A 144,179-nucleotide genomic window follows, 5' to 3' on the forward strand; every position below is an offset into this window, starting at 1 on the left:
AGAGTGGCGGGCAAGACGAGCGAAGCAGGAGATAAGCCAGGCCGAGCCAACGATATCAGCGCAACAGCCCTTGAAATCTTCAGCCTAAAGACGGGACTTCAGTGGGTCACTACTTGAACATCCAGGAGCTGGGATGCCGGAGTGATCAGTAAGTGCTCTCCCCTCCCCGCCGATGACCGTGAGGGAACCATAAAATTCTTCCCCAGATTAATCCTGGATCAGTGGGAACAGCAGAAGGGGGCGGGTGGTCTCATAACACCAGAGGCTGGAAAAGTGGCAAAGGGGGATTCTTCCTACGGTGGCAGAGGCTATCTGGAGGGACAGACGACCCAGGGCAGAGAAAATTCGCACTGAGACCCAGGCAGGCCTCAGCCCAGGAGACGAGCCCCAGGAGGGGCGGGAACACGCATTAGCCTCTAGGCGTGCCCCAGCCCTCCAGGGGAAAAGGGAAGACAATAGGGAAGCTGGGATCACCATCCCCTGACCTTGCCTTTGCCTCAGGTCAGCTGAGGAGATATCCTGAGACCAGACCACCCCTCCCACACACCTATCAAGCTAACCCCAGGGTTGATCTGGGAAACAACAACAACAACAACAACAACAAAAAAAAGCCTGCTTTTAGCCTAGACAAACATCAACTCAACTTAAAAGATCTGTATCTTCTGACTGAAAGAACCAAAAGCTACAACACTCAGCCAACATCATGAATCGGAAAAAGCAGACGAAAAGTGAAAAAACCATAGAATCTTTCTATGGGGATAAGGACCAAAACACAAACACCAAAGAGGTCAGAGCTGAGACTGTACTTCCATCTGAAACCTCAGATGGGACTATGAATTTCTCGCAAGCACAACTAGATTACCTGGAACGTCTGAAGAAGGATATAAAAGAAAAACTGGCCAATGATTTTAAAACTATAAAAAAAGAATTCACTGATGAGAACATCACTCTGAAAAAGAAAATTGAAGAAATGGAAAAGGAAGTTCAAAAATTAACTGGAGAGAATAATTCCCTAAAAGGAAGAGTTAATCAAACGGAAAAGGAAACTCAAAACCTAATAGGGAAAATTGATCAGATGGAAAAGGAAACCCAGAAAACAATGATCAAACTACCACTTACTACTAAATTAATTAAATGGCAACCATATTACTACTTATTATTCAATTAATTATTTGCAGTGAGTTTTATGTCAGAACTATACTTAATGGTATGTGAGTTTGATGATTCAGAAAGCATTTTGAGATTTTGTATGGCCTTAGGATTATAATTTGAATTATTGATCATCATAGCACTATCACTATCGTACATAATGTTTCTATAATAGAAAGCTCAATTTGTAAGAATGCTAGGTAAAAAATAATTTTATAAGTGATCATGTTCATGCTCCCTGAAGGTATGGAGAAAAGATACTCATTTCATAGAGTTTCCCACTGGGTAAGAGGGAAGAAGAGAAAAACAAAAGAGAGAGAAGAAATCTGGAGTCTCTTCTATGTAAACTCTTGGAGAACCTTACAAGAAGCAGGTTGAATGATTTATAATACTCTACTATCCAACCTACTCATAGGGAAGAATTGTAGGCCAGTAAAATACTTTATGGCCTTGTAAATTAGGGTTATGCATTTGCAAGGCAGGTGAATCCTAAGTAGTATTTCTTACACAACTGTATCCTTTATGACATTTAACTCAGTGCTTTGACTGCAGTAGGTACTTAATAAGTATTGTGATTTTTTTATACCTTGAATTGACAAATGTTTACTAAGTGTTCACTCTGAACAAGGTATTCTGGGAAAACAAAAATGAATACAATGGTGTCCTTCCTCAGGAAAATTAGAGTTCATTCTCAGTTTCAGTAGTCTCTCTCTGGAATCAGAGAATATGTATTCAGATCACACTTTTGATACTACCTATGACTGGACACATCACTTAAACTCCTTTGGCCTCAATTTCCTTATCTACAAGATGAAAGAATTGGATAAGATGGTTTATGACTAGATGGTCTTGTAGATCTAGATCTAGGGTTCTATGATGTTCTTGGTTTGTCGGTGATATAAATTAAGGTAAATGTGTTCCCTTAGAAGAAAATATCTCAGATTAGGCTCCAGGAGTTTGATAAGCACAATATGCCTAGTATCAAGTAACATGTACTTTGAAGCAAAATAAGTTTAAGCCATTTTGTCTATGAGGACCAGTCAGGTTTCATTTCTATTATACATGTACAAAAATATTTATACAAGCTCTTTGATGGTGGTCAAGAACTGGAAATTGAGGGGATGCCCATCAGTTGGGGGATGGCTGAACAAATTGTGGTATATGTATGTAGTGGTATACTATTGTGCTGTAAGAAATGATGGGCAAGTGGATTTCAGAAAAACCTGGAATGACTTACATGAACTGATGCTGAGTGAAGAGAGTACAACCAGGAGAACATTGTGCACAGTACAAATTAAATGAAGATCAGTTTTGATAAAATTGGCTCTTTTCAGGAATACAATGATCTAAGACAATTCTAAAAGACTCATGATGGAAAATGATGATATAAAGACCAAAAAATAAACAAACAAACCCAAAACTATCTCTGTCCTCAAGGAAATTAACACTGAGTAGCCCATTGTTAGGGATTCCTAGACATGTGCCATATTTAAACTTTATTTAGGAGATAAGCCTGGCTTAATTCTCACTGAAAGCAAACCAAACCACATCCAGAGAAAGAGCTATGGAGTCTGAATACAGAACAAAGTATTCTACTCTAATTTTTTTTGTTTTTTCTTTTTCATGGTTTTTCCCTTTTGTTCTGATTCTTCTTTCACAAAATGACTAATGTAGAAGTATGTTTAATATAATTTGACATGTATAACATATATCAGATTACTTGCCATCTTGAGGAAGAAGGAAGGCAGGGAGGGGGAAGAAGGAAATTGAAACTCAATATCCTATAAAAGTGAATATTGAAAATTATCTTTACCTGCAATTGAAAAAATAAAATAGTGTTAAATGGGAAAAATAAAGTACTTTTCTCAAAGCAGCCTTTGAAGTGTACATTACAAGTGTTTTTTTTCCCTACTTTCTCCATGAGCAAACTCAGGTGAAAGGTGATAAAGTAATTTACTCAAAGCAACACAGATATCAGGTGTCAGAGTCAGAATTCAAGCACTTGTTTCATGACTCCAGATTCAAAGCTCTTTCTATTATTTTATGCCAGAATAGTTGAGAAGATAAAGCATGCCATGGCTTGGTGGACTGCCTAGTATTATAAATAACTCAGTCATGCGGTGCAGACAATAAAAAACTAGGACACTCTATAACAATGTGCCAATTGTGTGGTAGTATCTCTAAGTACTCAAAATTTAGAGAAGTGATATATTAATATGGATTTGTTAGTTCAGGGCTAGTTTAAATGCTAGCTTGACCTTAAGGATGGGTTAGAAATGGAAAAGCAGAAAAAAAAAAACACAAAAATGACATGCCAGTGGAGATAAGCATATGTGAAGGAAAAGAGGTCAAACTAATATGTGAGGGATTCGGTGAAAGGAGTGACAAATGAAGAGAGGCTTTTTGTTTGGAACTAGTGGAATACAATATTGCAAAGATATTCCAATCAATTCAACAACCATTTATTAAACAGTTACTGAACATAAAACTTTATGATAGGCACTGATGATATTAAGACCAAAAAATAGACAAACCTAAAACTATCTCTGTCCTCAAGGAAATTTACATTTTGTGTCCATCGTCAGGGGTTCCTAGACATGTGCCATATTTAAACTTTATATGGGAGATGACCCTGGCTTACTTCTCACTGAAGCAAGCCAAAGAGATATGATTCCTTTTTACGTCAGCTCCTACTTCAGACCCTATAAAGTCCATGTAACACAAGGGTCCTTTTTTTTTTTTTTGGTGGAGTAAGTAGGATAGAGTAGAAGGGGTGAGCCACAGGTAGAAAGCATGTGCCCTGCATTTATTTATGGAAAAGCACATTTTCCCCTAGTAAAATGTCAGCTCCTTGAGGTCAGGGACTACTTCACAATTGTCTTTGTATCCCCATAGCCTAATATTGTCTAATACTTAGTCGGTGATTAATAAGTGTTTTTTGATTGACTGAATTCTTTGGTTGAACTAAGGATTGGGAAGATACATCATATATACAGAGAAGTAGATACATTACTTGAAAAGAAATAGGGCATAAACAGTTGGAATCCAGGAAAGGCTTCCTAAAGGAGATGGTTCCCATGAGCCCCCTATTCCTAGAAATTTTTTTCTTTCTTTGTTATTTCTTTGAAGATTTAATGTTAAGTAAAAATAGCATACTTGCATAGCACTTTTAGGTTTGCAAACCACTATTGGGAGTTATGTCATTATATCCTCACAACAGTTCTGTGAGATAGACGCAATTATTATGCCCATTTTACAGATGAGGAAACTGAGGCCAAGAGGTTAAAAAAATTGCCCAGAGTTTAACCTAGTTGCAACCTGATTGTAACTAGCTAGTTAATTTCTGGGACAGGATTCAAACTCTGGTCTTACTGACTTCAAGTTCAAAGCTCTTTCATAGAATTCTTTTTTTACCTACCTTCTCCACATACCTGGAGCTGAGGCTGGGAGAAAGCCTAGAATTTGAAGACATGGAAGTCTATTGGGAGTACCTTACAGATATAGGTGAAGACTTAAGTAAATATATGACTTTGAGATAGACTTCAATTTGGTGACCCGTTATTAGTGTTATTTGGCTTGAATGTAGAGCACAAGAAATAAGTAATAAGAAATAAAACTAGGAAGGTAGATTGGAGCCAGATTACCAAAAGAGCGACTTAAGTGTCAAGCTGAAGAATCTATATTTTATCCCAGAAACAACAGAGAGGTAATGAAATTTTTGAGTATGAAATGGTGTGAAGTGGCATAGTCACATCTGTACTTTGGGGAGATTACTTTGTCACCTGTAGGAAGAATGAATTTAAAAAGGGACAGTGATTAAGAGGTTAATATAATAGTTATTTATCCAAAGAAAAAGTTAAAAAAGAGATTCAATTTGTGACAGAAAGAGAAAGATTTCTATTTTAACCTGTGCAGTTGAGGTACTGACGCGAGAATCCAAGAGAAAATGCCCTGGAACCATATGGAAATGCAGGATTAGAGCTTCGCTAGGAGGATGGAACTGAAAATGAAGAGTCAGTACTTATCAGTTTAGAGGTGATAATTAAAGCCATAAAGCCACAGAGGCCTTCACTGTGAATTAAGTCATGGGATTTAGATGAAGGGGTTAAATGTTTTGGCAAGTTTTAAGGTATGCCCAGTTTCTAAGCAATTCATCTGAGCAAGCATTTATTAGGCATGTCTATTATATGCCAGGCACTGAGTTAGGTGCTGTAGATGTAAAAACAAAGTGAAAAACAGTTCCTACCCTCAAAGAACTTACTTTCTTCTCCAGATTATAATATTCATAGGGATAATTAGATAGATTACTGTTTGAGGAGGGAGAGATCATTCATAATCAGATGGACCAAAAAATAAATTTTCCTTTGGAGATGGCACCTGGGTTGAAATCTGAAGGAAGCAAATGATTCTAAGACAGGTGCTTAGGATAGTACCTGACATATAACAGACCCTTAATAAATGCTGGTTGTAGTTAACTGGAGGTGAGAAGGGACTTCATTTCAGGTAGGTAGAGTAGACTATGTAATAGCAATAAGTCCGGAGATAAAATGTCAGATGAATAGAAAAAATGTGAAGGGCAGTGGTGTAAAAAAAGTATATGAAGATAGGCCAGAACTATGTTGTGGAGGATATTAAATGCTGAGCTGACACATTTGTATATTAATATAAAGGAAATAGGGAATCATTGAGCTCTTTTGATTAGGGATTTGCCATGGTCAAAATTCTGTCATAGGGAAATTAGTTTGGCAGCTGTGTGGACAGCAGGCACGGAGGGAGTCTGGAAGCCAGGCAATCATTTAGGAAACTAATGCCAGAGTCTAGAGCAGCAGTACTGGAGACTTAAATTGAGTTGGTTGCTGTTTAAGTGATGAGAAAGGGACAGATATGAAGACAAGACTTTACAACTAGTTACAAAGAGAGATGACTGAGAGGAAATAGTTGGCTCTAAGGTGGTTAATCTGCATGAATTAAAAGACATTAGTGTCTGTGACAGAAATACATTATGTGGAGAACACCCCTGCTCATCTTAGGAATGGCCAAGAAGGCATATAGCTGGATGTATTCTGAATACTAGAGATAGTGTTATTATCGTTGTCCACAAGGATCACCATTTATCTTTAACTAGTCTGGCATTCCATTGTAAATTTAGAGGGCTATTTAAAGACAACATGAAACCCCTTTAAATGTCTGTTTTGAGAAACCTGGGAAGAAAGAGAGACAAAAAACAGACACATGAAAAACATAAAGGCAAAATGAGATCAGAGACTTAAACTGGGTTTGGATGGAATCCAAGAAATTTTGATAGAGTTCAGATTGGAAAATATTATTAGTTTAAATATTGAAAAGAAAATAATGAAAAAAAATTACACAATTTTGGCATTGGAGGAATTGAAAAAAGCTCATTGTAAGGTCTTATTGGTCAAAGAGCAATCTCCCTTTCCCACCTGGTGGAACCATAGATTTCATTTACTAATCTCAATGATGGTTGGTTTTACTCCTCAAATTCCCATTAGTCCACTATCTCTACCTTTGCTGGCTTCTTTTCTCTGTGCAATCTGGAATACAGGGAACAGTGCCATCTGCATGATTAATGGTCTCCCCCATTGAATTGCAATTACAGGTTTTAATCAGTTCATTATTCCACCTAGTTTTTGGGTCTTGACAGTTATGCTGTGGAAACTAATTGAATTGGCTTCACCTCAAGGCAGTCCCATAAGAAGATCTTGTCCTGCCACTTGGGATTTTTCTGGCTAATTGGGCAACACAGATGAAATTTCCTTTTTCCAACCTGAAAAACCCTGTTGTTTTCATTTTTCACCTTTGAAGTCTTTTACACAGTGTTCCTGCTCTCATTTGTGTATAAAGACCCACATATTGAACCAAAATTAGTAGGCTAAGCACTTTTAGTCTTTTTTTTCCCAGTCAGTAGCCAAGATGAAATTAAAATAAACTCTCCATATTCTTTTGTTCTTGTAACTGAAGGGAAAACAATATATGAGAGAAATAGTCAGATTGCAAAACGCCCTCTCTGTAGATTACTTTCCTTTTATAACTTCAGGAAAGAAAAAAAATGAGATAAAAAGGTGACATCTTGCTATTTGACTATTACCACCTCTCCTGCTTCGTTTGTCAAAAGGGCAAAACTCCGTATCACTTACACTTATTTTTTTTTCTTATTTCTTTTCTTATTTCTATATGTTCCCTTATTTAATAAAAATTCTTATAAAGGCCAAGAACAACCTTAATTGAAATTTTTAGAAATCCTATGTTTGATTTCTAGGCTAGCATGATTTTTTTTTTTAAACTTGGCTTTCTAGAAAGTAACTACACCTACACAGATTGACAAATAATGGTGTGGGGGCACTCAATTTCTCTCAGTACACATAAGAAATGTTTCAAATTAGTGGGTACATGAAAACACACACCATATGTCCCAACTTCCCAATGAGTGCCTACTACATTACCCATGAATTTTCTAATATATATGTTATTTTGTTAAATCTGGTTATTATTATAATTCACTTAAGCAAAGTTCCAGTATCATATAAGGATAATCAAGCAGCAAGAACATTCGGTTTCACTCTTTAAGGAACATCCACATTCCATTCTTGAAAGAAACCCATTTTTCACCTTCTTTATGATTTGTGATGGGGACTTGGTTTCTTAGTTATGTATTATAATTCATTTAGGCTACATTTTCCATAGCTTAAAGAGGAGATCAAGAGGCATTCCCACTTAAACCTGAATAATAGTGTGAAGTTAGACATCTCAGAATAGTAATAGACTAAACTGAAAATAAAAAAAAATATTATTCACTGGAATCTGTTCTAAATTGAAGTCTTATTATACCATGACCCATCCCAATGTGAACTTTAGGACATAGTGGATTGTCTCCTACTATGTCTTTGGAGGAGTAGTTGAAAGGACTCCGGATTTTTAAGATTAAAGAAGACTTAGAATAAGAGGTGATTTTTTTTTGTGTGTGTTGAAATTGGGACAAAGTAATGACTAGCTTCTTGATATCACATAGATTTGAGGCTTTGTCATGCTTTGTGTCTAAAAATACTGGTTAAAATCCTAGCTTCTACCCCAAACATATGATTCTCTAACTTTTGCTGTAACCCAAAATTTATACTGGGGAAAAAATCCCAAAGTAGAAGGGATCCTTAATCTATTTTTGTCTCATGGACTTCTTTGAGTTCTATGAACCCTTTTTCAGAATAAAGTTTTAAAATGCATAAAATAAAATACATGTGATTATGAAGAAAATACAAAATTAATAATAAAAAATAAGATTTCCTTTACCATCCAACGAAAATGGATGCTCTCAAAAGACCCAAACAAAGGCTTACTGTCCTACTATGTTATCAAGCAAATAAGTGAAATCCTTCATTTAGCTACACACACACACACACACACACACACACACACACACACACACACACACAATCAGTAGGCAGATATCTTCTAGTCCATCTCTCATTTTTAAGGGGGAAAAATCCCAAAGAAACAAATAAAAAACAAAGCAGAACTCTTCTTCATCCATCACAGATTAGTCACTGGTAATGATTCTTTTAGATGATATTCAGGGAAAGAAATTCCATGGCTTTAATCATTAGAATGGTTCAGTGTTAAAGAATTTTGCCAATAAGGAATGAGTTTTTTAATTGTAATTTAAATTCTTCTATTGTACTTAAAACTGATTTCCTCCAGCCCTACCCAGAGAGGGGTAGAAGGAGAGCTGGTTATCATGTTCTGCAAATTAATACATCCTTTATTTTAAGCAGTATTTGAAAAGATTTATTGAATTTAACAGCTTATTTTTTTAAATGGAGAAGCAGTCTAGTCTAGTACATAGACAGCGTACTTTGGAGTTAGCAATGCAAGGGTTAAAGTTTTTTCTATGATATATGACTGTGCGATAATGATCCAGAAAATCATTCAGTCTCTCATAAGCTTAGACAATTCTCAAAGACCCTAAGGAGAATGCACAGTAAGCTCTGCTAGAGGGAATTTCTCTTTTTAGGAATTCTCTCACCTATGAAATGATAGATCTGAGCCAATATAATAAAAACAACATTTATGGTTATGATAACTGTAATAACAGGCAGTGGTAATCTATCTTAATGTTTGTAAAGCACTATACTAGCATCGTCTTAAGTGATCCTCATGCTAAATCTATGAAATAGACTATGTAAATATTTTTCAGTTTTACAGATTAGGAAACTGAGGCTCAGAGAGGTTGTGTCTTATGTCTTCTTACATGGCTAGTAAGCATCACAGACTGGATTTTAACTCAACTCTTTCCTGATTTTGAGTCCATAGGAATCATGTAAGGACTCTGTTCTGGTTGGTGCGCTCCTTAGAAAAATAGATTTTTCTTTAATCAATCAAAGCTTTTGAAAGCCTGCTTTACTAAAGTCATTAGAAGCATTGGCTGATATCTATCTCAGTAAATTGGTGCACAGTTATATCCAAGAGTTCATTTTCCTTTGCTACTTCAATGTAATTAGGGACTTTCATCCCTTGAATTGAAGGGTGGGGGCAGCTGGGAAAGGAAATATGCCTTTCCCACAGAGCTTGGGCTCTGCAGGCTTCAGCAGTCTTATGTGAGATGAAGAGGCTGTACCAGCTTATTGCATAAGGAGGTGTTAAATGCTGTGGCAGAAAGGTAAGGAAACATATCTCATGCTGGTTAGCTGATTAAAAAACTTTATTCTGGTTTTTACTGAAGGGAGCCCAAATGGAATAATGCATTTTCCTCCACTCATTCTTTCAATTACCCAAGCACACCCCTTTAAAATATTCTTTGCTTTTTCACTGGTAATTGAAGATTCCCTTCTGCTCTTAGTCCAGGAGATGAACAATGCCATATTAGGGACAACTTCTCTTCATTTAGTGTTGATCAGAGCCATGCAGTGGGCAAATTCCCTCTCTGAAAGAGGGTTAAAAAAAAAAGAGACACTGCTATCCATCCTTATGTCTTTAATGACCTCGTTAGGAATAAAGTCAGGTCTGGGAAATAACATTCTTGCAAGCTTTCTCCTTCTATGGAATTGTGTTGTTTTGGCATTCCAAGATCAAAAATACCAAAAATTTGGGGCTTTGGATTCCCATAAAGGGGTCAGATGCTGAAGGGCTTGCCATTAGAAAACGATTTAGGAAAAATGGATTCTGAAGCAGTTTTTTTTCCAAATGAAAAAATAATTCTTTACAAGCAAAAGCAGTAGATGAAGAAACATTAAGTGTTCCCCTAATGAATTAACAAACAAACAACAAAAAACTCATACAGATTAAAAAACAACACAACAAATGTTACTGCTGCTTAAAGAGCATACAACTGTATCCACCACATCCTGACACTTCTGACAGGAATCTCAAAAGGAGCAGATTGGATCAGCAAAACTTCAGTCAGCCCTGACAGTTTGATTGCATTGCCATAGAGAATGTGACAGATGTTGGAACAGCACAAGGAATGTAGTTTAAATGCATCAAACATCAAGGTTGAGTCTCTCTTTTCAAAATGATTTGAAAGTGTTGAAGGGTTGGGACCCTGGAGTGATGGAAGGAAACAGGGAAAAGAAATAGATAGAAGAGGGGGAGAAGATGGGAGAAAAGTCTGAAGTTACTAAATGGCTGGTGATTTCTCAAGAGCATTTGAATTATTAAAAAGAGGGGTTTGTTTCTTTTTTATAAATGACTCAGAAAATAAGATAATCAGGATATGGGAAATGGAAAGAGATGTTATCTGTTCCTATTATCATCATATCATCATATTAACTGTGATAATAGCTAAAGAGTTATTATCTTAGGGTTCCTGAAATTGACTTTAAAGTATTTTGATAAATGCATTTTAATATTATTGGTTTTCTTTGCAATCTTGTATATTTTATGTATTTAAAAACCTTATTTTAAGAAAAGGTCCCATAGGCTTCATTAAACTACCAAAGAGGTCTCTGAGACACACATAAAAAAAAAAAAGGTTAAGAAATCCTCATATAACATTAACATATGACCTTAGAGATCATGTAGTCCCACACTCTGTCAAGAAAGTCCAAGAAAGATTGAGTTGTTCCAAGTCACACAGCTATATTCTGTAGAAACAGAGTTTGAATCCACATCTTGAGTGACAAGGTCAAAATTTCAACCCAGGTCTTCCTTCTCCCAATCCAGGGTACTTTCTACTGCGCTATGATGCCTTATGATTGATAAAGACGATAGCCTATCCATGCTATGTAGGTCATGACTAAATATCAACATCCACAATAGAGAAAAATTATGTCATCATTCATTCTTTAGTATCCTATTTAACTTCTTGTAAGCTCAAAACATTTGACTATTTAATTTAAGGTTTGCTTCATTATAGTAATTAATGCCATTGTACTGAGTTTGAAATCTCATATACTGATTTTTTTGGGAAAGACCTTAGACTTAATCTCAATTTTTCCATACATAGATTGTTTTTTGGTCCAGACCAGTTACACCATCAGTGTAAGGAACTTTTCATACTTTGTAACATAGAGTAATTTAAAGAATTTCCTAGGGCACTGAAAAGTTTGATGCCCATGGTCACACAGAGGTATGGCTGGAACCCCAATCTTCCTGATGCTAGGATGGTCCTCTATCTACTAATCTATGCTATTTCTGAGCATTCTTAGGGATAAGAAATTATTTTTCACAATTAAATGACAGACAAAAGTATAATAAATGAATTGCTGATTGGCAAAATTCAGGAAGGCATTTAGTTCTGTGGTCCTGATGAAATAATTAGAAAATCAGGGTATAATAGGACAAGAAAATTTAGGTAGAGAATATGTAATGACCATGTGAAATGTACCTCACATACCTCTATTAGGATGCCATCCCTGCAAGAATATTTCTGACAGTACTACTCTACTTAAAATATAGAGGCATTTTCTTATGGGTCTATGTGATTAAAAATAACAGAATGAAAAGAATAAGATCTAAGGATTCTCATCATGAAAGAAGCCTGAATTTATCATTACAGCGATGGTCAAATATATTTTGTGATCTTGCTCAAAGCAGTTTGATACGTACTAATCCCATATAACTCAGCACCATCTATGGTGATAGCATGAGAAGGAAATAATGACATAACAGAGAAAGCACTGAATTTGGAACTGAATCATGACTCTAGCACTGTTATACAAACCTAAACAAATCCTTTAAATTTTAAGAGTCTCACTTTCCTTACCTGTAAGCTCTAGGGTTTGGCTTAGGTTCTAAGACTCTTAACCTATTGAAACAAATGATAATTTTATGATAGGACCTTTCTTTCCCTTGAAATTATCAAAATGTTAATCAGAATGTTTCCACTATCAATAGTCTTGGTCTTTGATTTAATCATTTGAAGAACATATTATTTTCTAAGGGATCTTTGGCTCTCAACGTATGATTTTAGGTTGCTCAACCCAGTCTCGTGATCTTATTTTACTTTTCCTTATGGATTAGTGATTGGGTTCATATATGGGGTTCATATATGGCAAGTAGGCAAGGATAGCCAATGTAATAAAATATACAACTCACCCTAGAAAACCATTGTGGTGTATAAAAAGTTGTGTCCAAGCTGCTTGTAGAAAAGAGAAGTAAATGGTAATTGAATAGATATGGCAAAAGCAGAGGCAAGATAGTGGAGAAAAGGCAGGAACACACCTGAACTCTCCTAAATTCTGCTCCAAACAACTTTAAAATAATATTTTAAATTGAATTCTGGAATAAGAGAGCAACAAAAGGTGGGGATTAAAAAAAATTTCCAGCCCAGTGCAGCAGGCTGACAGAAAACGTCTTTTTCATTGAGATGATGACCAGGCCCTGTATAGCACAGACTATACTGTGGCAAGGAGAAAGTCTTGGAGGTGGCAGCAGCAGCTTTGAAAGCTCTCAGCACACAGACAGTAAGGAGATTGGATAACTGGTTAGAAGGAGATTAGGGAACATTGTATTGGCACTAGAAGCAGGACCCTGTTGCATTACCCATACACAATTTTGGGTTGTAGTCTCAAGGCAAAGAGGAATGGATCCAAGAGGGGGAGAGAGCCTGTTGCCAGTTCCAGGGTGGAGAAGAGTGATTGTGGTCATTCACAGAGGAGAAGGGGACCTAGTCTCACATCCAAGATAGAAAGGAACACTAGTGTTTGTGGCTGCAGGAAAGTTGGGGCACTAATCAGAGTTCTGTGGTGGAGAAGAATGCTTGTGGTCGCTCACAGACCAACACACATACAAGGAGAACAGTGATTTCACTTCTCCTTCGAGTATACCACTTTGGAAAAACCAAAAACTTACAGACTATCAGAATCAGTACTGAAAACAACAGCAGCAGCAGCAGCAGCTAGTCACACATACACATGCACAAACACACACACACACACACACACACACACACACACACACACACACACACCCCAAACAAACAAACAGAAAAGCACAATTGAACCGTAAGCTTTGGATCATGCGCTTTCTACCCCAGGAGCACAGTCTAACTTTAACATAAAGTTCTAAGTCAAGAAATAGAGTAGGAAAATGATCAAACAACAAGAAGCTGAGTATAGAAAGTTATTATGGTTATAGAGAAAATCAAAACACAAACTCAGAAGAAGAAAGTAAAAGCAAAACAGCCACATGTAAAGGCTGAAAGGAAAATGCAAATAAGACACAAACCAAAAAGAATTCCCTGAAGAGCTCAAAACAAAAAGTTTGAAAATCAAATAAAAGAGGTAAAGGAAAAAATGAAAAAAATAGTGTTGTGTTAGAAAATTATGAAAAGAGTCAACAGCTAGATAACAAGAATAAAAAAATAGTGAAGAAAAAAGCACCTTAAAAAACAGAGTCAAATGGTAAAAGAGACACAAAAATCCCTTGAAGAGAAGAGCTTCTTAAAAAGAAGAATTAGTCAAGTGGAAAAAGAGGTGCAAAAATTCACCAAAGAGGAGAACTCCTTTTAAAGTAGAATTGGCCAAAAGGAAACAGAGATACAAAACTTCAATAAAAAAGTAGTTTTGTAAAACTTAGAACAAGGAAAGTGGAAGCTAATGGCTCCACAAGATATAAAGAAACAAGAAATAATGTAAAAAATATGAAAATAAATAAAAGCTATGAAATATATCATTGGCAAAACAACTGACATAGAAAATAGAGGAGAGAGAATTTAAAATTATCAATGATCAAAAAGTGAGCCTAGATATTATATTTTCAGACATTATCAAAGCCTTATAATATAAATTAGGTATTAAAATACCTTAGAATCAGAGGGTAAAATAGAAATTTAAAGACTATACTGATCATCTTCTGAAAGAAATTCCAAGATGAAAACTGAGAAATATTTTAGCTAAATCCCAGAACCTCCAGGTCAAAGAGAAAATATTTCAAAGATCCAGGAAAAAACTTCAAATGTCATGAAATCACTGTCAGTCTAACACAAAATTTAGTAGCTTCTATATTAAATGATCAGAGGGCTTGAGAAATAATATTCTGGAAGCAAAGAAGATAGAATTATAACCAAGAATAACCTACCCAGGAAAAGTGAGCATAATCCTTTAGGAGAAAAAAAATTAACACAGATGACTTTCAAACATTCCTGATGAAAAGACCAGAGCTGAATCTATATAACTTTTTAAAAGAAAGACTCAAGAGAAATATAAAAATGTAAACATGAAAGAGAAATCTCATAGAAGAGGCATGAAAGGAAAAGCTTTTATAGTGGAGAAGATGGAGGGTGGTGAGCAATGCTTAAATATTACTATCATCAGAATTAGCTCAAAGAAAGAATAAATATACATAGAGTTGGGTATAAAAATTTATCTTAACCTCCAGGGATGTCAGAAGAGAAGGGGATAAGAGAAGGGGGTAACTGATAAAAGAGAGGAAAGATTAAAGCAGCAGGAGTCAGAAATAAAACAGACTTTTGAGGAAGGCTAAGTTAAAAAGAGAGAGAAAAGTATATACAGGGGGTAAATAGGCTGGAAGGAAATACAACATTAGTTGTCATAACTGTGAATGTGAATGGGATGAACTCACCCATAAAGCAGAAGTAGATAGCAGAATAGGTTCAAACCAGAATCGGAAAATATGTTTTTATTCTGTTTGGTTGCTTTTGTTTTTATTTTTGTTCTTTACAAAAATCACTCATGAAACAGAGAGATAAACAGAGAATAAAAATAAGGGGTGGGAACAGATTCTTTCATTCTCTAGTCAAAGAAAAAAAGGGGTAGCAATCAAAATCTCAGACAAAGTGAAAATAAAAATACATGTAATTGAAATAGAAAAACAGGGAAGCTACGTTAAGCAAAAAGGTACCATAGACAATGAAGAAATATCAATATTAAACATATATGCATTGAATGGCATAGCATTCAAATTTTTAAAGGAAAAAATTAAATGTTAGTAGAAGAAATATACAGTAGAACTATACTAGTGGAGGACTTCAACTTTCCCCTCCAAGAATTAGATGAATGTAAACAAAAAATGAATAAAAAACTAAGGAGATGAACTAAATTCCAGAAAAAAAAGTTAGTTATGACAGACTTCTGGTGAAAATAGAATGAGAATTTTTTTCATGGTATTTTCATAAAAATTGACCATCATCAAAATCTACAAGCAAATACAAAAAAGCAGAAACATTAAATGCATCCTTTTCAGTTCATAGTGCGAATAAAAAAAATAAGTATTTACTTAAAAATTTAAGAATTGAGAATTTAAAATTCTCAATTAAACACTAAATAAGAAATCTTGATAATCAAAAGAGAGATAAATGAAATTGAAATTAAAAAATCCATTGAAATAATAAATAAAATGAGGATCTCATTTTATGGGGAAAACCAATAAAATAGATAAGCCATTAGTTAATTTTAGATTTAAAAAAGAAGAGAACCAAATTACCAATATAAAAAATGAAAAGATTAATTTATCTACCAGTCAAGATGAACTGAAACAATTACTAAGGGGTATTTTACCAATTATATTCTGATGAATCTAATAATCTAAGTAAAATGAATAAATATTTATAAAAAACATAAATTATCTAGATTAACAGAAATGAAAGTAGAATACTTAAATGACCCTGTCTTAGAAAAAAAATTGAGGGGGCTGGGGTCAATATGGTAGAGTGAGAATAACTGCTCACCTAAGCTCTAGACAAACTTCTTCAGGTACTTCTGAAAAGAGAATCAGAATGGATTTGGAGTGACAGAATCCAATAGGAGACAGACTGTGGTAGATTTGAAACCCAGGACAGACTGCTGATGGGAAGGATCTGTTGAGTGGGGCAGGAGGAGCACACAGCCCACAGGCACTGAGGCAGTGGCTGCACTACAGAATCTCAGGCATATCAGCCCAGGAGAGGAGTCCAGTGGAATCGAGCAAGAGCCCCAGGTAGCTGCAGCTGCTCCTCAGACTAAATGTCTGTAAGTCACCTACTTGAACCTCTGGGAGTCAAGATGGCAGAGTGATCAGTAAATGCTCTCCCTCTCCCTGTGTTGACTTCAAAAAAACCCCCATATTTTCCCAAGAAACATCCTGGAGCAGTGGGATCAACTGAAGGGGTAAACAGTCTCTTAACCCATGAGGCTAGGAGAATCACAAAAGGGGGTTCCTCTTGCTGTGGCTGAAAGGGACCAGTGCAGAACCAGAGTTGTCTGAGACAGTCCCACCTCAGCAAACTGGGAGGAGATCTGGTGCCCTAGAGGGGTGGAGCCCACAACCACCAACACCAGGACCCCAGGTGTGCCCTAGCACCCCAGGGGAATTGGGAAGACACTAGCGAAGACAGGTTCACCAATCTCTGAGCTTTCTTAAACTCTAGCTCACTAGAGAAGACTTCCTCTGGCCAGACCATCCCTCCACGACACTTAACGCAGCTATCTCAAGGATAACTCAGGGAAACCCCGAAAGACTTCACTTGGCCTCTGCTTTCCAGCGCCAGCCAGCTCAGCACCAGGTAAGCTGCAGTATTTTACCTTCTAGCTGAAAGAATCAGAGGACACAACACACAAAGCCTCAAGCACTAGTCACAAGAATTGTGGAACAGAGCCCCTTGCACCCCAGAATCAGAGATCTACTTTAAAAGACAGGAAAAGGGTGAACATCATGAGTAAGAAGCAACTCAGAAAAGAAAAAAACATAGTCTTTCTATGGGGACAAGGACTGAAACAAGAATACCAAAGAGGTTAGAATTGAGACTGTAATTCCATCTGAAACTGCAGAAGGGAATATGAGCTCGTCTCAAGCCCAAAGAACATTCTTGGAAGAGGTTAAGAAGGATTTTAAAAGTCAAATTAGCTAAATAGAAGAAAAACTGAATGATGATGTGAAAAATGTGAAAAAAGAATTCACTGAAGAGAACAGTTCCTTAAAAAGGAAAATCAGCAAATGGAAAAGGAAGTACAAAACCTAACTGGAGAAAATAACTCCTTAAAAGGAACAATTGGAAAAATGGAAAAGCAGATACAAAAGTTAACTGAAAGAACCAATTTATAAAAATTAGAATTGGGCTAATAACTCTATGAGACATTAAGAATCAGTCAAACTGAATTGAAAGAGTGAAAAGATAGAAGAAAATGTAAAATATCTAATTGGACAAAGCAACTGACATGGAAAATAGATCCAGGAGAGAAAGTCTGAGAATTATTGGTCTACCAGAAAACCAGACCCTGGCCAATATCTTCCAAGAAATCATCAAGGAAAACTGCCCAGCAGCCACAGAACGAGGGGGCAAAATAATCATCAAAAGAATCCACGGTTCACCTCCTTTCAGGGACCCCAAACTAAAAACATCAAGGAATATCATTGCCAAGCTACAGAACTGTGAAGTGAAGGAGAAAATACTGCAGGCAACCAGAAAGAAACCATTCAAATATTGAGGAGCTACAGTCAGGATCACACAGGACCTTGCGGCTTCTATATTAAAAGATTGAAGAAATTGGAATACAGTATTCTGTAAGGCAAAGGAGCTGGAACTACAACCAAGGATTAATTACCCACAAACCTGAGCATAATATTTCAGGCAAGGAGATGGACATTCAGTGAAATAAGGGATTTCCATACCTTCCTGGTGAAAAGACCAGAGCTCAATAGAAAATTCGATCTTCAAACACAAGTCTCAAGAGAGGTATAAAAAGGTAAAGGGAAAAAAAATTGTTATTGAGTATGGGCAAACTGTTTACACCCCTATAAGGGAAGATGATACTTGTTAATCTTGAGGATTACATATTTATTATGATATGTAAAAGGGATATACATAGGTAGAGGGAATGCGTAAAAAGTAAATGATGTCATGATAAAAATGTGATTTAAGGGGGCAAAGGAATTGTAATGGGAGTTGTGAAAAGAAGGAGGCAGAAAAAGGTAAATTCCATCATAGGAAGAAGCAGAAAAATATATTACAGTAGAGAGAAAGAAGCGAGGGAGATGAGCATTGTTTGAGATTTACTTTCATCCGATTTGGTTCAAGGTGGGAACAACAAACTCAATTAAGTATAATCATCTACCTAGTTCTATAGGCAGTAGGAGGGTGAGGAGGGAAGAAAAGGGAGGGAAGAAGTAGTAAAGGAAATGGGGAGTATAAGGGAGGGGAGCTGAAAGAAGGGCGGGAAGACTGAGGGAGGTGGTGGTCAAAAATTAAAACTCTATTGTGCAGTGGAAAGGAGAAGGGAGAACTAAAAGCAGAAATGTGGGGAAAGGGGATGGATGGAAAGACATAGATAGTAATCATAATTGTGAATGTGAAGAACTCGCCCATTAAACAGAGACAGGTAGCAGAATGGATTTAAAACCATAATCCAACAATGTGCTGTTTACAAGAAATAAATTTGAAATGGGGATACACACAGGGTAAAAGTAAAAGGTTGGAGCAGAATATATTGTTCTTCACCTGATGTAAAAAAGCAGGGTAATCTCAGACAAAGCAAAAGCAGAAATAGATCTAATCAAAAGAGAGAAGGAAGGAAACTATATCCTGCTAAAAGGCACCATAAGGCAATGAAGCACCTTCATGACTAAACATATATTCTCCAAGTGGTGTAGCATCCAAATTCTTAGAGCAGAAGTTAAGGGAGTTAAGGAAAAAATAGACAGCAAAACTATACTAGTGGGGGACCTCAACTTCCCCCACCCTCTGAACTTCAAAATAAACAAGAAAGAAGTTAAGGAGGTGAATAAAACTCTGGATAAGGTAGATATGATAGATCATTGGAGAAAACTGAATGGGGATAGAAAGGAATATACCTTTTTCTCAGCAATACATGGCACATGTACAAAAATTGACCATGTACCAGGCCATAAAATCCTTACAATCCAGTGCAGTAAGGCAGAGGTAGTCAATATATCCTTCTGAGATCATATTGCTATAAAAACTCTATGTAATCAAAGGCCAAGGAAAGGTAGACCAAAAATTAATTGTAAACTAAATAATATAATCCTAAAGAATGAGTGGATTAAACAATAAATCACAGAAACAGTCACCAACTTCAGTCAGGAGAATGACAATAATAAGACAACCTACCAAGTCTTATGGGATGCTGCAAAAGCAATTCTTAGGGGAAATTTTATATCTTTGAATTCTTACATGAATAAAACAGAGAAAGAGGAGATTAATGAACTAGACAAGCAGCTGAGAAAGGTAGAAAAAGAACAAATTGAAAATCCCCAAATGAATACCAAATTAGAAATACTGAAAACCAAAGGAAAGATTAATAAAATTGAAATTAAGAAAACTATTAAACTAATAAATAAAACTGAGTTCATTTTATGAAAAAAACACTAAAATTGATAAACCTTTGTTCAATGTGATTTTAAAAAAGAAAGAAGAAAACCAAATTACCAATATCAAAAATGATAAGGGTGAACTCCACTCCAGTGAGGAGGAAATTAAAACAATAATTCGAAATTACTTTTCTCAACTGTATGCCAATAAATTCGACAATCTAAATGAGATGGATGAATACTTTAAAAAATATAAATTGGCTGGGTTAACAGAGGTGTAAGTTGAATCCTTCAATAACACCATCTCAGAAAAAGAAATTGAACAAGCTATCAATTAACTCCCTAGGAAAAAATCTCCAGGGCCAGATGGATTTACAAGTGAATTCTATCAAACATTTAAAGAACAGTTAATTCCAATACTATGAAGACTATTTGGGAAAATTGGGGAAGAAGGAGTCCTACCAAATTCTTTCTGTGATACAAATATGGTTCTGATACCTAAAACAGGAAGAGCCAAAACAGAGAAGGAAAATTGTAGACCAATTTCTCTAATAAATATAGATGCAAAAATTTTAAATAAGATATTAGCAAAAAGAATACAGCAACTTATCATCAGAATAGTACGGTATGATCAGAATATATTACCAGAAATGCAGGGCTGGTTCAGTATTAGGAATACTGTTAGCATTATTGATCACATCAACAAAAGAACTAAGAGAAACCACATAATTATCTCAATAGATGCAAAAAAAAGCTTTTGACAAAATGCAACACCAATTTCTATTGAAAATACTGGAGAGCACAGAAATAAATGAAACTTTCCATGAAATAATAAGCAATATCTACCTAAAAACTTCAGCTAGCATCATATGCAATGAGGATAAGCTAGATGCATTTCCATTAAGATCAGGGGTGAAACTAAGATGTCCATTATCACCACTGTTATTCAATATGGTACTAAAAATGTTAGCTGTAGCAATAAGAGAAGAAAAAATAATTGAAGGCACTAGAATAGGCAAAGAAAAAAGCTAAGTTATCACTCCTTGCAGATGAAAGGATGATATACTTAGAAAATCCCAGAGAATCAAGCAAAGAACTACTTGAAATAATGAAAATACTTTGGCAAAGTTGCAGGTTATAAAATAAACCCACAAAATCATCTGCATTTCTATATATTCCTAGCAAAATCCCATAGCAAGAGATAGAAAGAGAAATCCCACTTAAAGCTATGGTAGGCACTGTAAAGTATTTTGGAGTCTGCCTGCCAAAACAAACCCAAAATAAACACAATTGCAAAACACTTTCCACACAAATAAAATCGGATCTAAGTAAGTTGAAAAACTTCAGTTGCTCATGAGTTGGCCTAGTCAATATAATAAAAAGGATAATTCTACCTAAATTAATTTACTTATTCAGTGACATACCAATCAAGCTACCAGGTAATTATTTTCTAGGACTAGAAAAAATAATATCAAAATTCATCTGGAAGAACAAAAGGTCCAGAATATCAAGGGAACTAATGAAAAAAAATTCTAGGCCTAACCCTAGCAGATCTCAAATTGTATCATAAAGCGGTATCATCAAAACCACTTGGTAGTGGCTAAGAAACAGGGGGGTAGATCAGTGGAATATGTAGGTATTCATTCACATTAGTCAATGAATATAGCAATCTACTGTTTGGTTAACTCATGGACCCCTAGCTTCTGGGATAAGAACTAACTGACAAAAATTGCTGGGAAAACTGGATAAGAGTGTGGTGGAAACTGGGCATAGACCAATGTCTGACAGTGTACACAAAAATAAAGACCAAATGAATATATGATTTAGGTATAAAGATTGATACTATAAGCAAAATAGGAGAGCAAGAAATAGTGAATTCGTGAGATTTATGGAGAACTGAGGAATTTTTGACCAAATAAGAGATAAAGACCGTTATAAAGTACAAAATGGATAATTTTGATTATGCTAAATTGAAAAATTTTTTCACAAACAAAACCAAGGCAACCAAGATTAGGAGGGAAGCAGAAACTATGAAAGAATTTTGGCAAACAACATCTGTGATAAAGGCCTCATTTCTAAAATATATAGAGAACTGAATCAAATGTACAAGAATGCAAGTCATTCCTCAATTGATAAATGATCAAAGGATATGAACAGGCAATTTTCAGAGGAAGAAATTAATGCTATCTATAGTCATATGAAAAGTGCTCTAAATAACTATTGATTAGAGAGATGCAAAGCAAAACAACTCTGAGGTATCACATCATACCTATTGGAGTGGCTAACATGACAAAACAGGAAGATGATAAATATTGGAGAAGATATGGGAGAGTTGGTGGAGCTGTGAGCTGATCCAACCATTCTGGAGAGCAATTTGTAACTATGCCCAAATGGCTACAAAAATGTGCATACCCTTCGACCCAGAAATATCACCTCTAGGACTATATCCCAAAGAGATCCTAGAAGTGGGAAAAGGTCCCACATGTACAAAAATATTTATAGCAGCACTCTTTGTGGTGGTCAAAAACTGGAAATCAAGGAGATGACCATCAATTGGGAATGGCTGAACAACTTGTGGTATATGATTGTAGTGCAATACTATTGTACTATAAGACATGATGAACAAGAAGATTTCAGAGAGGCCTGGATGGACTTAAATGAACTGAAAGGAGCAGAACCAGGAGAACTTTGTACATAGCAACAGCTACATTGTGGAAGGAATTTTTCTGGTAGACTTAGTCCTTCATAGCAAACCATGGACCTAAAAAATTTCCAAAAGTCTTTTGAGGCAAAATGCCTTCCACATCCAGAGAAAGAACTGTGGAATTGGATCCCAGAATGAAGCAGGCCATTTAGTTTTGTACTATGTTTTGTTTTGTTTTATGGTTTCTCCCATTCATATTAATTCTTCCATTCAATATGACTAAGGTGCAAATGTATTTAATAGAAAAGTATGACTAAAATCTATATAAGCTGATATATTTGTCTCAGGGAAGGAGTGGGAAGGGAGAGGGAAATGAGGGGAAGGAAGGGGAAAAAATCTAAGTGATTATAGAACAATGAAAATAAATAAAATAATTTTTAAAAAAAGAAAAAGAAATTGAACAAGCCATAAATTAACTCACTAAGAAAAAAAAAATCTCCAGGACAAGATGGATCTACAAGTCAATTCTATGAAATAGTAAAAAAAAATAATGTCAATACTACTAAACTATTTTAAAAAATAGTCAAAGAAAAAAATCCTGCCAAAATTCCTTTTAAAATACAAATATGATACTGATGCATCAAAAGAAAGAACATAAACAGAGGAAAAAAGCCTACAGATCAATTTCCATAATGAATATTGTAAAAAAAAATTAAATATAATACTAGCAAGGAGATGACAAGAAGAAATACATTGGAAGGATAATACGCTATGACCACATGGGATTTATATCAAGAATACAGAACTGATTCAATATTAGGAAAATTATCAACATAATTGTGGTTACTATTGATATGGGTTTGTGTGTGTGTGTGTGTGTGTATTCGTCGTTCGTTCCCGAAGAAGACCAATGGGTTTAGTACAGAGAGTATTGAGTCTAGTGTCATGTATTTTTTTCTGAGTTCAAATATGGCCTCAGACAGTTACTGGCTATGTCATTCTGGGCAAGTCACTTAACCTCATTTGCCTCAATTTCATCACTGGTAAAATGAGCTGGACAAGGAAATACAAACTACTCCAATATCTGTGCCAAGAAAATACCAAATGGGGTCATGAAGAGTTGGGCAGGACTAAAAAATAAAAGACTAGAGAATTCTAGAGCATAAACTAAAAGAAACAGTTAAAACAATTAACAAATTCAACAACATTGTAGAATATACATAAAATCCGCAGAAACCATCAGCATTTCTATATATTGCCAACAGAATCTTGCAGGAAGAGTTAGAGAAGTAAATTAATTTAAAATATTTTCAGACAAAGGGTTTAAAACCATTCATACCCTTTGACCTAGCAATACCACTGCTAGGTGTGTATCCCAAAAGAGATTATGAAAAGGAAATAAACTAATATGTACAAAAATATTTATAGCAACTCTTTTCTAAGGGTGAAGAATTGGAAACTGAGGGGTGCCCCTCAATTGGAAAATGGCTGAACAAGTTGTAGCATGTGATTATAATGGTGAACTATTATGCTATAAGCAATGATAAGCAAGATGCTCTCGGAAAAATCCTAAAAAGATTTACATGCACGGATGCTAAGTGAAATGTACCGTGCACAAAGTAACAGCAGTATTGCAAGATGATCGACTTTGAATGAGTTAGCCATTCTCAATAATACAATGATCCAAGAAAACGCCAAAAGATTTATGATGAAAAATGCTTCTCATCCCCAGAGGAGGTGCCAAGAGTGTTTGAATACTGATTTAAACATGCTATTTCTTTGATTTATTTTTCTTGAATTTTTTTGTCTATGTTTTCTTTAATGGCAAGACTATTATGGAAATGTTTTTCATAACTATACATATGTACCCCATGTCAATGTTTTTACCTTCTCAGTGTGGAGGAAAGAAGGAAAAAGTTTGGAACTCATAGTTTTGGGGCTTTTCTTTTTTCCCAAATTTATTTTTATTTGTTTTCAGTTTTCAACAATCACTTCCATAAGTTCCAAATTTTCTCCCCATCCCTTTCCTCTTCCTCTCCAACACAGCATGCAATTTTATATGGGCTCTACACATATATTCTTATTAAACACATTTTCACATTAGTCATGTTGCATAAAAGAATTAAAACGAATAGGAGAAAACATGAGAAAAATAAAAGAGAATATAGTCTGCTTCATTCTGCAAGCTGACTCCATAGTTCTTTCTATGGATGTGGATGACATTTTGCATCATGAGTTGTTTAGAAATGTTTTAGGTCCTTGCATTGCTGTGAACTGCTAAGTCTATCAAAAACAGTCCTAGCACATTATAGATGTTGCTGTGTATAATGTTCTCCTGGTTCTGCTCACTTCACTCAGCATCAGTTCATGTAAGTCCTTCCAGGTATTTCTGAAGTTCGCCTGTTCATCATTTCTTATAGCACAATAATATTCCGTTACGTTGATATACCACAACTTGTTCAGTCATTCCCAGTTTACTGGGCATCCCCTCAGTTTCCTGTTCTTGGCCACCACAAAATGAGCGGCGATAAATATTTTTGTACATTTGGGTCCTTTTCTCATTTTTATGATCTCTTTGCAATACACACCCTGAAGGGGTATTGCTGGCTCAAAGGACATGCACATTTTCATAGGTCGTTAGGCAAATGAACTCATAATTTTAAAATTGAATATTAAAAATTTTTTTACATGTAACTAGGGAAATGAAATACTAACTAAATTTTTTAAAAGAATAAAAGGAATCTGAGGACAACAAAAAAATACTTGAGGAAGCCCACCTGCCATGACCAATCCAGTTACTATAGAAGCACAATTATAAAAACGAAAACAAACCTTTTCACACAAATAAAGTCAGATCTAAACAAGTGGAAACATATTCCTCCTTCATGGGTAGGCTGAATCAATGTAATAAAAATGACAATTCTGCCTCAATTAATTTATTTGTTCAGTGTCATACCAATCAAAGTACCAAACAATTATTTTGTTAAGCTAAAGAAAACGAACAAAATTCTTTTGGAAGAACAAAAGGTCAAGAATATCAAGAGAATATATGAAAAAAAGGTGAAAGATTAGTAGTACCAGATCTCAAATTATTACAAAGCAGTAATCATCAAAACAATCTGACAATGAATCATTTTCAGTCACATCTGACTTCATGACCCCTTTTGGTGTTTTCTTGACAAAGACCTGAGAGTGGTTTGCTATTTTTTCTCCAGCTCATTTTACCAATGAGAAAACTGAGGTAAACTGGGTTGAGTGACTTGCCCAGGTTTCACACAGCTAGTAAGTATATGATGGTTGATTTCAACTCAGGTTTTCCTGACTCCAAGCCTGACACTCTTTATACTGTGCCATCTAGCTGCTTGCTTTATGCAGTACACAGTAGTAAATGATCATAATCATCCACTATTTCATAAATGCTGTGATACAAAGTTTTGAGATGATAAATCACTAGATGGCAAAACTTCTGGGAGACTTGGAAAACACTTTGGCAGAAACTAAGTATTGACGAATATCTCACATACCAAGTCAAAGTGAGTGCATGATTTAGGCGTAAAGAGTGATTACATAAGAAAATGAGGAGAGCATGGGATATTTTGCCTGTCAAATTTATGCTTAAGGGGAAAAGTTATAATGAAACAAGTGATAGAGAATATTATGGCATGTAAAATGGATTGTTTTCATTAAATAAAAGTCTTTAAAACTTTTGTAAAAACAAAACCAATGCAACCATGATTAGAATGAAAGCAGAAAACAGGGTGTGGGGGGGTGTTAGAAGTATCTCTGAGAAAGGCCTTATTTCCCATACATCTAGAGAAATGAGTAAAATTTATAAGTGCACAAGTCATTTCTCAATTGATAAATAATTAAAGGATCTGAACAGGCAGTCTTCAGATGAAGAAACTGAAGTCATCTATTGTCATATGAAAAAATGTACTCTAAATCACTATCAATTAGAGAAAAGCAAATTGAAACTATTTTGAATTGCCCCCTCACACCTATCAGTTTAGTTAATATGACAGGAAACGAAAATTACATATAGTGAGGAAATGTGGGAAAACTGGCACTATTCATGGAGAACAATTTAGAGCTATGTCTAAAGGACTATGAAACTGCCCATACCTTTAGACCCTGAAATACCACTACTAGGTTTGTACCCCCAAAATCAAACAGAAAGGAAAAGGACCCATATGTACAAAAATATAGCAGCTCTTTATATGTTGGCAAAGAGTTGAAAATTGAGGGGATGTCCATCAATTGGAGAATGTATATGAATAGTATATGAACGGGATAGAATACTATTGCTCTATAGGAAATGATGAGCAGGATGCTTTCATAAGAGTCTGGGAAGATTTACATGAACTGATGCAAAGTGAAATGAGTAGAACCAGGAAAATGTTGTACACAGTAGCTACAATATTGTACAATAATTGACTATGAATGACTTAGCTAATCTAAGAAATACAATTATTCAAAATAATTCTGAAGGACTTACGATAAAAATGCTATCCATTTCTAGAAGAAAAACTCATAGCCTCAGAATACAGATTAAGATATACTTTTTAAAACTTTTATTAATTTTGGGTTTTTTTGTCTGCATTTTCATTTGCAACATGGCTAAAATGGAAATGCTTTGTGTAATTGCACATGCATAATCTATAACAAATTACTTGCCCTCTCATGGAAGACTAGGGAGAGGGAAGGAGAAAATTTTAAACTCAAATATTTTAAAAATTACTTTATTTGTTTTCAGTGTTCTACAATCACTTCCCTTTTAACCACTGCAAGAGGGACTCCCCTTTGCAATTTTCCTAGCCTCATGGGCTAAGAGACTGTTTACGCCTTTGGCTTACCCACTGTTCCAGGATTTTTCCTGGGAAAATATTACCTGGGCTCTTCAAGGTCAATAAGGAGAGGGAGATAGTAATTACCAATCACTCTGCCATCTTGGCTCCCGTAAATTCAAGTAGATGATTTATAGACATTTAATCTGTTGGCTGATAATCTCAGGAGTGGCTGCTGCAGTTACCTGGGTTTCTGTGGTTCTCTCTCCCTCAATTCCACTGAATTCCTGTCCTGAGTTGATATGTTCGAGAATCCTCTGCAGCTTCAGATCTCCTGGGGCTTTCTGCTCAACCGTGCCAGGCGGGGACCACACTAATTCAGCCTGTGTGCTGTGAGCCCCTCTAGCCCTGCACAAACTGAACTCAAGTTTTTTCTTTTAAATCTTAATTTTTCTTTACATGTAACTAAGAAAAATAAAATAAACATTAAATTAAAAACAAAAATTAAAAATATGTATGTTAATACACAATTGTTTTTATATGCAATTGAAAAAAAATAAAACACATGTATCTGATTTCTTGTGCCATTCAAATATTTTCTGTGAAAAACAATGTCTTAAAGATAAGAGTCTGAGGATGCAGTTCCCAAAAGGAGAGGATAATGAGCCCTTATCATTATAAGGTTGGCAGCATTAGGCTACTCATTTGGGTTGCAGGTACTAAGTGCTAAGTTTTAAAGACAGAAAAGAACTTTTAGAGGTACTATGGATTCAGAAAAGAATGTAGGTCTGGATGGAAGTAGGATATGCTAGAAAGAAATAATAGTACTAGAAACCAAGATAAATAAAGAAAGAACCTGAAGGAGACCTTTTATGTTCCTGGTCTTGAAGTCAAAGATTGAGGTTAGATTTAAAAATTCAACAGTTCCCAATGCTTATAAATAAATAACAATCTCTCTGAACTACAATTTCTTTACCTGTAAATTGAGGATAAAACATCTGTATATGTCTACCTGAAAAGATTGTTGTGATCAAATTATTTAGTAAACTACAAAGCGTTGTTTTAGAATGAACTATTATTACTATTAATTTATACAGATTCATGTCCTTAAATGAATTTAGTAGAAAAAATACTAAGTAGAAGTTAAAAGACCTGGGTCTAAATGGCAATTCTGTTACTTCTGTGGTGTATGATCATAGACAAGTCAGTTAACCCTATTTGGCCTCAGTCTCCTAATTTGAAAAATGAAGTAGTTGTATTAGATCAGGAATTCTTAGCCTGGGATCTGTGAATCACTGCGTGTGTGTGTGTGTGTGTGTGTGTGTGTGTATGTGTGTGTGTGTGTGTACTTGATATTTATATTTATTTGTAACTGGTTTCATTTATAATCTTATATGTTTCATTTTATGTGCTTGAAAATTTGTTTTGAGGAGTCCATAGGCTTCATTACATTGCCAGTACGGTTCATAACACTGAAAAGATTAAGAACCCTTGGATGGCATGATCTCCAAGCCTTTTCCTAGTTCTAAAATTTTTCTTCCTATGAAGTTGGGATTGGCATGAGACTGAACTTATAATTTGAAAGTATATAATATGCATGCTCAGATTCTTTCACACCATAGTAAAAAAGAATTACTACTTCAGGATTTCAAAATTTGCATTTGTGATGATAAGTGTTCTTTATGGTAGTGTTTCTATATGTGTTCTTCAGGTAGCTATTATTTTGCAGTAGATAATCATTTCTGGTCGTTCATTATGGACATGAATATGTAGAGAACACTTTTTAGAGTCTTGCTTCATGAGCTTCTAAGACACTTAGGTTCAGGCAGATGGCATAGTTTTCTTCTGTCTTTGGAAGAAACTTGATGACTCCTGAGGGAGTGAAGGTAAGGTGAAGATTTTAAACTTTGTGTGGCATTTCTAGGTATGTGGGAGGAAGAGGAGCTTTAGGAGGGAAATGGTAGGTGTTGTTGATATAAATGAGCAATTCTGGCATCATCTTCATTGTCTGGTTTTAACCATTAGGATAAATGGGACATCTGTAACTAGAACATAGTAAATATCTAATTATCACTGAATTTCCCCTAGTAGAGATTTCAGCCAGAGAGTTTGTTTCCCTTTTCTCCTCTCTCTTTCTATATGAAATGATGGATGTTTAGACCTAGAGTCCTCAGATTTTCAAAGTTGTTTATTTGCAGCTTTAATTAGTGTCAAAGCATTTGATATAAAGATTTAATCTAACTGCTTTTCAGCTGCATTTTTTAAAAATTTTTAACAGTGGGGGGGGAATTGGAGCCAAGATGATGGAGTAGAAAGACACACATACTCTAGCTCTTACCCCACAGTCCATAAAATACCTGTATAAAACGACTCTCAACAAATTCTAGAGCAGCAGAAGCCACATAACCACAGAGTGAAAGAGATTTCCAGCCCAAGGTAACCTGGAAGGTCAACAGGAAAGATCTATCATATAAGTCACAGAGCAGAGTGCAGCTCAGCCTTGGCTGTATGGCACCTGGAGGAAGAGGACTGGAACAGGCCTTGGGGGTGGAATACCCAGCAGTAGCAGAGGTTCTCAGATCCCTCAACCCACAAACGCAAAAGACAACTTCAAAAGTCAGTGAGAGGGCTTTTTCAACTGGTCAAGAAGGGAACAGGATCCTCCCATAGCCATGGTCCCAGGCACCAGTGTGGCAGCAGCTGCAGCATCCATTTGTGGAGCCCTCAGTCTAAAGTCCTTGGGGGAATTGAGCAGCTGATCTAAATCTCAGCCCTGAGCATGGGCCTGGGGCTTGGCAGAGCTGGAGGCAGTTGTGGAAAGGGAATGCTACTACTTGCAGATTGTGGGCATAAAATATTTTCGTTGCTCCCAGACAAATATGCAGGCCAGAAGAGGAGTAAACTCCTCTCCCTTGATTTTGCCATGTTGGAGGAACTGAGAACTTACAGATCCCCAGAGTACACCCTCCTCTTGACAAAGGATTCAAAAGTCCAATAACAGGCTGGGAAAATGCCCAAAAAAGGGCGGGAAAACAGACTATTGAAGGTTGCTTTCTTGATGAACAGGTATTTTCTTTCATTCATTCAATGAGCAAGAACAATGCATACCATCAGAGGCCTCCAAAGTAAATATGCAGAATAAAGATGCCATGGAAGAGCTCAAAAAGGATGGTGAAAATCAAGTAAGAGAGGTGGAGGAAAAATTGAGAAAAGATATGAGAGTAATGCAAGACAATCATGAAAAGCAAGTCAATAGATTCCTAAAGGAAACCTAAAAAAATGCTGAAGAAAATAACAACTTTAAAAATAGGCTAATTCAATTGGCAAAAGAGGTCCAAAAAGTCAATGGGGGGAAGAACGCTTTAAAAAGCAGAATTAGCAAAATGGAAAAAGAGGTTCAAAAGCTCACTGAAGAAAACGGTTCTTTAAAAATGAGAATGGAGAAGATGGAAGCTAATGACTTTATGAGAAACCAAGAAATTACAAAACAAATCCAAAAGAATGAAAAAATGGAAGATAATGTGAAATATCTCATTGGAAAAACAACTGACCTGGAAAACAGAACCAGGAGAGACAACTTAAAAATTATGGGACTACCTGAAAGCCATGATCATAAAAATAGCCTAGACAACATCTTTCATGAAATTATCAATGTAAACTGCCCTGGGGCAAAATGAATGTTGAAAGAATCCACTGATCACCTCATGAAAGAGATCCAAAAAGAGAAATTTCTAGGAACATTATAGCCAATTTCCAGAGTTCCCAGGTCAAGGAGAAAATATTGCAAGCAACTAGAAAGAAACAATTCAAGTATTGTGGAAATACAATCAGGATAATACAAGATCTAGCAGCTTCGACATTAAGGGATCAAAGGGCATGGAATACGATATTCCAGAAATCAAAGGAACTCAGATTAAAACCAAGAATCACCTACCCAGCAAAACTGAGTATAATACTTCAGGGGGTAAAAATTGCCATTCAATGATATGGAGGACTTTTAAGCATTCTTGATGAAAAGACAGAACTGAATAGAAAATTTGACTTTCAAACACAAGAACCAAGAGAAGCATGAAGGGGTAAACAGGAAAGAGAAATCATAAAGGACTTTCTAAAGTTGAACTGTTGACATTCCTACGTGGAAAGATAATATTTGTAACTCGAGACTTTTCTCAGTATTTGGATAGTTGGAGGGATTACACACACACACACACACACACACACACACACACACACACACACACACATACATACATAGACAGAGAGCACAGCTGAATAACTTAAATGAGTTGAATAAAAAGGGATGATGTCTAAAAAAATAAAATTAAGGAGTAAGCGAGGAAGATATTGGAAGGAGAAATGGAATGGGGCAAATTATCTCCCATAAAGGGGCAAGGAAAAGCTTTTCAATGGAGGAGAAAAGGGAGGAGGTGAGAGGGAAAAATATTTGGCTTAAGGAGGGAATAACATGCTCACTCAATCTGCTGTGAAAATTTATCTTACACTACAGGAAAGTAGGGGGGAAGGGGACAAGTGAGGTGAAGGGGTGATAGATGGGAGGACAAATGGGAAAAGGGAGTAATTAGAAGTAAATACTTTGGTGAAGAGATAAGGTCAAGTGAGAGAATAGAATAAATGGAGGACACGATATGATGGAGGGAAATATAATTAGTCTTACACAATAAGACTATTATGGAAGTGTTTTGCAAAACTACTCATATATACCCTGTATTAAATTGCTTGTCTTCTTAGTGGGGATGGGTGGGGAGGGAGGAAGGGAGAGAAGTTGGAATTCAAAGTATTAGAAATGAATGTTGAGAATTGTTTTTGCATCCACCTGGGAATTAAGAAATACATGTAATGGGGTGTAGAAAACTATCTTGCCCTGCAAGAAGAGAGAAGATAGGGATAAGGGAAGGGTGGGGTGAGATAGAAGGGAGGGCATATTGAGGCAGGGTGTAATCAGAAAATAAGGTGTTATGGGGTGGGGTGAGGGGAGAGATGGCAACAAAATTTGGAACTCAAAATGTTGTGGAAATGTTGAAAACTAAAAATAAATAAATAAACATTCAAAAAAGTTTTTGAGCAGTGGAACCACAACAGAAAGAGATAGAAAGTGTTTTCAAATGGTATACAGATGTCCAGAAGGGGTCAAAGTTTAATTCTGGTCCAATTTCTCTTGTCTAGGAGTCAAATTGGGAGAGAATCTTATAGTTTTGATTGGTTAATAATTTGTTTTGATAACTCCTGCCCCCCCCCCAAAAAAAGAGCAGAACTAGTACATGTCCAGTATTCTTTTTTTCTTTACCCTATGCTGAAATGATTCAAAATGTTCTTTTGCTGTCTGGGAAAAATATTGACTATAAGATCATGTTCCTTCATTTACTATTTTATCCCTCCCCTTCATGCATTCTGAGAAAACTCATGCTGGTATAGACCAGGCTGAAGACTTAGGAGTATCTGTTAACTGATAGGAGAAGTATAGCTGGACCTCCTTGGTGATGCCCATGTTCAAAGGTGGGAGCCAGAGGAAGGATTAGTAATCTTTATCTATACTCATACCTAGACTGGCATGGAAGCTACATTTAAGGCTTTTAAAAATTGCATTTTTAAATGACAGAAACATTTTATTACTTGGTATCCTATTCTCAGGTGATGAGCTTCTCTCAACATAGCTTTGCTTGTGCTTCGATCCCCATCACCATCCCTAGTATTTGTATAGCTTCCATAATGTGTAAGACACTATGCAGAGCACTTTACATATGTTATCTCATTTGATCACCATAACAATGGGAGATAGGTGCTACTGTTATTCCCATTTTACAGATAAAGAAACTGAGATAGAAGGGGGTTAAGTGACTTCTCCAGTGATAAACAGTAAGAGCCTAAGACTGGATTTGAATTCAAGTGTTTCTGACTCCAAGCTCAGTGCTCTAAACTGTGCATCATCTAGATGTCTGATTGTAGATATTCAGTCACTACTAGGAAGATACTTGTAGCCTCTTCAGATAGTAAGTCCTGCCAGAGTTGGTGCTCTGTGCAGTTGCCTTCAAGAACCTAAGATACCTCCGTGTCACATTGAAGAACTTGGAGAAGAAGGGAAAAAAGAACTCCATATATGGCCTCTGAGGGTATCGATTTTATATGATTGTGATGATAAAAATTGATACGACTGGAGAAGAAAAAGCAGGTGAAGGTACCCACAAGGTAAGTTTTCCCACCCCATAATACTAGTAGTGTAAAATTATATCAAAAGAAGTGTTAGAAATGAAAAGTGTTAGAAAAGTTAGTATGAGAAATCTTTTGTTCTATTTTACTGGGGGTAGTGGTGGTAGAAGGGGAATGATCTGATCTTAAAGAGAGTATAGTATAGTAGAAAGAACAATTTTCAGGACTGGAGGAGCCATATTTAGATGTCATTCATGCCATATGTACAAGGATCTTAGGCCAGTCTTTTAATCTCCCTTGGTCTCAGTCTCAGTAGTCATCTTATTCAATCCTTATACTTTCCTACTTGTAAAAGGATTATTTGAAGTAGATCATAAAATGATCAAATTCAAGCTGAAAGAGACCTTAATGATTATAGACTCTAGTTATCTCATTTTATATATGAGGATGCTAAGCCCCAGAGTCTTTAATTCATTTGTCCAAGGTCACTCAGATAATAATTGGCAGAACTCAGATTTGACCTAGGCTTTCTCTCCAAATGTTCCTTTCTTTTCGCTACTTTATAATGTCTCTCCGTGTTTATGCTCAACAACTTAAATTCCTTTTAGATGGCCTGGAAGGTCCTTTTTGCTCTATCATCCTATGGTGGCCAGCAATAAAGAAAGATAAAAAAATCTATCAATCTAAAATTTCCAGTCTCACAAAATTACAATTCATTTGACTCTATCCTAGCATTCCAGTTTAATCTGGTTTATCTGTTGCACCTAAGCATGCTGCAGAGATTTCTCTGAAGCAGGTAATCCAGCCACTAATGCAGTTATGGTCTGGATTGTAGGAGGATGCCTCAGATACCAAGTGGCACTAGACACAAGAACAGAAGTACATAAGCAAACCCTTCATTGAGGAATCAAAATCATGCTTACAGGCAGGCAGTGATTTGGAAGGCACTTGATAAGCAGAACAAGGGATTTATGAAAATAAGGTTGTGCTTTGCAATGATTTTCAGTTGATTTTATGCAAAAAGAAACCCAAAGATCACAGTAGCAAGACACATAAGACTTAAGTCCTTGAAATCCCAGTAGGCTTTATTATGTCTGGAAGGAAGGAAATGATACATGGTTTGGGGGAGGAAAAGCTACTATTCTTAATATCAGTATATTTTGAGCAAAAAGTGACAGAGATGATATAAGATATATATCAGGTGAGTTCTCTTACTTTTGTCAAACCTATTTGTGTCCAACATCAGAGACCTCACTGAGTCCTACCTTCTTCCTGTGTCTCCCTCAAAGATTATGTTGCACCTCATCCCACTTACAGTCTAGTACCTAATGGGAAAAATAGACAAGACTCTCCCTATGTGAGTCTTTTATTCTAAGTGGGTGTGAATGGCAATGGTTGTCCTCTAATCTTGATCTATAATTGCAATTTGAAAAGAAAATGGATTTTTTATTTGGTATTCATTCCATTTCTTTTTTGGACTATAACCTTGCCCTAAGAAATTATAACACAATCTGCTAGTTAACAAGGTGGACTTCGGAGATTGCGTGACTGTGCCTGTGCCTGCCATCAGTTTCCTGGGTGATTTTGGTGAGGCCTTAACCCTTATGTATTCCTTTTTGTTCAATGGGAAAATGACACAATTGACCCTAGACCATAGTTTTGAGCTGTTTTATAAATATCAAGTGCTTGTAAAGTAGATACTAAGTGGAAATAAAAATAAGATACTACTAAGGCAAAGAATTTTTGAAATTCAAGAAGTGGTAACAGGGTCAGAAGAATTGTTCTGAGGTTTACAATGAAATTCCTTCCTTCCTTCATTATTTCATTAAATACTTTTGTGCACTCACTCAATATGTGGCATAAAAATATTAGGAGAGTTACTGAGAATGTGGAAAACAATTTTTCAACCTGTAATTGAAAATTAATCTTTGTAGCAACAAAAGACCAAAGTGGGCCGAAGTTTCAAGGAAACAGAGTTTAGAAAGGGTAAGAAAGCTGTGGCCTTGAGCCCACATGTGGCCTTATAGGTCTCTTGGTATGGCCATTTGATTGGGATCATATTTTGTAGAATAAATCCTTTTATTAAGGAGATTTGTTCTATGAAGTTTGGATTCAGTCAAAGGACCACACTTGTGGATGTAGGGGCCACATGTGGCCTTGAGGCTTCAGGTTTTCCACCCTTGGTTTAGCCAATTTTTGACTCGCATGCCAAATTCCAAAAAGAAATGATGACCTAATAGCAACACTAGTTGACTTTAAAATGAATTGTGGTGGAGCCAAGATGGTAAAGTAAAAACAGGGACTTCCCTGAGTTCTCCCCCAAAGCTCTCCAAATACCCGTAAAAATGATTCTAATTTCTAGAGCTATAGAACCCACAAAATGACAGAGTGAAACAAAGCCCCAACCCAAGACAACCTAGAAAGCCAGCAGGAAAGGTCTTTCACAAGAGACAGGGAGTGGAGCGCAGTCCTGTGTGGGTCCCACTGGCACAGACAGGCTAGAGAAGGCTTCCTGGGACTGAATCATTGACAGGTGTGGTGGTTTCCAGACATCTCAACCCACAAATAGCAAGTGTTTGGCTGGGAAGATGAGTAAAATCATCAAAGAACTGAGATTATAGAATCTTACTTTGGTGACAAGAAAGATCAGGACATACAACCAGAGGAGGACAGTAGAGTCTAAGCTCCTACATCAAAAGTCTCTAAGAGGAATATGAATTGGTCTTAGGCCATGGAGGAGCTCAAAAAGAATTTTAAAAATCAAGTAAGGCAGGGGCGGGGGGGATCATAGCCAAGATGGCAGAGTAACAGCATGGATTTACTAGCAATCTCTCCCAAACCTAGCCAAATACCGGTAAAAATTACTCTGTTAACAAATTCTGGAGCTGCAGAACCCACAGAATGAAAGAGTGAAGCAAATCTCCAGCCCAAGATAGACTGTAAAGTCACTAGGAAGTGTCTATCATACTACCCTGGGAGCAGAGCACAGTCTAGTGTGGGCCACACCAGCACAGATAGGAGCTGAACAGACCTTGGGGAAATGAATCTAAGGTACCTGTGGTGTTTTACAGACCTCATGACCCCAAAACTCTGAGGACAAATTGGAGGGTCAGTGAAAATAAACTTGTGGGCCCTGTGTGAGAGAATGGAGTGCTTGGGCTCCAGCCTCAGGGTGGTGGAGGGGATGGGGAAACTCACAGAGGAGGATTCCACAGCAGCAGCAACAGGGGTAGCTGTAGCAACTACTTCTGGAGCTCTAGGCCCAGAGATTGTGGGGATATAGGGTGGCTGAAAATATACCTTCCACCCCCACTAGAAGGGAAGAACTATAATGACAAAGAGCTCAAAAGTTAAATGAATAGCTGGGAAAATAAACAAAAACCAGAAGAAAAAGCAGCCTATAGAATCTTTGGTGACACGGAAGATGAAAGTATACAAACAGAAGAAAAACAAAGTCAAAGCTCCTACATCCAAAGCCTCCAAGAAAAATATGAGTTAGTCTCAGGCCATGGAAGAGCTCAAAAAGAATTTTGAAAATCAAGTAAGAGAAGTACAGAAAAATTGGGAAGAGAAATGAAAGTGATGAAAGAATATCATGAAAATGAGTCAACTGCTTGCTAAAGGAGACCCAAAAAATGCTGAAGAAAATAACACTGTAAAAAAATAGACTAATCCAAATGACAAAGGAAATCCAAAAAGTAAATAAGAATAATGCACTGAAAAGCAGAATTGGCCAGATGGAAAAGGAGGTCCAAAAAGTTACTGAAGAAAATAATTCCTTTAAGATTAGAATGGAGTAGAAAGAAGCCAATGACTTTATGACAAAATCAAGAGATTATAAAATACAGCTAAAGGAATAAAAAAAATAGCAGACAATGTGAAATAGCTCATTGAAAAAAACAACTTACCTGGAAAATAGATGCAGGATAAATAATTTAAAAATAATTGGACTACCTGAAAGCCATGATAAAAAAAAAAAGAGCCTAGACTTCACCTTTCAAGATATTATCAAGAAAAATTGCCCTGATATTGTAGAACCAGAGGATAAAATAGACATTGAAAGAACCCACTAATCACCTCCTGAAAAGAGATCCCAAAAGGTTAACTACTAGAAATATTGTAGTCAAATTCCAGGTCAAGGAGAAAATATTAGAGGCAGCCAGAAAGAAACAATTTGGATATTGTGGAAATACAGTCAGAATAACATAAGATCTAGCAGCTTCTACCTTACAGGATCAAAGGGCTTGAAATATGATAATCCAGAGGTCAAAGGAGCCAGGATTAAAACCAAGAATCACTTACCAAACAAAACTGAGTACAATCCTTCAGGGGAAAAACAATCATTCAAAGAAATAGAGGACTTTCAAGCATTGTTGCTGAAATAACCAGAGTTGAATAGAAAATTTGACTTTAAAAAAATTATTTTATTTGTTTTCAGTGTTCTACAATCACTTCCATACATCTTAGATTTTTTTCTTCCTCCTCCTCCTTCCCCCTTCTCTCCCCATTCCCTCACCAAGACAGCATGCAATCTTATGTAGGTTCTATACTTACGTTCCTGCTAAATACATTTTCACCTTATTCATGCTGAATAGAAGAATTAAAATGAATGGGAGGAGCCATGAAACAAAACAACATATAGTGCAAGAGAAAATGGTCTGCTTCATTCTGTGATCCAATTCCATAGTTCTTTCTCTGGATATGGAAGGCATTTTGCCTCAAAAGTCTTTTGGAAATTTTTTAGGTCCTTGCGTTGCTGTGAAGGATTAAGTCTACCAGAAAAATTCCTCGCACACTATGGTTGTTGCTGGGTACAAAGTTCTCCTGGTTCTGCTCCTTTCACTCAACATCAGTTCATATAAGTCCTTCAAGGCCTCTGTGAAGTCTTATTTATTATTTCTTATAGCACAATAGTATTCCATTACGTTCATATACCACAAATTGTTCAGCCATTCCCCAATTAATGGTCATCCCCTTGATTTCCATTTTTTAGCTACCACAAAGAGAGCTGATATAAATATTTTTGTACATGTGGGACCCTTTCCCATTTTTATGATCTTTTTGGGATACAGTCCTAGAAGTGATATTGCTAGGTCAAAGGGTATTTTTGCAGCCCTTTGGGCATATTTCCATATTTCCAAACTGCTCTCCAGAATGTTTAGATCAACTCACAGCACCACCAATGATGAATTAGTGTTCCAACTCTCCCACATCTTCTCCAGCATTTATCCTTTTCCTGTTTTTTCATGTTAACCACTCTGATAGGTATGATGTGATACCTCAGAGTTGTTTTGATTTGCATCTCTCTAGTCAATAGTGATTTAGAGCATTTTTTCATATGGCTGTAGATAGCTTTAATTTCTTCCTCTGAAAATTTCCTGTTCATATCCTTTGACCATTTATCAATTGGACAATGACTTATATTCTTGTACCTTTGACTCAGTTCTCTACATATTTTAGAAATGAGACCTTTATCACAGACACTAGTTGCAACAATTCTTTCCCAGTTTTCTGTTTCCATTCTAATCTTGGTGGCATGGGTTTATTTGTACAAAAACTTTTCAATTTAATGTAATGAAAATTATCCATCCTGTACTTCATAATGTTCTCTGGTTTGGTCAAAAAAGAAAATCTGATTTTTAAACACAAGAATCAAGAGAAGCATGAAAAGGTAAATAGGAAAGAGAAATCTTAAGGACCTTACTAAAGTTGAACTGTTTACATTCCTACATGGAAAGGCCATATTTGTAACTCTTGAGACTTTTCTCAGTATTAGGTTGGAAAGATTATATACATATACAGGGTAAGATGAAGAGGTAGGGATGATATCTAAAAAATAAAATTAAGGGGTGAGAGAGGAATACATTAGAAGCAAAAAGGGAGAAATAGAATGGGGTGAATTATCTCACATAAAAAAGGCAAGAAAAAGCTTTCTCAATGGAGGGGAAGAGGGGGGAGGTGAGAGGGAAAGAGTGTACCTTACTCTCATTTCATTTGACTTAAGGAGGGAATAACAAGCACCCTCAATTTTGCATGAAAATCTGTCCTACGCTACAGGAAAATAGGAGGAAAGGGAATAAGTGGTGGTGATGGAGGAGAAGGGAGGGCAAATGCAAGTAGGAGGTAATTAGAAGTAAACACTTTCAAGGAGGGATAGAGTCAAAAGAGAGGATAGAATAAATGGAGGACAGGATAGGATGGAGGGAAATATAGTTAGCCTTTCACAACATGACAATTATGGATAACTGCACATGTATAGCCTATATTGAACTGCTTGCCTTTTCAGTGGGGATGGGTGGGAAGAGAGGAAGGGAGACATGTTGGAACTCAAAATTTTAAAAAATAAATATTCAAAATTGTTTTTATATGCAACTGGAAAATAAGGCATACAGGCAGTGGGATATAGAAATCTATCTAGCTCAACAAGAAAATAGAGAGGAAATGGATAAAAAAAGAGGGGTGTGATAGAAGGGGGGGCAGATTGGTGGAAGTGTTAATCAGAATGCGCAGTGTCTTCAGGTGGGTGGAGGGGAGAGATGGGGAGAATATTTGGAACTCAAAATCTTGTGGAAGTGAATGTTAAAAACAAAAAAAACCATATTAATTAATTTAAAAAAATCAAGTAATGTAAGCACAGGAAAAATTGGGAAGAAAAATGAGAGTGATGCAAGAAAATCATGGAAATTTAGTCAACAGCTTGCTAAAGCAGACCAAAAAAATACTGAAGAAAATATCACCTTAAAAAATAGACTAACCTAAAGTGGCAAAGGAGGTCCAAAAAGTCAATGAGGAGAAAAATGCTTAAAAAGCAAAATTGGCAAGGAGGTCCAAAAGCTCACTGAAGAAAATAATTCCTTCAAAATTTCATTGGAGCAAGTGGAAGCTAATGACTTCATGAGAAATCAAGAAATCACAAAATAGAACCAAAAGAATGAACAAATGGAAGATAATGTGAAATATCTCATTGGAAAAACAACTGTCCTGGAAAATAGATCCAGGAGAGATAACATAAAAGTTATTGGACTACCTGAAAACCATGATAAAAAAAAGAGGTTAGATGTCATCTTTCAAGAAATTATTAAGAAAAACTGCCTTGACATTCTAGAACCAGAAAGCAAAATAGAAATTAAAAGAATTTACCGATTGCTCTGGAAAGAGATCCTAAATGGAAAACTCTTAGGAATATTGTAGACAAATTCCAGAGTTGCCAGGTCAAGGAGAAAATATTGTAAGTAGCCAGAATGAAAGAATTTGAGTATTATGACAATACAATCAGGATAACACAAGATCTAGTAGCTTCTACCTTAATGGACTGGAGTGCTTGGAATATGATATTCCAGAGGTCAGAGGAGCTAGGATTAAAACCAAGAATCACCTGCCCAACAAAATTGAGTATAATCCTTCAGAGGAAAAGTTGATATTCAATGAAATAGAGGAGTTTTAAGTATTATTGATGAAAAGACCAGAGCTGAATAGAAAATTTGACCTTCAAACACAAGAATCCAGAGAAGTATGAAAAGGTAAACAGGAAAGAGAAATCATAAGAGACTTATTAAAGTTGAACTGTTTACATTTCTACATGGAAATATGATATTTGTAACTCATGAGACGTTTCTCAGTGCTAGGGTAGTTGGAGGAGATTGTAGAAAGGAATAAAAAGGAAAGAAAGAAAAAGAAAGAAAGAAAAAAGAAAGGAACAAAAGGACAAAGAAAGAAATATAGATAGATAGATGCATAGATAGATGCATACATAGATACATACATACATATGTAAATGCATACATAAAAGGATAGATGGCACAGGGTGAGTTGAATATGAAGGGATGATATCTAAAAAATTAAGGAGTAAGATAGGAATATAGTGGGAGTAGGAGAAAGGGGAGATAGAATGGCCTCAATTAACTAACACAAAAGAGGCAAGACAAAAGGTTTCAAAATGGAGGGGAAAAGTGGAGAGGTGAGAAGAAATATACTTTACTCTCATATATAGGAAGGAATATACCTTATTGTCGTCAGATTTACCTTAAGGGGGGAATAACATACACACTCAATTGGGCATCTTATCCTACAGGAAAGGAGGGAGAAAGGGATGGGGGTATGATAGAAGAGAAAGCAGACTGGGGGAGGGGGTAGTCAGAAGCACACACTTTAGAAAAGGGACAGGGTCATAGAAGAAAATAGGATAATTGGGAGACATGATGGGATGGAGGGAAATAGTCTTTCACAACATGATTCTCATGGAGATATTTTGCACAACTACACATGTATAGCCTATATTGGATTGCTTGCCTTCTCAATGGGGTGAGTGAGGAGGGAAGAAAGGAGAGAATTTTTCAGCTTAAAGTTTTAAAAAAAATGTTAAAAAATGTTTTTCCATGTAACTAGGAAATAAGATATGCAGACAGTGGGGTCTAGAAATTTATTTTGTCCTTCAAGAAAGTAAAGGAGAAGGAGATAAGGGGTCCTGATAAAAGAGAGGACAGACTGGGGGAAAGGGTAACTAGAATGCACACTGTCTTGGGGTGGGAGGGAGGAGAAAGATGGAGAGAGAATTTGGAACTCAAAATCTTGTGGAAATGAATGTTGAATACTAAAATAAATTTAAATCTAAAAAAAATAAAATGAAGTACAAATTTTCTTATAGTTCACTCTATTTTCTGAAAAGGTCTAACCATCTCATTATCCTGATCATAACCAATAAAAATTGGTTCCTTTTTAGGTATCTTATAAATAGGATTCTTGCCTGGTTTAATGGTTTTCACCTGAGCACTTCTCAGGTCTCATTTAAATCTAGAATTTTATGATTCTAAATCACTCCCTAGCCCCTCCAGCCCCACCTGTCTTGTAGATGAAGGTCTTTTTTTTTTTTTTTTTTCTGCCTCTAGTTTCCTTCTGGAAGTTCCCTCTTTGATCAGTAGGTCTTGGCTCCCTCTTTGGGGAGTAGATGTATAGGCAGTGAGTAGCTCATGTGCTACACTTGGTGTTTGGTTTGTTTTATTGTTCTCAATATTGCTATAAGAAGCCAGAGGTGTTCATATGTTCCTGTAATGACTAGCTGTCAGGGAGATACATTGTGTCCTTTCAGCAAAAGAACACAAATAGATGAATAGGACAGTGGCATTTCTCAGGTCCCTTAATTAGAGCTTCAAAGGGATAAGAGGCACAAATGGTGATATATTCCATCATTGTTGCTGGAGGAGACCAAAGGGCTGTGATATTCATCTGGGCACAGAATAAATAGCAAATACCAAATTTGCCATAACATGCACCAGACTTGATCTTATATCTTACTGTTTATCTCCCCTTTCTTAGTGGATTTTTTGCCCCTCATTTCATAGTTTTATTTTTTTTTATGCCTTTTCCCATGTAATCTTTTTCTTTCTTGCCAGGTTAGTGTCATGTTTTTCTTAGATCTGGTAATATGTTGCTATCATACTTTCAATATAGACCCTCACTCTTTGCTCAAACCCAGGATATTCTAGAGAGATGGAACTGGATCTCCAACTGCATAATTTTTAAAAAGGCATAAGGTACAGACAGGCCAAGTATTTGTTTAATTTCTTCATGATAAACCAAGTTTTTAATTGGAGAAACTCAATTTATTTTTGCCTTAGCTGAGGCAGTATTTACTGCCAAAAGGAAGGATCACATTATTGTAGTCAAAAATCCTGTACTGAAAGTTATAAGAAATAAATAGTAGTGCCGTCCCTGGTTAACTAGTTGTGTGACCTTGAATAAATTACTTATCATTCATAGTCCTTAGTCATCTCATTTACAAAATGAAGTGAATTGCCCTATATAACCTCATGGACTTCATCCATGTTAAAGATTCTATGATAATCTATGAAAATTTTTATGAAATTTTGTAGTTATCAACTCTTGTTGCTTAAAAGAGTCTTATTCAGGCATAAGATAAGTTTGTTTCATGAAGAAAGTCAGTGAAAGACTTGGTTTACCCTTTTCTAAATTATAATTATCTTTTATATATGTGTATCTTTTATATATGTATACATATATATATTAAATTCGAATAGATGAGTATATAAGCTTGTGCCCAAATCTGTCATCATTTGTCAGAATGGGAATGCAAATGCACTAAACATCAGAATTGATTTTATTTTTTATGTGCATTTTATGTGCATAATATACTGTTTATACACATATACATATATGTGTGTATACTCATACTCAGGTATGCACATAACAGAAGACTGTCAATTCTGTTGTCCAGTAGATATGCACACATATATATATACTATACACACAGTTTATATGCTCATATTGATATCTATATCCATATCTATCTACATACACCCCACCCCCATACATATGCATACACATGCACATACATATACACATACATGTACATATGTATACACATGTCTATCTACATTTTAGTACATCATAGTGGATTTTTATCCCCTATGGCCTTGGGGTCAGAAATGCCTTAACTGAAATTCTGCCTGTGTGACCACTGGAATGTCCCCTAACCTTCAGTTTCCAGGCAAATCCCCAAATCTCTAAATTATTGATGATGATCTCTGTCAGTGAAGAGAATTTCCATACTAGAAGATTCTGACACTGAGTAAATAACATAAATTCATATATAGATAGAAATGTATTGATATATACACATATAAGCTTTTAGGAGGATGTTTTAGTCTTAAGGCCCTTCTTCTTAAATTAGGGACTTCCTACAAGTCCTTGATAGGTTTTCCAGTGAGATAAACAAGCTTTTTTTCTCCTTATTACCCCAGACCACCCAAGATAATACTCAAACCTTGCACTTCTAACTAGAGGAAAAGTCAGCCTCCGAAAGTCAGATCAGAATGCCCTTTCTTCAGTGCACCAGGCAGAACTGACTACACCCAGTGACAATGGGAAACAGAAACAGACAGCTGCACTGGGAAACGCAATGGGCGATATAAATACATGTTTAATTGCACTTCAATTACAATTACTTAGTAGACTAAGTTTATTTAAATGCAGTATAATTAGAGCAAAAAACCTTGATTTAATCATAACCTTATCAGACACAAATCCCATAATTCTCCTGTGCTTGTTCTTTCTTTCTCCCTGCATTGACAGACTTCAGTGGGGAAAGGAGGATGAAGAAATCCATTTGGGAAAGTTAGCAGTTGCTTCAGGCATCCAAGGCACAACTAGTCTCCTCTCCTCAGAAGTTGCAAAGCGCCTTCTGTTTTCCTTCCTTAGCAGCTAATGATAACAGTCTCATTAGCTAGCAGTGACTTATTAAATATATCATTCATCCCTCATGTCAGGCTTCATAAGAGTAGCCCAAGATTAGTAACTGCATTATATAGGTTCAGCCACAAGAGATAGATTATTATATATAACATGGCTTAAAGAACTCCCTTATATGATTCTCCATTAGGACCTGTCTTGCCCCAGTTTGGGATTCTAGCAGTGCTGAAAGGGAGGAATGGCAGGCAGTATGTCTATCACTGGAAATTCTAGGCCTTATTGTTTCTCAATTGGTCTGTTTTTTTTTTTAATTATCATTTTCATCGTTGCTATTTCTCCATGGACATCCTGTTCTTAAGCCTGTTCATGGAATGCTGATAGCTCTGGGTTCTCAAAGGCAATGCTAGCAGAGCACAAGCTCTGTTTCTGCCAAGGTGGCAGAAAGGCTGCAAATAATGCCCTGATCAAGAGCTAGACATTTTTCACTTAACAAGACTAAGTTCAGAATGTCTTATCACTAGACTAGGCTGTAGGATAATGAATTTGTCAGCTACAGCAGATCTTAAAGTTTGTCTGCTAAATTGTAAAGAACTTATAATCTTTGATATCGAGAAGAGTGCTGAGTGATGGATTCTTAATATGTGAATTATTGTTATTCCTATCATTACTGATTTGTTGAATGATTGTTAAAATAAGAGAAATAAATATTTGGGGAAAATTAGGCCTACAGAGGATGACTCATACAGGATCATGCAGTAAGTGAGGCAGTATTACAGCTCAGATACTTCTAATGCTAATCCCACACTCCATCCACTATGCCAGCTGATGACTAGAATGATGGAATTAGAACCATGATGACTTAGTTTTAAATTCCCTCTCTGCTTGCAGGGTGGGGAACTTTGTGACCCCATTTTAGTGTTTTATTGGAAGATTCTGGAATTGTTTGACATTTCCTTCTCCAGCTCATTTTACAGAGGAGGAAACTGAGTCAAACAGGGATAAGTGATTTGCCAAAGGTCACACAACTAGGGAGTGTCTGAGGCCAAGTTTGAGTTCTGAATACCATGTCTCCAGCCAGGCACAACACTCTATCCACTACCCCCAAAATAGGAAGGTGACCCCAAATAGTAGGTGATTAAATACTTTTTCAGTGATGATATTCATTATTCATGTGATAACTCAATCCATTCTATATCTTCTGTCCTGCCTGGTTTTTGCCCAGCATGGATTTTTCAGCTGCTGGAAATAAGATGCCTCTTCCTGGTTAAACTCATCACCTCTAATCTCCTGACCATTCTGCTAATTTATCCCTAGATTTACACCACTCTCTTCTGCCTCCTCCTCCCAAAGACCAAAGAACCCTTGTGTTTAGCCTCTCCCCTAAGGATTTCCTGTCTCCTTTTATATATTGTCTTCCCCCATTAGATTCTAAGAACCTCGAGGTCTAAGATAGGCTTCCTTTTTATTAATTATATCTGCATTTTTGTTATTTCTATCTTTTTATTAATTTTATGGAAGTCCATTATAGGTACTTGATAAATATTAATTAGATTGGATTGGATTAAAAAGAGTAGCAGCAAAGGAGCCTAGACAAAGGGGATAAAAAGGTGATAGAAGCATATCTGTGTTACGTTACAATTTCTCTTGGATCTGGCCCTCTTTAAAACATCTTTTTTCAAATTTATTTTATTTTGTTTTTCAGTTCATTTTTGAATGATTTTTACATCTAATATTCCAGAGTTTTGGCACAAGATACTCCTCCCTCCATTTCAGATCAGGAATTATTCTTATTTGTTACAATTTCTTTCTGATTCTTAATTTATAATTATATTTTATTTCATATTTGGGATATTAGCAACTTGATTTTTCTCTCCTTTCACGCTTGTATTTTTAATACTTGTTGGTCTTAACTAGAGTGGGAAAGAGTTAAGTGTAATCATAAAACATGGAGGCTGTTCATTAGGGACTGATTTATAAATGTTTTACACCAGCATCCAGGCATGTTGGCACTACATGACTGCAAATTATGCTTTGTTACCCAGTGTTACAGCAGGGTGGATGCTCAAAAACTAAGCTGGGGGAGGTTGGTTGTTTTGTTTTGTTTTCTTTTTTCCCTTTCCTGCCTGTCTGAGTGTGTTGTGCATGCACAGGAATATCTATTAGGATGCTTATGAAATCATTAGCATGCTGCCCAATCAATTATAGGTAAACCCACAGCTCTCTAAGATTCAATTACATTCAACCAACATTTATTAAATGTCTGCTATGTGTAAAGTGCTATGCTGGACCTACCAGTAGGGAATGGACCTGTGATTTCACAGTATTAGAGAAGTCCAAGGTCAGGAAATTCCTTCTACAAATGCCTGTCAGCACCTTCTGTGCAACTTGTAGGTATTAGAATGTTAGAGAGTAGCCTCACAGCCTCTAGGGAGGTGACTTATGCAGCTTTGCCCAATCAGTATGTGTCAGGGCACAACATGAATTCAAATATTCCTGACTAGGAGGACAGTTCTCTATCCACTCTGCTAGTCTTTCTCAAACTTTTTGTCTCAGAACTCCTTTACATTCTTGAAAATTACTGAAGACCGCAAAGAACATTGTCTTATGTAAAGCTATATTTATCAACGTTGCCATATTAGAAATCAAAACTGATAGAATTTAAAATATGTATTTGTTATTTTTTAAAATAAAAAACCCGTTATGCCTTAACACAGATATTGACTTTAATGAAAAATAAGAATTTTTCAAATAAAAAATTGTGAAAGGAAGGGCATAGTTTTATATATTTTGAAAATTCCATTAGTGACCGGCTTATCTGTTTCTGCATTCAGTCTCTTGTAATATGCTGCTTTGGTCAAAACATGAAGAAAATCTAATCTCATACAGATAAATAGTTGGAAAATAGAGGAGTATTTTAAGAGGCAAATAATGTCTTCATAATATCATAAGAATAGTATTGACTCCACAAACCTTCTGCAAGGGCTTCTTTGGGTCCCTAAGGGTCTACTTTAAGAATCATTATATAATGTTTTGTCTTTTACTAAGACTATAAAGACCCCCAAAAAAACAACTTAAAAATGGCAAAAAGGAAAATATTGGAGCCTGGAAAAGTGCCTAGGGAGGATAGGCCTAGAGTGAGATGCTATGGTGGGAAGCAAAAGAACACTGGGAAGTCATTGTTCTTGCACAGAGACTGATACATAGTGAGTAATTAACAAATGCTTGTGGAAATTGATTGGACGGGAGTGATACTGCTAGAGTCTCCTCAAGAAGTGTACATTCTGCTGAGATCATAGCCTTAGAAAGGATCTTTTTGAAAGGTACATTACATGCCATCTAGTCTACTCTTGACTGCATCTTCATCACTATTGTAGATACAGAGGAGGAGTATGTAAAAAAGCAAACAGTAGTAGAAAAGAAAGTCATGTGTTCTACTGGCCCTTCCACTCTTCACAAATGGGCTACATTAGGCAGTTAGGTGGCACAATACATAGAGGACTGGACTTGGAATTAGGAAGACCTGAGCTGAAATCTTATTTTAGATATTGCGTGACCCTGAAGCACTATGTGCCTCAGTCTCTTTATCAGTGAAGTGAGGATGATAATAGCACCTACCTCTCAGAGTTGTTGCAAAGATCAAATGAGTTAATATATGCAAAATGTTTTGCAAATAGAGCTATGTAAATGTTATCATTGTTATTATTAAACTCTCCTGACCTGAGTCATCAGACTCATCAAGATCCCAGTCCCTCAGGAACTTCAATTTGTGTTCTGTGTCTGCTATAGTTTTGCGTTCATTTCTTTAATTCATTGTCTTCATCTTTTCTCTCTTTCATGGTCACTTTGTCAGAAAGAGCTAGGTGATACGGCAGTTAGGTAGTAGAGAAGTGAGAGTGTATGACTTGGAGTCAGGGAAATATGAAATCTGATCCCTCAGATACTCACCAACTTTCTGACACTAGGCAAACCACTTAATCACTTTCAGCTATGGTCTAGTCTTCTGGAAAACTGGAGGAATAATAGCACCTACCTTACAGGTGGCTTTGAGGACCAAATAATATATTTGTAAAGTGTTAATATGAGAATGGTTTATCATTATTATAATCATATTATTGTGCCATTCAGTTATTACAGTCACATCTGGCTCTTTGTGACTCCATTTGAGATTTTCTTGGCAAAGATACTGGAGTGGTTTGCCATTTTCTTTTTCAGATCATTTTAAAGATGAGGAAACTGAGGTAACCATGGTTAAGTGACACACCCAGCGTCAAGCAGCTACTAAGTGTCTGAGGTTAGATTTGAACTCAGGTCTTCTTAACTCCAGACCCAGAGCTCTATCTTCTGTGCTGTGTAACTGTCCCCATCATATTATTAGCTGCTTCTATTTTCTCATCACATTTATATCTAAAGTTCTTATAGCCAAGCTTCTATCTCTGCCATCATACTGATGCACAGATGAACATTAAAAGTCTATATCTGTCTTTGAATCTTTCATCTGACCCCTATTTCCACACCATTAGCTCGTAACCTTTTCCCTGAATATACTATTGGCAACTCATGCTCAATTAGATTGCCTCCTTCTTCTCATATGGTCACTCATCCTAGTTCAGGCCATCCTCAGCCTTACCTATGGGAATCTCATAATTGTTTTCTGTGCTTTCAATCTTTTTTGTGTCTAATCTATCATCTGCACATCCTGGTTCTCTGTGTTACTCTGATGCTCAAAAGTTGTTTCATCTTACCTTTGGAATGAAATACAACCTTGTCAGCCTCACATTTACATTTCTCTACACTCTGATTTGACATTATTCCTTATAGTGTCCTCTATGTTTCAAAAGATATTCTACTAGTTTTCCCATGGATTTGTCTTCATTCATTCATTCTTACAAGTTATCCTATGCCTCATATATGTTCTCTCCTTATCTTTGCCTCCTAGGTCTTTTCTTCCTTCTAGACTCTAGTCAGATGTCATCTCATTCATGAAACTGTTCCTGATACCCCAACTATTAGTGATAGCTCTCTTGAATTGCCTTGTGTTTCTGTACATTCTGTATCCATTCTGCACTCCCTACTCCCTTAGAATGTAAGATTTTTGAGGACAGTAATTGGGTTTTTTTGTTTATTTGTTTTCATATTCTTAGCACTGAGCACTATTTTTTTTTTCTGGCAAACCCTTCATGAATATTTATGGTACTGAATTGAATTTGATTAAATTGAATGTGGTCAGCTCATTCCAAAGGTCCAGTTGGCCCTGGCTCAAACCTGAGTCATTTTTGATGAAGGAAACCAGACACAAATGTGAGTAGCTCAATCTACTCAAGTACTAGAAGACAGTGAATATACAGAAGATATTTTGAACACAAGATTGAAAGACAAAGTCATTATACTGACCAATGGCTAAAGCAATCCCATTATATGGCAATGTTGGATAGAGCTGGAGGGAGACAGCAGTTCATGTGGGGGTTCTTTAACCAAAGATGGATAAAGATAAAACTTGTGAAATATTTATCATTAGCCTTGCTTTTCTTCTTTTTTTACATATATTTGGAAGCTCAGCTCCAGAAGGATATTGGCCCTGAATTCTTTCCTAAAGATTCTGACCTTATTAATCTTGTTCTTTGTTTCCTTCAAAAAACATTTACTAATAACCTACTACATTCTAGGAATTGAGCTAGATACTAGAAATACAGCAACACTGATAGAATATTCCTTGACTTCAGGGAAATTATATTCTACTGGAGCAATACAATGTGAAAATATATCAGTAAATACAAAATATAGAAAATTCATTAGGAAAATCATAAAGGAAACACTCAAATTCCCCCCCCCCCCCAATTATTATAGGAATAGGGCCTGGAGGATGAAACCTTGACCTGTGCTTATACTAAGATCTAACTTGCATATCAATGTATTTTCTCAGTCTGTAGTTTCTAAAAACTGATGACACCACCTCTGGTCATCTAGAAAAATCAGAGCTTAGAAGTGAGAAGTAGCAAGTTTAGAAAAGAGAAATTAAGAAGAGGATTGAAATTTGAAGACAAAGTAGACTTTTATTCTCCTATTGTTGCTACTTTGTTTTCCTTCATTGGAAAGAAGGTGAGCCTTCTAAGAATTATAGCATTCCTAATTGGAGAAGAGCCCTCTTAACACATGGACTTGAACCATATTATTTTGTATTTATCATATCCTATTTTAAATTATAATTATTTAAGAACATTTTTATTTTCTCTAATAGACTGTAAATTTCTTGAGGGTAGGTACAAAGCCTTATTTCTCATCACATTGTCTACCTCCTCCTCCCTTAAAGTTCTAAGCACAGTGTTCTGCAAATACTAGTCAATGAATGTGGAGTGAATAAATGAGCCATTCCCCTGCTTAGTGGTCTGAGAAGGAACCTAAGGTATTTGACATCAGTTAACTGCAAACATTCATTTACTTTCATGGGTCAGAATAATTCTTGAGCTTCTACCAGGTGGCCAATTAAGCAATGGTTTAATGAAACAATAACATAAAAAGGAAGTAGATTCAGGGAAGATAAATTCCAATAAGTCCATGGGTAAATTGTCTCACACAATGTGTTAATGGCTATCTTTTGTGGTTGGTGGGTAAGCATGCACAATTTAATTGTTAGAAGCCTTAGATAATAAGGGAAAGGAGCCAGGAAGTCCTGGAGATTGATGTGGGGGTGGAGGGAAGAGACAGCAAAAGACACAGAATTCAGTGAAAGAGATACCTTAGCTATTGAGACAAATGTAGTCACTGATTAAAAGGAATATTATATATGGGTAGATAAATAGTGAAAGAAAATAAAGATACCAAGGACAGAGCTAAATGCTATAGAGAGACATGTACAAGTGATGATAAAGATGAATAGTAGGAGGAAGAAACACCCAAAAAGAAAGGAGATAGAGGAAAGGGGAGAGAGAAAGAGAGAAAGAGAAAGAGAGAGAGAGAGAGAGAATGAGAGAGAGAATGCGAATTAGTACAATATGTTCAATATAGGGATAATTAGAGAGATAGATACTGTAGTACCTATTTATATAAATAGAAGAGACTGGAAAAATGGATACTGTACAGAGACAGAAAACACAGTAGATAAATACTGTAGATAGAGACACATAGATGTGCTAGATAAATGTACCCTATGAATAAATATTGCACATAGATATTACAGCTGCTACTCTATTTATGAATATTTAACATTTACAAATAAGGAATTGCATATTTCCTTGTTGGAAGTAGAAGTAACCATGAAGTCAATAACTGGGTGTCTGATTGGAGTGTTAAACATTTAAAAGATGTTAGTAGAAGCAGCAACAACAGCAACTTATCTCCTTGTTCAGACCTCTTCCATCATAATGGATGCGTCATTGATGACATAGCTAGAAATAGCATATATTATCATCTGATTCAGATAGGAGAGAATGCTTCTCACTCTCCCACCAGACTTAAGTCCTTGCTTCTCTCTTTGTAATGTATTAGGGAAGTCTTCTTCCTCTTCTTAATTGGAAATTTAGGCAATATCTTAAAGGAGTTTATGATGTTTACGAGTTGAGGAGGTGACTCCAGATTGACAGCTGTATTATATTTTATATAATTATATGTATATATATATACATACACATATACATACATATACACATATGAAATGGTGATAACAAGGATTACGATTATCAGAAGGTTAATAGATGGAATTATTTTCAGACCCTTGAACTCTTCTTATTAGTCTGTACATTTTATTGTAGGAAAGCCTTATATTTTGCTTGGATAACTATATATAGAGAAAATCGTGAGCAAAGTGATCACAGATGTATACTCTGAATAGGAGGTCTAGATATTTTGATTCTCACTTCAGTAACCTTGACTGATCCACATTCCCTGTCAAAAAAAAATAAACAAATGAACAAACAAAAATTGCCACCCCCACCAACAACCACAAAAGTAAATCAAACAAAATAAAACAAAAAAAACTAACTGGAAGAGCAAAAAATGTGGGTTGAGCTATTATGAAATAGTATGTGACATATGTGACGTAGTAAAACATTCCCATCTCTGCTTCTAACTACCTGTATAACTACTGGCTTTATTTGAAGGTTAATATTTGTTGGTAACTCAGCCAACATTTATCAAACACTTACCACATGCCATGCATTGTGCTAAAGGTTGATTTCGTAGATAAAGGAAAAAAAAAATCCTTGTTTTCAAGGAGCTCGCATTCTAAATGGAGAAGATAACATATGAACAGCTGTGTACAAACATGGCTTATTTCACTTGTTATCTGTAAAATGAGGAGGTTGGATTAACTTATTTCCACCTATAAAATTATTAATTCGGTTTAATTTATTTAAGAGTATAATATTGTAAGCGTATGATATCATGATAGTAGCCAATTACTTCATATTTTCCATGTAAAACATATTTTCCAAGTTCATACATATAAATTGGTAAACATATATCAACCAAACCTGTGATTTCATTTGGTATTGAGATTACTCAGTGAGGGAAACTCCCATCTCCCCTTATCTGTGCCTTCACTGCAAATTATAGTCTTTGAGAGTTGCTTTGGACACTAAGAGGTTAAGTGAGTTCCCCAGAGTCACATAGCTAGTCTATGTCAGATGCAAGATTTGAACCAAGTTTTTCTGATTCCAAGGCCATTTCATTAACCATTATAGCATATTGTCTCTTATGTACAAAATGGACATTATAGAATATCTTTTGTCTTTTTTGCATATGATCTTATTCCTGACTCAGAGATAGTTTTCTATCCACCCATATATTATAAATACATATATCCATCCATCGATCTATATATTCCTCCAGTCATCTATATATTCATACATACACATATCTTTCTCTTTTTTTTGCTAGAAAGAAGAGGAAAGGAAAGAAAAAAAGATAAGGCAAGATGTATAGTGTGTGTATTTGTATATGTATCTATTTTAGATGTCTCTGGCAAGTGAACAATGATTACTCAGAGTGGATTAGGAGGAAATGACTGGGCTGGATTACATTTGGAAAATTGTTCAGTGATTTCAATGACCCTTAGCTGTTACATTCCACAGAAACCTACTTCTTTAATAACAATTTTCTAGTAGTGATGCTATATACCTGAAATTTAAGAATATTATTGTCAGAGAAGAATCAAAATTGTTAGTGACCCAAAGGGCATGAACACCTACATGGTAGGTATAGGTAGCTTCAAGTAGACTGAGACATATTACCAATAATGACTTGTACCCAATATAGACATAATCAAAAATATGTCTGACTAGAAAAGGAGGATGAGAGGTTTTATAGTAAGAATGAGAGACAATTGATGGACAGTTCTGGTACTGTATTGATTATATTCAATACATTATAAGAAGAAGACAAAAGCTTCCAGTAAATTGGCTAGATCACCTATAGAAAATATATGGAAGGATATGAATGGGAATTGCACAAGACAGATGTTAGATAAAGCTGTGAAATGAACTGAGGATGGGAATATCACACCAGTGAGATCATAGATCCTTCAGAATGTGGCAGTACAGTACTCTACATTGGGCTGATTAACTAGGTCTAAAACTCTGTGAATGAACATATACTTGATTTGATACATAGAACTTATTAATACTCCAAAATAATAGAAGTTCATCTGTGATCACCAACTAGGTTAGAAAATGAAGTCAATGAGGGCAAAACAATAAGTTGTTTAAATTTCTTTTAATAGTATTTCATTCTCTGGTAAAAGACTGCCCTCTCCTCTCCCCCTCCTCAGGCCCTTCATTCTCTATCAGTCATCCATTCCATGGACCTGGAGCTTTGTTTATAAAGAAAGCAAGCAATAGGACCTGGCTGAGTTCGCATCAATGTATTACTATTACTGGAAACACTCCTCAAAGAATATAGCCTATTAACTGTGAGCCTTGACAGTCAAAGGATAGAGTGTCATCATCAATCATCAGTCATTTTATCATCACTGAATTTCTCTCATTTCCTTTAGATCTCTCTTATATTCAAATCTGTCCTTCTTCTGATTCTAAAGCTCTTGATGTTCTAACTAGGCCACAGTGTCTCCTCCCTTTTGTCCGGCTACAGTCCCATAGTCTTGCCCTAGATCCAAGTCCCAGCCGTCTTGCTGTTTTTGCTTTACTTTCTCTCCCCAGTGTTTTTCACAGTGCCTGGCACATGGGGAAGGGAATGCTTAAAAAATGTTTATTGATTTATGTGCTTTGGACAAGTGATGTCTTAATCTTTCCAGTACTTCAACTGTAGGGGCAGCTAGGTGGTGCAGCGGATAGAGCATCAGTGCAGGAGTCAGGAGGACCTGAGTTAAAATCTCACCTCAAACACTTGAAGTTCACTTAGTTATGTGACCTTGGGCAAGTCACTTAACCCCAACTGCCTCATCCTGGGTCATCTCCAGTCATCCTGACGACTATCTGGTCTCTGGATTCAGATGGCTCTGGTGGAGAAGTGAGGTTGGTGACTTGCACAACCCTCCCTCACTCAAAACAAAGTTAAGTGCAAGTCAAGTCATCATTTCTCTGATGGCATGGTCTTCTTCAGCAATGAAGGACAAACAGATACATACATACATACATACATACATACATACATACATACATGCACACTTCAACTGTTATTTAGCTGGTCATAATTCCCATCCTACCTACCTCATAGGATTGTTGTGAGAATTAAATAAAATGTTCATGAAAGTATTCTGTAAATTCAAAGATGCTATATGTATACAAATGTATATACAAATATATATATATATACATTGACAATTTTTAATTTTAAGTGCTAATTTCATTGTGTTAATTGTGGAGCAAGACTCATCAACAGATATAAAGAACTTAAGTCCCAGTACGACATTACTGTTAGGACATTATCTTTTTTTAAGCACAGGTCAAATAATAGAAGAAAAAACTCAGTTAATGTTTTTTCTTTAAATTTATTTTGATTGGTTGTCTTCAGTGATTGAACTCCCTGAATAATTATCCCATTTCCATTTTCCTATGTAGTCTCCACTTGAATGTTCTCAGAATAATGAATGATTCCTTTAAAATCACCTAGAAATTGCTAGCATTTCAATTTCCCTCTTGCCAAGAATGAGAATTATATGAACTATACATTTTACAAATCATCACACCTACTGTGTAGGTGGCAATGACTTCACACACATACTCTTTCTCTATTTTAACTCACTGCAGATGGCACCCTCAGGGCTGGGAGACCCATCCATGGCAGGAATGAGAGAGATTAGTTTTTTTTTAATGGATTCAAACGTCAAATTAAATGTGAAATTAGCACCAAGCATTCCAATCTATTTTCAGTAATGACGCTTAATGTTACGGGTTAGGGAGCGATTGCTTTCTGCAGAAGGTTCCAATCGAGTCCTTTCTGAGTACTAGGAGACCTCTTATATGTGCCCTGTCACCACAAGCCAGGAGAGTAATTATAATGCCTCCAGATTAAGTAGGGGTTGATTAGGTGCTTTGGGGAGGAGGGAGAGCTGGGGCATTTTTAAGATTATTTTTATCTCTAAAGCTGCGTCTTATAATAATCAGTGATAGTTATTGGTGTACATTTTCCAGGAAAAGGCAAAAATATATTGGCTTGAAAATAAAATAACACTCACAGTTTGTAGCAGGAGAAATGGATATGCTTTGAGTTTAAATAATGACAGAGTTAATTCATAGCTACAGATGTAAATTATCAAGACATGGGTTACACAATGTATACTGAATATGTAGCTCCCAAGGGGCTACTGAGCCTATCAGAATAATAAAGCAAGTAGATGGGGATGAGATCAAAATATGTCAGCTCACTCTTGTCTATGGGAAGGTTTCTTGAGGTCTAATCTCTTGAGTGTCCCTGGGTAGTGATTGGTTTTTAATATGAGGTTTGTCAAAAACACAACGAAATCACACACCAGGAAAATCCTGGTACCTTAATGATCGCTAGCCCAGCTTTTTCATATTATTCTGAAGATTAGAGAAGTTAAGTCACACACCTAAGGTCATACAGTGATGCTTATAACTAAATGGAATTAGAATGTAGGCCTAATTACTGATCAGACACTGCTCTTTCCAGAATAGAATAATGTCTTGTGCCTCCATATCCCTTCCCATTAAAGTCATAATCATATTTAGTGATTAAAGAGAAAAAAAACTATGTTGGAAGAAGAATGCTTTAGTTCCCCAAAGAAGTGATTAATAATTGTGAAGAAGCTATCTTACATGGTAAGGTGAGAAGGGCAATTTGTCTTTGTTCAAGTAATCATAAGTGAGGATTTCCATGTGTTTTAAAAGTGCAGTGGTTCTCAGTTTGGGTTTTTAAAATGTGGATATTTGATTGTGAAACTATGAAGTAGATTCTGGAAGGAAACGACTATATCTGAAATTGAAATTAGCAGAAGTGGGTTGAAAGGATATACTGCATATAATGTAAGGCATTGTAGGGATTGAGGAATATGAAGGTGATTGAGAAAGGGAAGTATGAAGATAGGGCATAAAATCATTGCCATTAATGAAGTCAAGAGGAAAGAAGAGAGGGTCATCACAAATCCACGATGAAAGAACTTCCCAAGTTTAAATTCATTTGGCACTTGGAATCCCAGGGATTAAACATGGAGTAGCAATTGTTATTATCTACAGTAGAAGGGATTGTTTGTTCCATTTAAAATTGATTCATTGGCTACATTTATGGTGATAAAGTGCTTTTGTACCTTAATCAAGCCAACTGATAACAGAATTATGTTTATGATATTCTTTTACTGGAAGTACATTGTACCCTGAAATTTCCTCACACTGTAGACAAGTTTAAGAGTGCACTGAAAACTATCTTTACACAAGTGAGGGTATGGAAGAGGGCATGGTCAGGGAGGAGGGGAGAAGAAGCTGAGACTCAAAGGGTTACAGTTCTTCAGCAAAACTTTCCCTTCTCACACTTCTTTTGCCATCTAGTGCTGTCAGCAGCATTGAAGAAACCCCTAATCCATCCAACCATTGATGAGATGAATAATGCTTTGGCAGAGAATAATATGTTCATAAAGCTTGAGCTAGAAAACCATCTGATATATATATATATATATATATATATATATATATATATATATATATATATATACACACACACCATCTGATCCAATTCATTCAATTTATAGGTTAGGATACTGGAGCTCAGATAAATTGTTTGAAATGTCCCAGATCACAAAGTTAGATAAACATCAAACTCTAAAACCAAATTCTATGACTCTAGAGTCAGTGATCATTTTACATTTGACCCTGGCTCTGCCTAGTGATTTCATTGCAGTTTCTTGTGGACATGTTTCATATCGCAACCCTTCTGTCCTCCCTCCACCCCCGTGGGAGTTGTAAATACCATCAACATTCAAGTAAACCTGAATGAGATGCTACTTTGCAAAGTGATTGTATCTCTTCTTTAAAAAGCTTAGGGTAAAAAGCAAGTTAAAGAGGGGAGGTAGGCAAAGAATAGATACTTGTATTTCACAGGTCTTGTAAAGAGAGCATGGATTGCACATGCATAAGGAAGAATGACCTGCAAATGGGCAAAATATCCACAATGATGGGATTCCAAGGAAGCACCACTTAGACATAGCATGCTAAACTACATGTTCTTTCAGGACCCTATCCCAGTTTTAGAATTTATTGGAAGTTTTTTTTCCCTTTTTTTTTATTTCCCTTTTCCCCAGGAGGACAAACTCTCTATCAAAGAGTGTTTTCAACCAGATAGGAGAATACCCCTTCCCAAAGTTCCTCTTTTCTAGAATGCTTTTTCTTTCCTTCTCTTCTCTTCTCTTCTCTTCTCTTCTCTTCTCTTCTCTTCTCTTCTCTTCTCTTCTCTTCTCTTCTCTTCCTTTTTCTTTTGTCTCCTTTTCTTTTCTCTCTTCTCTCCTCTCATTTGTCCTTCCTTTTCCTTCTAGAGTTACTCTCTGCTGTTTTCTAGATCAGATAGTTATCCAAGACTCAAGCCAAATTGGTCTCTGGGTCACAATAAGTGATTGTGAACCAGAAATTTTAAAACTAACATTGGTGACACATTATAAAATGATAACCAGACATTCTGAACATTTCATTTCCTCATTCATATTCCATTTTTTATTGTTGCAGTCCTTCAGATTCTACTTGAAGCTGCTACCCTCTTTATTAGTAAAATGTTTTCATAAGCACCCCATTCCAGACTCATTATCTCACTGCTCTTCCTCTATCATGCTCTGCTGTAGTCTGAATTATCACCCCTACTTCCCCAACTCCTAATTTCCAATTCTAGTTCTGGTAACAGTAATCAAATCAACACTACTATCACTACAAAAGACATGTTGATTGATCACTCAATGACTCCAGGCATCATGCCTGTTACTTCTTAGTCCAAAGCACCACTACCACCACCCTAGACACACGTCATTCTGTTATATGCCTTGTCTTCTCCTATTAGAATGTAAGATCCTTGAGGAATTTTTTTAAGAATTGCATACCCAACATTTTGCTCCATGCTCAGCACATAGTATGTACTTAACGAATGTTTTATTTTTCTTCTCACATATATTCAGGTTCTATGAGAGATACCTGAGAGCTTTAAGATAGATCCAAGATCTATTTTAAATAGATGTATGCCAAGCAGGAATGGGGGTGAGGGGAGAAAGGAATCATAAAATTGAACAAATGAGTGTAGGAGGCCATGAGAAGAAATGCAGTGCAATTTTAGAATTGATTCTTTATGGGATAAACTAGCATGATGTTACTTTCTGTACTGCAGGAGTACATCAGATGCACTGAGGATATTACTTTTTCATCAAAGCTGATGGTATTGGACTTGATCTCTCAATTTTGCCAGTTGCTTGCAGAAGCAACATAATAAGTTTTCAAACAAAGTTTTCAGCCCAAGTTAATGTCTCTGATACGGACTTGTCCAGTACCTTTGCTCAGTATCTTACAACCAAGCAACTAATTAGCCCTTTTTCCTCCTCCTTCCTTCTCCCTTCTCCTTTGTTCCTTCTTCCTCTCCCTCCCTCCCTCCCTCCCCCTCTCTCCCCCCCCTCTCTCCTCCCCCCTTTATTTCCTTTCCCAAATATTTGAATCATTTAGTCAGAAAGGGTTTTGCACAAGGTGGGCTGTGAAGGAAAAGAAATGGTAGACTTCATAGAAAACTGAAAAATTACAAGTATTTGTCAAATATATACAACTTATAGTGTTTTCCTCACAACAACCCTTGGAAATCTGAAGAGAATGTCCCCTTTTAACCTATAAGGAAACTGAAATTTAATCAATATGAAAGTGTCCACAACCACATAACTAGTGAAAAGTGCATTTGGAACTCCATTCCAAATCTTTTAATTCCAAATTCAATGTTATGTCTGTAAAAGCAAGCATTCCAACATACACAGGAGGGTCTCCTATCACAAGTTCTTAGGTTTGTATTTCTAAAAGGAAAGCAACTTTCAAAAGGTCAACAATCACTTTAATTGAGCACATGTATCATTCACTTAGTTCGGAGAAAAAGTCAGCATTCTGAACTTCATAGAAAATTCAGAGAAATCAAAATCATCAGACATGTTTCCAACTGTCTGACATAAACAATACATACATCATAGATCAACAGACAGATCCAACTGTCTGACCATTACATACAAATAGTTACCGGAGAGGGAAGCACCAACATCTGGGTTTTCAAAGCTGGGGGGCCAGGTGCTTAGCTACTTCCCAGAGTCTCATCTGGCACAGAAAGCTTCTTACAAAAGCTAAGTCCCAAAGTATAACCACACCTCAGAGTCTTTATACACTTTTTTAGAGACAGAGGGCATCAAAACCCTTGAGAACCGGTACCTCATTAACAAAAGGTGTGGGCCTTCCTACAACTCTTCCTAGGCCCATTAATGGGTAGGGGAGATCTTTTTTAACCATGTTAAGAAGCAAAATTATATTAACAATAAGCAAAAATACATTATCAATATCAATACAATATCTACCATAATTTGAAGTTTTGAGGGAAAGCAGCCCAACTTTATCATTCTTCCTCTAATAGTGGAACAAGAGGACCATATGCTCCTTCTCAGAAATCTAAAAGGTAAAGACTAGTGACAGTAAGAGAACTGAAATCAAAGTATTTTAGAGCTGAAAAAAGAACCTTTACAATCACCATATATTGCTCCATCATTTTACTGACAAGGAAAACTGAAGCTCAGATAGGAGTATTGACTTCCATATAGCTAGAGGCAAGGGTGGAGCTGGAACTCAGATCTTATACTACCACTCCATGTATTGAATTTCTTTTTTGTGTCATAAATCCAGATTTCCTATGGTAAACTTGGTATGGTGACATTCATGCATAAGAGTTGTAGTTTATGTGTTTCCTCTATTGCACTCATCAATTCCTTTTCTTATTAATCAACAATTTTTTATTGAGACAGCAGTGCCCTAGGAGATAGACAGATGAACTCAAAGCCAGGAAAAGTTATGTTCAAATACTAGATCTTATACATACCATCTGGGACCCTGAGCAATCTACCCAGTCTTATAGACAATTCTTTAAGGTTATCAGTTGCAGAGAAAGTGCCAGCCTGAATTTGTAGAAGAGGTTTACTCATCTGGGAGTTCATTAGAATTATGAAATTACAAGTCCAGAACCTATTCTTGTCTCTATGTGCCAAACATTGCTGTAGGTGCTGAGTATACAAAGACTAAAAGTGGAACCATCTCGGATGTTGAATGTTAGCCAAAAACATGTGTCTGGAAAATGTGACAACTCTAGAAGACAAGCTCAATGGGGCCCTCAACATGAAAAACATTCATTCTAATGTCTAACCTCAGTTGGTTATGTTTCAATAGCCCCTAACTGTATCCAAATTTACACATTCAAAATAAGTAGCCCTGGCATGGCCTTACTTTCCACTTAATTCATCATTAACAATTGTGAATTGTTACCCAAGGTAACTCTGTGAATTCAAAATATGTATTTCAATGACTATATTACCTGAATAATAATAATAATATATATACAGTACTTTAAGATTTACACATTTCTTTATGAATATTATCTCATTTGATCCTCATACCAACCTTATAATATAGGTGCTGCTATTATCCTCACTTTGCAGATGAGGGCATTGAGGCTCGGAGAGATTACTTAGGGTCCCATAGCTGGTAAGCATCAGAGGTAGGATACAAAGTGAGGTTGTTCTAACTCTTAATCCAGTACTCCATCTATTGTGCAACCTGGCTGCCTATGTACACTAAGCTTCAGAGCTTAAGACCAGGAAGAATCAGTGAATTCTTCTCAGTGCTACTTTGAAATTAGAATTCCTTTTTTGCTGAATGGGAAAACCAAGACACAGCCTGAGTAAGTGACTCATTATAGGGGACAGAAATTAGAAATCCTGACTGTCAACTCACCATTATGCTCTAGCCCATTCTATATCTCTAGATTCATCATTTGACGGATGTAGCTGATGATGTTTAATGCTGACTATCACAGTGGATTAGGGAAATAATATGTAGAATATTGGATTGGAGTCAGGAAGGACTAGTTTCAAATTCCACTTCAATTCCACTTGCTAGCTGTGTGACCCTTGGTAAGTCACTTAACCTCTCTAGACCAGTCTGTTGTATCTGTAGAAAAATAACTGTATTTATCTCATGGAATTATCGTGAGGATCAAAGTACATCTTGTATGTTAAATGCTTTATAAATCTTAAAATGTATGTGAATATTAGTTATTATTTAATTGATGAGCAATAAAAAGTGCATTCAAGTTGTACATTGACATTTGTCCTTTCTCTCTGAGCTGAACTCTTCCTCTGAAACAGTCGATTCTTGGTTATACTCTCTGATTTTTTCCTAAAGCATGACTTCGATAGTATTTGTATAAATAGGAAGATATCTGGCTTGATTTTGTTCTTAAGTCTCTCTCTCTCTCTCTCTCTCTCTCTCTCTCTCTCTCTCTCTCTCTCTCTCTCTCTCTCTTTTCGTCCCTCCCTCCCTCCCTCCTTCCCTCCTCATTTCTCTTGTATTGACAGAGGTCCTCTATAGTTCCCACTAGGTAGGGATATTCCCTAATTATAAAAGAATTTGACAATTGTCTTTATGAATATTTTTTCATGTTCCAATCTGCTGCCAAATCACCGTTTTTAATAGGTGAGAATGGAAGATTTCTTTTTCCACTTCAGTTAAAAAAAAAGTTTTCATCTCTGAAAGAACAACTAATTTTTTGTGTTTAAAAAAGGCAGGAAAGTCTTATCTTTTGCTACCCATGCTAAGAGGTTGGAGAATAAAATGTGGGATGCAAAGTATTTGCCCAGATGACTTCATTATGGAGCATACCTACCTGTCAGCAGTGTAGAAGAGAGCTAGTAATCTTGCTAGTGATGATGAATGACACAAGGTATTAGTAATGGGTATAAAAATTTTAAGAATCTTCTTTTGGTTCAGAGCTTCTTAAAAAAATAGTGTGTCTGAGATAAATTTCATACTGAATTCTAGGAAATGTTCATCATTTTCACCCGTTTTTCTCTTTCCTAGTTTATGATGTCTTAACTGTTTTGCCTCCAGTGTAGTGAAAAACAATAATTCCTTAAATGATTAATAATCTGTTCAAGAGCAGATTCATTTATTTATTAAACATTCAATAAACATGTATTAAGCACCTGCTCTTAGCAAGAGCCCTGGAGGCAAATAATAAACAAGGCATGGACTATAACTTTTATGCATCTTCCAAGTAGTGGAGTTGAAAGACTGCTGACCTTGGAGTCATTCAATAAGCACTTATTAGGCACTTATTATTTGCAGGCTAGGAGAAGAAAGGAATAGTGAGGAAAGGAAAAGAAAAGAAAGCTCATGCCTTCGAGATTATATTTTACCAGAGAGAAGAAATATATACAAAACACATAGACAATAAATACATGGTAGTTTGGGATGGGGAGGGGAAGCAGCGTCTAGGACATCAGAATAAATTTCAAAGAGTTGGCTCATTTGTCTTTGTTTTTGCTAAAGCCTGGAAGTTCCACAACAGTCTGCTTAGCTGAGATCTGACAATGGACCAAGCAAGAAATACACTGTAGTGGTAACCCACTCCCCCATCAGGGCTTGAAACTCTTTTGCTATGCTGCTGCCAGCCAAAATAAGATTCAGGACTTGCAAATGTGTCTGTTTTGGTAAATGAGTCCTGGAGTAAAATCCTATCTCTGCATCCAGCCAGTGACTGACAATGTGCCTGACTTTTGTTGACACACAGCACATTCTTATGCTGAGATTTAATTGGTGTTTGTTATGGGGCTTTTTTGTTGTTGTCGCTGTTTGTTTTTAAGAAGAGGATGCCAAAGAAGGGAGAAAACAAGTTAGCTGTGGGGATCACATCTGAGCCTCTGTTTAGTGTCTGACTTGCATCTGTTCAAGTCGGTTTGTTTTATTAATGCTTACTGGCCTAAAGCTATCTCAGTGATGTTAAAGATGCAATGTTAGCACAGCACTGACATATAGATTTGTTTTCTATGAGAAAGAAATTAACGATTGTGCAGGATATTGAACGCCTGGCTTTCCTCCAGGTTTCTACCCTCCAAGTATAAAGATTGGAGCTGTGATGGAGCTCAGAAAGTAGTACCCATGAGTGTTAGTCTATGAAAGAATCCCAAAAGGAGGAATACATGAGAAATGGAGTATAGGTCAATGCTGAGATATTGACCTCCTCCAAAATGGCAGACTTACCTTTTCCTCATCAGAAAGAAGGACCTTGATCCAGAAAGAAAGACCAGACAAAAAAGACTACATGAGGATACAATGAAGGGAATAGTTTCTCGAATCCTTCTAAACCTTGACAACTAATCATTAGCTTTCCTAAAGAGAGAATGCAAGCTCTGCTTCTCACTGCACTAAAATGATATATGATTGCAACTCACAGACCTGACCCCTTGGATGAAGCCATGATTAGGATCGGATAGAGTCTGGATCTGCATTAGTTTCAGTAAGCAAACCAGAGCTGCAGAGAAGAAATTTCACTGAGATGTCCCTGTATCAGCAATTCAGCTAAGGTCAGAGAAAATCAGGGTCTGGGTAAGAATGATTCCTATAAGACAAGAGCTGGAAAGACCAAAAATGACAGCAGTGTTGAAAATGTAAAGCAAAGTTCTTGGAAGACATTAGAATTGAGAAAATGAGTAGACAAGACTCAGCTAAGTATTTGGATCAGAAGGAGGAGAACGAAAATCCAAGGGGTCTTTCAGGTGCAATAGTGGAAAGAATGCCAGGCCTGGAGTCAGGAAGATCTGAGTCAAAAACCTGCCTCATACCTTTCCTAGCTGTGTGAACCTCAACAAGTAACATAACCTCAGCTTGCCTACATTTTCATATCTGAAAAATGGGGATAATAATGTCATCTACCGCTCAGGGTTCTGATTAGAATATAATGAAATAATATTTATAAATTGTGTTACAAAACTTAAAACACTTTATTAAAGTTTATGATTGTTTTTGGGCCCCAGAAATCAAAATTTAAGACCAAATAAGCAACAAGCATTGATCAAGGCAAGTATTGTGATCTGCTTTTTTCAACAATCAATATAGGTACATCCACATTTTTAAGCCCCTCCAGCTTTCTTTGAAATTACTCAATTAGAGAGTTCTGACAGCACTACAGACCTCATTATTTTCCATGGGAGCTATGGACTCTATGTATCACTAGAAGGTTATAGACAAGCTTACAAACTTGTTAGACTGGAAAATCCCAAAATAATAAAATTCCAAATCCTTAGTGTATCTGATAAGAAATGTGCAGAGTTTGTAACCAATTTTCTACAAGACTTCATCTAGTTGCCGTTCTTTGATCATATCTAATGCCTACTTAATAACAGGAGAAAACTCTAAAAATAGAAGAGATATATAACTCTACTCTCTGTATCATAGAAATTGGATATGGCTCATCCTAAAGGCAAAGGAAGGGGCTTAGTGATCTCATCAGCTGACTTTACTGCTTTAGTTACTAAGAGAATAGTCTAGAATTTATCATTAGATGAGGATTTGCATGGCCAACATCTTGCCACTAAAAGATAACAACAACAAATCACATTTATCTAGCATTTTTTGTGATAACCCTCCTAAGACTCAGGTCTAAATTAAGTTAATGTACTATCTGCTTCACTAGGGATAAAAGAAATGTGTGAGGATAAAAAGAAATAATATGTGTGAAAAAAAATTGTTAAGGACTTGCCCAGGGTCATGTAGCTAGCAAGTTGCACAATCAGGACTCTTACCCAAACTCTGACTTTAAATTGTGTTATTTAATACAAAATACTATCCCTATAGAATATAACAGAAGCACTTGACCATCTCTGACTTAAAGTGTTAACCACATTAAGTCTTCCATCCTGTGATAATCTCAGATACCAAGGACAATGACCATTTATCTGAATGCCAGAAACACTAGCCAAAAGTAATAATGGCAAAAGAAAAATAAGCAAATAATGTAGATTCATTGGGAACAGTATATACAAGATGTTAGGGGAATGGGGATGCCTTTATTGCTGCTCCTAAGTTAAGATATGGGTGTTAGAAGAGAAAGGAATGTGGGAAATAAATGGAATGTATGATATGGTATGTATGATATGATGTCCTCTTTTTAAAATTTTTAAAAATATATTCATTTTTAATTTTCATCATTCACTGTTATAATATTTTGATTTCCTATTACTCTCCCCAATTCATATACACATTTTCTAGATATTGTTGAAAAGAGAAGCAATAGTGAGGCAGGGCTGTACTATAAACTGCCCAGCCAGAAGGAGGAAATGTATTGAGAATCACATAAAAAAGATAATGTAGAAGCATGACAGAATTCTTGAAAGAACCTTGCAGCTATATAGTCATTAGTTGTCATTGCCTCACTGTACTAAGAGAAGAGTTGTTTAATTTTTGTCAAACCTTAATAATCATTTCATAGATCATGAAAGAAGTTATAAGAAAAGGGCTTTTCTGGACTGAATTTGATTAATGATGAGAAATTGGTTTTCAAGGTAAAAATAATAGAAAATTTAAGAAGGAAGATCTCAAAATCTTAAAGTTCACTATATATTAAGAGAATATCATGAATTGTCAAATGGTATAATAAGGCAGTTTTCAGGTGAAGAAATTAAAGCTATATATAGTCATAAGAAAAAATTCTCTAAATTACTATTGATTAAAGAAATATAAATTAAAACAACTCTGAGATATCACCTCACACCTATCTGATTGGCAAATATGACAAAAATGTGAAATGAAGATGGAAAAAAATTAGAACACTAATGCATTGTTGGTGGATTTGTGAACTAATCCAATCATTCTGGAGAGCGATTTGGAACTATGCCAAGAGGGCTATAAAATTGTGCATATACTTTGATCCAGCAATACCACTACGTCTGCATCCCAAAGAGATCATAAAATATGGAAAAGGACCCACAAAAAAGAATCATAAAAAAAAAGAAATTTTTGTAGTGGTAAAGAATTGGAAATTTCAAGAATGCCTGTGAATTGGGGAATGACTGAACAAGTTGTTGTATATAAATTCAATGGAATATCATTGTTCTATAAAAAATGATGAGCAGATGGATTTCAGGAAGAAAAAAATTCTTTGAAAGACTTATATGAACTGATGCTGAGTGAAGTGAACAGAACTAGGCAGACATTGTACACAGTAATAACAATATTGTGTGGTGATCAACTTTGATAGACTTAGCTCTTCTCAGCAATGCAATTATCTAAGACAACTCTAAAAGTTTCATGAGGAAAATGCTATCCATATACAGAGAAAAAAACTACTAACTCTGAATGCAGATTGAAGTATACTATTTTCTTTTTTATAATTTTTTTCTTTCTTATGGTTTTCCCTTTTGTTTTGATTCTTCTTTCATAACAAGAATGATGTGGAAATATTTTAATATAATTGTATATGTATAACCTATATCAAATTGTATGCCATTTTGGGGAGAGAGCATGAAAATTTGGAACTCAAAATATTGTCAAAGTGAATGCTGAAAAGTAAAAATAAATAAATATGTAAGTAGATAAATGAATAAAATAAAAAGAGAATATCATATCCCTAATCCTTTTTGGAGCATATGATGGATGTCCCAAAAGTCTCAGTTCAGTTTGCAGTTATACAAGTTAATCCAACACTTAATTCCCCACTCTCCTCACCACTTTTAGCATCTCACATTCATCAAGATAACAGGGCATTCCCATTATGACCTCATCAATTTGGATAGATTTCTAGACCTCAATTTTGTACCTTTCAGCCATGATAACCCTTTTATAATTCATATGTTTGATGGGAACTCAGGAAAGATGGTATGTCAGTTCTGTGACCCAAACTCCTTCTCAAGATAAATTTAGGCTTTAATAGCTTCAAAACTGAACCAAGACTTTTGGACACCCTGTTTTTCCAAAAGATCAGAAAAAGAAAAGCCTTCAGAATCATAAAGTCATCAATTAAATCTGGCATAGATTTTAAAGATCATTGTGTCCAAACTCATCATTTTACAGAAGAAAAAACTGAGACCCATAGAAGCTGTCATTTGCCCAAGATCACACAACTGAAAATTTTTTTTCTGTTTTATTTATTTATTTTTAGATTTTGCCATTCATTTCCACAAAATTTTGAGTTCCAATTTTTCTCCCAAACTCTCCCCTTACCCCACCCCATAGCACCTCACATTCTGATTACCTCTTCCCTCAATGTGCCCTTCCTTCTATCACACCCTATCCTTCCCTTATCCCCAACTTCTCTCTTTTCATGTAGGGCAAGATAAATTTCTATACCTCATAACCTTTATTTCTTATTTCCCAGTTTTATGCAATAACAGTTATCAACATTCATTTCTAATACTTTGAATTCCAAGTTCTCTCCCTCCCCACCCATCCCCACTGAGAAGGCAAGCAATTCAACACAGGCTATGTGTCATTTTGCAAAAGACCTCCATAATAGTCATGTTGTGTAAGACTAACTATGTTTACTTCCATCCTACCCTGTTCCCCCTTTTTTTATGTTCTCTCAATTGACCTTGTCCCTTCCCAAAAGTGTTTACTTCTAGTTACTCCCTTGTCCCATTTGCCCTCCCTTCTATCATCACCCTCACCCCACTTGTCCCCTTCTCCTCTACTTTCCTGTAGTGTAAGGTAGATTTTCATACCAAATTTAGAGAGCATGTTATTCCCACCTTAAGCCATATATGAAGAGAGTAAGGCTTACATTTCCCCTCTCACCTCCTCTCTTTTCTCCTCCATTGAAAAAGATTTTTCTTATCTTTTATGAGTGATTGTCCACCCCATTCCATTTTCTCCTCCCAATATTTTCCTCTCACCCCTTACTTTAATTTTATTTTTTTATGGATATCATCTCTTCTGATTCAACTCAACCTGTACTCTGTGTGTGTGTGTGTGTGTGTGTGTGTGTGTGTGTGTGTAATCCCTCCACCTACCCAAATACTGAGAAAAGTCTCAAGATTTACCAATATCATCTTTCCATGTAGGAATGTAAGCAGTTCAACTTTAGAAAGTCTTTTATGATATCTCTTTCCTGTTTACCTAAGATGCTTCTCTTGATTCTAGTGTTTGAAAGTCAAATTTTCTATTCAGGTTTGGCCTTTTTATAAAGAATGCTTGAAAGTCCTCTATATCATTGAATGACCATTTTTACCCCCTGACCTATTATATTCAGTTTTGCTGGGTAGGTGATTCTTGGTTTTAATCCCAGTTCTTTTGACTTCTGGAATATCCTATTCCAAGTCCTTCAATACCTTTATGTAGAAGCTGCCAGACCCCATGTTATCCTGATTGTATTTCCACAATACTCAAATTGTTTCTTTCTAATTGCTTGCAATATTTTATCTTTGACCTGGGAACTCTGAAATTTGGCCACAATATTCCTAGGAGTTTCTATTTTCTGGTCTCTTTCAGGAGGTGATTGGTAGATTCTTTCAATATTTATTTTGCCCTCTGGTTCTAGAATATCAGGGCAGTTTTCCTTAATAATTTCATGAAAGACTGTGTCTAAGCCCTGTTTTTGATCATGGCTTTCAGGTAGTCCCATAATTTTTAAATTGTCTCTCCTGGATCTATTTTCCAGGTCAGTTGTTTTTCCAATGACATGTTTCCCATTGTCTTCTATTTTTTCAATCTTTTAGTTTTGTTTTGTAACTTCTTGGTTTATTGTAGAATCATTAGCTTCCCTGAACTCAACTCTCATTTTTAAAGAACTATTTGTTCAGTGAGCTTTTGAACCTCCTTTTCCATTTGACTAATTCTGCTTTTTAAAGCCTTCTTCTCCTCATTGATTTTTTTGGACCTCTTTTTCCAATTGAGTTAGCCTATTTTTAAAGGTGTTATTTTCCTCAGCATTTTTTGGTTCTCCTTTAGCAAGCTGCTGACTCACTTTTCAAGCTATTCTATGGTCTGAGCCCATTTCATATTCATTTTGGAGGTACTAAAGGCTGAAGCCTTGACTTCCTCTGACAGTATGCATGGTTCTTCCTCTTCTGAAAGGATGGGAGGAGACACCTGTTCACCAAGAAAGTTATCTTCTATGGTCTTATTTTTTCCCCTTTTTTGGGCATTTTCCCATCCAGTTACTTGACTTCTGAATCCTTTATCAAGAGGAGGGTTCTAGTGCTCCTTCTCCCCCCAAGACAGGACTCAGGGCTGTAGTTCAGATCATCTACTTAATTCCCCCAGAAGCTTTAGACAGGGGCAGGGCTGCCACAGAGGGCTGAAGTTCAGATCCCCTGCTCACTTCCCCCAGAGGCTTTAAGCTCAGCTACTTGGACAATGGACCCAGGCTGCTTCCTGCAACCATTGTAGCCACCTGCCACCTGCTGCTGCCACTGCCACTGCCTGGGGCCAGTGCTGGGGGGACCCCGCTCTCCTCTCGCCCAGTTGTAAAAGCCATCCCACACTGACCTTTGAAGCTTTCTTTGTGGTTTGTGGCTTGAGGGATCTGGGACTCTCCCTGCTGGGGATTCTTCCCTGGAGGCCTGTTCCTCCCCATTTACCATAGCCAGGGCTAGGCTCCCATCAACTCAGTGTCCCATGGGATAGACCTTTCCTGGCAGCCTTCCAGGTTATCTTTGGGTGGAAATCTCTTTCACTCTGTCGTTCTGTGGCTTCTGCTTCTCTAGAATGTGTTGAGAGGCATTTTTATAGGTATTTTGTGGACTGTGGGGGAAGCACCAGAGTGTATGCATCTTTCTGCTCTGCTATCTTAACTTAAAAGTTTTTGAAGCAGGATTCAAAATCACATCTTCTTGACTTGAAGTTCAACACCCTTTCCAAAAAACTATAAGGATACCAGCTCAATTCAAATGAAATATTCTCAAGAATAAATTTCTTATTCCATAATATCAAATAATTTTGATTAGAATGAAAAATGAGATGATGTCTAGAGATTAATTTGAATGTACATGAAACTCACTGATGAATTGAAGTTTTTAATAGAAATGTATAGAAAATGGAATCAAAATCAGGTAATGAAAGATGAATCCATAATTATGGCACTGTCCTGTGAAAATTACATCAGGGATGTCAAAGTAAAGCAGAAAAAAAAGGACACTGAGTTTTTTACTGAACTCCTGGGACAACAAAAAGTAGCTCTTTTATCTATTTTAGGGTCAAGGGAAATATCACAAAGGGGATAGGACTACCACACAAGGTGAATGGGACTAAAATAGTGGATGATATAAGGGAACAAGAGGTTTCTATTTATATAAGAAGGATTGAATTTACTTTACTTGTCTCCAGAAAGAGGAACGTTGAAAGAAAGTTGTGGCAAGGTAGATTTTAACTTCACGTAAGGAGGGAGAGGGGGAAAAACAGTTTCTTGACCAGTAATGTAATCTAAGAACAGAAAAGATAGTAGAAAGGAAAATATCTATAACCACAGGTCCTCAAATAGAAGCTAGACTATTTTTTTTTATCAGAGATGATGAACAAGCTATTCATATTTCATATAGGTCTTGGAATATATGAACTCTGAAGTCCCTTCTAAATCTCAGATTGTGTGATACTTTAATTTAAACATTTTGAAATATGGAAACCATCCTTAAAATCTTTTGGAACCTTCCAACTATATTTATCCCAACAATATCATTCTTTATGACTTTATATTTAGAAATTAGAGCATTTCCAGATGACCTACATTTCTCCTGCACAGTTATGCTGAATTGAGGAATTGTGCTGTGAGTTGAAAAGGGTAGACTGCCCTAAGGTAGAAGATAATCACCAAGTAGGAATCATCTCTGTTTGAACCTTAACTGTCAAATAGCAATTCAACTAATATTACCTACCCCAAGGGCACTCTTCATATCACAAAGACCCTAGAAATAGAATCAATGCCAATATTTTGTCATACATTAACACTCTTTTGGAGGCTGGTCATTGTTTCTGACATTATATACACTTGACAAACATTTTCTCTGTTAAAAGTCCGTATCATTTATTCTGTCCCACTTTCTACTTGGTAACAATCCATTTAGCCCAGTTCAAGTTGTCTATATCTCTCCATTTTTCTCTTCCCCCATTTTTCTTCTTTAGGATACCCTTAATAACATTCTGTTCCCCAAGTGGTGATCTTTCTACCTTGGAAATGTGGTAGAAAGAACTTGGAGTCAGTACTCCAATTCTATTAACCACTGAACTTTAGCATCTTCATTTGTAAAAGGGGGATATGATTCCTATAGAACTTAACTCAAAATATCCTTGTCAATATCATAAGAAAATGAAAGTTAATTCTTTGTAAACTTTAAGACAATATTTGAATGACAGTTATTATTCATGTAGTTTATGTCTTTCAGCACAACCTGAGACGTTCGTAAAAAATAGCTCAACTATTTGCCACTGTAGAGAAACCTTTATATTTTGTCCTTTTTGTTTCCACCTTCTCCTTTCTTCTTCAAATTTCTTTCTCAAGTGGTGGTACTTTGTTTCACTAATGGATATCGTTGAACAAAACTAGAAAGGTTGTTGTTTCCTGGCTTATAAATTGTTTCCTAGTTATAGACTCTGAAGTTAAGGGACTGATGTCTTCTTCATCCTGTTTCATTGACCACCCTTCCAGGAATAAAACAAATGTGATTTGGAGTCTCACATGTTCTCTTAGATGGTACAACAGTGTAAGCTTAAGGAGAAAAAATCAGGTTTCATTTCTATACAGAAGCATCTACTGTGTGTCCATAAGCTGTGTTTGGAAGTAAGGGAATCTTGACCAAGCACTGATCTTACTGGCTTCCATCCCTCAAATTTTGTCCCTCCATCTGCTCTACTGATTTCACAAATTCCACACTGGCCTCCTTATTCATCCCTCTGCATTCTGTCCTGTGCCTTACAATCAGTCTTATAAGCACTGGGATCCTCAGTCTTAATAATGTTATTTCTCTGATGCTTTGGGTCTCAAAACTCTAAGCTACCATACAGTTACCCAGATGACTCAGAAAGAGTAAGTTCAGCTTATATCTACAAGGGGGTTTAGGACTTCACTATAGAGTCACCTCGAGAAATGGCCAATTGTCCTGGAGATTAATTCTAGCAAGGACTAGTTTACTTGTCCCACATATCAATGTCCCCAATTTCTTCCAGGAGAAGACTCCCCTGTCTTGTTATTGATTTTCAATTATGTTGCTCTCACTTGCCTTAAGAGAATGAAGGTGAATTAAGTATCTGAATTCACAACTGTCTGGGGAGCTCATCTTCTAATTGTTAAAGTGTAGCACAGCTCAGTAGAAGTTTGTCTGCCCCATATAGTACTTATTCTTTTCAATTTTATATGCTGTTTGTGGTATTTTGTGTTTGCTGTGGTCCTTTGGGCTCCAGATATTACCCATAGATGGTAAAATCTTGGATCTGGTCTAACTCCAACTTGTCCATCCATTTCATAGGTGAGACATTTTCTCCTCCCATTCTTCCTTGGCCTCTTGGTAACTTAACTGATGTACCAGGCATCTATTTTTAATCAGGCCAAATCAATTACAAATGTTGCAGGCTGTAATTACCCAGGGAACTCCTGAAAAACTAATTAATATGCAATCCTCATGATAAATTACACACCTTTCCTTTGGCTTTATGTTCCAGAAAACTGTTTTCAGATGAGAGAGAGAGAGAGAGAGAGAGAGAGAGAGAGAGAGAGAGAGAGAGAGAGAGAGAGAGAGAGAGAGCGCCTTGCTTAGCCACAGAAAAATGCAATCTTCAAGCAGGTCTTAATTAGGTTTTGCAACATCCTTTCTCCGGTTTGTCAGGAACAACCATGGGCTTACTGCCAGGGCATTGGGCTGCAGCCGCATCTCTGTTTGCCACATTTGTAGGGGCTGCCTGGACACCCAGAAGGCTTTAGACAGATATCCCAACATGGAGAGAATTTTAATCTAGTTTTCTTGGAAGATTAGTGTGAATATGCTATAGAAGTCAAATAGTAGATATGAGCAATACTTTGAATGGGAAGTAAAAGCAGAAATTCATTTTTGACCTTTTGGCCACCTAAGATGTATTAGTCATTGGACTGGCCTGAAGCATCATTTATCAAGGGCACTGATCAGAGGAGAAACATTGGGATAGCTATTTCTTGTTGCATTAGCAATAGAACTTATGATCTCAGATAACTGGCCAGATTTCACTTCTGGCTACCAGTAAAAGCTTTTCTTTATACCTCATCAAATATTCACGTAATTTTTATTAGGCATCTACTGTGTATAGAACAATATACTAGTGTGTGTGTGTGTGTGTGTGTGTGTGTGTGTGTGTGTGTGTGTGTGTGTGTGTGTTTAGGGAGTTCCACCTTTTAATAAAATAGAGTCCCTATCCTTGTAGAACTTACATTTTCATAGTGGGATAAGAGACAAAAGTAGTCCACTAGAATAGACAATATTACATGATAAAGTGAATTAGTGAGTTTCAAAACAACATATTATATGAGTTCAAAGCCAAGAAGTCATTAACCATTTGAAGGAGTAAAGTTCATGGAAGAAGCTGCATTTTCCTTGGGCTTTGGAGAATAAACGTAAATTCAACAAGTCACAAAGAGGAGATATTCCAGGGCTAGGGCATAGTGTGAGCAAAATCAAGAAGGTCACATAGTCTATACAGCTGTAGTTTAGAGTGTATAGAAGGAAGTCACATGAGGTAAAGTTTGAATGATAAGACTGAAATCAGGACCCAGAATTCTAAACAAATATGGTAGGAAATGAGAACCAAGGAAGATTTTTGAAAAGAAGAATGACATGACCAAATCTATGCCTGAAAATATAAGTGGCTGTGACAGGACTCGTTGGAAAAGACCCTGATGTTGGGAAAGAGTGAAAGCAAAAGGAGAGGGGGTGGCAGAGGATGAGATACATAGTGTTACGGAAACAATGAATATGAATTTGGACAGACTTTGAGAGACTGTGGAGGATAGAAGGTTCATGGGGTCACAAAGAATAAACATGAGCAGCAATGGTTTGAAGGCTGGATTGGAGGTGCGGGTGAGGAAGGAATAGAAACTTGAAGACCTGTTAGGAAGCAATTTCAATAGTTCATTCATGTGCTAAGAAGGTAATAAGGCCAGATACTAAATTGATGATAGTGAGATAGGAGAGGAAATGGATGAAAGGTATGTTATCAGCATTGAATCCAAAGGATTCTGTAACCAGTTTTGAGAGGGAGATGATAAATTCTGAGGTTACAAAGCAATAAGTTCTGGTATCCATTTTCCATGGTATGGCACCCAGCACTGTTGGCTTTCTAAAGTCACCTCAGCCAGTGATTTCATGACTCTTGGTGACATGCTGCCATAACTCCTGACTAAACATTTGTAAACTTAGTTAATTATGGTTTATGCTGCCAACAAGTACTAGACAATATTGGGTTTATGAATAGCTAGGACTCAGCAATCTGGCCACTCTACAATTTGCATGAAGGGCTACATGAATTAGGAACAGAATACTTGTGATTTACTTATTTGTGTATCAGTATCCCTAAGCAAATTAGTAAACTGAATTTAAAAAAATTAGAACAAGTGATACAAAGTATCTAATTCTTATTTATTTTAATTAATCAAGCATTCATGGGATGCTACTATGCTATGCACATAAAAAAGAAATAGTCCCTGACCTCAAGGAACTTACAGTTTATGGGGATTTAATTTCACACATGAGTAGGTACAAGACATAAAATTAATATTAAAGAGCCACTGTTTGCCCCAAATGTTTTGGCCATTGCATCTACTCATACTCCCAACTGAATTCATTCTTAGGCATTTGGCCTTTAAATTGGAGGGGGAGGGTAAGCTTACTTTCTTTACATTTCTTGAGTCATTAAACATTTTCTTCAAAAATTGCCTAAGGGAAAATTATTTGAAACCTAGATTTTTGTTCCATATCTAGGTCTCCCTAATATGTACAAGGAGTCAAAAAGTACTCAGAATATAATGTAAATCATGTACAGCACAGGTATTTATTTCCTACACACAAAAGAAATGTTAAGACATGAAAGATTCATGGCATCATTTGTTTGTTTTTATTGATTTATTTTTTGTCTTCAGCCTTCACTTCCACAAGATTTTGAGTTCCAAATTTTCTCCCCATCTCTCCTTCTCCCCACCCCAAGATGGCATGCATTCCGATTACCCCTTTTCCCAATCTACCCTCCCTTCTCTTATCCCCTTCCCTTCTATTCTTGTGTGGGGCAAGAGAGATTTCTAAACCCCATCGCCTGTATATCTTATTTCCCAGTTGCACGTAAAAACAATTTTTAACATTTGTTTTTAAAACTTTGAGTTCCATGTTCTCCCTTCCTCCCTCCCTATCCACCCTCATTGAGAAGGCAAGCGATTCAGTCTAGGTTATACATGTGTAGTCATGCAAAACACTTTCATAATGACTCATGGTGTCACTGAGAAAACTTCTTAAAAGAATATTCAGTAAGTAAACATATAACTATTGTTACTATCTGTTAGGATGATGATACTTCATCCTCATTAGAACATAAAATAGTTTGCTAAACTATTAGTTAGATAGTTTACATTTTACCTGCTTCTGAATTGCTTCCTTAAAGTCCATATCTTCTAGAAAGTCAGGTCAGGGGCTTAGTCTCATTGGTCATGTCTTCCAAAGAAGAAACTCCTCTTGCCTTCAGTTATCTTCATTCAATTGAACTAAGATGTCTAAACCTTTCACATTCAGAACGTCCCCTCTAAACTTGGATATGTTCACCTCAAAAATGAGGGTAGGTCACCTACTCAGAAAAGAAAATATGAAGTGGAAAATGATTGTGAAAATCCTAGGTATAACATCACCTAATATAACCTTGCTACCTGAGATGCCACATCCTCATGGTCACTATGATCCTAGGGTAGATAAGAGTCAGACTGTCCAATCCTTTACTGGAAATCTCTGGAAAATATGTGATGTCTTCTGGAAGACTGAAGCCCAAAGGAAATGGAAATTGTCTCTCCTTTTAACAGAAGGACTACCCTGTTCCTTCCCATTATCACAGAGTAGAGAGAAAGACCAAAGGACCATTAAGAGTTTAATGCATTGTATCAAAGTGTCATTGGGACACTAATACAAGAACAAATCATTGATCTTGTCATCCTCCAAAGGCTCAAATGCTCATTCACTATATCCTTCGAATGTAGAATCTGAGAAACTTTTAGAGTTTCTCCTAGAACATGCTGCCTAGGAAAATTCAACTTCAGGAAAAACACAAGGTAACTTGGGGGAGGAAGGCCTAGCATTTGGGGCAAAGGATCAAGAAATTCCATGTATATGATAGTCCTTAAGCCAAGGTTTAAAGAAACCTAGGGATTCTGAGTGCCAGTGGTTAGAAGAAAGTGTATTCTAACCATGGGCACCTATATGGACAAGGACCATAAGACAGGAGATGGTAAATTATGCTTGAGCAACAGGATGTAGGCCAATTTGGTTGAATTGTAGAGTGTATGTAGGAAATAATGTGTAAGAAGTTAGAAAAAGCTAGTCAGGAGGCAGATTGTAAAGTAATTCAGAGTAAGTCACTTTGAAGTTGTCTCCTGCTTGCAAACACAGCCCTGTCAGTCAGCCATCTCTATTCAGTGAAACTCCTTGTTATGAACTCTCCCTAGAAATATGCCTAACAAGACTCTGATGAATGCCAACGTGATGATGGTTGGGTACCCAATATTTAGATTTCATTGCATAATAATAAGATAACAGTGCTTTAAAGTGGATAACCAGGTTAAGGTTAGATTAATTTATCTAAATTAGTGATATTCTTGGTTGATTAAAAAATCAGTTTGCAGTCTAGAATCATACTCACTCAACCTGAAGTTTTCTTCCTAAGCCCATTTCAAACCTTTCAGTTTCATAGCTACTTCAATCAGTATGACTCCTTTAGCTCTCCTGTGGGTCCAAAGATGGTTTCCTCAGTTAATACCTCGTTGATTGAATTGTTTTCGAGGAGACCTCCCATTAAAATCCATATAATGAGATCAGGTATCCTCAATCCATCTATTCTAACGTATTGTTCATTAGCAAATTCCTGTATTTTTTTGAAAGCTTTCATCATAACCTCATTGTTAACTCATATATCATAAAGAAAAGTGCCTGTTAACTGATAGATTTCTTGAACAGTCAGAAATTTTTTCCCTTTTCCCATTTAACAGTACATGTGTACATGTTTTTGACACTTCTCATTTCCCTGCTCTGTTCATTTGACTCTCCTAATAAACACTTATATTGTACTTTTTGCCATTTTCCCTCATTATGTCAATAGTTACAATGACATACATGAGCAGACACTCATTGCATATTTGAATCACTTTAAGATTGCTTTATAATATGATTTTCAGACATTCATTCAAATCAAATTAAATCAGTAAGCTTGCATTATTAGCACCTACCACCTCTGCACCAGGCACTGTGTTGATAGGAGGAAAGAAAGGAAGAAAGAGAAAAAGAAAGGAAGCAAGAGAGAGAAAGAAAGAAAGAAGAAAAGAAAAAACAAGAAAGGAAGAAGGAAAAAAAGAGAGATGGGGAGAGGGAGGGAGGAAAGAGGGAAGAGAAATGCCTGCCTTCAAGGAACTTACATTCTTCCATTCTAGTGCTACTTTAGTTTTGATAAAGTGGTGTCTATTAGTCCATGAGAGGCATTACCATAATCAAATTGAAATAAAATATTCGCACAATCATTACTCAGTTCCAGTGAGCCTTTCTCCCTCGAGGAACATAATAACCTAACAGGCTCACTCTCATCTATTTCCTCTGTAACTAACAGTCACCAAGTCATCTCTCCACAGCTGAGATTAAAATCCATTGCTCTTTACACTTCTTTGAATCCCCTGGGGTGTCAAGTGGTGAAGAATATTGATTTTGTTCTTATAGAGAAAACACCCATTGAAAGACTCTTTAGTTTACAGAAACTTTTGGGGGAAAAAATAGAAACCTGAGAAACCAAAATGTGGAACCATGCAACCTGTTTCTAGAGATAGTAACAACAAAATCAACTTTCTGTAAACAGACTTGAGATGAGTTTTTAATAGTCCCATCCTTCTACTGAACAAGTATTTTTTTAATGGTAAATTTACTAAGCCTTCCCACCCTCATACTCCACAACTTGTTATGAAAGTTTAAGTAGTTCAATTTATTGCATTCAGCATCATGTGACAGATGCTCACTTCTTATCCTTAAGTGGCTAAACCAAAGCTTAAAAATCTATATGTATACAGTTCAGCTACACTGGTCCAAGAAAGTAATAGAGAACTTGGACTGAGGGACATGGGGGTGGTGAGCAAATTTTCCTAAGTTTATAATAGCAGCTTTCCACTCACTTATTCAACACATTTTATTGAATGAATGATTGCCTTGTAGCATGACTTGTATAAAACATTTTGAGGCAATGTAAATGATTATGACACAAGGTCTCTGATGCCCATGGATACAAAATCTGACAGTTCTTTGTGCAAGTCTTATTGCCAATCATTTTTTTTTAATTTCATGGGTATCTTTCTCCTTACAATGTTAACTGCTTTTTCTGCCTCTTGTGGATGTATGGTTAGGTGTAGCTACCAATAAATATTAAAATACTGGTATGGATGTTTGATCTAATCAAGTAAGAAATGCCCACCAACAATGTATATAATTACATCTATGCCTGCTCATTCTTAATGATTCTTATCCTAAAGTCCAATTCAAGGTCACAGATGAATGAAATAGGAGGATAATAGCAGAGAGTTATTCCCTCAAAATGTTGTATGAGTAAACTACTTTAAAACGTTTTTATTGAGTCATTTCTGACTCTTTGTGACCTCATTTTCAGTTTTCTGGAATAGCTTACCATTTCCTCCTCAAGCTCATTCTATTGTTGAGGAAATTGAGGCAAACAAGATTAAGGGACTTGCCCAGGGTCACACAGCTAGTAAGAGTCTGAAGCTGGATTTAAACTCACAAAGTTGAGTCTTCCTGATTAAAAGTCCAGGGTCCTGCACCACCTAGATACTCCTTAAAGTATTTTCTACAAACAATATAATGTAATGTTCATAGAGAAAAACAGGTAGAAATTAGATTGTAAAGAGCCTTGAATGCCAACTATCTTGTCTACAGTAACATAAACAAAATCTCCCAATGTAGCCATTCACCAAAAAATATAACTTTTTCACTTAAATTCTTTTTTCTTAGGTTTCACTGTTTTAATAAACATACAACATAAAAGCAGAATTTTTGTTTTGGTGGGAGGAGGCATTCGGGATTAAGGGACTTGGCCAGGGTCGCACAACTAGTAAGTGTCTGAGGCTGGATGAGAACTTGTGTCTTCTTGACTCCAGGGCCCAGCCATCCTTAGAATTCCTATGTTTGAATAATTACTCTAAAGAAAACCTACATTTGAAAATTTAAAATTCTAGAGAAAAATGCTAAATTCTCTTAATGAGGATGATCAGGTTTCTCATACTAAGCATGAACTCTGCCTGTTAAAGTTGTGAGTAGGGTCCTATCAGTTTCTGCACCAATTCTGTGTTATATAACCATGCCAGTGGTGAAGATGAGTAGGTGTTCATAAAGACGTGGAACTAAATAAACAAACTGACAAAAGACATATTTGGGAATAAATCAGAGTAATGCTATGCTACATCTGCCAAAATCAAAGTTATTACTAGGAATTCTTATGTAGTTTCTCGTAGACAACATTAGGAGAAGAGAAGTGAAGAAAGTAGTCACTAGAGGAAAAATCCCTCTCTCTTCCTGATCACCCCAAATGGGATAATAAGAATAGGTAGTTGTAGGTGAAAATGTTTGACCAGTGCTTACATTAAATATTACAAAGTACAATTGTCTCACAATAATTCCATACATGTGTCTAACTCTGTAGTTTACAAAGCACTTTCATATAAATCTTAATGATAGGTAGAATAAGGATCACAATATGCCTTTATTATATCCACTATCTCATTTGATCATTTCAACCTGTGAATTAAATAAATGTGTTGTGTGATTTTGGAAAGACTACCGAATTTGTAGTCAAAAGATCTGAGCTTGAAATTTGCCTTTGCCATTTGTTGTATGTCTTTGAACAAAGCACCTCTCTGAATCTGAGTCTTCCCATGTGCAGAATGAAGGTGTTGGACTAGATCAGTAAACTCAAGAACTATGAGCCCAAGTCACCCACAAAATTACTGAGTATTGGAACTACATTAAAATATAATTGGGAAATACTTGGCAAATAAAAAGAAAATACAACAAATATTCATTTTTACTTTGTACATCAATATTGAACCCCAGGGATCCATTTCTATTTGAGTTTGACACCTTTGAACTTGATGCTCTGTAAAGTTCCTTCTAATCCCAGATACGTAAGTTACATTTTACAGATGAGGAAATTGAGGTTCAGAGCAACTTGCCCATTGTCATGAGATTTGTAAACAGTGCAACCAGGATTTAGCCCTTGGTCTTCCAACGCTCTTTTCATTATGCCAGGCTACCTCTCTAGTTCTTTGGAAGATAATAGCCTCATGAGGTCTGGCAGCTACCAAAATCTTTAACATTGCCTCAGCATTTAAAGAGAGAAAGAATGAGTAAAAACATACACAAAACTGTGTTTTAAGCAGTATCAATATCAAAGAATGCCATAGGCTGCATTTTGTTCACCCTGTTACTATGCGGAATTATTTCGCACTACAGAAAGTTGTCTTTTCCCATCCAAGAAAGCAAACAAAATAAAAAAAGCAGAACTAATTAAGATCGTCATATCTCAATAAATATGCAAATGAAAAATCAAAACAAAGAAATTCTATTTATCACATCATAAAGTTGCAAATTACTATACAGGCTCATGTGGAAGGACTGCAAGTAACAGAGACTATTTCAATAGCTCTGCCTAGACTTGGAGTAAGTAGCTATGTTTCTAGATGTGTGTGTATGTGTTTGCATACATGTATACATAATTTTATCATTAGTAATAGTAGTAGTAGTAGCAGTAGTAATTCTTAGTATCATCACCATTCTTTACTAAGGAAATATTCTTGTTTCTCCTACTGCCAATGTTAGTGTTCTCTGTTTCAGGATATGTTAACATGATGGCAAATTATACTATAAGCACATAATAGAGTTGCAATATCACTTTGAAATGAGTAAATAGCTTTTATGTCTGTTGTGTCATCTGAGCCCCATAACAACAATGTGAGATAGGCATTATAGCCATTTTTCTCATTTAAAGGTGAAGAAATTGTTGCTCAGATATGGACTTGTCCCTAATTACATAGCTAACAAGTGTCAAATTTGAACACGTCTTACTTCTTCTCTCTACTCTACACCGGATCTGGAATCAGAATATAGGTTTAAATTAGTGACTTGTCACTGGTTTTATGACCTTGGCCAAATCAGCCCCAGAGTATGCTAAAGTCATGATGGTAAACTGCTATTACCAAGAACTTGGATACGGGGAGTGAGAGAGAGTGAGGAGTCAAGGATGACACTTAGGTGAGTCAGGGTGACTGGGAAAATGGCAGTGTTCTCAAGCGATAGGGAAGTTAGGAAGGGGGTGAACTTTTGGGAAAGATGATATACAAAGAGTTCTTGGGATTTCTTTTTCTAGAATGGGTCATACCAAATAAATTTGATTTTCTTTTGTGGAAACTGGTACAAGGAGATTTTGTAGCATGTTTACTGAATTTTAGCAAAGCACTTAATCAAATGTTTTGTATTATTCTTGTGGAAGAAATACAAGCTAAGTAGTCTTAAAATGAGGTTTACCTGAAACTCAAGGAGCAGCAAATAATGTTTCCGTATCATCATGACTGCAGGTCCCCAGTATAGTGCCCAAGAGATCTGCTATATGTACACGCACACACACACACTCATATATAGATACATATGTGTGTGTTTGTATACATACATGCATATACACACGTATGTATATATGTATATGTGTGTGCATATATAAACACATTTAATAATGACTTAGGGGCAGCTATATGGAACAATAGATAGAGTTCTAGACCTTGACTCAGGAAGACCTCAGTTCAAATCTAATATGACATAAGAGGTGTGTCTCCTGGGCAAGTCATTTAACCTCTGTTTGCCTCAGTTTCCTCATCTATGAAATAGGGATAATCATACCACCTACCTCCCAGAGTTGTTGTGACAATTATTATAAAGGTAATAATTATAAAGTGCTTAGTATAGTACCTGGCACAGAGTAAGAACTATATAAATGTTAGCTATTATTATCACTATCATTATTATTTAAAGTCATAAAAAGATGTGTTCATCAAATTTTCAAATGATGCAAACCACAAGACATAGAGAGCAAATTGAATGAGTCAAGATCCGCAAAAGACCTTGACAAATTATAGAATTAGGTCAAATTGAATAAAACAAAATTCAATAAGGACAACTTGAAAGTCTTACACTTGCATTCAAATCATGGTTCTCACAATTACATGATGAGGGAGATGGAAGTTTGCCTGAAAATGAACTGAGTTTTAGTAGATTGTAAGTCTCTACAGAGACTGTAAGTCTCATAGAGAAGTCAAAAAAAAGTGTTTGCAATTTTGAGGTACATTATAAAGGCTGCCTTCAAAGGGTCAAAACTTCCAGGAAAAATTTAAAGAGGTGGGAACTCCTTCATACTATGTTCTGGTTACATACATGTAGTCTATTGTGTGCATCATAGTCTAAGAAGGACATTGGTAGCCTAGATTGAATAGAGAAGAAGGAAACAAGAATGCTGAAGGACCAGATCATATTGTGTTATTGTTTCTCCTTCATTCTTGAAGAGGATGAATGACATCAGCAAGATAAAGACTTGACTTGCAAGTGAATTGGATTTAAGTGAGGCAGGGCTGTGCAAAGTCACCAGCCTCACTCTCTCCTCCAGATTCATCTGGCACCAGTGACAAGAGATAGATTAGGATGACTGGAGATGGCCCCCGATGCAGTGGGAGACCTTGGCCTTTTTAAGCTAAGATCTTTCCCAGGTCTCAGTTTGCCTGAGGCAATTCCTACCAGGTCATAAATAAGTTGAAGGAAATGGGACTATTTAGTTTGGAGAAGGAAAGACTCCTACAAACTCCCAAATATCTGGATATTTAGATACATACAACAGAAGAAAATATAGTCTAATATAATGATATTTCCTTTTTTGCCATTTATCTTTTGTGAGATCAGATCATTCCTTCTTTATAAATTTCTAATTTACCAAAATGACAGGGGGGAAGAGAGGAAGAAAAAGGGGGTAAGGTAGGAAAGGAAAGGGCATGAGGGGAAAGGAGAGATGAAAAAATAGATGGGAAAGAAGAAGAAAAAACAGTCACCCTGATGGTGTTGCAGTTTTAATTAACATGATTTACCATTTTTATTTCAATCTATCTGTAGTGGAGAGAAAGCCACTCCTAATGGCATTGGTAGGAACAAGACCAGTTCTTTTTCTATGTATTGAATACTGACCTTCAGAGCTCTTTAGGAGAATCTCATCCCTAGAATTTCATGTAGTATTGCTGTTTGAATCCCCCCAACACTTCCAAAATAAGGTATATTTAAAGGGTAGAAAATTACTTGGAATAGATGGTGTAAACGGCAGGATGGAAATCTGATTCATTTTTATTTCACAAGCATTGATGAAGCACACACTATATGAACTATGAAGGATGTACATGAATGTGAAGCATAGATCTGACCTAAACTCCTAGAGGGATTTATAATTGTGCTAAAAACAAGATCATGTATATAAAATGATTTGCTAATAATAACAAGGCAGCATATATCTCTCAACGAGTGTTAGGAATAATAAGGAATAAGGAGTACAGAGAAGGGAAGTATTCATGCTGGATAATGGAGTAAAGGAAAGCATCAGAAAGAAGGTAGTTCATGAACCTAAGCCTTGAGGGAAAGGCAGGTTTTTATCAGTTACTAGAATTGCCAAGGAGCCATTTCATTTTTTCCTTAGACTTGAATATATTTTAGTTCAATGCAACTAGGGCTTTGTACTAAATGATCTATATGGTGATTTCTATGGATCCTGGCTGTAGGCCAGGGGAAACTGGCCGTTGTCCCATATCACAAAGCAAAATGTTTTCTGATTTTCCACTCCTCTTTTCTTTCACCTTTCCTCTCTATTTCTTTCTCATTTTTCATCTTAGATTTGATTTCATAATCACATTGTATCTCCACTATAACTCACTGCTTTTTTCCTAAATCTACTACATTTAGCTCCTTATTTGGCAGCTTATGTCTTTTTTATCGAAACTTAGGTCACAAGTTTTAGAAGGATGACATCCGAGGTTAAAAAAAAATTGTAGAGGGCATAGTAAACCTTTAAGGATCAGAATTTTGTATCTGTTGTGTATGTGTGTTCATCCTTCGTTACTGAAGAAGACCATGCAATCAGAGAAAGAATGACATGATTTGCACTTGACTTTGTTTTGAGTGAAGGAGGGCTGTGCAGGTCACCAGCCTCACTTCTCCTCCAGAACCATCTGAATCCATTGACCAGATATTCATCAGGATGACTGGAGATGACCCAGGATGAGGCAATTGGGTTTAATTGACTTGCCCAAGATCACACAGCTAGTGAGTGTCAAATGTCTGAGGTGAGATTTGAACTCAGGTCCTCCTGACTCCTGCACTGGTGCTTTCTCCACTGCACCACCTAGCTGCCCCCTTGGGATCTGTTAAGGATCTTAGAAATTACCAACATAATTTTATGAAAAAGATGTGTGTCTGGGACAACTTAGGCCTTCTCTTGATTCTACCATTCTTGTGATTTGTAACATTGGGCAAATTATTTATTCTCTTTAGATTTCAGTTGCAAAGTCTGTAAAATGAAGGGATTCTGGACTTAATATCAAAAATGTTCTTCTGCAACACTCTATAGTCCCATTCAATCCTTTATTTCCAGTTAGTTTGTCCTATTCCCCTGTGTTGGCTTTTCTTGTATTTTATAATGTATGGCTGGGTCACTTTTACCACTAAAAACATTTTGACAAATATTAAAAAAACAAACAAACAAACAAAAAAAAAACAACACCTTCCTAGTCTCCTAATAGTTAGGAGCCAGTAGATTTTCTAGGTGTTACATGACACCAAAATAGTCTGAGGTGTTTTCTTCCTTCTTCTCTGTAATATATCTTCACTTCACTGTTCCTGCTGTCCTAGATTCTGAGCACTTTTAAATGGAGTCAGGGATGGTTCAAAACCATTCATTATTCAATCATTTCATTTAGTGACTGGTAGAAATTAATTGCCATGCAGGGGGTCCCACCTAGAAAACTTCATGGGTTATCCAGACAAGAGATTCTTAGTAAGGGTGGCATGAAAAAATAAAAGGCAATAAGTAAAAATTATTTCCTTTTACTTAACTAATCCAAGTACAGTTTGTTGTTGTGTGCTTTAAAATGTTTGGACTTTTGTCCAACATTTTGTTGCTTTTATTTTATTTTATTTTATTTTTAATGCTATTTATTTATTTTCAGTTTTCAACATTCATTTTCACAAAATTTTGAGTTAGAAATTTTCTCACCAAATCTCCCCTCCCCCACCCCAAAACTCCATACATTCTGATTACCTCTTCCCCCAATCTGCCCTCCCTTCTATCACACCCCTCTCTTCCCTTATCCCCATCTTCTGTCTTTCCTTGTAGGGCGAGATAGATTTCTATATCCCATTACCTGTATTTCTAATTTCTCAGTTTCATGTGAAAGCAATTCTCAACATTCATTCTTAAAACTTTGAGTTCCAGCTTCTCTCCCTCCTTCCCTACCCATCCCCACTGAGAAGGCAAGTAATTCAACATAGGCTATATATGTGTAGTTTTTCAAAAGACTTCCATAATTGTCATTTCTCTCCATTCTATCCTACCTCCCATTTATTCTATTCTCTCTTTTGACCTTGTCCTTCCCCAAAAGTGTTTACTTCTAATTGTTCCCTCCTCCCATTTACCCTCCCTTCTATCATCCCCCTTACCTCACTGATCCCTTCTCCCCGACTTTGTTGTAGGGTAAGATAGATTTTCGTACCAAATTGAGTGTGCATGTTATTTCCTCCTTAAGCCAAATGTGATGAGAGTAACTTTCACTTTTTCCCTCTCACCTCTCCCCTTTTGTCCTCCATTGAAAAAACTTTTTCTTGCCTCTTTTATGAGAGTTAATTTGCCCCATTCCATTTCTCCCTTTCTCCACTCAATGTGTTCCTTTCTCACCCCTTAATTTTATTTTTGTAGATATCATTCCTTCCTATTCAACTCTCCTTGTGCTCTCTGTCTATATATATATATATATATATATATATAGAAAAGTTTCAAGAGTTGCAAATATTATCTTTCCATGTAGGAATGTAAGCTGTTCAACTTTATTAAGTCCCTTATGATTTCTCTTTCCTGTTCACCTTTTCATGTTTGTCTTGACTCTTGTGTTTAAAAGTCAAATTTTCTTTTCAGGTCTGGTCTTTTCATCAAGAATTCTTGAAAGTCCTCTATATCGTTGAATGACTGTGTTTTCCTCTGAAGTATTGTATTCAGTTTTGCGGGGTAGGTGATGCTTAGTTTTAATCCTAGTACCTTTGACTTCTGAAATATCATATTCTAAGCCCTTTGATTCATTAATGTAGGAGCTGATAGATCTTGTGTTATCCTGATTGTATTTCCATAGTACTCAAATTGTTTCTTTCTAGCTGCTTGCTTTACTTTCTTCTTGACCTTGGAACTCTGGAATTTAGCTACAATATTCCTAGGAGTTTCTCTTTTCTGGTCTCTTTCAGGAGGTGATCAGTGGATTCTTTCAATATTTATTTTGCCCTCTTGTTCTAAAATATCAGGGCAGTTTTTCTTGATAATTTCATGAAAGATGATGTCTAGGCTCTTTTTTTAATCATGACATTCAGGTAGTCTCATAATTTTTAAATTGTCTCTTCTGGATCTATTTTCCAAGTCAGTTGTTTTTCCAATGACATATTTCACATTGTCTTCTATTTTTTTCATTCTTCATTTCATTTTTTCACTTTTTTCATTCATTTGCTTTATAATTTCTTAGTTTCTCATAAAGTCATTAGCTTACATCTGTTCCATTCTAATTTTGAAATAACTATTTTCTTCAGTGAGCTTTTGAACTTCCTTTTCCATTTGGCTAATTTTGCTTTTTAAAGCTTTCTTCTCCTCATTGGCTTTTTGTACCTCTTTTGCAAATGGAGTTAGCCTATTTTTAAAGGTGCTATTTTCTTCAGCATTTTTTTGGTTTCCTTTTGCAGGCTGTTTGCTTGATTTTCATGATTTTCTTTCATCTCTCTCATTTCTTTTCCTAATTTTTCCTCCACCTCTCTTACTTGATTTTCAAAATCCTTTCCAAGTTCTTCCATGGCCTGAGACAGTTACATATTTATTTTGGAGATTTTGGATGCAGAAGCCTTGACTTTTAGGTCTTCCTGTGATGGTATGCATTGTGCTTCTGCATCTGAAAGGATGAAGGAAAATACCTGTTCACCAAGAAAGTAGCCTTCTGTAGTCTTATTTTTTTTTCCTTTTTTGGTCATTTTCCCAGCCAGTTGCTTAACATTTGCATCCTTTTTCAAGAGGAGGCTCTACCTGGGGACCTGCAAGTTCTCAGTTCCTCCAAGGTAGCATGATCAAGCGAGAGGAGTCCACTCCTCTCTAGGCCCATGCTCTGGTCTAGAAGCTACAGCAAACTTTTCTGCCAGGATCTGCAAGTAGAACTCTGTCCTCAGAGCCTCCACCAACTAGCTCCACCATGCCAGTCAGTGCTCCTCCTCACCCCAGGACCACCATCCAGGGTTGAGATTTCAATCAGTCCCTTGACTCCCCTGGGGTCTCTAGGCCTAGGGCTTCAAAAATCGATGCTGCCACTGCAGTGGCTGCTGTTGGCAAGGCCAGATCATGTTCTCTTTTCACTCAGGTGAAAGAACTTTCTTACTGACCTTCTTTGGCCTTTGTGGGTTGAGCAATCTGGGAACCATAGCTGCTGCTGGGGATTCCTCCCCCAAGGCCTGCTCTGGTTCTGTTCCTGCTGATGACACGTGGTCAAGGCCTGACAAGACTCTGCTTTGAGACTGGTATGACAGACCTTTCCTGTCAGCTTTTCAGGCTGCCTTGGGCTGGAAATCCCTTTCATTCTGTCAATTTCTGGCTTCTGCTGCTCTTGAATTTGTTTAGAGTCATGTTTTACAGGTATTTCATGGGATATGGGTGGGAGAGCTTCTTCAGGGTCCTCCGCCTACTCTGCCATCTTGACTGTTCCCTCAATTTTTGTTGTTTGTAGCCATTTTAAGTTGTGTCCAACGATTCCTGATCTCATTTGGAATTTTCTTGGCAGAGTTACTGGGCTGGATTGCCATTTCCTTCTCCAGTTCATTTTACAGGTGAGAAAACAGAGCTAACCAGGGTTAAATGACTTGCCCAGGGTTCTTTCCAGATATAAAGTGTCTGGGGCTGGATTGAATTCAGGAAAAGGATTCTTCTTGCCTCTAGGCCCAGCATTCTCTCTACTGAGCCATCTAGCTACTTTGTAATTGGGAGTGTACATAGTTAAAACTTGTACTTATAAAATATATGTTAGAGAACTCAGTTCACTCCATGTCCTCTAGGCCTTTTCCCAGATTTCATTTTATGAATATGGACAAATCACTTAATGTCTTGGGGATTTTTTGTATAAAATTATGGGATTAGGTTAGATGGTCCTTAAGTTTCCTTTAGATCCTAATAGTAAAATTCAAATGCAGGATTCCTTCCACCCACTTCACCCCAATCAATGAAAAAAAAAGGCAAGGGATTCTGGTTCATCATTTACATTGTTTTCAGTATTTTGAAAAATTGAATAGCTGTTATTTTGTAACATTCATTTCTAAATACATTCCTCCTCCTTTTCCTACTATAGGAAAATTTCCAAAAGAACAGACCAGAGAATGATGATATGGAAGAGAAAATATTGTATAATGGAGCCAGGCAGCCCAGTGGGCAGAATTCCCAGGCCTGGAGTCAGGAAGACATGAGTTCCAATCTAGTCTCAGACACTTCACATAACTTAAGTTCTGTTTGCTTCAGTTTCCTCAACAAAAATAGAGATGATAATAGCATTACCTCTTAGGCTTCTTGCAAGAGTATTGATAAAGTTCTTAACACAATACCTCACACATAGTAGATACTATATAAGTGCTACCTTTTGTTATTATTAATAGAATCTAGGGACAACAGATCAGACTTTGAACACCGCTTCTCTTACTTACAACCTATATGACTTTGGGTAAGTTGCTTAGCCTTGTTGATTCTCAAGTTGCCTGTTTTCAAAATCAGGAAGATGGAGTAGGTAATTTCTAAGGTCCTTTCCAGATATAAATCTCAAAGTACTTCCCCAAAGTATCAGAATTTCTATACTGGCCTTGGATGGATTGTATTAAGTACTGTTTAATTGTGACTTTAATTTTTACCTTTTCCTTCAATCATTTTAACATTTACAACTCCAAACAGTTCATTTCTGAGATCTAAGCTTTTCTGCTTCTTTCAAAATTCCCTTTAGAATTACATATGGATCTTCATAAATGAAATAATCAAATTCTAAAAAAAATAAGAAGTTTGAAAGCAATCTCAGAAGTCATTGAAAGCCTACCTGTATAGGAATTTCCTTTAACAACATCCCTCAAAATTGGTCATCTGGCTTCTACCTACATATCACTAATGAGAAAAAAAAAATCCATTACTTCCTTAGGTGGTTCATCCTAATGTAGTTTATCTCTAATCACTAGGAATTTTTCTCAGATCAAGCCTAGATTTTACTCTTGCAACTTCCATTATTCCTTGTTCTGCCCTCAGGGACCATGTAGAACAAATCAGTTTCTTTCTCACATAAACCATGCTTCAAGTTGTTGAAGACACATCACTCCCAAGTTTTTTCTTCAGGCTACGCACCCCCTACTCCTCTCAACTGATTCTCATATAACATGATTTCAAGGTTCTTTACTATCCTGGTCACTTTTCTTTGGAAGTCAAGTCATCAAGTATGTTGTAATAGTGTTCTTAAAATAAACCAAGTGGAACTAAACACACGACTTCTGGATACAATTTCACCAGGGGTGGATGCAGTCTCCCTAGTTCTGGAGAATGTAAGCTAAGATCTGTGTTTTTTCTTTAGATAGGGAACCCCTGTTAACAAATTAGATCAGTAACAATTCTGCAGTTTATGGTCTTAGAGCATTGCCAGAGGCACTGAGAGTTTGTGACCTCTCTAGCTAGTAAGAGGGAGAGGCTAAACATCAACCCAAATCCTCCCTGTTTGGAGGCCAGATGTCACTCTCCTATGCTATGTGGTATGGGAAACTAAAAATAAAGCAAAATTCATATGATGTAGATCCTGCCTTAGGAAATTTACTATTTGGGGAAACATGAATCAATTAGAGAAAGGAAGAAGTAGGGAGTCAGCATTTATTAAACTTCTACTATATGACTGACACAGTGTTAAATCTTTTACAATTATTATCTAGCTGGATATAATATTTTAAAAAATATGTTAGAGAAAGACTAAGTTATACGTTGCATTGCATTTAGGATAGAAGCAATAGAAATTTCAGGAAAGTAGTGGGTTTCAATAGTCTGAGAAAGTCTTGCATATGATAATTTGAAACTATCCCTGGAAGATGAATAAAGATAAAAGCTGAATGAGGAGAATATTCTGTCTGAAAACAAAAACAAGGTCACAGGCCCAGAAATGAGGATTATGGTTGGGCAACAATAAAGAGAACAACCTGGTTTGGAGGGAAGGATAGGGTAAGCTATGTTGGTGAATATAAGGAAACACTCTATAACATTATTGGAGGAATTCTAGACTGCCAATAGTAAATTGCTAGCATCTCTACCCCTTCATAATTCCAGTGCTTTCCTTCTGTTATTTGCTATTTATTTTCTATATAACTTGTTTTGTAAATACTTGTCTGGATGCTATCCCCTCCAAATAGATTATAAGCACCTTGATGACAGGGACACTCTTTTGTCTTTTTTTGTATCCCCCAACACTAAGCACAATGTGTGGTACATAGGAAGTATTTAATAAATATTTATTGGTATTACCTTTAAATATGTTGCTTTGAATAAATGGAAGAATGAATAAAAATAAAATATTTACTGAGGTAGAGAAGCCATGATGACAAATTAGAGCAACACAGATTAACTCTCTCAACATCCGCCCCCCAAAAAATACCCTTTACAATGATACCTCAAATCAAATTTTGTCATGGTGAGACATTTTCCAGCTTGAGACAACTCAGGAGGTTGTCAGGAGAAGTTTCTGACACTGGGGTGGAAGACTGTTTGGAGGCCACACACTTGTCAACAGCAATAGCTGTCACAGCAGCAGCAGCAGCTTTGGGAGCTCTCTACCCAAAGAGGATAAAGGGGGGTCAGACAACTGGTCAGAAATAAATTACAATGGACTCTCTCCTGGCACTGGGTACAACTGGCTCTGGTTGATAACTGTTGCCCATATATAGTTCTGGGTTGCAGTTTCTGGACAGAGAGGAGCTCTGGGTGTTGATCACAAAGGAGCAAAGGACATGATCTCAGTTCCAAGGCAAAGAGAGTGCCGGCATTTGGGTCTGCAGGAGATGAGAGGCTTTTCCTGGGTAAAGACCAGAATGAAGATCAGGAGAACAGTGACCATAACTTGTCCCAGTATCCCAATACCTTGGAAGCACCTAAAACTTGCAGAGTTGCAGAACTAGCTCTGGAAAAAAAAAAAGAAGCATGAAAAAGGTTAATGTTTGGTACAGTGCCTTCCCACCCAAAAGTGAACAGAGTTCAACTTTAACATAAAATTCAAAGTAAAAAAAAAAAATAGGCTGGTAAATGAGCAAACAATAACAACAAAAAAAAAAGAATTTGACTATAGAAAGTTGCTATGGTGGGACATAAAAGAAGAAAGAAGGTGAAGAAACAGAAGAAAATGGGATAGAGACAAATGCATAGTAAGTAATGATAACTGAATGTTAATGGGTTGAGCTTACCTATAACATGGAAGTGGATTATAGAGTATATTAGAAACCAGGACCCAGTAATATGGTGTTTATAAGAAACAAGCTTGAAACAGAAAGACACATATAGAGTTAAAATAAAGGACTGAAGAAGAGTCTAATTTGCTTCAAATGAAGTAAAAAAGTCAGGGGTAGCAATCATAATCTCAGGCAAAGCAAAATCTAAAAAAAAATACCTAATTAAAATGATCATCAGGAAAACTACATTTTGCTAAATGGTACCATAGACAATGAAATAATATCCAAAAAGTGTTAAGCAAAGATTCTCTGTTAAAGGCATCATTTCTCAAACATATATGAATATATGTATGCAGTATTCACAGTGCCCATGGTGGCCATGAATATCCTGGCACAATTCTGAATGGCAAAATACAACAGACTTTCCATATGGAAGACAGAACCAAAACATTTATTCAGACACCAGAAAGTCGAATGTATCATAGTAACAAAAATCTATACACCTAACAGTGCACAGAGCAACACCATTCCCAAGTCTTCCCCCTGGTAGGCTTCCCACAGACTAGTTCCCTTAAACAAATCACAAACAGGCTTCCCTTAAACAAAATGCTCTTCTCACACTCACACTCAGCCAGCTGCAGACTTGCCTGCATCCTTCGATCTGATTGCTTTCTCACTAATTTCCTCTCCACTCTGCTCTAGCTCCATCTCTTCCTGTCCCACCCATTTAGCAAACTCCTCCTACCACAGGATTCATGTGACTCAGGTTTTCTTGTGACCCAGGCAGGTCACATGGGCCTATTAATGAATAGGAAAGATCTTCCCATTTAAATTACCATTACATGCAGCCCCAAGATCTTTCATATTGATTATATAGGTTGGTGGGGCAACTGACATCAACAGAACTTTAACAGGGTTAACAGAAAAATTAGCATATAAAACAATCTCTTAGGCAACTGATATCAAGAAGACTTTATAAGAGCACACAAAATAAGCACATAAAATGCTGTTTCAGGGTGAGGCTCGAGCACAAGCACTCCATTATTTCCTCCTTGAATGAATGGGACCTAAAAGCTTTGGGTAAGGAGTGAAGGTGTCTTTTTCCATAGCTACTTCCTACTTAGATTGGACGAAGAGCTGTCCCTTGACCCAAGAGGTCCCATTCGAGGAGTCAGTTCTTTAGCTGACATCTGGAGCTCGGTCAATATCAGGTCCAGGAGTGACACAGCACATTGTGTTGAGGGTGACATCTGCAGGTGGAGGATATTAAGTCTGCAGAAAACAGATCTGACAACCAAGGTGACCAGATAAAAAACAAAAAACAAGGAGACAACCAGAAGTGGGGTAGATCTAGGGTTAGCCATGCTTCTGGAATCCCACTGTCATAGCCTCATTCAGTCTTTTCTAATTTACAGTCCCAGTGTCATCATTCTAGCCAGAGGTCCACCCTCTTTAATCTGAACGCCCCATTCTCCCAGCAAGTGTGACAAACCTGGATACAATGTTTCAGAAGGATCTGTAGGGACAGATCCTACCTTTCTTCTCAGCTCAGTATTAAGCCTCTTTCCTCTATGGGAAATTCATTAGTTGGAATGCCATCTATTCTTCCAAAATGTACCCATGCTCTCTATAGAGCAGTAAACAATTCTTTTCTGGTCAATCTATTCTGACTTTGAATCTGCTGGCTATTTACTCTTCTCTCTCAAAGAAATTTATCTTTTTTCTGATTCTTACCATACAAGGTACCAATGATTCTCTCATCCTTTGGGTGAACCAACTCAAAATATCTGTGATCTCCTGCTGAGTAAAATCCTCAATTAATTCCTCAAACACTGTAGGGGTCCCTGATTCTCTAGCTTCCTTCTTAGTACTGGCTGAACCTCAACCTCCTCATTTGTTTCATTCTCCTCCCACACATTCTCCTGCCCTGTGCAAAGGTCGCATTCACTTTCCTATTGTTTACTTTTCACCTCCTTCTGTGAGCCAAACTAACAACAGCTTTTTCTCCTACCTCCTGAGACCCTCTAGCCAGTTCCCCCAAAGGAGAGTTTGAATGCTATAGCACAAAAACAAATGCTCTCAAGTTCACATTCTAATAGGTGGAAACAACATATAAAAGCAGGTCCAACCAGAATGTAGATACGCCAAAGGGCCCTTAAGATGAATCAACAAGACAGATTCTTGACAGCCTTTCCATTAATAAAATCATATCCATTTTCTGATGATGAGCACTTTCAGAGTGGCAAGAAGTTTAGTGCTGAAAACTCTTTTCTATGAATCCAGAACTGTTGTTATGGAAAAGGAGGGGCTGTGGAGCCTGGAGATACATTTAACAAGATCATGGCTCCACAAGAGTTGGTTCCTTGGATGATGACTAAATGAGCTGTGAAAGCTGAGTTAGTCTGCTGTATGTTGCTATTATTACCAAAGCTCTTTGACTTACCCATCCTATTGGGAGAAGATAGTCAGCAGTTGAAACTGGGTGGTTGCAGAGATGTGTGAACCCATTCTCAACAGGATTTTCTTCCTTGTATGATGGCACAGTTTCATTTAATTCCTTTTCTGTTTGAAGAGGTAGAGTCCTGGGGATATGTGCCTCATACACTGCCAGTTGAGTATAATAAAAACAATACCCAAGATGGGCATTTCATCTAATTCAGATGAGAGTTGGCTGAGGGAGTCATAGGATATAGTTGAGGAGACAGGATAAGCAAGCTTGAAAAGTAAGTACTAGATACCGGAGGGATTTGAATGGACTACATCTATAAGGCAATAAGTGAAAATTGTTTCTTAAGAAAGTAACAATATTTGATATTTATATATCATTTAAAAATTTCAAAAAATATATGTGCATGTTTTCACTGTTCTTTAAAATAACTCTTTGTGATTGATAATACTGGCATTACTATCATTGTGGATTTATAGAAGTGGCAATGGATGTTTCAAGAGGTTACATTGACCACCCAGCAATTAAATGTCCTAGACATTCTTTGGGCTGTTTTCTTCTTCTGCTTTTTGAATCCAAACCAATCAATAAATATTTATTAAACACTTATTCTGTATTGGGTGCTGTTCTATATGTTGCTTATATAAAGCCAAAAGGGAAATATTTTGTTCCTTTCAGGAGCTTTCATTGTATAAGGGAATACACACACACACACATACACACACACACACACACACACACACACACACACATACACGGAGGTATTTGAAACATAAATACAAGATTCTTTTTGTGAAGGTTACCAGAAGCTGGAAGAATTAGGAAAAGATAATATAGCATTGAGCTAAGTCTTATAGGTACCTAGTAAGTATAAGAAGTAGAAATGAAAAGAGAAGGTATTATGGATACAGAGGGCAGCTAGTAGAAAGGTACTAGACTTGTCATTGGAGTTTCTTGTATGAAGTACACCAAGATAGAAAATTTAACTATGACGTACAGCTTGTAAAGGGGTGAATTGGGAAATAAGGTTGAAATTGTAGATTGAGATGAGATTATAAAGAGTTTTCTTTGCCAAGTAGAGTAGGTTCCATGTGTTTTTACATTTAAGCTCTGTGAGCCAAATATTGACTCAGGAAACCACAAATTAACATTGTTTGTGCTGCATTGTATTTTTTATTATTTTTTAATCAATATTTCCTAATTATATTTTAAACATCCTCTACTCAAGAATTTTGTGGATCACTCCAAGTAGTTTGACACCCCTGGAACAGATGATTTCTGAAAAATTTACTAACTTGAATATTCTCAGCCTCTGTGAAATCTCCAAATTTTCCAAAGCATGTTCTTTAACCTGCACCACCCATCCCTTCATTTATAATCAATTAAAAAGCCAATTGTGATACAGTGGAAAGAATACTGATTTTGAAGTCTGAGGACCTCAGTTCAAGGATTTAAATCCTTGATTTTAAAGGATTTTTAAAGATTTAAACTTTAATCTTATCTCCAATCCTTACTACTTGTATGACTGAAGGTGATTAATTTAATATCTCTGGAACTAAATTTCCTTATCTTCAAAATGAGGGCTTAGGCATAAATTTTTTTTCAGATAAATTGTCTTCCTTACAGCTCTAAATTCTAGTGCTTTCCCTTTGTTAATTATTCCCCATTTATATTTCATACAGTTTATTTTCAGCAATATATTCAGTATATTTTCAGCAATATGGCAAATATCTTTACATATGTATTTGTTATTAGTGGTTTTGATACAAATATAACTTTTCTCTTATTTCCTATTTTAAAAAAAATTATGAAATTATCCATTTTGTCTTTCTGCTATTTGATTAAGAATGCCCCTCCTAGAAGTAGCTAGGTGGTGCAGTAGATAGAGCACCAGCCCTGGAGTCAGGAGGACCTGAGTTCAAATCAGACCTCACATTTGTACTAGTTACAACATCGTGAGCAAGCCACTTAACCCTATTGGACTCCAAAAAAGTGAAAGAATTTCTCTCCTTACACACTTTTTGAAAGTGCCTCCCTTAAAGACTTTTAAAAGGATGTGAACCTACATATCTGGTTAAGCATCCATTGGAACTTAATGTGGTGAACTGCAAATCTAAACCTGACTTCTACCAAACTTCTTTCCAGTATCACTAGCAGTTTTATCCAAGTTGCTTCCCCTCGCCACCCAATTTGTATTCTTGGGCTTATCTAAAAGCATGCAATCGTTTCTCCTTTTTGGCTTATGTATTAATTTAGTTCCACTGATTTAATTATATTTTAAAAAACTACTATGGAATAATTTTAAACATTGTTGTTTTATCAGTTCGAGATCTGATGCCCTTTATTCCTACTTTTTCTCTCACTATTTCCTTGAGCCCTTTTTATTTCTCCAATTGAGTTTTATTATTTCCCACTAATTATATAAAATATTGCCCTGGCAGTTTGATTGGCGTAGCACTAAATTTGTAAATTAATTTAAGCAGCGTCATTATTTTTTATTATATTAGCATGACTAAACCATGAACACTAAACATCTCACTAATTATTTGCCTTCCTTAATTTCTATAGCACATTTTAGTTGTATCTATTTATATATTTGGTATATGTTTTGGTAGATTAATTTAAAAGTTATTATATGTACTTTACAGTTACTTTAATGAACTTTATCTTACTATAATTTCTTGTGATTTTTGTTGATACTGTAAAAGAAATATTGATGATTTTTGCTTCATAGCTTTTCCCCTTTTCATCCACTTCTTTCTTTTCTTACTTCTATCACTCTAGTAGGAATTCTCACTTTATTTTCCCTGGATTATCTTAGCCACTTATTCACTCTTGATTATTTCCTTTATCCAAACCATTTAGCCAAGGGAATAGGTAAATCTTTCTAAAATATCTGTTACCCTGTCAACCCATCTGCCCCAAATTCATTAAATGTTTTAAATGTATCTCTCTTTTGGTGGCAAAGAACCGGAAATTGCAGGGATGTCGTGCAAATGGGTCAATTGGGGAATGACTGAATAAATTGTGGTATATGACTGTGATTGAGTACTACTCTGCTACAAGAAATGATGATCTTAATGATCTTAGAAAGAAACATAGGCAGACTTGCACAAAATAATGAAGAAGGAAAAGAACAGAACTGAGTGAATATTGTATACAGTAACGGCATTATTGTTCTAAGAACAACTTTGAAAGACTAGAGCAGGGGTGGGGAACCTGCAGCCTTAGGGGCTCATGTAGCCTTCTAGGTCCTCAAGTGCAGTCCTTTGACTTAATCTAAACTTCATCCAGCAAATCCCCTTAATAAAAAGATTTGTCCTGTAAAATTTGGACTCAGGCAAAGGGCTGAGTACAAAGAAATACATAATAGATATTCAGTTTCATGCACAATCATCTTTTTTTTTCCTATTCTATTATGTTATGGAAATGCTTGTTTTATTTCTTAAGTTGAGAATAATAAAATAAGCCATTTTTTAGAAATGTTATACGAAGCCTACAGAAGTATTCCCTTGCAGGCCACATATTGACTTAGAAAACTACAAATTCCTATTATCCATGTTGTGTTGTATTTGTATTTATTTTGCTAAGAATTTTCCATTTTTTTTGTTGGCTTCAAGTTACAAATTGGATACCTCTGGTCTAGAGGATAAAGTCCATATTTCTTAGCCTAGGATTCAAGTTATTTCATGATAAATCTAGTCCCAATCTACCTATACAAATTTCCAGAATTAGTACTAGTATTTTTTGTTATATCCTTGGAATTGTTTTTCATTCTTTGAACTTCAAGAAGTCGTATTGATGTTAAGTACATAATAGTCACTCAAATAGTCATTAACTTTACTTGACTATAAAATAATATATTGGCTTTACTTGGTATTATAGGTGTATTAATGGGTACTTTGGACTCCCCTTATAATTTTATGCTCTAGGTTTTTATTTTTAAAAATGCCGTAAGCCAATCCAAAAGACAGAGAACATCTAATGCTTTGGGACCAGAAAACAGAATTCATGCATCTCCTTTAGTAACTATGTTGAGACTGTGCCTTATTAGGCCTTTAACAGAAGTGCTATTAGTTGTCACTTTGGTAGGGCCCTAAAAAGGCAAGCAAGGACATCATTTCAGCAAGAGGAAAATTAATAAGTGATCTTTTGATTTATTTCCAATACTGACATGTAACCATGCTGCTGATTACCCATTTTCAGTGTTTAGGAAGAAGCAGGTGGATAAAGAGCACTGCCTGATTTATGAAGTGCTTGCATTCTATAAATCATGGGGAAAACCCCTAACACACCACTGATCTTAATTGGTAACAGCCTAAGTAGATAGTGATTAGTAAGTCTTTAGGAAAGAAGGTGCTTCATTAAAATGAGAGAGATATAGAACAACCTGATTTTAAAAGTCTCCAGCTGTGAACTTTCATCTTTAAAAATATTCCCTCCAACCTTACCTGCTAGTCCTGTGATAGCCCAAAGAATCACTGAATCTTAGTAATGCAAAGGACATCAGAAGCCAGTTAGTCTAACTCCTGGTTACCTGCACACACAAGAAGTACCAAACACATGGTGGTTATCCAATTATTGCTTGAGGACTTCCATTTCAAGAGTAGCCTCTCCTTCCTAAGGTATATCCTGTCACTTTTGGATAACTCCATTGCTAGGAAGGTTTTCCCAGTTATCAAGGTTACTTTGCTTCAATGTAGCTCCCTCCCCCAGTTCCTAGTTTTGCCCTGGGGGCCAAGTTAAATAAGGTCCATTCAATTCCAAAGTGGCAACTCTTCATGTACTTGAATAATAATAATAACTAGTACTTGAAGATAGCAATCCTGCTGAGCTTGATTGATAAAAATGTTAAATACCATGAAGTCAAGTAGAGATTCCTGGGAACTTCCATTAGAGACCTCCTCCTAAGCTGACATTGAACCATTAATGAATATTCTAGACAGTCAATAATTTTTGAATCCACAAAATTGTACAAATGTCTTGCCCACAATAGAGGCAATCTTGTGTAGCCCACCAGGAATACCCAGATTCAAGTCTGATCACCTGGACGTACTGACATTATGACCACTGGACAAGTCATTTAGCCTCCCATGTAAGTGCTCCATGCAACTAAGACTGCAGAGAATTCTCTGAACCTGGGTTTCTTCATCAGAGAGTTCCCTATTCCAGTTTAAATCAAAGGCATAATATCTATTCCCATGTATTAAATATTATTGTTCTAGAGTTTTTCTTGTAGCATAAGTCAAGCCCTCTTCTCTACGATTTACGTTCTACATTCTTTCCTCCCTTTTTGAAATAACAAAAATAACCCCAAAACTTTGCACAATTTTTTCCCATTCATCATGATCTTTCAAAGTTCACTGATGGTGAAGCAAGCAATGACATAGAATCATTTCACCAGACATTTTTCTGGACTATAGGTTGAAGTACATTTGGACTTGACATAGTGAATTTATCATGGTCAGGTAAATTTGCTCTTACTACATCATTCCTTATCTTGGGGTATCATCTCTTTACAAATCATCTTTTTTCGCTTTCTAATTCATGTACATTCTCTTTTGCAGAAAAAAAAACAAATAAAATGAGTTGAACAGCTTCTCTTGGTCATCTGATATCATTATGTCATGTCTCCCATGTAATCATCCTATTATCTTATTCTTTCCATGCTCCCCCACCCCAGTATAGCTAACAAGAGAAAAAAAAAAAAAAAAACCTTTCTTCTGCCCTTAGTTGTTCTTTTCAATCTCTGCTTATTCTGAATTTTAAAACTCCTGACATTCTTTTTACAGAACCATGCCACACTCATATTAGTTTTCTACTATCTTCCCTTGCTTCCATATTCTATAGATGCCTTTTAAAAATAAAAATGCTTGATAATTATCCTCTATCTGAACTGGTTTCTTTAGAGAATTCACCCCTTTTTTCTTTTTGTGGTTTACTTGTTTCAGTTGTGTCCAATTCTTCTAGATCCCATTGAGATTTTCTTGCAAAGATACTGAAGTGATTTGGTATTTCCTTCTCCAGTTCATTTTACAGATCAGGAAACTGAGGTAACTAGGAATAAATGACTTCCTAGGGTCAGACAATTAATAATAATTGTCTGAGGGCAGATATGAACTCAGAAAGATGAATCTTCCTGAGTCCAGGACTTTTACTCTAAATACCACACCACCCATCTTCCCCTTTTCTCTTTATGGGAATTGTTTAATTACTTTGTCTTTCAAATTTTGTTTCCCAGACAAGACTATCTCAAGTTTAAGGTATTCTCTTAATCTACTTAAAACCATGATTTGCAAGAATACTTCTATTTGCTTATCTTTACTAATCACTCAGAGCACACTATTAACTCAAAGCAAAGGCATCTAATAAAATAGGTAAGAAAAAGGAGTGATAAAAAGATTCTACCATAGAATTAGGACATATCTTTACCCTTAATGTGTATATCTTAATGTATCTTCTCAATATACTGCTGAATGCTACCCAATCCCTTTTTTTAAATGAACAATGCTATTAATTTCATGTAAGCATGTTTATTTCATGCAAACAAAATTTACCTCTTTGAATCAGTAGCTCTGCCTTAGTTGTCTGGTTACATTTGCTTTGTAGATTTCTATATAGGAATCTTTTTTTTAAAAAATGTTATTTTTATTTTTATTTTTTAATTTATTTTATTTTATTTTTATTTTAAAATTTTAAAATTTTATTTGTTCGTTTTTCTCCCACTTTTCTTGGATTTTGCCTCCCATTGTTTTTTGTGTATCTCTACTACTCTTTTTCCTACAATGAAGCCAACCTCTATTTTATAGAGATTATACTAGGATATACTTAGAAATTTTTCTCCTACTTTCTTTTCAATGTAAGGACATTCTTATCAGTTTTGTAATGCAGTAGAAAAGTAATCTTATTACCATTTTTGGGTATAATCCATACCTGGTCTACATCCTTCCATTTCACTATATTATGTTGTAATAAAATAATCTAAATTCAATTTCTATCCAATTATGAAATGAATAGTGGCCTGGAAGTTCATCAACTTTCAGTGAGCTTCTTTACTCTCTATTCTCTTCCAAAATCTTCCTTTTTCTTTGGAGATTGTTTCTTTGGGCTATTCAAGTCTGTTATTGATAGAAAGGATGAGGATGGCATCAATTCTCCTAAAATCTTCAGTTTCTTGTACAAGAATTCCAAATCTATAGTAAGGATTTCTTAATTCCTGGCAATATTACATGAATCATAGTAATCCTCTAGTTTGATAATCTTAAGATGTTTTCTGTCATGTCCTAGAAGTATGCCTTTTAAAGACAACAGACCTCTCTAAGACAGTGATCACACTGACAAATAGCTGCCTCAGTACCACCTGTTAGAGGTCACCAACCCATCATGTCTCATCTTGCCCTCCCTCATGGAGTACCTAGAGACTATGAAGAGGGAACTCAGTAGAAATCAATCCCTCTCCAATCCAACGAACATTTATTTAAAGTCTACTTTAAACAGAGTACTACTGGGCTAATATTTTGACCATGAAGACAAAATGAAAAATTCCACTTCCCCCAAGGTGCTTATATTCTCTTTTGGGTGTACAGCTTATCCCCAAATTCTTAGTTGTTGGGGATACAACTAGGTATACTTATGCTAGTTAAAGATAAGTATATAGATAAATATATACACAATGGTTGAGGATGGAGAGAGTGCCAATAAGTCCTGAGCAATTAGCCCTCTCAGATGAGTCATTCTGTTTTATATAGTACCCTATAATTCTCTATACATAGGTCAATGGTGCATAATTAAGTGATTTTCAAAGTAAAACTATATAAAGGCTTTCAGTCAATCCCAAGGAAGTTGTGTCTTGAATTTCTCATCTATCCATTGAAAATATGATCTAGATTCAGGGGTTCTTAACTAGGTGGAAGGAGGTCTATAATCTAAATATATAGTTGTAGATAGATAACTACTTCAATATAATTTATTTATTTTATAACTTTTAATTTGATTTTATTCATTTAGAAACATTATTTTGAGAAAGAGCCCATAAACTTCAACCAACTGCCAAAATAATCAAAATTAAGAACCCATGGTGTAGAGCAGCAGTGTGAAAAACACTGCTGCTGGAAGATTGCAGTGCAAATGCAGAAATTAAAATGTAATTGAGAAATTGTTAATAAAAATAAATAGAAATTCAATAAAAGATGAATTAAATTTCATTTAAAAACTGTGTAGCCTGCATGGATCATTATGTATGGCTTAGTGTCCTCTTTTCTATTTGAGATTGACACTACTGGTGTAGAAGATCATTACTCAGTAGCCAAAGTCAGATGAGTCTCTGTTTTGTATTTGTATGAGAGCTAAACTCCACAGATTCACATGGCCACAAGAAAATGAGAATCATTTGTGGTGATCACAGAATTATAAGAAATAAGAATTGGAAGGGACCTCAGCCCCCAACTACCTTCTATACCTGATCAAAAATCTTTCCACCACACAGTAAATCATCATCCATCTTTTCTTTAGAGATCTCCAGTGAGAGGAATATCACTCCCTTTACAAGCAGTCTATTCCTTTTTGGGATAGATATAATTATTAGCTGTGTGTGTGTGTGTGTGTGTGTGTGTGTGTGTGGTTGGAATTGTTGATGTTGCTTTTCCTTACTACAAACGTAAATCTGACTCTATAACTTCTGATCATTGTTTCTTGCTCTGCCCTCTGGTACAAAGAATAAGAAATGGACCTTCTCCTTTGACAGCCCTGAAAATACTTTTTTTTTTATGATTTTATTATGACTTTATTGAATTTTTTTTTATTTAACTTTTAACATTTATTTTCACAAAATTTTGGGTTGCAAATTTTCTCCCCTTTTATCCCCTCCCCCCCCCAAACCCAAGCATTCTAATTGCCCCTATGACCAATCTGCTCTCTCTTCTATCCTCCCTCTCTGCCCTTGTCTCCGTCTTCTCTTTTGTCCTGTAGGGCCAGATAGCTTTCTTGACCCCTTAACCTGTATTTCTTATTTCCTAGTGGTAAGAACATTACAGTCGATCCTAACACTTTGAGTTCCAACTTCTTTAGCTCCCTCCCTCTCCACCCCTTCCCTTTGGAAGACAAGCAATTCAATATAGGCCAAATCTGTGTAGTTTTGCAAATGATTTCCATAGTAGTTGTGTTGTATAGGACTAACTATATTTCCCTCCATCCTATCCTGTCCCCCTTTACTTCTATTCTCTTATTATCCTTTCCCTCCCCAAGAGTGTCGACCTCGGATTGCATTCTCCTCCCCATGCCCTCCCCTCTATACTCCCCCCCACCCTCCTTGTGCCCTTGTCCCCCACTCTCCTGTATTGTGAGATAGGTTTTCCTATCAAAATGAGTGTGCATTTTATTCTTTCCTTTAGTGGAATGTGATGAGAGTAGACCTCATGTTTTTCTCTTGCCTCCCCTCTTTATCCCTCCACTTATAAGTCTTTTGCTTGCCTCTTTTACGAGAGATAATTTGCCCCATTCAATTTCTCCCTTTCTCCTCCCAATATTTCTCTCTCGCTGCTTGATTTCATTTTTTTTTAAGATATGATCCCATCCTCTTCAATTCACTCTGTGCACTCTGTCTCTATGTATGTGTGCGTGTGTGCATGTGTGTGTGTGTGTACTCCCACCCAGTACCCAGATACTGAAATGTTTCAAGAGTTACAAATATTGTCTTTCCATGTAGGAATGTAATCAGTTCAACTTTAGTAAGTCCCTTATGACTTCTCTTTGCTGTTCACCTTTTTATGCTTCTCTTCATTCTTGTGTTTGAAAGTCAAATTTTCTTTTCAGCTCTGGTCTTTTCATCAAGAAAATTTGAAAATCCTCTATTTCATTGAAAGACCATTTTTTCTCCTGAAGCATTATACTCAGTTTTTCTGGGTAGGTGATTCTTGGTTTTAGTCCTAGTTCCTTTGACTTCTGGAATATCCTATTCCATTCCCTTAGATCCCTTAATGTAGAGGGTGCTAGATCTTCTGTTATCCTGATTGTATTTCCACAATACTTGAATTGTTTCTTTCTAGCTGCTTGCAATATTTTCTCTTTCACCTGGGAATTCTGGAATTTGGCCACAATGTTCCTAGGAGTTTCTCTTTTTGGATCTCTTTCATGCGGTGTTCTGCAGATTCCTTGAATATTTATTTTGCCTTCTGGTTCTAGAATCTCAGGGCAGTTTTCCTTGATAATTTCATGGAAGATGATGTCTAGGCTCTTCTTTTGATCATGGTTTTCAGGTAGTCCCAGAATTTTTACATTGTCTCTCCTGAATCTATTTTCCAGGTCAGTTGTTTTTCCAATAAGATATTTCACATTATCTTCCATTTTTCCAATCTTCTCGCTATGTTCTGTGATATCTGTCTTTCTCACAAAGTCCTTAGCGTCCATCTGTGCCATTCTAGTTTTGAAGGAACTATTTTCTTCAGTGAGCTTTTGAATCTCCTTTTCCATTTGGCTCATTCTGCTTTTGAAAGCATTCTTCTCCTCATTGGCTTTTTGAACCTCTTTTGCCAATTGAGTTAGGCTAGTTTTCAAGGTGTTAATTTCTTCAACATTTTTTTGGTTCTCCTTTAGCAGGGAGCTGATCTGCTTTTCATGCTTCTCTTTCATCCCTCTCATTTCTCTTCCCAGTTTTTCCTCCACCTCTCTAACTTGATTTTCAAAATTCTTTTTGAGCTCTTCCATGGCCTGAGCCCATTGGGTGGGCTGGGACACAGAATCCTTGATTTCTGTGTCTTTGCCTGTTGGTAAGCATTGTTCTTCCTTATCAGAAAGGAAGGGAGGAAATGTCTGTTCTCCAAGAAAGTAGGCTTCAATAGTTTTATTTCTTTTCCCTTTTCTGGGCATTCTCCCCAGCCAGTGACTTGACCTCTGAATATTCTCCTCACACCCACCTTGCCTCCTGGTCCTCCCAGCCAGCATTTGGGGACTGAGATTCAAATGCAGCTTCCTGCCTTAGGGCTTTTGGCAGGGGCAGGGCTGCTATTCAGTGTGAGAATTAAGTTCAGGTGATCAGGTCGGGGCAGGGCCGCCTCTCAGGCTCAGTTCCCTCAGGGGGTTTATGTACAGACCTTCCACAATGGATCCAGGTTCCCGCCCGCTTGGGGAGTCCCTGTCTGCAGCCGCCTCTCAGCTTCTATCTCCCGGGGGGGCCTGAGCCATGGGGGTACCCCACTCCCCCCTCAACCCGCCAAAGAGACTCTCTCACCGACCCCTGTCACCTGTGGGTGGAGGGACTTGTGCGGCCACTGGAGATCCCGTCCCTGAAGCCTACTTGGATGTGTACCTCTCGGAGCCACGGCCGCCGCAGGTCTGGGCTGGGCTGGGCTCTGCGTCTGCAGCACAACGGACCTTTTGCGAGAGGTTTGCAGGTCCCTCTGTGGGTGGAGGGACCCGCGTGGCCCCTGGAGATCCCGTCCCCGTAGCCTGCTCGGATCTTTTCCTCACGGTGTCGCGGCCACTGCAGGGCTGCCCTCTGCTCCCAGTCCCGGCGCCCAGTCCGCAGCGCGAAGGACCCCCCACGAGAGGTTTGCAGGTCTCTCCGGAACAGAAATCTCCCTCGCTCCAATATTCCGTGGCCTCTGGGTGCAGAATTCACCGTGAGTTGGTCCCCTCTAGCCGTTCTGTGGGTTGTGGGTTCAGAGCTATGTGTATGTGCATCTTTCTACTCCACCAGCCCTGAAAATACTTAAAGATAGCTAACATGTATCCTTTTCATTTTTCTCTTCCTCAGGCTAAAATTTCCTCCTTCCTTCAACTCATCTTCATAAGACATGAACTCTTTATTCTCTTGGTTGTCCTCTGGACACTCTCCAGTCTATCAGTATCCTTCCTAAAAATTGGTTCCCAGAACTAATCACAATGCTTCAGAAGGAATTTGACCAGGGTAGATAGCATTATGGTTAAACTTCCCCCTTTTTAATGTACTACAGGACTGCTTTGGATGGTTTAGCTTCCATCTCACCCTCTTTACTTATATTGAGTTTTGAGTAAACCAATCTTCTGAATCTTATTTTCACAGAAACTGATATTGAATCTTGTTTTCCCTATAATGCATCTGTGAGATTAATTTTTTTTAGAAATAGAATTAAGAACTTATATTTTAAACTCATTAAATTTAGTATTATTAGTTTTGGCCCAGCATCAACTTAATTTTGGATTTGGTATCTGTCATTCAATATGTTTACTATTCCTCTTAGCTTTGTGTTAACTATAAATCTGCTTATCATTTTATCTACGTGATTATATAAATCATTGATATAAGCATTAACAACATAGGGTCAGCCAGAGATCTGGGAGACCCTTCTTTGAACACTTTCTTCTACTTTGATATTGAGCTAATGGCTACTTATTAATTCTAATCAGTCTGAACTCATTTAACTTTACCGTGATGTAGCCCATATCTATACATTTTGTCCACAAGAATAGTAGAGGCATCTGCTGCATATTGTATACTGAGAGTGTTGTTTTTCAGCCAAGTCATGATAGGTTTATTTTTATATTTTTTGCACTTAATAGTATTTAATTTTTCCAATGACATGTAAAGATAGTTTTCAATATTCATTTTTGTGAGATTTTGAGTTCCGAATTTTTCTCCCTCCATCCCTTCCCTCTGTGTTCCCTAAGACACCAAACAATCTGATATAGGATATATATATGTACAATCATGTTAAACATATTTCCCCATTAGTAAAGCTGTGAAAGAAGAATCAAAATAAAAGGGGAAAAATAAAGCAAATCCCCTTCCCCCAAACCCAAAATTAAGTAAAAATAGTATGCTTTGATCAACCTCAAAACTGTAGGTTCCCCAGCTGCTGGTCTAGGACATAGTCTTAAACATAGTAGGTTCTTAATAAATGCTTATTGGATTGTATTAGTTTCATAATTGGTAAGTTTGTATACTTTGGCAGCATAATGACAGATACACCTTGTGAGGACCTAGGAGTTTAAAACTGTTTGCATTAATTTCTTTTTCATGCTTTAGGGACAATGAGCATTATAATACAGGCTTCTATTTGAATCATTAGAAAGTATTTCTTTTGGTTAACTTTCTCTCTCTCTCTCTCTCTCTCTCTCTCTCTCTCTCTCTCTCTCTCTCTCTCTCCCCTCTGTTTCTCTGTTGTTTTTTTTTTTGTCTCTTTGGATCTCTGTTGTATTTTTGTCTATTTCTTTACCATTGCCTATTTGTTCTTGGTTTAACCTGTGGCAGAAGCAGCAGTGGCAGCAGCATTAATGTGGAATTGGATGATGAGCCACCTTGTATGGAAGAGATTGATTATAATACAGACTGCTCCTCAGATCAGGAAACTGACATCCATGAACTTGATCAACAAATCCAGGAAATGGCCTTGGCAGAAGCTGTAGAAGATGGGGAAGAGAAAAATGGTGTAGATAACAGGTCCCTTAGTAGCCCTGAGCTTTACATCTCCAAACACTGGACAAGGAAAAATAGAGCTTCCCCTTGACCATCAGAGTCAACTGAAGTATTATCAAGAAGAAAAATATAGGTCAATGGTAGCACTGCTTGAATAGTAATCAAGTGGTTCCTAGGTACCACTTTAATCCTAGATGTACTTCCAGATTTTCAATGCAGATACACACTCACATGTGTATACGTACACACATATACACACATATTATCAAATCTACCCATTTTTAGAACCCAATGATATAATTCTTCTTGACCTAGTAAGTTGAACTTATTAAGATTTTGATTAGATTTAAAATATGTTTAATTTTAGCAAATATATGTGTACATATATATACACATGTGTATACAGAAACACACATACATTTGCAGATGGTAGCAAGAAAACTTTCTGAATGGAAAGGTTATACTTAATTAGTTGGTCAACTAGACCATTTCCTTCAACTAGACAATTACACATACATAAAACATACATACATACATATACATATATAAATATAATATATGTACATATATTGGTATGTAATTTTATATAATTTTTAAAGGGATGGTGGGGTCTCAGAGCCCCTTAAAGAATTTGCCATTCTAGGCTAGAAATTCATTTTTCAGTAGGCCATGAATCTCTTACATTCTTCCTAGCCTATGTCCAAAGTAATGGAAGTATGGGAATATCTAAAAATTGGCTTTTTTTCTGCCTTTCTCAGCCATAATTCTAAGAAAGGTTGAATTATACCCTCAAAACTTCTTTGTATTAGATTATTAAGAATTATATGTGTTCTGGAGCTTTCTCTTTCTTTTCCCTTGCTAACTTACCCTGCTGTCCACAGCAAAGATCACAAGCCACTCAAAAAATGTAACATATCTACTAAAGTCTTTGGCCAGTGACTATGGGTAACCCAACCATAACCATATTTAATTCTTCTTCCCATTTTATATATCCTTTCTCAAGAAAAAAGCATTTGGAAAGTGAGGAATTCCATAGAAAGACTGCAGGTAAGACTATGCCCTCAAACATTGTTCTCTAAAGGGGTTCCAGAAATAGTTAAGGGGCACATTAAAAATATAGTAGAAAGAGGCTATGCTTATTCCTTCTTTCCATCATTGTTACTGATTGGGTGGTGGTATTAATTAATTATTAAGTTATTTGCTCTGCTGTTGATTAACTATTCAGTCATACAGTGATGTAGAGAAAGAATTCACTTCAATCACCAATTAGGAATCCACAGAATGAAAGTTGACACATAGTGCCATGGCCGCTGGCTATGTCTGTGATTTGATGGATCGAAAGGACCATTTTGCTGCCAATTATTTCTTGCTAAGAACCATACATACCTTTCCCAAATTTTCATATGACTCTTTTATATTAGGGAGTTGAAAGTCCAAGAAAATTGAAAAATGCTATGTGGGGTAGAATCAAACTACCATAATCCATTTGAGACCTGAGACCACTTAATTTTTCTAATGTATTTCTAGTCACTTTGGGTTCTGAGGGGAAGGTACTAAAAGTAGATAGCCTTTACTAAGAGAAGGAGGTAAGTGAAGTTTGAAGTGTTGAGAGCTGGCCTAGACATAAAGTTTGAGGAGCACAGTGAGTAGACGAAGCCATCTGATAGCATTGGGCAGATGACCACAAGATGACTCTGAGGGAACAGCATTGGAGATACCTAACTTCCCAAATGGCAAGGTCACACTTCACTAGTTAGCTGACTAGACCATTTCCTGTGTGGGAAGACAATTCTCTAAGTTCAATAACTTAACACAACCAGGTGAACTCCAGATCCTAGACACAGCTGTCTAGTAAACTCAGACAGCTTTTCTCTTAGCCAAACCACTATGGTGAATTGGTCTGGAAGGCATGCTTTGTGGACCTCATAGCCAAATGAAATCACTTAAGAATGCCAGGAAGCCTGGGACAGTAATGAAACACAGATGTGGTTAAAAACATTTTCAAAGAAGGTGACTAGCTTTGGACAGATTTCTACTACTATACTTGTAAGGGTCTTATTTCAGATGTCTTGTCTCTTGATTGAGTATTTTAAATGAAAGGAAGAACATTTCCTTCATAATTAGAATATTTTGTGATGTAGAACCATTGTCCAGAGGGCAGGTTATATCTTGGTCTCAAGATTGGGGGCACTACCCAGTGGTGTGCTGGTAAATATTTAACAAATAGCTATCTGGGGGAGAAAAACATGTGCATGAAACACTTTAAGTTTAATCTGATTTTTAAAAATTGTTGTTCAATACTTTTCAAGGTCGAGACAAACAATAAAACAATAAATCCAGCCATGATTTCTAATGCTTTCCAATTTCTGAGCTGGAAGTACTCCCTCTGAAAATTCAACAGTCAGCTCTTGTGAGCCACTTAGAATCGGCTCAAGCATATCCTCTTTATATGTTGCTTGCTGTATTCTTCATATTCAGGCCAGCTAGTCCATATAAAAGTAGAGAATCATGAACCCTATGAGGTTCTGCTTCTTCCAAAGACTAGATTGCTGGTCTTAAGTCCTAGACCCTAGAATCACATTTTCTTCAACCTATGGAATCTCAAACCCTGTTTAGGAATCTTCTTGTTTCTAATTCTAGAATTTGTAGTGAAGAAAACTGTATTGAATTCACTTAATAGGTAACTGGAATAACTGCAACTGTAATTGCTCATACTAACCATTAACTCCCAACATGTTGTGGGCTTAACAGGTAAATAGGATTGCCTTGTATTTTCTGAATTGTGGAAATGATGAAATAAATTAATACAATAATGAAAACAGTCTGTAGACTTTTTTTTAAAAAAGTGATTGTATCATTTTCCAGTTAAAAGTGAATCCTGGTTCACTTTTGGTATTGTTTTAATGTAAGAAAAGTATTATTACTACACCTTCTTTGATGCCATGATCACTTTCCAAAATTCCTCAAAACTATCATTATATCTACATCAAGGCCACCAAGAACAACATCACCACCACACACAAAAACAAGTTCACTTTTATAAAGTACAGCTGAATGTTTTTTGAACAATGATGGTAACTTTGCTGGCCTTCCATTTTTTTGAAGTCCTGTCATTGAGAATAAAGGTCTAAGAATTTCCTCTTCTCCCCATATGCTACTGTACTTTGGGAGGGGGGTAATTTTGGAATCACAAAGGAGATCTTAATATAACCCAGCTTACTAAATTAAAGATTTTTAAGATAGAGTGCCATATCCATTATATCTGATCACTTTCTGGGTTGGATGTAAGTTTTACCAGATATAGTTTTCATTTTCTGACTTTGTAACTGGAAAGTTCAGAAGGGCTCCTGTCCACTGTACAGAGACTATCCTGTCACATATGACAAACACAAGTCCTTCTTATATTTTTCTTTGATGACAAAGAGATATCCTATATGGCAGAGGAAAATATTTGAATTCAGATCAGAACAAAGACTCTCCCTTTCCTAAGAAGAGTGATCCTAGATTTGTAAAAGCTCAACAGCATACTCTGATACTCTGTCTCTCACCTAACTTCCACCATTCTGAAAACAGACAAACAGACAGTAATCCAGTCCTCAAAACAATAGCTTTCCAGATTGACCTACTTCATTAGCTATGAAGCATATTATCTTTTTTTCTTCATCATTTTGCTGGATGCACGTATCACTCATTTCTGATAAAAGGATGACAAAAGAATGAGACAAAAACGGAGAAGTTTAGAGATAAAAGTGGATTGCATTAGAGACTTCCAAAGCCAAATAATAAAAAGATATCATGGTGTGTAACTTAAAATCATCCAAAACATACTGATAAAAGATAGTTGAAACTGAGTGTGCTGTGGTCACTCCTAACCCTTCTCTCTATCACTCTCTGAAAGAGAACCAGTGCTTGAAGTAAAAGAATAATAAAGGGAATAAACATAAACTTAAAAAGGTGAATGTGCAGTTCACATCTCTACCAAGTAAACTCTAAAGCAGATAGAAAGAAGCCAGGGAACAGATCATCAGAGCTTGAGAGTGAGGTCTTTCTTTCACTATTAAAAACTGACAATTTCTAGGCAGCCTTGACCTTTAAACTTAATCAGATCCAAAAAGAAAATTGATACCCAACCACCTCCTTTTGTTTTAATTTGACAGAAAATATGGTCTGGTATCAGATGTGCCTCTATTTGTATCTCCAGTACTTGGAAGGCTGGCTGCCACATAGTAGGTGCTTAATAAACATTTATTGGTGGATTGATTGAATGCCTTAGGCTCACTCTTGAAGGCCAACTGGATTATCCTCTTGTTTATCTAACATAAATTAAGTCAATAAACCTGTTAAGCACCTATTGTGTATGAGGTACCATACTAAGTCTGAGTGACACGAGGCAAAAGAATATTCCTTCTCATAGGGATCTCAGGGTGTAAAAATCAAGCAGCCAATTAGAACATGAAGGCAGCTTGCTTTAGTGGCAGTAAAGTAGATTAAATAATTAGACAGACCAGTATGCTTTGCAGGAGGACGCTACAACTAAACAGATAAGATATGTATTGACATTTGGCTGCAATGTAATGTGTGTAAATGGGAGCAAAGTGCCATAAATCTGGAAATGTAGGCTTGCACCAGATTATGAAAAGCTTTAAATGCTAAGCTAAGCACTTTAAATTTTATCCTAGACTCTAGGACCTAGAGGAAATAGGGAGGAGAAGGAAAAAAGGCAAAACAATACAGTCTGGAGACAATAGGTTAAGGTGGACTCTTCAGAAATGAAATGCTTCTAATTACATAGCACTAATGATGAGGGGTGGAAGGGGGGTTGTGATGAGACCCTCACAAAGACCAGGGTACCAGGGGCAGGTTGCCCAGAAGTAATTTGTGGACTCAAGCATTCTTGAGGTCAAAGTAAAGATTTATTACACTTTTCAGCAGGCAAAAGTTCTTAGGGAACCTGCAACCTTAGAAGGGTATAGGTAAAGTTTATATAGAATATTCTATAGGAAAACATGTGCCAAATATGCTAACTAGGTGTTTTTGGGTGGGATTAGAGAGTGGTTAAGGCGTGGTCAGTTCTTAAAGGAATATGCACTTTTGATATCTACTGGGCAGGTATTTTACCCAGAGTTCATAGGGAAATAGCCCAAGGCAGGGCTGCTTGGAGGTGTGGTTTTAGACCTGAAACATCACTAAGTCAACTAATGGTCAGGGCTGGCTCAGAAATACCAGGATGCTCTTAGCAATGTCCTATTAGACAAGATAAATGTAAGAGGTATATGTATGTCTAAGTCTTAGATATACTATGATTGGTCAGTGAGTAGCAAATGTTATGTCCTAGTACACAGCCCATTCAATTAGTATACATCTGGTTCAGACTAATAAGTTCTATAGGTGGAGATGACTGCTGCATCAGGAAGGAGATAATGGTTGTTGCTGGGGCAGGCTGTGTCCTTAGGCTGGGGAGAAACTTCCTGGGATAGCATTTTGAGGCTAGGGAGAAATCTGATTTTTAAAGAGAAATGTGATTTTAGAATTGGGGCCTAAGCCCTTGTACCCAAGCACCCCATCGTTAATAGGCTCTTATTTCCACCACAGAGTGAACCATTCACGTTATTTTTCAAAGCTGAAGAATGAGTGATTTGACCAAAATGATAATAATTATACTGTTACTACTACAAGTTAGCAGTTATATAGCACTTTAAGATTTGCAAAGCACTTTACTTATCATTTCATTTGATTCTCCAATAAACCTGTGCAGCAGGAGCAATTGCTATCCTGATTTCATACATGAGGTCACTGAGGTTGAGGAAGGTTAAGGGACTTGCCCAGTGTCACATTGCAAGCAATGGTATGAGAAAGGATTTGAATTCAAATTTTTCTATCTCCAAGTCCCGTGTTATGCCTGTATTATGCCTTTAAAAATTAGAATTAAAATTAAGATCACCTACAAAATATCATATTGTTCATTCCTCTATTTCTGGTCAATGTTTCCCTTCAGCCATTCCAGAAAAATAGGCTTTTAAATCCTTTTTCAAGCTCTCCAGAGAAACAGTCTATCCATTTGCCTCCATAACCTTTTTAGAACAACTAGGCATAACCTAAGGAGGCAGAACACACATGTGTAGAGCAGACTTAGAACCTAAAATGACATTCTAAAGTCTTACATTGACCACCCCTTCCCTTTTTCTCCTGGCTCTTGCTTTGCAAGGAGATTTCCTCCTTCTTCTCCCTTTAGCCTGTAGAGGTCAGGAAAGGGCCTCTGTTTGCATACAGAAACTCAGCCTGCCATTAACATTCACCCAGAGTTCTGGTAATTAAGAAGGCCTAGGCTCTGCACTCAGGAACGGAAATGCATTGACTTTAATAAAACAGAGTGTAAAACAACTTTAGATTGACTCCAGCCTTGTTTATTCTTACACACTTGTAATTCTGGTTTGGTATTTTCCCAGTCAAAGAGATCATTGTCCAGGGAGCTGAAGCGTGTCTCTTTTCTGTTGTGGATGCAGCCTGTCAGAGGAGGAAAGGAATGCTATCTTACCTCCATTGCCCCTTAGAAAATTATTATTTTATCTTAATAAAAAGACACGGAAAATGAGAGAGAGAGAGAGAGAGAGAGAGAGAGAGAGAGAGAGAGAGAGAGAGAGAGAGAGAGAGAGAGAGAGAGAGAGAGAGCGCTTGTGTCTACATAATGAGAAGAGAATTTTTTTCTTTATTTTTTCAAAAGTAAACTATTATATTGTGTTCCCAGGCAAACATATCTATAAATGAGTTCAAAAAGGAAGCCCAGGGGCCACTGCCCCTTAAGCTGAGCTGGCCATTCATTTGCTTAGGCTAATCTTCAAATGGTGTAATAAGAATCAACCTTGGAACAGGATTCGGAAGACCTGGATTCTAGAGCTAGCTCTGCTGCAACTGAGCTGTGTGACCTTGGGTAAGTGAATTCAATTTGCTGAGCCTTAGATTAGGTAAGAAAACTTAGGAAAATGGCAATGTTAAAGCTGTAAGGGACCCTGAAGAGCCTCTACTCAAATATTTTATGCTGCTATGCTTAATATCTGAGAAGGATAAAGCTGGCCTCTGGACCAGCCAAGTATCAAGGAGGCTACATGAGCCAGCTCACACTGGGCTACTGTTTTTGAGGGATGTGAGGACCAGCTCTGTACAATGGTCTTTTCACAGCTGAAATCGATGCTGTTGAGGCCTTGCCAATGCTGGGCAGAAGAAAACCTCCTGAGTTCAGGCACTAAAAAGAAATAATGAAGTCAAATGACAACAACAAACAGGAAGAAAAAAAGATTGAGTCAGCAAACTTGGGGAAATTATAATTACTTTTATCTGCTTTTTTATTTAATTGGAATCTCATGCCTATAGATTTTGTGGGAAATTGTATCTCTTTTCAATAGTGAGTTTTATGTAACACCCAAAAGAGAGTATAGGGGACAGTATAGAGGTGGTAACTCTCTCCCTTCCTTGTGACCCCCCATTGACCTGTTAAGGTCCTGCTGATTCTTGTTTTTTAAATAATAGTTTCCTTAGCACTCTTCCTCCTGTCAATAAAGTCCTCCTTGGATTAGGTTCAGCTGACCTCATAGACCTTTCTCCTTGCTTTGTGCCAGTTTCCTCTCTGCCTGTTTGTACAACTTCCAAACTTCAGCTCAAAAGGACCCTATGGTGTGGTAGGTAGGGAAAAATGTATTTGGGAAATAAGAGCAGCAGAATGGCTGTCAGGAGATCTGGGGTCTAGCACTGGCTCTGTCAATATAGAAGTCACTTCAACTTTTTAGGTCATAGTTTCATTATCTGTACAATGAGATTCTATACGAGGTGATCTCAATGGTCCTGTCCAGCTCTAATTGGCAATAATTGTACTGCCCCATTAATAGTACTTCTTCCAGCAGAGTTGGAGTCTTTCTGTTGGTTCCCTCCACATGTCACTTCTCCCATTGTTAGGCCTTTCCACTGATTGTTCAGCATAGCTGGAATATACTCCCTCCTCACCGCTGCCTCATAGAAGCTCTCTCTTTCCTTGAAGTTGCAATTCAAGCATTTACTACACTGTATGAAGCCTTCCATGTTCTCCTCAATTGCTGGCATCCTTGCTCCCAAAATAATTGCGAATTTAATTATTCCTTTATTATATTCTTATATTGTTATTCTTGCATAACTTATTCTTATATTGAATTTTTTCTATTCATACATATTCTTCATAAATTTGTATATGCCTTTGGCCCCTCCCTTGGCAAAATGTAAGCTATTTCTGAGTAGTATTGTTTAATTTATTTTGCTTGTATTCTTGGCACCTAGCACAGTGCTTGTCAACCAAAAAATGCTGAATGATTGTCTGTTGATTGGTTCATTGATTTCATTTCATGAAATATTCAAATCAATTAATTATGAGGTCAGTATTTCTCAGGGTCAAAATATTTTATTTTCTTTTTTTCCACTTAATAGTATTTTTTTAAAAATTATATGTAAAGATAGATTTCAACCTTCACTTTTATAAGATTTTGAGTTTCATATTTTTTCCCCTCCTTTCTCCCCAAGATGTCAAGCAACAGTGCAATTAAACATATTACCCCGTTAGTCATGTTGTGAAAGAAGAATCAGAGCAAAAGGGAAAAACCATGAGAAAGGAAAAAAAAAGAGAGAAAATAGTATGCTTCAATCTGCATTCAGATTCCATAGTTCTTTCTGTGGATGTCGGGATGTCGATAGCATTTTCTGTCATGAGCCTTTTGGAATTGTCTTAGATCATCATAGTGCTGAGAAGAGCTAAGTCTATTAAAGCCGACCATCACACAATGTTGCTGTTAACTGTGTACAATATTTTTCTGGTTCTGTTTATTCCATTCAGCATCAGTTCATGTAAGTCTTTCCAGTTTTTTCTGACATCTGCCTGCTCATCATTTTTATAGTATAATAGTGCTCTATTATCTTCATGTACCACAACTTGTTCAGCCATTCCCCAGAGAAGTAACTAAATGTAAAGAAGAGGAAAGTGATCACACTGTAGACAGAATGAGACTGTCTCATATACTCAGGGAATGTTCCTGTTCTAAGACCAGTTATGAGGACTCTATTCAATCTTGTCTTCTGTGGGAGGATGCATGATCAGGCACACAATTCCTGTTGATTATAATTTGATGGAAAACTTTTTCAACTCGTCTTTTTTTTTTCAGAATAAGAATGCATGATATTTCACAGACTTACAAAATCTCAGAATTGAAAGGGACTTCAGAAGCAATCTAATCTAACAGGGAATTCTGGAAGGGAATCCTGCCCCCACCCTTTTTCTTCTAATGTGCCTGACTATTGGTCCTCCTCTAGTCTCTATACAAAATCTCTAGAAAAGATGAGTCCATTATTTTCTGAGACAGTCCATTATATTTCTGGCCAGATCTGGATTATTTCAAGTTTCTCCTTTCCTTAAAACTAAATGACTCTTCTTAACATCTAATCTTTGCCCACAGTTCTGATCATTGAAGGCCAAAATGGAGGTCAGGATACAATCATTTATTAAGTACCTACTATGTGTCAGGTACTGTTAAGTGCTTCACAATATTATATAGTATTTGACCCTCACAACAATACTCTTAGGTAGATGCTATTAAAATCTCCATTTTACAGTTGAGGAAACTGATTCGTAAGGTGGTTAAGTGATTTACACAGGGTCACACAGCTAGTCAGTTTCTGAGGACAGGTTTGAACTAAAGTCATGTTGATTCCAGACCAAGAACCCTATTTACTTCTCTACCTAACTATTTCTAGGATCAAATAAAATTATATTTATAAAGCATTTAGTACATTGCCTGGCACATTGTAGGCACTTATTAAAATCTTATTCTAGCCTTCAAACTAAATAGATTACATCCCTCCTTTATACGACAGTCCTTCATATATTTTAAAACAGTTAGCTTTCCCTAATTCTCATCCTTCACCATTCCTCTCATTTACAGTCTAAGCATCCCCAATTCCTTCAACTGATCCCCATATGGTATTATCTCTAGACTTCATTCCATCTCAGTCACCATCCTTAGAATTCCCTCTAGCTTGTTGAGGTACCTTTAAAAAGAAGTGTCTAGGATTGAATGAAATACTCTAGGTGTAATCTGACCAATACAAAATATAAAGGGGCCGTCATCTCCCTCACTCTAGCCATCTTGCCAGAACATTACAATTTTCAGTAGCACTTTCTCTATCACTCCTTTTCCCATTTGCCTTGACTCTAACCTAGGACTTAATTAGTAAAACCCTACTGTACCCTCTTTAGTCATTATTCTAATTCCCAACCTCTCCTAACATCAAAGTATTATATGGGTAAAACTTAACAAAACATTGATTTTCTTCAAAAACACTCAGTGGTTCCCCTTGTCCTCCTGAATACACTCACTAGTTTGATGTTCATGTCCTTCAATAATCTGGTTCTAGCTTGCCATTCCAGCTTCATCTCATGTCCTTCATTATACATACTACGCTCTAATCAGTTTCCATCTATATGTCACTCTTTAAGCATGTCGTCATTCCCGTTTTCTGTGTTTTTGTTCTCATTGTTGAATACTTTAGTAATTTCCTCCACAAATTGTTATCTCGAGAAATCCTACCTTTCCCTCAAGAACAATTTAAGATAAAAAATAAAAACTCCTCCATAATATTTTTCTTTCATTTTCCCGGTCTCTTTTCAGGACCTATATCATACTTTATTCTTCTGTATATGCATTATATTCTCTTTTGCACCACAGATGTTTATGTACATATCTGCTGAGATATCAGGGAGAATGAAGTGTTTCTTTAAAAGAATCAAAGGCTTCAGATTAGAAAACAAAGATGAAAAAGGATATGAACAGGTGAAGGGAACTCCTATCTTAGAAACTGCAGAAAATGAGGTATTATAGAAAAGGGTAATAATAGTTCTATTCAGGTCACATTTGGAGTACTGTGTTCAGATCTGAATCCTACATTTCAATAAGGGCATTCATCAGTAGAGTCACAGAGTATCTAGAACAGGATAACTTGAATGAAGGGCCTTGAGATGCATGTGAAATTGGTTCATGGAAATATGAATATTTTGTTTATACAGAAGTCTGAGAAAGGACGTGATAATTGTTTTCAATTATTTGATGAGATGCTATATAGAAAAGTGATTAGATTGACTGTGTTTGAACAAAAGGTAAGAAATCTAGATAGCAGGTAAAAGTTACAGTGAAGTAAATTTAGGTTTAATGTAAGAAAAAACTTCCCCAAAACTGCAACATCCAAAGGTAGGTTATACTGTCACAAGAGGCAGTAGTAACCTTCTCAGTAGAGATATTCAGACTGAATCTGGACAATGACTTGTTAAATATAGAGAAGATTCTCAGGTACAATAGGTACTTGGTGTCCTTTGAGCTTCCTTCTATCTCTTAGGTTCTGGCATTGTCTGATATTGGGGGTATAATTCTAGTTCTGTTACTATCTGTACAATTTTTTAAAACTTCTTTGATACTTTAGTTTTCTCATTTATAATATCTTTCTAGTTTGATGATGTGTCAGATTCAATAGAGACTGAACAAAAACACCTCCAGAATATGTCACATATCTCCCTGTAGTATATTTTATGAAATGTCTGCCTCTCCCATGCCTACCCAATTTGAAAAAAAAATGGCATGATGTAATTTTGTCATGGATTGGAACATCCAACTGTGCATCCACCTGTGCCAAATTCATCCATCTTCTCCTGGTATTTGAGCTCTGGACAAAGACCAGTTTGGCCAGTGCCCCAGCATCACTAAGCACATTCGCCCTCTCTATAATTTCTGCCTTTTATGGACTCACCCATAACTTTACAAAACAATACCCTAGCCTTTGACTTTGCATTTTAGCATTGTCCAAAATATACTATGCTGTGTTTGGGGAGATTTTTTAATGAAAGGCATTTGCTAGAGAGTGATATTAGGTCATAAAAATGGTTTTGTTTGTTTGTTTGTTTTTGCCAACTTCACCTCATTGTCTACTGGATGAAGAAGTAGCTTGGATGAACCACTTGACACCCTTTCCCAAAGACTCCTTCCCCTCTGTTTACTACTTAATTAAGAGACCATATTCTATGCTGCTATTGGTTTATGTTGTAAACACATTTTGCTTTAAAACCTTTGATCAAAATACCTTACCTTTGCGCAGTGTACAGATGTAAGATACATTTTAATAACTAGAACTATTGAAAAATTGAGTAGGCTAACCTCATCAGATAGAGGTTCCCTTCATTAAAAGTGGTCAAATATAGATTAGTTTCTTTATAGTGTTTTCCCTAAATTGAACTAGAAGTTGAATCTGGTGACCTATTTCCCTATTTAAATTCTATGATATAACCTTTCCCATATATAAATTCTATGACGTAACCTACCTCCTCCTATCGCTTTCTTGCTTCTAACATAACATGGTTTTGAAGTACAGATGACCATATGTGCTAGAATAAGAAATAAGAACAACTATATCCTAATTGAGGGTCTATGAACAAAACATCTTTATTAAAACAAAAGCTGCATTTTTCTTTCGGTTGCTTCTTCCTTCTCAGGTATGTTCCAAATAGGTGAGGATGTCAAATATTTGAGTTCCACATGAGTGCAAAATTACTAGACTCATTTGAGTGCCCATTTAAAAGCCTTAAAGTGGCCTACCGAAGTGTACTGTGAATCCTGTGTGTGAGTAGTTCAGAACCAATGATAATGTGAGAATAAAAATAAGAAGGAAGCCCCTATGATTATACTTTCATAAAACTTATCACTGTCTCATCTTTTAAGATCTTTCACTTTGTTGCTTCTTATATGTAGTAAGAAGCTTAATTTTAAAAATTGCATTCAAAGAAGCCTCAGTAATTAACTCTTCTGTTCTCCTACTTTCAAAATATTATACTTACTATATTCAGGGTTATTTGGATCACAGGAATTTCAAAAGACTAGGGTAGGATAGTCAACAGTATATGAGAATTAATCTTCAATACTTATCATCAAGAAGACTATCATTTTTTTGTGATGCTTTCCTATGTTCCAGTGTTTAGCTCCATTTCCTCCCACACTGAGATAAAAAATGGGAATTTTCTTGGTTTATTGACAAATCAATGTTGGGCATTGTGTTCATAGAAGCAAATGTCCATTAAAAGTAATTACATTGTTATTGAACTTAAAGCTAGATTGCTTTAGAAGTCAAGCAGACTATCTTTTTTTTTTGGGGGGGGGGGTGGTAGCCTTCAATTTGAAGTGTGAAAGAGAAGAGACAGTTGTGAAATTCCTCCTCCATTGAATCTGAAACTCCTTCATTATACGATGTTATATTATATGTCATTTTTTGAAGGTATAATCCTTGCTACTCTTTCCAGTGGTCTGTAACTAAAGTAATCATTAACTGAAAGCTAGAAGAAACCTTAGAAGTCATCTAATTCAACCATCTTGTTTTCACATATGAGAAACCTAAGATCTAACAGAATCAAAGTTGCATAGCACATCAATAGCAGAGCATAGGATCATAGAATCAGTCAATGAAAAAATAAAGTTATTAAATGCTTGCTTTTATGCCAGAAGCTGTACTAAATAGATTATGGATAAAAATTCAAAAAGTACCAATCACAAGGAACTTATGTTTCCATGGGCAAACCAAGTCCAAATATATGTATACATATGTGTATAGGTAACATGTATATGTATATATACATAACTAATTTTATATATTTAATACATATAATTATATTATTATTTTGTACAGGTTTATGTAAAGATCATAAATATAAAGTGAATAAATTTAAATAAATGTAAAGTAGTTAAATTCAAGGTAGTTTGGGAGGGAGGATGATAACATTTGATAGGACCAAGGAAAAATTCATGTGAAAGATAGTGCCTGAACTAGTTTTTTTTTCTTTTTAGATTTTTCTTTTTTACTGAATTATATGTAAAAACAATTTTGACCATTCATTTTTTAAATTTTGAGTCCTAAATTCTCTATCCCCTCTCTCCCCTTTTCCCTCCTGAGTTCAGTAAGCAAATTGATATAGATTATAAATGTACAGTCATGCAAAAATATTTCCACATTAGTCACGTTGTGGAAGAAGACAGACCAAATCAAGCAAACAAACAAACAAGAAAAATAAACAAAATTATGAAAAAACAGTAACCTTTGATCTGCTTTCAGATTCCATCAGTTCTTTCCCTGGACGTGGGTAACATTTTTTTCATTATGAGTCCTTTGAAATTGTCTTAGGTCATTGTATTGATTAAAATATCTAAGTCATTTGCGGTTGTTCATTGTACAGCATTCCTGATACTTCCTGGTTCTGCTCACTTCACTTTGCATCAGTTCATGCGTCTTTCCAGGATTTTCTGAAATCATCCTGCTTTTCATTTCTTATAGCACAATAGTATTCCATTGCAATCATATACAGCAACTTGTTCAGTCATTTCCCAAATGATAGACATACTCTCAAATTCCAATTCTTTGCCACAACAAAAAGAACTGATATAAATATTTTTTTTTACAAATAGGTCCTTTCTGCTTTAACAAAATAATCCATTTCAAATACAGATCTTGTTGTGGTATTGCAAGATCAAAGGGAATGCACAGTTTTATAGCCTTTGGGCATAGTTTCAAATTGCTCTCCAGAATGTTTGGATCAGTTCAAAGCATGTTGCCTGGCACACAGTAGGATTTCAGAAAATCTTTGTTGAAAGAAAGAAGGGAAGTATCATGTTTATATGTGACAAATCATGAATCTAGGAAGAGAGGAGTGTGGAATGAGAAAGTACAGAGAGGAGTTATAGAAGTTCATTAAGATTGCAGTATTCTCCCAACTCTCCTAGAGCCCAGCATTCTAAAAATAAACGTGACATCAAGGAGCTTTAAGCTCCATTTCAGGCAGAATAAAATCCAAGAGATATGCCAAGGAACTGCCATGCCCAACTCTTTGCCTCAGGCTCTGACTCTGAGGTTGGTTATGCACATACACATGAGAAAGAAAGAATGGAGCCAATTACTCAACACTGTGAGCATTTGGGCCTCAATTAGCTGGGTAATATAGGTGAAAAGAGGTGGGAGGGGGAGCAGGATGATTTGGATAATAATTGCTTTGGTTTTCTAGATCCCTTAAGATATGTCAAAACAACTGCAGCTTCCAAACCCTTTTTCTTCATAAACAACTCTCCTTTCAAATGCATTGGTTTTGTTGCTCTAATCAAGTGCTGTCTTATGTATATATTTACTAGGAAGGCAAAACATCATAGTGCAAAAAGTAAGTGAATCTGGAATTACAGGAGCTGGGAGTGGATTCTGGCTCTGCTAATAACTGTCTATTTGAACATGGATTTACTCTTATGCCTTCAGTTTCCTTGCTGTAAAGGAGGGACTTGGACTAGATGATTTCTAATGTCCCTCCTAGTTCCAATTCTGTCATCCCATGAACTATCACCATGACTCTTAGGACTAGAAATATTTCCTTTCTTGTTAAATTTATACTATGGAATCAAAATAGAATATTTGAAGGCATTTACCTCATTCTAAACCTTTAAATGTCAGGGAGCTTACACAATCCTTCCATATCAACCAATCCCCAAGCAGTTCTCTTTCCAGGGGCACCTGAAAGATGTTACACTGCAAGCAAACTCAAAGAAGAGATCACTGGTTTGAAGTGGCAATGTTCCTTACACCAAACGAATGAGAAATCAATGGATCGATCAGCATTTATTGTCTGTCTACTATGTGCTAGGGATTGTTAGGTATTGGCAATGAAAAGACAAAAGGAAGATGCACAGTGTTACACCTTACATACATTCAAAGATTCACATCTTAATTCAGAAAAGTCAGTCAACAGTTAGCAAGTATTTATTAAATACTGAAGCAGCAAAGTGGTTCAGTGCATAGAGGGCTGAGCCTAGTCAAGAAGATGAGTTCAAATCTGGCCTCAGAAACTTACAAGCTTTGTGACCCTGGACAAATCACTTAACCTCTGTTTGCCCCAGTTTCCTCAAGTATAAAGTGGATGGTAATAACAAACACCTACTTTTCAGAGTTGTGAAAACTGAATGAGATGATATTTGTAAAGTGCTTATCATGGTACTTGGCACACAGTGGGCATTATATAAATGCTTATTCCCTTTCCCCTACTTATTATGGGACAGATTTGGTACTGGCACTGAGCACTGGGAATATAAGGCAAAAACATAGCCCCTGATGTTAATTAGCTCAAATACTAATGGGAGAAGACAACATAGAAATGTGCAACGAAGATGTATACAGTGTAGATGGAAAGTTATTTCACAGACAAGGCACCAGAAGTAGAGGGTAAGAGTGTGGAGAACTATAGAAGATAGAATTCAAGGTGAAGCTCTACTGAAGCTTGGAGATGGAGGTGAGGAAGAAATACATTCCAGGCATGAAGTAAATCAGTGAAAAGACAAGGAGTAGGGAGTGTCATATGAGAAGAACATCAAGGGAACAACTTACTGTAGTTTACTGAGTAAGGGGTGGCATGGTCAGACTTATAGTGTAGAAAATTACTTTGACTGAGTGGAGAATGCTTTGGAGTGGGGGAGAGTATAGAGGTTGGGAGACCAACCAGAAGGTTATTGTACTAGTTCAGGGTTAGGGCTTTAAGATGCTATACTAGCATGGCACCGATGAAAGGTTAAGAAAGGAACCCACATAAGAGATGTTTAAAGTTGTCAAGGATTCTATAGGCAAGATAGAGGTACATCCTAATCACCCTCACAACTGAACAATTTTTTAAGTTAAAGAAATCTTGGGGCTTCAAAGCATTAGTAGTCAAAAGGCAGATTGAAACAATCAATATACATTTATCATACCTATTGTATGCCACATACGGGACATACAAAAAAAATCATAGTTCTTACCCTGTTAGCTTGAATTCTACTGAAAAATAAAAACATGTGTACACATAAGCATATAAATAGATTGTCTGAGCTAATATATTTTTATTTTAGTGGGGAGGCACTAAAAACTAAGGAATGAAAGAGAAATCATTATCAGTTGGATGAGGTGCTAGTACTTCAGTTGAGCTTTGAAGGAAATGAGAGAACATTAGGGGTATTGTTGAAGGATATTTCTGGGGGACAGCTCATTTAAAGACTCAGAGCTGGGGGATGGAATATCTTGTGAGGTCTATCAGAGGCTAGCTAGTTTGACTGGAGTGTAGGAAGTGCACAACTTATTTGACATGTAATGAACCCAGAAAGGAAAGTTAGAGGCAAGTTGTAAAACAACTAATATAGAGAAATACTGTCTTTACCATACCTAATGATAGAGTATATTTTTTAAACACAGAAGGATGGTTCCTTAATCATTCATTGAAGTTGCTGTCATGACCAAGAAAGAGGAAAATCCAATCTCATGGTTCAGGGCATGAGTGATCTCTCACCAAGGGACATCCATGTTCTGTTTTCAGAGCTTGGACATCACATTAGCATATTATAACAAGGTTTGAAAATGGTAACTATCTGTCTTTAAAATAATTTATTCACCAGAGGTTTTGCATTATTACTATACCATATTTCTTAACTTGGCACTTTGGTATATCTGTCATTTCATTGGTGGAGGTATTCCCTCCATTAATGTGGATTGCAAATCTTCTTAGCCACCTTGTCCTGGTCATAATTTGCCCATGTCTTCTCAAAGCTCCTTAATAGAGAACCTACAAATGAGCTGGGGTGGGGGTGTTTTCCTTTTATTGCTTTGTATCTTGAGATGATTAATAGTCTACTCCAGCTATTCATCTATTGTTTCTCATTCCTATTACATGTCAAACCGACCTTCTTTTCTGATTGACTTGACCTATTGCAAAATAAATACCTCCATTCTATAGAGTGATATTTTCTTCTATTTAAAAAAATGTAAACAGAAAATGTAAAAAAAAAATCTTCCTTGTTATGTCTTGCCCCTGAATGTTATGTACAAGGTCACTATTTACCTTTAGAAGCACATTTCTGCATAAAACCTCAGTACTTTCATGATACCAGTGAGTCTAGTGGGAAGATTTATACAATGCAGTTGTTCCAATTTTTTTTTTTCCTATGTGGATGCAATATTGAAATATCCACCAAACCTTGAACATCTGGTTGATTTGTTGGGACTTTGCATAATAACAGTAGATAACTAATATTCTAAAAGAAAATAGCCCATCCTGAAAGACAAGACTGGAACAATAATCACTCTTCTCATAGAAACTATTTGAAGAAAAAAATGACCTAGAGAAAGGGCTGTATCAAAGATAAAAAATAACCCACCTTTAGGTAAAGCCTTATGTAGAGCATTTTCCTCACAAGAGGAAAACAGGTAACCCAAGCATTACTGTCCTCATTTAACAAAAATCATGCACATGATTTCATAGTATTAAGAAACTCCTATTAAGGCATGTCCTCTCTGAATAAAGATTGGCAACGTTTCTGGAAATTATGGTCTTAGAGAGTTGCCTCCAAAATATCTTTCCATTTTACAAACAAAGAAATTGAAGATGAGAGAGCTTAGATAACTTGCCCTTGGTCATATAGCTGGTACATTTTAGAATTAGATATCAAAATCAGTTTCTCCTGAATCTAAGGACAGTATTCTTCTGCTGTACTGCTTTAAGCTAAATATGACATATTATATAAATAGTGATACAGGGATTAATGACTCTTTTCAGAACAAAGCTCATCTAATATGAAGGAAAGCACATTTTAAAATTGGATGAGTGTTTAGATATCCAGCATCTCCCAAGAGCAAAAATTCCAATTTCATGGAGTTACAAGATCTTTATTCTATTTTGGGCCATTTACCAGCATAATTCCTAGTTTGAAAGAAATAAAATTAGCTTAGCCTTGAAAAAATCACACAATTGGGAAACTAGTTAAGTAGCCAGGAAGTAAAAACAATCCACTAATAAATAACCAAGTCCCACTATGTGTCAGACACTTCTAGGAGGTGGGGACAAAAAGACAGAAATAGTCTTTTTTCCTCAAGGTTCTTACATTTCACTGGGGTAGAAAACAATTCAATATGTGTGTATATACATACACACAGATAATATACACCTATAAAATGGATATGCACGGACATATGTATATAGTATGTGCATATAAGTATAAATTTATATATCTTTGTATATATGTATGTGCATATATACATTTTTGTATATGTGTATACATACATATACATATATATGTATATGTATATGTATATGTATACACACATGCATACATATACATATACATATATATGTATATGTATGCATGTGTGTATCTGTACATGTTTGTGTGTATGTATTACAAATATAAAGTAATGGGGATATTACCTAGGGGGATTGGGGAACAATTCATATAGTCAGAGAACTTCAGATTTGGAAGAATCTTTAGGAATTGTCTATTCTACTTGTGAAGCATCATGACATTCCCAAGTAGTCATTCATATTCTCCTTGGAGATTTATATTGAAAAGGAAACTCAATAGCTAAAGCAGTTCTTGAGCAAAGCATTTTAAGAATAGATTATATGCTCCTCAGTTTTATAAATGAATTGCATACATTGTAGAATGGTGGAGAAAGAGAAGACCTCAGATCCATGAAGTATTGGGTTCAAATCTTACTTCTGACATGTGCTTGCTGTATGACCCTGGAGGAGTTACTTATCCTTTCAGGTTCTAGGCAAGTTTAATTTACACTTACATTGGTAAAGGAAACTCCTCAACAGAAATTCATTATACAAATTAAAGCACAAATCAATTTCTTTCATTATTTCTTGCATCTCTAATGTCATTTGAACTATGTAATGAACTGATACTGCAAGTACACTTCATTATTCCTATTTTTTAAATAAAGAAATTGAATCTGAGTATTAGTTGAGCCATTATAGTCATCCAGCTACCATGAGAAGCAAAATTTAACAGAAGCATTGGATTAAAGGATTTTAGAATAAGCAGGGATCTTAGTGGACATCTTATTGTGTTTATCCTTTGTTGTGGAAGAAAGCCATGACATCAAGATGATGACATGACTTGCAGTTAAGTTTGATTTGAGTGAAGGAGGGCTGTGCAAGGTCACCAACCTCACTTTCTTCTCCTGAGCCATCTGGATAGTGGCCTGGTATTCATCAGGATGACTGGAGATGGCCCAGGATGCAATGGGAGACTCTGACCCTTTCAGGCTAAGATCTTATCACATTTTCACATTCAATGAATAGGCTTCTTTAAGTAGCTACTCAAGGGATGGCCCCCTTTAATAAAAAAAGAAAAATCAAACTGGGAGGAGAAGACCCTCAGGGACTATTTAAGAGAAACAGGTACTATTTAGTAGTCACATTCACTTAATGCCAGGTGAGTGAACTTGTCCAGTCTATGAGCTCCAGAGTGAATTGGATTTAAGGCTTGATCTATGAGCAAGAAATGTAAAAGTAAAGAACAACCATGAAACAATCAAAACTAGATGTGGTAAAATGACAAAGATCAAACGTATCCAAAACAACCCTCTGCAGAGGTGGGAGGTCCGTGGGTGTTGGAACCCACATATTTTAACATGGGTTTTTTTGGATTTTTTTTTTTTGCTTCCTCAGTGGGGAAGTAGGTTAGGGGAGGAAAAGAAGTCAAATCAGATCTCTTTCAGAAAAAAGAAAACTTTTTAAAGCTGTTGTATAGAACAGTTACCTGAGACTGGGAGGAGAGATACTGGGAAGAGGGGAGGGGAAGGAAAGGGGGAAATGACATACAAGTGGACTTCTAGTCATACCTGAAAGAAATTTCTACTGTATTATACTCTATCAGTGGTCATCCAAGTTCTGCTTGAAGAAATTCAATTAGAGGGGAAATATACTATCTTCCAAGACAACATAATCCACCATTGGAGAGCTCTAATTTTTAAGGAATTTGTTGATTTTATTTTCTTAGCATCAAACTCAAATTTGATTTTTATTTTATTCATTCATTCATCCATGTATTTTTTTTTTGCAGTTTTTTCCCTGTCCTTGGCCTCAATGACCAAAGATAATCTTCTTCATGATAGTTTTCTGTGAACTTGAAGAGAGTTGTAATCTCCATCCTAAGTTTCCTCCTCTGCAGTCTAATTATCATTAGTTCCATCAACTGATTAGCATATAAAAGGATTCAAGATCTTTTGTCATTCTGGTTGCCCTATTGAGATGCTCTCATCTACTTTATCAATGTTCTTTCTAAACTGTGTCTCCCAGAGCTGACTTCAAAGCACATCACTCTATCCACTAGGCAGCAATGCCTAGTTGTAGATTCCCTGTTTTCCTTTCCATCATCCAAGTGCTTGGACTTGTTTCCCTATTACAACGCATTCAATTCATTTGATTAAGCATTTACTATATGTCAGGCACTGTACTAAGCATTTGAGATACAAATAAAAAAAAAGAAAAATAGTCATTGTCTGGAAGGTGGTTACAATGTAATGGGGAAAGACAATGCACAAAAAGGAAGCTGAAAAGTGGAGAAGTGAGGAGGCTTGATGTTCTATAGAGCAAAACATCTAGCTGAGCTACTGATGGAAAATGGAGAGTCTGGAAAGTTCTGAAAGTTCCCATCCCTCTCCAAAGGAAGGCTTTGAAAGTTTATTGTTGTACTCCCCAGCCCTTCCACCAAAGGACAGTATTAACTGAGTGAGTTGAGAAAGTCTTGAGTATCAAAAACTCAGTAAATCTGCAATGAGATTTCTGATAATCAGTTTACCCTGGAGGTGGCATGAAGTTCTATGAAGCTGAAAGTAAGCTAAGCTGCTGACTGAAAATTGAGAGTTACCTGAAAATTCAGAGCCCTCCAATAAAGCGTTCTTAACAAATCTATCACCTTTTCCCCTCACCTCGAACCTGAATTCACATAGTAATTCAAAAAATTAAATATTCTTCCACCAGATGCTTAGAAGATTCTCATAGAATATTTCTTAGTTTAATTTCACTTTAATTATACAGGGTTAGGCTTTATGTTTGCATAGGAAGGGTCCTTGTCCATTCTCTCATTTATCCTTAAAAACATAAATATAAATATTTGTCCAGTTTCATTGTCCAAACAAATTATCAATCATATGAATTCTACTGGCTGATGTGCGTTGTGCAATAGTTTGTTGTTGAAGGTGCGTGATACCTCAATGGCAGAGTAAAAACCCTTCGATACCATACTAAGGCAGGCAGACAGACAGGAATGTGAATCCTGTAAAAACAGACTACCATGTAATCTTTGTAGAATACTTCAAGGATCCATTCTATTCTAAGGAAGCCTAGGGGTTGCTGACAAGGGTTATGGTCAACCTATTTCTTTGAAGTTAGGCTATTATGTTCACTTTGAAGAAGTTTGTCCATTAAAAAAAAAAAATCTGTGAGTCAGTTTTTTTTTTTTTGGTCAGTCATAGAGCCTTAAAAAACACAACAGGGGTGGAATAAAAATAATACCTTATATCTGTATAACACTTTACACTTTTCAGAGTACTTTCATATGTCGCTTCTAATTTTATCTTCACTGCTACCCTGTAAAGTAGGCAGAACAGGTATCAATATCCCTGTCCTTTTTTTTTACTTGATGAAACCCAACGAATTTAAATGAATTGACCAAGATTACAAAGTTAATGGCAGAGCTGGGCCCAGAAGCCAGGTCTCATGATTTACAATCCAGTACTTTTTTCCACATTACATGATACTAAAGATATTGGTGGGTTATTCGTTTAGAATCAAGAAGAGAACTGTCAGATAGGACCATGGTGAGAACTCAGAAAAAAAGGGAATAGGGTAGTATAACAGTAGAAATAATTCAAGAGAGGGTCTTAGGAAAAGTAACTGAGTTTGTGGTGCTTTGGAGAGTTCTAATAAAAATACATTTTGTTTTTTGGTAAAACTGAAGACTAATTATGTTCTGGAATTATATAGTGGAAAAAAGGCATTTCCATTTCCAAGAAAAAGACATGCACTCTAAACTTTAAAAGAGAAAGACTACAGAAATAAATAAAAACAACAAAGATTTAAATATTGTCTCTCACAAACTCTGCATGATAGATGATAAGTTATCAAAGGTCTCAGTAGCCTAAACATCTCTCTGAGTGTACAAGGTAAAGAATTCAGGATACCAGATATTCACACTATGTTTTATGGTTTCTATGTACAGTATATTATCCTTTATAGATAAGGAAGTTCTTCATGACATTAACGTATAGCTCTCCCCTCCTTCAATATTAACCCCTCCAGCTGGTTGGTTACTGTCTTTCATCTTCGAAGAGGACCAAAATGACATCTTCATGATAAAGTGAAATTTCAGTATGTCTGACTGGGCTGATCAGACCAATATGAGTTTGAAATGCTCTACCACAGGTTGGGCACAGATAGTCCATGGGAATATTTGTGGTGGATAACCCAAATTTGCACATCCTGTGTTTACTTTGTGCTTTCTCAATTCTGCTTTGCTCAAAGAGCACAGCACCCTTTCTAATGCAGGCACGCCATGCTGAGCATCCCTGTGCCAGTGTCTCCCATGTTGCATGGTCAAATCCAAAGTTCTTGGGAGAGACCTTGAGAGTGTTTTTATATTGTTACTTCTGGTCACCATGTGATTGCCTGCTCCGTGTGAGTTCTCAATAAAAAAGTCTTTATGGCAAGTGTACATTTTGTATTCGAACAAAGTGACCAGCCCATTGGAGTTGTGCTCTCTGAAGCATAGTTTGAACACTTGGCAGTTCAGCTCGAACAAGGACTTCACGGTCTGGTATCTTATCCTGCCAGGTAATACTCAGAATCTTCCTAAGACAGTTGAAATAGAAGCAATTCAGTTTCTTGGCATGGAGCTGGTAGATTGTCTATGTTTCACAAGCATATAACAATGAGGTCAGCACAATGGCTCTGTAGACTTTAAGTTTGGTAGTCAGTCTAATACCTCTTCTCTCCCAAACTTTTGTTTGGAACCTCCCAAACACTGAGCTAAATCTGGCAATACATGCTTCAACCTCATTGTCAATGTGTACATCGCTGGAAAGTACACTACCAAGGAAATGAACTTATCCACAGCATTCAAAGAACTTCTCCGTTTGTTGTAATTCAAAACTTCTCCATTTGTTGTAAGATATACATGATTTCTTTCCAATATTTCATGTTATACTTTACTATAGACTGTTTAAGGAACTTCCCTTTCTTTGGGTAATATTAAGAAGAAGGTATATATATATATATATATATATATATATATATATATATATATATATATATATATATATATATATTAGTGAAACCTCTAGAAATGAAGCTCCATCATGATGAAGTCAGTTGTGCTTTATTTATCTATTCATCTATTTATTCATTTACTTGTTTAGTCATTCATTCAGTTTTAATGTGTAAAGTCAAATTTTGTGGAGGCTGGAGAAAGTTCAGTTGTGGTGCTGTCCATCATGTAGTGCTGACAGGCCTCAATTCATTTATAAGTGCCTGAACTCAAATGAAGTAGATTTGCCTTCAATGAGATGGTTTGGAACCTGTAGACCTCCTCTTCTGGGGGGGAACAAGGTACTTCCTCCATCATCCTCTCTCTTAGAATCTTAAAATTAGAAAGAAAATTGGAGTTCATTTAATATTACTTTCCTCCTAATGAAGGAATTTTCTGTAAAACATTCCATTTCCGCATTTTACATTCCTTGTACTAATAGAGTTCTAGAATGGAAAAGCTTGAAGAGATCTTGGATTTCATTTAGTTTTACCTCATTTTTCCAATATGGAAAATGAGAATTTAAATGACTTGGCCCAAGTTATAGAACCAATCAAGAGAGAGAGCATTTTGATTCTAACCACTGCGCTCTTTTTTTTAATCACATTGTTTCTCATCATCTTCACTTCTCTTATGTCCATGCTTGGTATATGTAAAAATACATATTTTCCAACCTGTATCAAAAGAAGTTATGTAATAACTTCTACCACACAGAGATTAGAAAATATTGACTGGAATAAGAAAACACCAGGAATCATACAAGTAGCTACTCTGTATAAGAATGCATTTAACTCTAATTTAGGGAGGAGATAGAAGGAAAATAGACTAGTAGAGGAGTTTAGTAATATCCTGTAGTGCTATTTATTCAATGGATGATTTTTTTTCTTTTGGATTTCATTGTTGTAGAAATTTCTCTATGAAGATGCATCCTTCAACAATGCAAGTTTGAAATTTATAGAATCATAAATATATAGCTGAGGTTCAGAGGCCATTTAATCCACTTGAAATATATCTTTTTATAACTTAGGATGCTGAATTCAAGGAAGTTAAGTTTCTTATCCCCAGGTCACTTGGTTAAAGAGTCAGCAATCTTTGCATTGAACACCTTGAGAGTTGCCAGGAGGAATTGATAGGTTAAGTAATTTGCCCAGAATCACATAGATAATATATTTCAGAGGTAAAATTGAACTCAGGTCTTCCTGCTTCTAAGGTAGACCCCCTATCTACTATGTAACATTGATGCTGAATGACTGATGATGCATAAAAAGTGAAAGAAATTCTAGTTTTGATGTCAAAGACCTTATAACAAACCGGTATTTATTTAAGTTAGTATGACATAATTTCATAACCTTACATTCTTGACACCTTGAAATACATGACTATGTTTCCAGTATTATTTCTCTCCCCATTGCCCAAGTTTTTGAAAATGAAGTAGGTTGCTGTTAGAGTTAATAATATTATAGTTGTTAATATTCTATAACATTTAATTTTCTTGGAAAGAACTTCTTTAGTATGAATTCAGTCTATAGCTACTTAAATATTGTTTAGCATTGATTTTAGCCGCTCACTCAATTTGTAAAATACATATCTATTATTTCATACACAAATATTCATTGTCTATGGATCTGATATCAGAATGTTTTCTAGATTAGGAAAGTCTTTAATATTGAGCTTAAGTACTGAAACAGTCAGAGTTCATGAAGGCAAGAAAACAATGTGTGTGTCACCATTTTTAGATTGAGCCTCCACAGATAGAAGGAAAATGGTCCCCTGGAATAATTATAGAACCACAGAGTTTTAGAATTGGAAGGGATCTTAGTGCTTATTAAATTTAAACTTCTCATTGATTAGAAAGCACACATTCTACAACCACTTATGCTCCTAGAGATCAGGCATTAGTTAACCTTTAGCAAGAATTGTTTAGGGATAATAAAATATTCCACTTCTGACAGAAACAGACTTCTAATTTATTTATATTTTGGACACCAAATCCACTTCTTTCTGACTTCTGCATAAATTTGCACTGCCCTCTCCCCATGCTCTCATTTTTTTTTTCACAGAAAGAATCACTAGAGTAATTCTTTACATATGGATGTAACATTCCCAATCTCTAAAGTCATAAGTACTAGGAGACCAGTGCTTAAAGGTTCAGCTTAGAGAAATTGAAAATTTTTTACAATATTAGGACTGTTTAAATTGGGAAAAATCAGGTTGGTCATTACAATAACAAGCCTGGTTTACATGATAACTAGTAACTTTCTGATTTTTGTGAAACTGGCAAAATTCCAGTAATAGTCTTCTCTGTGATTACTAGAATTCATTTGATATTCATTCCTGAATCTATGTGTACCATTTCCACCCCAGAGGCATAAAGCAAAGATGCCAGAATAATGGGACAATGAAAGAGGACCTGTATATCACATCCTGTTGAAAACTGTGTCCTAAGGTTAAACACAGCTAATTTAAGCAAAAAGGGAGTTATGGTAATTATTCCAGTCATTTTGTCCATGTAGATAGCTAATTCTGATCATTACATCCAAAGTGTATATTTTTTTTTTGGAGGGGAAGGGAGGAGGGGGAGCCTGAATGATGGAACTGGTCATTTGTACAGCCTAAATCAGTAGTATGGTTAAAAGCCCTCCCTTTCACACACTTGTGTGTATTTATATGACAAAGATATTATAGCATTTCTAGGGAAATATGTTATGAAGACTAAATCGAATCACTAGTCTTTAATGGGGAAATAACCTATTAAGGTCAAATCTAGTTCATCCCCAGGAGGCCTATATAGAAGTATTCCCTATGGGGCATTTTTGAGTGTCAAGTGTTTTTATAATTTTAAGTGGATTAGAAATTATATCAGCAGTGAGAATCCCCAACCCACCTGATCTTCTATTCCATTATTTACTCAATAATAAGGCTTTAGGAAATTTTTCTGAATGCTTAAATAAACTTTTGGAGAAATTTTCTTTCCATTAGTTCTAGTTTTTCTTTTTAAACCAAATTGCATTATGCTATCCTGTTTTTTCTCTCTGATGGATGGATTATTAGCCAGAGTTTAGGTGACAGAAAAAGGTTTTAGATCTGATAGCTGTAAAAGCTTCCTTAGTGGAAGTCTTATTGTTGACCAACTTTGATCTCAGTAGCAAATTTTACAGTTTCCTAAAATTTGAATTATGTTTTGAAATATTTAGACCTATTTTTTAAACATAAAAAAGACTGAATGATACTAGCAAAGCAATAATAATAATGCCATTTAATATATATATATATATATATATATATATATATATACTATTAATGATTTTCTCCTGGAATGCACTATTGGACCTCAGCCTCTAATTTCCTTCAAGTCTAATAGTCATGGGTAAGTAAATACACTAAACCTAGTCAAATTGATACACCTTTGCTCTTGCCTTCCCTCCCTACCTGACATATCCCCACCTCACCCACATCTCTATTATTTGAATACTTACTTTTCTTCAAGGTTTTCACCAAGCCCTACTTTATATCAATCTTTCTCAACCACCATAGCCTAAAGTCATTCCCTTTTCCATGCTAGTATTATTCTTAGGATCTGTACCCCTCATTTTTGTGCATTTATTTTTATGTCCTTCAACTTTGCTAAAGTTGGTTATTTCAAGCAGTTTTTTACTTGATTTACTAGGATTCTCTAAGTATAGATAGATAACTTAGTTTCTTCTTTGCCTATGCTAAACTCTTCAATTTCTTTTACTTCTCTTATTGCTAAAACTAACATTTCTAATACCATATTGAATAATAGTGGTGATAATGAACATCCTTGTTTCACCCCCAATCTTCTTGGAAATGCATCTAGCTTATCCCCATTACATAAAAAACTTGCTAATGGTTTTAGGTAGATGCTACTTATCATTTTAAGGAAGGCTCCATTTATTCTATACTCTCTAGTGTTTTCAGTAGAAATGGATGTTGCATTTAGTCTAAAGCTTTTTCTACACATATTGAGATAATCCTATAATTTCTGTTAGTTTTGTTGTTGATATGATCAATTATGCTGATAGTTTTCCAAATATTGAACCAGCCCTCCATTCCTGGTATAATTCCTACCTGGTCAAATTATATTATTTTTGTGATAAGTTGATGTAATCTTTTTGCTAATATTTTATTTAAGATATTTGCACCTATACTCATTAGGGGAAATGGTCTATAATTTTCTTTCTCTGTTTTGGCACTTCCTGGTTTAGGTATCAGTACCCTACTTGTATGGTAAAAAGAATTTGGTAGGATTCCACTTCTTTTTCCAAATCATCTATATATTGTTCAAATTAATTGTTCTTTAAATGTTTGGTAAATTTCACTTATAAATCCATCTAGCCCTGGAGAATCTTTTCCTGGAGAGTTCATTGATGGCTTGTTCAATTTATTTTTCTGAGATGGGGTTATTTAAGTATTTTACTTCTGTTAATCTGGTAAATTTATATTTTTGCAATTTTTCATCCATTCTAGTAAAATGGTTAAATTTATGGTCATACAATTGGGCAAAATAATTCTTAATTATTGTTTTAATTTCCTCTTTATTGAAGGTGAATTTGCCCTTTTAATTGTTGATACTGGTAATTTTCTTTTCTTTTCTTTTTAAAAAAAATCAAATTCACCAAATGTTTATCAATTGTATTGGTTTTATTAAAAAAAATCTGCTCTGTTTTACTTATTAGTTCAATAATTTTCTTAATTTCAATTTTATTAATCTCTCCTTTGGTTTTCAGTATCTCTAATTTGGTATATAATTGGGGATTTTTTTTATTTTATTTTTATTCATTTTGTTAAGCATTTCCCCATTACATTCTAATCTGTCTTGAGTAGAACTCTGAGGTGTTGCCTGACCACAGGTGCCCAGCAAGTTTCAAGCTTGACAGCTCTGGATTAGAGAGGGGAGAAGTTTGAGGCAGGGAGACTGATAAGGAGTTCCTTATAGGTGAGAGGTGAGGAGACCCTGAAACGGACTGAGGGGCCTGTTGGTGGAGAGAAGGAAGTGGATTACTAGATTACAAACAACTGGTGAGAGGTGCTGAGGGGCCTGAACTGGGGCTGGGAGCATGCAAGCAGAGGAAAGGGTGTATGTCAGTGCAGAGGCTGCTGCATGGTCTGAATCCATGCTTGTTGGATTGGATGACCATGAGCCCGATGATGAAATGTTTCTGAACAGCAGGGCCTGCCCAGCAAGGCTGTCGGGAAGAAAGTGCTTTGGAAAAAGTAAGAACTTTAGAAATGCGAATTATTGCATTAAGATTGTTTATAATTACTGTTAAGATTCTTATTATCAGCAGCAAGTGTTTATTAATATGTGCTTAGTATGTTCTGGGCACTGTGCTAAATGCTAAGGATACAGATACAGGCCAAACGGAAGAGAGTCCCTGCCCTCAAGGAGGTTCCATTGTACTGGGGCAGATAACAGAGGAGCTGATGGATGGGGGTGGGTGTTGGAGGAGGTTGGCACGATGGTGAAATCTGGAGACTCACAAGTTGGGACAGTGCTGCTTTTCGTCCTTCTTTTCCTCCTCTTCCCCTTCTCTTTCCCCTTCCCCTCTCTCTCCTCCTCATCCTGTGGTTGTTGATGTTCTAATGTCTCCTCCCCCTGTTATTGGAGTAATTTTATTTTCCGGGATGACCATGCTCTCAACAGGGATTGTTTTCTGGTTGCTGTGGTGGGCCCAGTTGTAACAGGCATCTAGCACTCTAAGATGCTTTGGAATTAGAGATGGAGCTTTAAAAATATGATGAATTTTACCTAATAAGGCATATTTTTGGGTCAATAACAGATATCACCTGAGGTTTAAAGTTAGCAACACAGTAAATTAAAAGTCATGTCGAGGTGTGAAAGGTAATCACTCCCAGGATATGAACACAAAGGATTAAACCCCAGCAGCTGTGACTCATCCTTCCCTCACTAATCCTTTCTTTTTTTTTTTTTAAATTTATTTATTTATTTATTTTTTATTTAACTTTTAACATTCATTTTAACAAAATTTTTGGTTCCAAATTTTCTCCCCTTTTGTCCCCTCTCCCCCCACCAAGCATTCTAATTGCCCCTATCACCAATCTGCTCTCTCTTCTATCATCCCTCTCTGCCCTTGTCTCCAACTTCTCTTTTGTCTTGTAGGGCCAGATAATTTTCTATACTCCTTTACCTGTATTTCTTATTTCCTAGTGGCAAGAACATTACTCGACAGTTGTTCCTAAAACTTTGAGTTCCAACTTCTTTACCTCCCTCCCTCCCCACCCCTTCCCTTTGGAAAGCAAGCAATTCAATATAGGCCAAATCTGTGTAGTTTTGCAAATGACTTCCATAATAGTTGTGTTGTATAAGACTAACTATATTTCCCTCCATCCTATCCTGTCCCCCATTACTTCTATTCTCTTTTGATCCTGTACCTCCCCATGAGTGTTGACCTCATATTGCTCCCTCCTCCCCATGCCCTCCCTTCCATCATCCCCCCCACCCTGTTTATCCCCTTATTCCCCACTTTCCTGTATTGCAAGATAGGTTTTCATACCAAAATGAGTGTGCATTTTATTCTTTCCTTTAGTGGAATGTGATGAGAGTAGACTTCATGCTTTTCTCTCACCTCCCCTCTTTATCCCTCCACTAATAAGTCTTTTGTTTTCCTCTTTTATGAGAGATAATTTGCCCCATTCCATTTCTCCCTTTCTCCTCCCAATATATTTCTCTCTCACTGCTTGATTTCATTTTTTTAAGATATGATCCCATCCTCTTCAATTCACTCTGTGCATTCTGTCTCTATGTATGTGCGTGTGCGTGTGCATGTGTGTGTGTGTGTAATCCCACCCAGTACCCAGATACTGAAAAGTTTCATGAGTTACAAATATTTTCTTTCCATGTAGGAATGTAAACAGTTCAACTTTAGTAAGTCCCTTATGACTTCTTTTTGCTGTTCACCTTTTCATGCTTCTATTCATTCTTGTGTTTGAAAGTCAAATTTTCTTTTCAGCTCTGGTCTTTTCATCAAGAATGCTTGAAAGTCCTCTATTTCATTGAAAGACCAATTTTTCCCCTGAAGTATTATATTCAGTTTTGCTGGGTAAGTGATTCTTGGTTTTAGTCCTAGTTCCTTTGACTTCTGGAATATCCTATTCCATGCCCTTCGATCCCTTAATGAAGAAGCTGCTAGATCTTGTGTTATCCAGATTGTATTTCCACAATACTTGAATTGTTTCTTTCTAGCTGCTTGCAATATTGTCTTCTTGACCTGGGAATTCTGGAATTTGGCCACAGTGTTCCTAGGAGTTTCTCTTTTTTGGATCTCTTTCAGGCGGTGTTCTGTGGATTCCTTGAATATTTATTTTGCCCTCTGGTTCTAGAATCTCAGGACAGTTTTCCTTGATAATTTCATGAAAGATGATGTCTAGGCTCTTTTTTTGATCATGGCTTTCAGGTAGGCCCATAATTTTTAAATTGTCTCTCCTGCATCTATTTTCCAGGTCAGTTGTTTTTCCAATGAGATATTTCACATTATCTTCCATTTTTTCATTCTTTTGGTTTTGTTTTGTGATTTCTTGGTTTCTCATAAAGTCATTAGCCTCCATCTGTTCCATTCTAATTTTGAAAGAACTATTTTCTTCAGTGAGTTTTTGAATCTCCTTTTCCATTTGGCTCATTCTGCTTTTGAAAGCATTCTTCTCCTTATTGGCTTCTTGAACCTCCTTTGCCAATTGAGTTAGCCTATTTTTCAGGGTGTTATTTTCTTCAGCATTTTTTTGGGTCTCTTTTAGTAGGGTGCTGATCTGCTGTTCATACTTTGCTTGCATGTCTTTGATTGCTCTTTCCAGTTTTTCCTCCAGTCCTCTAACACAATTTTCAAAATTTTCGGAGCCCTTTTTGAGCTTTTCCATGGTCTGATCCCATTGAGAGGGCTGGGATACAGAAGCACTAACTTCCGTGTCTTTCCCTGATGGTTAGCACCGCTCTTCCTCATCAGAAAGGAGGGGAAGAGAAACCTGTTCACCAAGAAAGTAACCCTCTATAGTCTTGGTTTTTTTCCCTTTTCTGGGCATTTTCCCAGCCAGTGACTTGACCTCTGAATATTCTTCTTATACACACATCGCCTCTGGATCCTCCCAGCCAGAGCTTGGGGTCTGAGATTCAAATGCTGCTTCCCAGCCTCAGTGCTTTGGGCAGGAGCAGGGCTGCTATTCAGTGTGAGATTAAGTTCAGGTGCTCAGGTGGGGGCAGGGCCGCCTCATGGGCTCAGTTCCCTCAGGGAGTTTATGCAGAGACCTTCAATAATGGATCCAGGCTCCTGCCTGTTTGGGGAGCCTCAGTCTGCTCCTGCCTCTGCTGTTGCTTCCTGAGGGGGCCTGAGTTATGGGGGCACCCCACTCCCCTCTCGACCCACCAAAGAGACCTTCTCACTGACCTCTGTCACCTGTGGGTGGAGGGACCTGCGCTGCCGCTGGAGATCCCATCCCTGAAGCCTGCTCGGAACTACTCCTCTCAGTGCTGGGGCCGAGGCAGGGCTGGGCTGGGCTCCACATCTGCAGCACCATGGACCTTTTGCGAGAGGTTTGTAGGTCCCTCTGGAACAGAAATCTCCTTTGCCCCACTGTTCTGTGGCCTCTGCTGCTCCAGAATTCGCCGTGAGTTCCTTTATACAGATGTTCTATGGGTTGTGGGTTCGGAGCTATGTGTATGTGCGTCTTTCTACTCCACCATCTTGGCTCCACCCCCATAATTGGGGATTTTCAGTTACTTCTTTTTCTTGCTTTTTTAGTTGCATGCCCCATTCATTGATCTCCCCTTTCTCTATTTTATATATGTAAGCATTCAAAGATATAAAACTTTTCCTAAGAACCAATTCCACTGAATCTCACAAGCGTTGGTAAGTTGTCTCATTGTCATTCTCTCGAGTGAAGTTATTGATTGTTTCTGTGATTTGTTGTTTGAACTACTCACTCTTTAGGATTAGATTATTTAGTTTCCAACTAGCTTTTAATCTATCTTTCCATGGCCCTTTATTAAATATATTTTTATTGCATTATGATCTGCAAAGGATACTTTGACTATTTATGCCTTTTTGCACTGGATTGTGAGGTTTTTGTGCCTGATTACAAGGTCAATTTTTTGGTTATGAGCCATACACTGCTGAGAAAAAGATATATTACTTTCTATCCTCATTCAGTTTTCTCCAGAGGTCCCTCATGTCTACCTTTTCTAAATTCTTAACTTCTTTCATGTTTATTTTGGGGTTAGATGTATCAGTTTCAGCGAGGGGAGGCTGAGGTCTCCCACTTGTATAGTCTTGTTGTCTATCTCTTCCTGTAATTCTCTTAACTTCTCCTCTGAGAATTTGGATGCTATACCACTTGATGCATATATGTGGAGTAATGATATTACTTCATTGTCCATGGTGCTTTTTAGCAGGATATAGTTTTCTTCTTTATCTCTTTTGATTGGATATATTTTTGCTTTTGCTTTACCTGAGATTCGATTGCTACCCTTGTTTTTTCTTTTTTTTACTTCAGGTGAAGCATAATATATTCTACTCCAGCCTTTTATTTTTACTCTACATGTATCCCCCTGTTTCATATGTGTTTCTTGTAAGCAACATATTGTAGGATTATAGTTTTTAATCCATTCTTCTGTCTTCCTCTGTCTTATGGGAGAGTTCATCCCTTTCACATTCATAGTTATGTATGTCTATCTCTGTCTTTCCATCCTATTCCCCCCATTTATGCTTTTATTTCTTGTTTCTTCTTTCCCTTCCTCAAATCAGTTTTACTTTTGACCATCACCTCTGTCAATTTTCTTTTCCTTCTATCAGCCCCTCTCTGTTTTCTTTCCCCTTTCTCCTCCTATTGCCTGTAAGCAAGTTATAGTCCTATACTTACAGAGTATGTTATTCCTTTCTTGAACCAAATTCATTGAGAGTAGCCTCAAATATTGCTCATCTCCTTCCCTTTTTTCTGTCTACTATAATGTGTTTTTCTGCCTCTTCATATGAAGTAATTTACCCTTTTCTGCTTCCTCCTTTCCTCTTCTCCAATTACAATTCCATTGCAACTCTTAATTAGGTTTTTTATCATCACATCAGTTAATTTCTACCCACACCCTCTGTCTATGTATATCCCTTTTAAATGTCAAAATAAATCAACCATTCTCAAGATTAACAAGTATCATCCTTCCATACAGGGATCTAAACAATTATCCCTTATTGAATAACAAAGTTTTTCTTTCTTTTCTTTATTGTTTACCTTTTTATGCCTCTCTTGATTCTTGTATTTGAAGATAAAATTTTCCATTCAACTCTGAACAGGAAGATCTGGAAGTCCCTTATTTCTTTGAATGTCCTTTTCCTTGCCTGAAATATTATGCTCAGAAAGATTATGGGTAGTTGATGCTTGGTGTAGTACAAGCTCCTTGGCCTTACAGAATATCATATCCTAATCTCTCAGATATTTTAATGTAGAAACTGTAAGGTCCTGTGTGATCCTGATTGTATTTCCGTGATATCTGAATTGTTTCTTTCTAGCTTCTCACAGTATTTTCTCCTTGATCTGATGATTGCAATTTGACTATAATATTCCTTGGAATTTTCAATTTGGGATCTTTTTCAGGGAATGATCAGTGGACTGTTTTGAAGATTATTTTGGCCTCTGGTTCTAGGACCTCAGGACAATTTTCTTTGATGATTCCTTGGAAGATACTGTCCAGACTCTTTTTTTTCATCATGGCTTTCCAGTAGACCAATAATTCTTAGATTATCTCTCCTGTATCTATTTCCAGATCAGCTTTTTTTCCAATGACCTAGTTTACATTTTCTTTTATTTTTTCATTCTTTAGATTTTGTTTGACTGATTCTTGTTGTTTCATAGAGTCATTAGCTTCTCCTTGCCCAATTCTAATTTTTAATTCATTGTTTTCTTTGGTCAGCTTTTGTGACTCCTTTTCCATTTGACCAATTTTATTTTACAAGGAATTATTTTCTCCAGTTATGTTTTTTACTTCCTTATCCATTTGACTAATTCTACTTTTTAAAGATTTATTCTCTTTAGTGATTT

Source organism: Notamacropus eugenii, chromosome 1 (assembly GCF_028372415.1).
Source record: "Notamacropus eugenii isolate mMacEug1 chromosome 1, mMacEug1.pri_v2, whole genome shotgun sequence".
Lineage (NCBI taxonomy): Eukaryota > Metazoa > Chordata > Mammalia > Diprotodontia > Macropodidae > Notamacropus > Notamacropus eugenii.